Below are 108,813 nucleotides of genomic sequence, written 5' to 3' on the forward strand. Positions count from 1 at the left end.
TGGAGAAACTATTAGAGTTGCACAGAACATTTATATGGACTTTTTCTTTCTGTACAAAACTAATGTTTAATTATAAACTGAACTTTACATTGTGATATGACTAGCCATTTACTCGCTATTTTGGTTTCTTTATTTTTCTAGTGGCTTAACGTCGCACTAACACTTCGAAGGTATTCAGGGACGCACGAATGGCGACGGGCTAGGAGAGATAGAGGCCGCGGCCTTTTTTAACGTACAGCCCCAGAATTTGCCTCCTGTGAAAAATGGAAATCTACGGAAATCCATTCTTAGAGCTGCAGAAGATGGGATAATGCAAACTCACATCTTCGCTCCAACTCGCTCGGTTACTTGGGTTTTAGCGGATTTGAATGCAAATGTATTTAAGCAAGTCGCAAGTAACATTTAGACCGCTCTACATTTATGTAGGTGAGCTGTAGAACATTTAGGGTTTCTGATAATCCATATCCCTAATATCTCTCCAAATCTCACTGCAGAACCATTGTGCGGGCTAGCTATTTGTTTGTCTAGCCCGTGTCTCGTTTCTCTACGGGGTCGGGTATGAGATGAGGTGAATCTGTCGTGGCGGGTTTTTATGACCGGATGCCCTTCCTGCCGTCAACATCATCAGAGGAGTTAATAATAATGTTATTATTTTAACGTCCCACTGACTACTTTTTTAAGTTTTTCGGGGACGGCGAGGTGACACAATGTTGTCCCGCAGGATTTCTTTTACGTGCCAGTAACAGCCTCACACGCCCTCATTCCATATGAGCACTGAGGAGAAGTTTGGAATTTAATCCAGGCTTTTGGCAATTGTGCGGTTTAGATGACTGCCTAAAAGCCCTTTCCCTTCCCCATCAAAGAAGTTAATGAGATAAAATGAATCATGTGGTATAGCCTATCTGATAGTAGAAGGGAAGAGGGTGAAGCCCGGTGCCGGAGCTCAGCCAACTCCTGTCGAATAACACCAAGAGGTCTGCTCAAAGCTTAACTCCTCCCCATCCGACGGACGAATCACCATCTACAGCAGGTGTTTCCAACCTCGAGGGCTACATTGGAAACCTTAGGCATGATCGCGGGCCGCACTTCAATAACAGGCCTATTTTCGTAGACTGCTGCAAATATAACACAGGTACCAGTGTGAATTTATGTGCACAGTTCAATTGAAACGAAGGTTTAATGATTTTAATTCCTTAAAATACTATTTTTCAATTTGCTATTGGAGCATAGTAGGATAAAATAGTACTAATAATAATCTGTCTACGCATTTAACTTTGTTGGCAATCCTTGAGGAGTCCTTGCGAATTTCAAACTTTAATTGCAATTTTCATTTCTGTTTGTGCTTAGTAATAACATATTGTAATTAGGATACGTCCGAACGTAGTTTACAAAATATTGTGGTGTACTGTAGTATCTTATTTGAAATTAGCGTGCTGTTTCTATTATTGTGAAAGATTTGTGTTGTAGAAGTATCTGTAGAAACTCTCGTATTGAAACTCTGTTGTTGTAATTAGGATAGGCTTAACTGCAGTTTAGAATTGTGTAATTCTTGTGTATTCCTTTGGTTATTCGTAATTAACGGCAGTTTTCATCCTGTTAGGATAATAATAATAGTAGTAATAATAATAATAATAATAATAATAATAATAATAATAATAATAATAATAATAATAATAATAATCGTATGGCCTCAGCTACCGTTTGCAGACATTTCGATTTGACGCCATCTGGCTGTCTGCTCGTCAATTTCGACGTTCCGGTTTACTGTCTCTGCCATCTAGCGGACCTAGAGTAAACCAGATCTCCCTTGGGCGTCTATGGCTGAGATTTAATTAATTTTGTCGGGTAAATACCAAATGTATCACCAGAGATCTTTTACATGTCGACATCGTACGACATGGAGTGTCGAATGGATTTTTTTTCCGCCCTTCAAAAATCCGACTACCTCTGCCGGGTTTGAACCCGCTATCTTGGGATCCGGAGGCCGACATTAATTACATTATTGTTGATCTTTCTGTACTAACCTACACAACATTTCTATCCTTTAATTTTTTGCGCACAGAATAACGTATTTTATTTTTTATTTTATTTTCATTATTCCGTAGAGAATGGATAAGAAGTGCAAGTGTAGGAACTGTGGGTGTGGCCACGCATTAAAGAGTATGAGGGAGGAGTTGGAGAATTTGAGGGAGATAATTAGGATTCTCTCAGAGGACAGGAAGGAAAGTAGCCACCCCCCCCCTCAAACATTGTATAGGATACAGTAGGTGTAAAAGAGGGATGGGAAGGAAAGGGGGAATTGTAGAATTGTAGAACACAGGTGGTCTAATGGTTCAAGGGGAAGGACATTGCAGGCTGAGGGCTCTATTCAGGGTCAGGATCCATGAAAGGTATCTGTGAGAAATCGATGCGAGTCACTGCAAGTAGAACAACAGAGGAAAGAGAGAAACAGGAACTTCTGCTGAAAAATGTGGAAATGGGAGAGAAAAAAAGGTAGGAAAGGTAGGAAATTGAAATGTAGAGTAGGTGATAGAAAAAGACAGGTGGAAGAGGGCCTTGGGAGGGAGAAAAGGGTTTTGCTATTTGCTTTACGTCGCACCGATACAGATATGCCTTATGGCACGATGGGATAGGAAAGACCTAGGAATGGGAAGGAAGCGGCCGTGGCCTTAATTAAGGTACAGCCCCAGCATTTGCCTGGTGTGAAAATGGGAAACCACGGAAAACCATCTTCAGGGCTGCCGACAGTGGGGTTCGAACCCACTATCTCCCTATTACTGGGAGAAAAGAGAGGAGGAAGGATATTCTGAACCGTCAGGAAAGATAGGGGTTCAAATGGAGGTGGGTAAGGTTGAGGCTCTGGTCATGGGGATTCCGTTGCTAGGCAAGTGGGGAAAGTGTGTGGAGGAAAGGGAACCAGAGTAGGGTGGTATCCAGGGATTAGGTTAAGGCAGATGTTGAGGAAAGTAAAAGAGAAGGAGGATGGAAAGGAGAAGGCAGTAGTGTTTCACGTTGGTGCCAACAACGTATGAAATCCAAGTATAAGCACCAAAAGTAATAATCACGAAGTAGGTGTAAGGCTCAACACTTTCCTGGAAAAGCTATATTTATTATGTAATCAGAAAAATTACCCCTTTGATAAGAATAATGCACAGATGAACATACAGTAATTTCTCTCACCAACAATTGAAGTGTATATATCGTCCCGGTTCTGCCAAAACGGCGAATGTAACAATGCTCTTCCTATCCATCATTTCCCTTAAGTCTAGTCACGCCTTCCAGCTACATATTGATATACGGTCCATCAGAAGAATTTTCGTTGAGTTCATTTTCCTATGCGCGTGTGTAAAGGAAAATGAACCTCTAGGAGTGGGTAAGTGCCATGCAAACATACGTTCCTTCAATATGGTACAGTAAGGTTCATTTTCCTTTACACACGTACATAGGAAAATTAACTCAACGGAAATTGTTCTGATGGACCGAATATCAATATGTGGCTGGAAGGCCTGACCAGTCTTAAGGCATTTAATGGATAGGAAGAGCATTATCACATTCGCCGTTTTTGGCAGAACAGGGACGATATTATGCAATGATCTACCCCTCATCTAACATACATAAGCTTAATTTGGGAAAGACATAGGAAAGTTGATGTTAATACTCTAATTTGCAAATCCTACGACAAAGAGCCATCAAATCATGTATGTGTTCCCCTTTCTCAAATCGTCACATGAAGTTTTTTCACAGTCAAATAAACTTCCATTCCATAAGCAAATTGCATTTTCATCATCGGTCTTTATGTATAATCTAGCCGCTGTTAACTTCTCCCAATTTTTGAAATTCATAGATATGAAACTAGAGGATAATTAAGGATACATCTCTCTCGCTCGAACTCAGTAAAGTATGGAATGAAAGGCATAGCATAATCGATGTTTTGGGAATATAATATATTTCCTCCTGTTGTAAAGAACTCTAAATTTGTTAACTATTTTAAGAAAAACTGAAGGAATATTACTCCTATATAGATATCATAATATAACCTCTATTTAATTTACCTTAGTTAATACATTTAAATATTGTCCCTATTTAATATCTTACAGCCATGCAATCAATATCTGATTATACGTATGATAAACTATGATGCTAACATGGCCTTATGTTAGGTACCATCCCGGTATTTGCCTGGAGTAGAAGTGGGAAACCACGGAAGACCACTTCGGGGATGCCTGAGAAGGGAAACGAACCCCCTCCCCCTCTACTCAGTTAAACACCCGAGGCTGAGTGGAATCCGTGCCAGCCCTCATACCACTTTTCAAATTTCGTTGCAGATCCGTGATCGAACCCGGGCCTCCGGGGGTCGCAGCTAATCACGCTAACCACTACACCATACAGACTATACACAACTCCGCTCCAAATACCAAGGACCATTCTGCAAACATGTGATTTATTGCGCCTTGAAATAAAGCAGTCCGCCTCTGTGGTGTAGTGTCCGCCTCTGTGGTGTAGTGGTTAGCGTGATTAGCTGCCACACCCGGAGGCCCGGGTTCGATTCCCGGCTCTGCCACGAAATTTGAAAAGTGGTATGAGGGCTGGAACGGGGTCCACTCAGCCTCGGGAGGTCAACTGAGTAGAGGTGGGTTCGATTCCCACCTCAGCCATCCTGGAAGTGGTTTTCCGTGGTTTCCCACTTCTCCTCCAGGCGAATGCCGGGATGGTACCTAACTTAAGGCCACGGCCGCTTCCTTCCCTCTTCCTTGCCTATCCCTTCCAATCTTCCCATCCCTCCACAAGGCCCCTGTTCAGCATAGCAGGTGAGGCTGCCTGGGCGAGGTACTGGTCATTCTCCCTAGTTGTATCCCCGACCAAGCGTCTGAAGCTCCAGGACACTGCCCTTGAGGCGGTATAGGTGGGATCCCTCGCTGTGTCCGAGGGAAAAGCCGACCCTGGAGGGTAAACAGATGATGATGATGATGATGAAATAAAGCAGGTATCCGTAATACGATCGAATTAATAGATTATGTCACGCGTTCTGTAATGTGAAGAAGTTAAATGAACACTGTAAAACATCATTAAAGACTTTGACATGGATATTAACTTTCGAGGTGGAACGGCTATACGTAAGTACTAAACCTCTAGCAGGTATTATGTACGTTGACTTCGTGGCCAAATCGGTGAAGAACTGGAGCACAAGGTGCGCGAGTTTCGGCAGCGTAGTCGATCGAGTCGAGCATAAGGCAAAGTTTTTGAACGACAGAAGTGATCCATTTTAGCGGGAATAAAATAATAATCAACATATTTCCTAGTGGTTTTAAGGGATGTGCTCTGATTTGGCGTCTTTCCCTTAAATATGGGAGGCGGAGGGGTAGAGAAGGAAATCGGCCTTGGACTCTTAATAAAGTAACGTCCCGGCATTTGCCAAGTGGTAGGGCGTGCAGCTGTGAGCCTGCGTCCGGGAGATAGTGGGTTCGAACCCCACTGTCGGCAACCCTGAAGATGGTTTTCCGTGGTTTCCCATTTTCACACCAGGCAAATGCTGCGGCTGTACCCTAATTAAGCCCACGGCTGCTTCCTTACCATTCCTAGGTCTTTCCTATACCATCGTCGCCATAAGACCTAGCAAAAAAATGATAACAAGAAACCGAGAAAAACCATTTTTGGGACGGCCAGCATGAGATCAAATGAATAACTTCCCGAGTCCAACGTACACAAATAATAATCCACACCTACGAGGTTACATCACAGCACTTACTCATTTCCTCACGATATATTCCTATGAAGAGTATACCTACCTTGAGTTATTGCTAATTTATAGAAAAAGTTCGGTCAAATTAATAAGTATGCCACGCGCTCCGTAATGGTCAAAAGTTAAATGAACACTGTAAAGCATTATTGAAGACTTTGACACGGATATTAACTTTTGATTTCGAACGGCCATACTTAAGTAATACACTTAAGAAAATGGAAATTGCAACACCATGAAGGCATTGGTCGTTTGTGTTGATTTTCAAGATATGGAATGATGCCATGTACGTATGTAAACGATCAAAGTTTCAGACCCATTGGATTGTTGCTACAGGTCTCCCCACGTGATTGGTCGCGGAGGGATCAACTCCAGTATACGGACTCTGGTGTAGCGTAGTTGACTTGCAGTCTGTGCAGTGAAGTGTTCCCCGTCAAGCATGCCTCGACGACAGAGAAGAGTACGCTATCAACAACTGTCGCCGTTTGAGAGAGCTCGGATAGTTGGGCTGTGTGAGGCTGGATTATCGCTAAGGACTGTCGCTGCACGTGTTGACCGACAGGCATCTACGGTACAACGTGTATGGCAGCAGTGCTCAAATGAAGGTACCCACACTCGTAGACCTGGCACAGGCCCAGCGTGACAGACAACCGTGAGAGAGGATCGCCGCATCATTCGGATGGCCCGGATGGAACCCCATGCAACAGCAGCGCAAATTCGAGCAGCTGTGGCAACCCACGTTACACAACAAACAGTTGGTAATCGCCTGCGTGCAGCTGGCTTACGAGCCCGTGTCCCTGCAGAAGGTGTTCCATTGACCCCACAACAGCGACGTGTAAGGCTGGCCTGGTGTCGAGAAAGGTCGACGTGGGTCGACGAATGGCATAGGGTCGTCTTTAGTGATTCTGTCTTGCCCGCAGTGATCGCCAGAATCGTGTGCGCCGACGTACCGGACAGACGGGCCCCCCAGATCTTACTGTCGAAAGACACACAGGGCCAACACCAAGCATTATGGACTGGGGAGCTATTAGCTTTAATGTGAAATCACAATTAGTGCTTGTTGAGGGTACTATGACTGCTCGACAGTACGTTGATAGAGTACTCAATCCAGTGGTTGTCCCTATGATGGCGAATATTGCTAATGGGATGTTTCAGCAGGACAATACCCGGGTTCACACTGCACGCATCTCCAGAGAAGCTCTCCACGACATCACAACCTTAGAATGGCCCGCCAGATCCCCGGACCTCAGTCCTATTGAGCAAGTATGGAACATGATGGGTCGACAACTGGCCAACCGTTCTCAGCCACCCACAACTCTGGAACAACTGATCCGTGCAGTGAAGCAAGCATGGGCCACAATTCCTCAGGAAGCGATCCAGGGCCTTATTGACTCCATGCCTCGACGAATTCATCAATGTATTGCAGCTCGTGGTGGGCACATCCTGTATTGATTGTTGTCCAAACTTGCGATCAGAGGGACCTGAAAGTGTAATCATCGAATCACAACCAAACACTCGTCCTGCATGTTCAATTGCAGCAACGTAGCACCACTCCTTCTGGGTGTTGCAATTTACATTTTCTTCAGTGAAATTCTTTAGCGATCGTCGGGTATGTTGTATTTGTGGCTGAGTCTGTTAAGGGGCGGTGACATAAAGTGTCTGAGTGCCGGCAATGCAGTGATTTGATTTGAATATCATGCATGTTTTAAAATTATTTTTGACCGAGAGATCGTGCCACATTTTAACGGATACACAATATTTATGCTCACTTACGAGGTCCCAACACAGCACGTACTCATTCGGACACGATATATTCCAGTGACGAGTACGATGATATGTCGCTCATTCATGGGCAACAAGGCAGAACGCAGACCAGTCACGTCTGTATTATGAGCGTTTTCTTGACAGAAGACTATCGACAACCAATACGTTCCGAAACCTTGAACGAAGATTGCGGTCAACCGGAACATTTGGAAGGGTACCTTCCGTTAGAGATGCTCCTATAACGTCTGATCCAAATGAAGAGCCTGTTTTGAACGCTGTCCATCATAACCCTCATCTTAGTACCCGGAACACTTGTACAACAAAATAACACCAGCCGGTTATCAGTCATGCGTATACTGCGTAACAATAAATTTGACCCACGCCATCTGCCATTACACCAGCAGCTCCACGGAGGTGATTTCGATGCTAGAGTAACAATTTTTTAATGGGCATCACAAAGGGTGAGCCTTTTTGTCAAGAGTCCCGGCAGGATGGAAGAAAATGTTCAGTTTGGAGCTAACTGTACCAAGCAGATGCCTGATCATCTGAAGGGACTAACTGACAAGGATCTCACCAGAAAATAAGGCATTAAATAAATTGCAGCGAAATGCGCCACTAATGTAATCTCCACATGTGCTTTTGGCATCACGAGGAATACTTTACAAGATCCCAACGCAGAATTCCGTGAGTTCGGCAAGAAAACGTTTGACTACAACGTTGCTCGAATTTTGGAAGTAATTGTCTTTTTCTTCGTGCCTTCATTCGTCAAACTTTCGAACCTAAGTTTCTTCCAGAAAGATGCGCCTAACTTCCTCCGGAAAGCGTTCTGGGACACGATTGATCAGAGAGAGAAGAGCAATACAAAGCGGAATGACTTGGTTGATTTCTTGATTGAGCTGAAGGACAAGGGAAGTATTGAGGTGGAGGAGAAGGACAAGGCAGAAGTGGAGCCCTATGATCATGACGACAGCGTGGTGCAGAAGTTCGGTAAGTGCATTATAGTTGCTACTGCATGATTAGTCGTTGTTTGTGAGTCCAAGGCGAAAGAGTAGAAATTGGAACTCATATTGGAACTCAGTCCGCCTTCGTAGCGTAACGGTTACCTAATCTGCCATCATCAGATGTCCATTCTCGGCTCCCGGTTCTATCAGAAATTTAAGAATGACAAGAGAGGTTGGGATGTAGCTTAACAATTCCGTGCAGCTCACCTCCATTGGTGATGTGCCCAACAAGAACTGCTCCACCTCGAGAATATTAGGGGCCATGTGTGTAACTTGAAATTTAAACATCTGGTTTCACTACTGTTTTTAATTGTTGGTGTAGAATGCGTGTGATAGGTATTGTCGAATTTGTATGATTTATTTATTTATTTATTTATTTATTTATTTATTTATTTATTTATTTATTTATTTATTTATTTATTTATTTATTTATTTATTTATTTATTTATTTATTTATTTATTGTACGGCTTTTAGTGCCGGGAATATCCGATGACACGTTCGGTTCGCCTGGTAAAGCCCTTGTAAGGCAGAGCCTCCAGGGAATGTGACGTGTTTGGCAACTGTGTGTTTTTTTAGTGGAGGATAGTGTTGTGTGTGGTGTGTTAGTTGCCGGAATCTTGGACAGAGTACGAACACCCAGTCTCCGAGCAAGGGAAGGAACCATTTTAAGGTTAAAATCTCCGACCGGTCCGACAATCGAACCTGGGGCCCTCTGAAACGAAGGCGACTACACTGACCATTCCGCTAAAAATCTGGACCGTATTGTCGAAATTAAGTACCTAGTCAGGTTTATTGTTGACATTTTAATTTCTAATTCTAAACAATTTACAAATCTTCAAGACCATATGACCATGGGGCAGTAGAGGTGCTCGGTTGGAGCCCCAGTAACACGGAATTTTTCTCACCACGCCCGGTTGCCTCACCTTTGAGACGCTCCCTATAAGCAATTTGCCGGTCGACTACGGTTTTTCGGAATTATTACATACCACTCTATCCACTAGTGTTAGTCCTTGATAATTTTAGAACCATTGATTTTCCATATATTTTGATATTTTACAATAGAAAGATACATTTGGTTAATTTCGGTGGCTCGGGGATATATGTCTATGTGTTTTGTATCTTTCCCGGGCTTCGACAGTATATCGAAGATGTCATCCAATCCTCACAACATATGTCACGAAGGAAGATCTTATGGATGAAGAACCTTGGAGAATCAAAACCGGGGATCGAGGTTCCATCCTCCCTACTTTCATGCTGAGCACCGACTAGGCTCAGAGAATACGGATCGTAGTCTGTCCGACGAAAATAATTTAGGTATATAACTGATATATCCTGAAAGTAGGGTACGTAAGTAAGAGGAATACAGTATTCTACTAAAAAATGAGAATGCATTTTACCTCATTCAAAACATAATTTATTCACTGAGAGAAACATCCATGAAAAAACCATGTAGATAATGAAATGTCAAATAAGTTGTTTGGGTGGCAATTTTGAGAGGGATTATGCTTAACATATCGCCTCAGTAATGTCAGATAATGTCTTGATGAGTTCGTTATTCACTCTTTCTTGCATTTTAGACACTCCTAGGTCGGAAATACCTAACATCGTCTATATTTCTGATCTTCTGATAAACACTACGCCGGTCCCGTGGTGTAGGGGTAGCGTGCATGCGTCTTACCCGGAGGCCCCGGGTTCGATTCCCAGCCAGGTCAGGGATTTTACTTGCATCTAAGATCTGGTTAGAGGTCCACTCAGCCTATGTGATTACAATTGAGGAGCTATCTGACGGTGAAATAGCGGCTCCGGTCTGGAAAGTCAAGAATAATGGCCGAGAGGATCCGCCGTGCTGACTACACGACACCTCGTAATCTTCAGGCCTTCGGGCTGAGCAGCGGTCGCTTGGAAGGCAATGGTCCTTCGGGGCTGTTGCGCCATGGGTTGATAAATATTTTGAATTCTTACTATACCCTATTAGGGCATAAGTGAATGGGTAATTCGAGTGAGTATGGAGGGTTCGATTACGTACCTGTTACTCCTGGCCAGAATGCACCGCCTAGCAACCGGTGAACACGGGTACGGTCCGGTGGCTAAAATATGCAACTAAAAGGATCTTAAAAATCTAATTGGACTGGACTTTGCGCTATATTTGCGTAAATGAGGAACCACTTATTATCAGCCAGTTTAATGAGCGAAAGCACAGTAAGAAAAAATATTAAAATCCAAATATTTACATAGTACAATGCACTAAAAGCAAGTGCGGTAAATGCCAATAAGTGGAAATAACATAAACAACACACTGAATCTTCGGGATGTTGCTTCACCATTTGAAATCTAAGCTAAACGTGAACGAGCCCTTGGTGTACAACACCATGGCATAAAATAAGTGAATTGTGGTGTTAGGACTAATAACGCTTCGCAGATCAATAATTAACACTAGAAAGTTTCCTTACACACGGAATGTGTATACAAATGTACACAAACACAGGACTAATTACTCCCACCAAAGGCACAGAGGTTAGTGTGGGCGCGCTCCCACAAACACAGAGCAATATGAACACTCGACTCCTAGTAACTTGCGTGTTACATCACTATCTAAACGACAAGCATAAGGCAATATGTTACACATGAAGAGCACAAATAAACACACACGATGATGGCAACAGTCGGACATCAAATCTGTCACCTGGAATAAAATCACTTCAAAAAAAGAAAAGGAAATACTTCACATGCAGACTTCTAAGATGAAAGGTCTCCCCTACCTATGCCACTGACCTGTGGAGTGGAGTGGAGTGAGGATCTCTCCCCTTCCAGCAAAATAATGTGAACAAACACACCTCCTCGACCTAGTTTCCACCCAGCTGATGCTGCCTCGACAAGACCAGGACTCTTAATCTTCCGCTCCTACAAGAGCAGGCATATGGGGCTCGCAAAGCCATCCCTGATACACAAAAGGGATCATTCTCTTTCATAAATACTGAACCCTTTTGGTCCATACTGAAGGATACCTACCTTTCTTACCTATCAGCAAAAGTTCATGAGATCTGTCTCTTGGGTCGTATCGAGTTCTTCGTCACTTGCTGAGGTAAAGGTAGGGTTCAGTAATTCTAATCTATCTACTCAAATGAAAGGTTTGTTTAAAAAAATGTTCCTATTTATTCAAGTAATTCCTGAAGCATTTATGATTTATCAACGGTATCATTGAACTCAATCGTGTCCACTGGACACCGCAATCGTTTCTACATAGAAGGTCAGAACACTGGTGAGAGCCTTTGACGTAACTGCCTATTGGGCATCCTTACAAGAAACCATTGTCTCAATCATTAATTAAAGAAAGGAAAGTCTGGAAATCCTTAAATTCGGCTTCCATGTGAGACTACATGTACCATCATAGTGATTCTTTATCGTCCAGCCCTCGTAACACGAACTCTGGACTCTGGGTATAATTAAGGCAGTCCAATCGGTGTGTGCCACACAGTGGTTATACGGCATGGACCCTTAATTGAATCGATGTGACCTGCGACTATGTCATGGACCGACATCTAAACTTCTAAGATACTTTAAAGTCATTCTGGATGATGACCGCAAGGAAAATGATGCTACAGTGGCATATGGCCCTAATCTAAGTCACTGAGGTTGATGACCCCCTGACCATCCAAGTTTCTAAGCTGAAGGCTAAATACAATTAAGTTACATCGGTTGATGACCAAGGTTTCCACTTTACTAACCCCAGCACATTTTTTGCTCAATCAATCAAAGTCAAATAATGCAACAACAACAATACTCACAATACTTTGTGGCAGTAAAATGCATTACCTTCGGATATGTCCCCTTAATCGTTACGTTAACATTTACATATACCCCAGAAAATAAACTACGATTTCCAGAATGCATCTTCAAGTTATTCGCTTGATTTTTAAGTTATTTCAAAATACGGTTTTCACTGAATTTAATAATTAAATAAATTTAAATGATTTAATGAAATCTTAAAGAACAACAAATTTTATTTCCACGGACGAATGGTTTCTTCACAAGTTCCTACACAAGTTTTGACGTAATTCGTTTATCATGTTTGATGTTTATCTGTTGATTCCTGTAGCTGGAAAAGAACTATTACATCATTCATGTCCAGTTTTATATCTTGTTTCATGACCTCACACTTTAAATCTAATCTAACCCTAGCCATTATTAACACTTGGATAACCCTAATAATTACGTACAAACCAAAGTAATTCGCCGTATAATTACGATGTCATATCTCGTCATAACATTTTATAAAGTTTGCGCACCCCTCACAAACAAAACAATCATCATTACCACCGCTCTATATTTTGGACAACCCTGAAATTGGCTAACCTTACTCATTATACTCTAAGTTCGTGGTCTCAAATGTACATTACGATCTTGAGATCACAAATTCACAGTATTCAAATACTCGCACGTTATTCCCGGATGGAAATTTCAACTAGATTCCGTAATTATCTCCGTCGCCACGAATGCAATCTCAATCTTACACGTAAACCACTACACGTTCCGTTATACAAACTGTCCCCCCTCGATCAGCTGCCGGTCTTGACGCAAACGACCCTTCTCTGTCTGTCAGTCTCGATATGAAACATCTGTTCATCATGCCTGACTGACCTCAAAGAATGAAACATTTAACTTCGCAAAAGACTAATTACAAAATACGATATATTCTGACCAACCAAATATGCACATAGATTTAATTTTAAAAGTCCCACAATAATTGTACACATTGCAAATTAATACCGGCGCGGATTCTTGTATTCTGCTTTCCATTCCCAACATTATAAAATCTTCCTAGGGCGCCCACAAGTACCGGCTTCATTGACAGGTTTCCCAAACACCTGATTCACAAATCTCGTCTCGATTCACACGACAAAACTAACCTCTGTTTCCCAAACTCACGACCATCACTGACAAAGGAACTGGAATAAAAATCCTTAATAGAATCCACGACGTCTAATAACGCACAGTGCTTTAATAATGAATAACTTCGCATAAAATGATATCGTACTTTGATAACTGAATTTTCAAGAAAATGACTTACAAATTTCCTGATATTATTGTCACTCAGACCCGGTTTAAACGGATATAGAATACACTACACTCATGACAAATTCACCGACATGCGTTATTCAACACTACGTACAGCGCTTCCATCCGACTGAAAATGGGTAACCACGGATCCCTATTGCACCAACTCCATCAAAATTCCAATTGAAAATTTTACATCGAATGAACATCTTAATTTGACATCACAAAATATAGACAATAAACACACGGAAATGACGATCTACATTGGACGTGAAATCACCTCGAAACCCTATTTAATAACTTTTTACAACATCATACGGCACTCGCAAGACTTCAAAATTTTATCCAAGTGAAAAATAAAAACAAATGACCCTTTTTCGTCGTATTCTGACATTTACAAAAACCACATAGTTGCGACCAACTGCGTCGTATATACCCCATAAAACAAACTATAAGTTAGACATCATGAAACAAGATATAGCAGGTGGTAAGATGGTAAGTCACATACCTTAAGTCACGCCAGCATTCATCTTAGGGCTCACCTGTGACCCTGGCATATTTATTTAGCCATATTTACATTTCTGGCTTACAGATCATCATATTCTTCCGGTTTACTGAAAATTAAGCATTAAAAAAGGAAATGCCCTTCACTTGTCGTTCTTATTGATCGCACACGACGGACTGTAGGACTGTAATTATTTCCCGCACACGAATTACTTTTTTATCACACACAATTTATACAAATTTATTCGGTACCTTGACCGTCCGTTTTCTTACAATTATTTCCACTCAAAAAACTATCTCCACATGGAGTCAAGTCCACAGCCACATCGGCTAAAATCTGTTGGTTGGACTTAGTCTACTTTTATCGTACGATTTTACAGAGCGGTTCAACCCTCTGTCTTCAGCCTCGTGATACAAAATGCAGGGGCTTCATCATGGCGTCCCTTCTTATTTATAGAAACTACCCCCTCTCTCCGGACCTTTTTCTTTGCCGCCAAGAAATTTTCCCTAACATTTCTGACTTAACTGAACTGTAATTACAAGAGTTTTGAAGGTAACCACATACTTGCTACATTGCCGGCGGTAGTGTTCATGGACAATTAAAATTTATACATATTCAATTAGCTGGATAAATGACCTCATTTGATAGGCATTATATTTTTGTCGACTTGGCGTGGGTAAGACACGCGCGTCCTTCTGAAATAATCCACCGAAATGACTTAGATTCTTCCGCTGTCGACACGTGCGAATGACGTCACCACTCAGAGCGTGGGACGAAAAGTAGCTATCCCCTTGCCACGTGTCACTCCCGTGATATCGAGAAATCGAACTTCTTATTCCAATTGACAATTTAATACATAATATTCTTAGGGCACAAAGGTCATGGGTTCAATACAAAAGCTTAGGCGCCTGACCACATCTCGGGTCTACTTCATTAAATAAGAGTACTCTCAAGTACTAATTCTTCACAAACGCTATGGCGCTTCTTTCATACGGTGCAAAATCTCATCCTTGAGTCCCAGGTTCAAGTCGAGTGCATAGTGGTGGAAAAACTCTGTCAGAAATTTAGATAAGCGTTCTGCTCCGACGTTGCAACAGCTTACACACAGCCTAGCCCAAATCACTGAAAATCATGCATGTAAATCGTGCAGATCCTGACACAAATTTAACTAACATTTTACTATCTTCCCAGACATCGTCTTAAAGCATCAGAACCTTCCGTTTGTGGACATTCACGTTACAACTGATTACATTAACATGTATAAAGAATAAACTGGATATTTCCCTAGAGACAATCCTATGTTACGTCTAGCTCATATATTTCCCGTAATCATAACTAACTATACACTTCCTCTATGTAATAGTCCTGTGGAAGTTACTTGATCGCCATAAACACTGCCGGATTAAGGTATTTGAGGGCCTTGGCTATTTCAAAATGTGGGTCCCCTTCTTCGTAACCAAGCGCCCCCCCTCCCACAGACAGCACCGGGGAAGGTACCTGGGTCTTCGGGGTGGCAGTCATTATTGCCACCACTACACCAACGAGATTGGCAATTTATTATTTATGACTCCGAGTATTCCATACAATGTGACTGAAGTTAAAAATACACATTACGATTCCCTTTCATTGTTCCTAAAACCATCTTCCTAATAATCATGCTTTCCAATTCCGTAAAGACTTAATCTCTCCTAAAACAACAGACTTACATCACTATCACTATCAATCACTATCAATCACTACTGATCTGCATTTAGGGCAGTCGCCCAGGTGGCAGATTTCCTACTGTTGTTTTCTTAGCCATTTCTTAAATGATTGCAAGGAAATTGGAAAAGTATTGAACATCTCCCTTGGTAAGTTATTCCAATCCCTAACTCCCCTTCCTCTAAACGAATATTTGCCCCAATTTGTCCTCTTGAATTCCAACTTTATCTTCACATTGTGATCTTTCCTACTTTTAAAGACACCATCCAAACTTATTCGTCTACTGATGTTCTCCCACGCCATCTCTCCACTGACAGCTCGGAACATACCACTTAGTTGAGCAGCTCGTCTCCTTTCTCCCAAGTCTTCCCAGCCCAAACTTTGCAACATTTTTGAAACGCTACTCTTTTGTCGGAAATCACCCAAAACAAATCGAGCTGCTTTTCTTTGGATTTTTTCCAGTTCCTGAATCAAGTAATCCTGGTAAGGGTCCCATACATTGGAACCATACTCTATTTGGATCTCACCAGAGACAAATAAGCTCTCTCCTTTACATCCTTACTACAACTCCTAAATACTCTCATAACCATGTGCATAGATCTGTACCCTTTATTTCAAATCATATTTATGTGATTACCCCAACGAAGATCTTTCCTTATACTAATACCTAGGTACTTACAATGATCCCCAAAGGGAACTTTCGCTCCATCAACGCAGTAATTAAAACTGAGAGGACTTTTCCTATTTGTGAAACTCACAGCCTGACATTTATCCCCGTTTATCATCATACCATTGCCTACCGTCCATCTCACAACATTATCGCGGTAATTTTGCAGTTGCTCAAATCTTTTAACTTATTTATTACTCTGTACAGAATAACATCATCTGCGAAGAGCCTTATCTCTGATTCCACTTCTTTAGACATATTATTGATATATATATATATATATATAAGAAAACATAAAGGTCCAATAATACCGTCTTGAGGAATTCCCCTCTTAATTTTTACAGGGACACATAAAGCTTCACCTACTCTAATTCTCTGAGTTCTGTTTTCTTTTCAGTCACTCTTTTGTCAAGTCCAATTGCACTCATTTTTGCCAGTAGTCTCCCATGATCTACCCTATCAAATGCCTTAGACAGGTCAATCGCCGTACAGTCCAATTGACGTCCTAAATCCAGGATATCTGCTATATCTTGCTGGAATCCTACAAGTCGGGCTTCAGTGGAATAACCTTTCTTAAACCCAAACTGCCTTCTATCAAACCAGTTATTAATTTTGCAAACATTTCTTATATAATCAGAAAGAATGCTTTCCCAAAGCTTACATACAATGCATGTCAAACTGATTGGCCTGTAATTTTCAGCTTTATGTCTATCACCCTTTCCTTTATATACAGGGGCTACTATAGCAACTCTCCATTCATTTGGTAAAGTTCCTTCATGCAAACAATAATCAAACAAGTACTTCAGATATGGTACTATATCCCAACCCATTGTCTTTAGTATATCCCCCGAAACCTTATCAATTCCAGTTACTTTTCTAGTTTTCAACTTTTGTATCTTACTGTAAATGTCACTGCTGGCAAAGGTAAATTTTAATACTTCCTTAGTATTAGTAACCTCCTCTATCTGGACATTATCCTTGTAACCAACAATCTTTACATACTGCTGTCTGAATACTTCTGCCTTTTGAAAACCCTCCCACACACACTCCTCTTGTTCATTAATGATCCCTGAAATGTCCTCCTTGGAACCTGTTTCTGCCTTAAAGTACCTATACATACTGAAGAAAACAGTGGAAAAGCCGGAAGGGGTTTCCAAGGTTTCTCGGGAAATAAGGAGATCAGCAGTTACAAAATTTATTATATAAATAATGTAGAAATAACAACAAGGACTAGAGTGATTTAACAATAATTAATATTTAAATATAATATTCCAGCGCTTGGCCTTGAGCGAAAAAGTTGCCACAGGCTGTGCGCATATAAATGTAAATAAGTAAGACCATTGTCTTACGACAGCTGCGAAAATCAGAATACAATATCTGAATGATTTCCTTTACTTTGCAGGCTTGTTAGAAACCAGACCGATAATAAGTTGAATAATTATGAACAATTAGAAAATATTAAAGTTATCAAAATAACAAAGTTAGATATAGAAAATTTTGATGAGAAAAGTTTAAACAGTAACGCTACAGTTCTTGTATTGAATTTTATAGCACACAGTTCTCCGCCGGGGAGTAAATGTTCAAAGAGAAAGGGACCTTTTGTCCAGTAACTTCATTATTCAGTCGTAAGCTGCAGTTAGTAACTTTTGTAGACGAACCAGCCGACATATAGATAAAATGCGTCCGTAGACACGACTGGCTAAAATGGTCATTAAAAAATTCAGTAGATCTCGCTGCAAAGAAAACCAAACCCTAGGCTGGCATTATTTTCATTTCCAAAGTGGAAAATACAAAGGTCGGCAAGGGCCACATCGGGTGCGGCTATGCTGGTTGAAAAGTCATGCTTGTAGAGCTCCACACATGAGCGAAAAGCGAGGTGGTTGACCTCGAGTGGACTGCAGCGAGGTACATGCTGAGGAGAAGTCGCTATTCCATAATGCGTGCGGCAAATATGCTGCTAAATGAAGGTGCAGCATAGGAGCTGACGTAGAGTACCAGCGGCGATTCCAGCCAGACCCGGAATGTGAAGGCGAAGGCTAAGCATTCCCGTAGGCTTGTCCCTTAAATAGCACTGAGGAAGATTCCAGATGGGACGCAACATAGTGCTGTAAAACTAACGGAAGTAATTACAAACCTGTACATGAAATTCTTAACAAAAAAATAACAAAATAGTGAGTAAAAAGGAACCCAGAAAGAATATGTTAAAAAATTTCCAATTAATTAATATAACAAATACTAAATACAAATAACAAAAAGAACCAATGAAAAGACAGAAAAGCGCGAAAGGATACACTTTCGGTACCAATCAAAAAGAAAGTTGCCAGTGAAGTAAGCAGTCATGTTAAGGTGCTGCAACCAATCAAGAACCAACAGGGAATGACGTAGGGCAGCGAAGAAAAGAAAGAAAATATGCGAACAGAGTTCGTTTAACCTGTGACATGATTGCACGTCGAAGAAAACTTGTAATCAATTAACGAAAGGTAACCAGACGGAAACAACTAATTAAGGTAAGAACAACATACAACATAAATTTAGAAAAATAGGAGAGGTACCGAAAAGAGCGAAATTTACTAACAAATGGTACGTTCATGAACGCATGAACCACATACTCTTCCATTTTTCAGTAAAATTAGTATGGCAACCAATTATGCTTGCCATTATGTTATCGTTAGCTGACTTCTTTGATAAGTTCAATTTCCTAGTAAGTTCCTTCAAATTCTCCTTACTTCCACAGCCATTTCTAACTCTATTTTCTTCCAACCTACACCTCCTCCTTAATCTCTTTACTTCTCTATTACAATATATTGGATCTTTACCATTCCTTACCACCTTTAAAGGTACAAACCTATTTTCACTTTCCTCAACAATTGCTTTAAACCCATCCCAGAGTCTGTTTACATTTTTATTTATCGTTTTCCTCCGATCATAGTTACTTTATTTATACTTCCTCATGCCTGTTTTATCAGCCATATGGTACTGCCTAATAGTACTAATTTTAATATCTTCCTTTCTTTCACTTTTAACTACCACAAAAACAGCTTCGTGATAACTAATACCATCTATTACTTCGTTTTCTCTATAGAGCTCATCTGGTTTTACCAGCACCATCTCCAGAATATTCTTCCCTCTAGTTGGTTCCATCACTTTCTGAATCCGATGCCCTTCCCATATTAACTTATTTGCCATTTGTTGGTCATGCTTCCTGTCGTTCGCATTACCTTCCCAGTTGACGTTTGGTAAATTGAGATCACCCCCTACAATCACGTTCCTTTCCTTATCATTTCCCACATATCTGATTATCTTATCAAATAATTCTGAATCAGCATCTGCGCTACCCTTTCCTGGTCTGTACACTCCAATGACATCAAGTTGCTTATTATCTTTAGAAATGATCCTTACCCCTAGAATTTCGTGCTTGTCATCTTTAACATTTTCATAGCTTACAAATTCTTCTTTCACGAGAATGAATACTCCCCCTCCTACCATTCCTATCCTATCTCTACGATACACCCTCCACTTCCGTGAGAAAATTTCTCCATCCATTGTATCATTTCTCAGCCATTACAATCTCTGCTAAGTATATATCTATTAAATTACTTAATTCTATTCCTTTCTTTACAATACTTCTACAGTTGAGCACTAACAGTTTTATGTCATCCCTACTTGATTTCCAGTTCCCTGTTCCGTTAACACCGCTCCCTAGGCCACTCTGTTTCCCTGAATGTACCTCCCTATAACACTTCTAAACAAATTTCCTAACTTACATGTACCACTGCGGTTTAAGTCAAGGCCATCTGAGCACAGATCCCTATGTCCTACCCACCCATTAGGATCTAGAAATTTCACTCCCAGTTTCCCACATACCCACTCCATAGTCTCATTTAAATCCCCAATCACCCTCCAGTCAGTATCCCTCCTACACAGAATTCCACTGATAACAATCTCCGCTTTTGTTAAATTTCATCCGTGCTGCATTTACCAGATCCCACACATCCCCATCTATTTTGGTACAAATACCTGCTTGTCTTACGTTGTTAGGACCAACGTGAAACACTACCACCTTCTCCTTTCCCTCCTCCCTCTCTTCTACTTTCCTCATCATCTGCCTTAACCTAATTCCTGGATAAGACTCTACTCTGGTACCCTTTCCTCCACACACTTTCCCGACATGTCTAACGATGGAATTCCCCATGACCTGAGCATCAACCCTACCCACCTCATTTGATGCCCTCCCCTCCTGGTCAGTCCTATCTTTCCTGACAGCTGCAGAAGCTACTTCCTCCTCCCTTTCCTCCATCCAATGACCCTGTTCCACCTGTCTTTTCCTATCCACTACTCCACATTTCCCTTTGCTACCTCTTCCCTTTCTCCTGCTTCCAAACTTCTCGGCAACAGTTCCCTGTTCCTCATCTTCCCTCGGTTGTTCTACCTGCAGTGACTCGTACCGATTTCTCACCGACACCTGTCCTGAATTTTGATCCTGAATGGAGCCCTTAGCCTGCAATCTCCTTCCCCTTAAAACATTAGACCATCTGTCTTCCAAAATTCCCCCTCTATTACACCTACTGTATCCTGTACATTGTTTGGAGGCCTACTTTCCTTCCTGTCCTCTGAGAGAATCCTAATTATCTCCCTCAAGCTCTCCAACTCCTCCCTCATACTCCTTAATGCCTAGCCACACTCACAGTCCCTATACTCGCACTGCTTAGCCATTTTTACTAAATAATTAAAAGAAAAGGAAAAATTAAGATAACTTATTCTGTGCAAAATAAAAATGAAAGGAAAGAACTATTGTCTAGGTTAGTTCACAAAGATCACACGACAGTTATTTAATATAGGCTACTACTACACTACTATACTATTTAATTGTACCATTTTTATTCCTACAACACGCTAATACGATGAAAATTGCTGTTAATTACTGGAAACAGAATAATAAACAAGAATTACACAATTCTTAACTGCAGTTAAGTCTACCCTAATTAAAACAGAATTTTAGTAAGAGAGTTACTACAGATACCACAGAAACGGTACTATACCATACAAATATTTCACAGTAATAGAATAAACACACTATTTTCTAATAAGATGCTATAATACACTACAATAATTTTAAACGACGTATTCTAATTACTATTCTAATATTAACTACATATTCTAATTACAACAGGTTATTGCCAAGCAAAAACAGAAAAGAAAATTACCATTGTACACTAAAATAATGTTAAAACTACGTTCATACGAATCCTAGCTTCTTACTAAGCACAAATAGAAATAAAAATTCCAATTAGGCCTAAAGTTAGATATTCGTAAGAACTACCGGTAGATACTCAAAGATTACCAACAAAGTTAAACACTATACAGATTAATATTAGTACTACTTTGTCCTACTATGCTGTAATAGAAATGAAACCTACCGTTTGCACAAAAATACACACGAATATAACAGGCAAGATACTATCTAATATACTGTATCTACACTACAATTCTAAACTGAAATGCGGTTATATGATCTTTACTGATGGTGGATTACTATTATTTTCCCTGCTCCGCGGGACGGAGAATAAAAGTATCCTTAAATGTTGAAAAATATGAGATTGTTTACAATAATTTCTCAGAAGTATTTCTGTCTAAACTACGCCAGGGACTTGAGTAGCAATTATTGGAATATAGAAACTTGATTATTAGCTCACCGCTCATAAATACTGAAATGTCGAGGGTGTGAAATATAAATTACGGGTACTTTAACTGTCTAATCAGACCTACAAATGATCGGAATACAAGAATCGGATTATTATTATTATTATTATTATTATTATTATTATTATTATTATTATTATTATTATTATTATTCATCTAAAAGTATCGCGGTGCTGGTCAATGAAAACTCGACCGATTGGGGAGGAAAAGAGATGGCGGCACTGCCCTGCCACGAACCGCTACTGGTGTTCAGCTTCCAAGAACTTCAGAGTAATGCCTTTGATTTTGTAGTAGGCTATCACGTACAAGAATACAGATAGTGTAAACTTATTCTTCCCCTGTCCGGAATATTTTTCTTATTTACTAATTGAAAATAAATTAAGCACATTTAAGAGAATCACTGTTCCTTTCTTCCATTTCCTTTTCAGGTTCACACAGTAATACTGGAGCACTCATTTTGTGAAACCGCATTTGCACTTGGTTAACATAGGTCAGCTAGTTTCATGGCAAATTTCCCGAGGCTCTTACTTTTCTTCCGACAAGTAAGAGCTTTCCTTATTCAGACACTCATATCCGAGAAGATATCTTCTGCACTTCCAAACTGATTGCCACGCGGCGACATGTGCCTCTCATGCACGAAGAGAGGGATGAATTCACTCGTTGTAATACTGACGTTGAGCGCTCCGTAACGGCTCAAGGCCACGTGGAATTTACGTCTCTTATGGAAAGAGGATTATGTTGTGTTGGGCCCGCTCTTGCACCACGGATTAGTGACAGTATGTATATTAGCCATTACCTGAAAGATCTGATTAATTGTGACGTGCACATAAATCGCCACTCTATAGAACACAGATTCTGATATTCAAATTATTACTTTTATTTAAAATAGCACCTTGGTTACCCATCCAAAATTAAAATTAGTTCTCTCTTGTAAGGTGATTGGGCGCCAGACCAGAGTACTTGCGGTACTTTTTACTATTATGTAAGTTAAGTGATGTTTGTAATTCCAGGAATTAGCTAGTCTCCGTTTGGGGTGAGTAAATACCACTTGCTGTTGTCGTGAGTGCTCAAGTAAATCGTTAATTTTAGATTGAATGTTCCAATATACTACTTGTATGAAACCTTTCTTTTCAGTTCTCGCAAAACATTTACGGTGCAATATAATGGAATGAAATGGCAATATGAAATAATATAATAACCCAATAAATATATCTCTATATATATGTAGATATATACACATATAACATGATATGAAATGGTATCAAACACCAATTTCAATTGTACACCCTATAAAATCTTTCAGAGGTCTGTAACGACCTGGATGTTACAATGTTGTGAGGATTTTTATCGACTTAACTCAAAATTGGCTATTTTTTAGTCACGTCACTATTGTTCTCAGCCAGCAATATGTACCAGGTCGCTCACGGACGCCGTACTTTCTACTTATAAATGTCCCGCATTCATAAGTGATGTGTGGGGTGTCTACCAACTGATTTTAACAGGGGAACTACTGCCAGCGGGCAGTTTACGTCAGAATATGAAGAGATAAGAAACAGAGTCACACTCGCAGCATGTTACTCAACGCTGGCGGTCGAATGCACCCCTTGCATTAGTAAACATCGTTTTCGACCGCATAGTTCTAGGCTGGTGTATGGTACAGCCGCACTATATTTACTGTCTGCTTATCGCCAATGGCTAGTGTTTTCAGCAGCGACGAATACATAGACATTATTTTAATCTGAACAACCCGGTTGGAATGCAACCGAAGCTCCAAACAGACGTATGCCTTCTACACAAGTATTTCACCGAACAGTATCGTTTTTGTTTCATACAAGCAACTCTTTTATCGAGTGGAATGTCTACACATGTATAAATTAACAAGTTATTAAATTTCATTTTCTGCATCTTTGGCGTGTTAACAAACAGTAGCGGCGATTAGGGGGTGGGGCGTGAAGGGAAAGTCGCCCCCGCCCCTCGCCACTTTGTGGAGTAAACATTACATATTCACTTTAGCCACCTGGAACTAGGAATTATTATTATTCGTTTTGCTAATTGCTTTATGTCGCACCGACACAGATAGGTCTTATGGCGACGATGGGATAGGAAAGGCCTAGGAGTTGCAAGGAAGCGGCCGTGGCCTTAATTAAGGTACAGCAACAGCATTTGCGTGGTATGAAAATGGGAAACCACAGAAAACCATCTTCAGGGCTGCCCACAGTGGGATTCGAACACACGCTCCCGGATGCAAGCTCACAGCGAATTATTTGTAAAAGAAACGTTATCTGTACAAGCCGTTGTGTCTTATCTGCTAATTCTTTCCTTTATTTTCCTTAATTATTAACATAATTTTTGGCGGAAATAAGCACCAAATGCCGTTCATCGCGGCTAACCGATTTGTATAGCGCTACGGCAAGTAGTGGAGACTATGCATGTGCTGTGGGGAAGGGTAGTAGGGGTATAATGTTTTTGCCAAGGTCGTGGACACTGAGTTATAATTCACCGGTATGCCGCACGCATTCGTCAGTCTGGCAGCCTCTTCAGTGTCTGTTAATTCCTTAGTGTGTCCAGTTGTCCAGTTTAAAATAATGTCTATGTGTTCACCGCTGCTGATCACACTAGCCACTGCCGATATGCAGACAGCAAATATAGTGCGGCTGTACACCAGCCTAGAACTATACGGTTGAAAACGATGTTTACGAATGCAACGGATGCATTCGACGGACCGCGCTGAGTAATATGCTGCGAGTGTGACTGTTTCTTATCTCTTCATATTCTGACGTAACCTGCCCGCTGGCAGTAGTTCCCCTGTTAAAATCACTTGGTAGACACCCCACACATCACTTATGCATGCGGGACATTTATAAGTAGAAAGTACGGCGTCCGTGAGCCACCTGGTATATCCGGGTGCCAAAACTCGGAGAGTCAATTAAAAACTCTCATGGTGGGTGGGGGGGGGCTTAATGCCTGTATGAAATTAGTATTTTAATTTTTAATAATAGAAGAACTCCAGAAAATGAAAATATGTTGGCTCTTCCATGCTCATATAATTTCGCCAATTCTCTGACTCCAGTGACAACTGATGCACATGAGAATTATTAATTCGATTGAGGAACCATTGCTTTGGCCACACGCCTTTCTTCTTTTTCCTTGTCTTCACCGAAGGTAGCAGCGATCACAACTCCTTCATACATTCCTTTACGTCAAGCACAATAGCTGATAATATAACTAAACGCACAGTAACGAAAAGGCCTATATCTCTTGGTGATGGGAAAACGACTGGCGCGGGAGTGAGTGGCTTCTGCTTTTGGACGTCGTTCGTCTGGATGTCTAGCGCTAGTGAATGTCAGCCTTAAGCCATTCTGACTCACCTACTGGATCATTTAACCTGTGGTACCATTTTGAAACAGAGAAAAAGGTATGATTTGTGGGTTCACAACAAATTGTTTTATGACTATTACCTCAAACATCAAGATTTTCATTTCTATCTTTTGTATCACTTCGGATTAGAGAGGGTAAACAGCCTTGGAAAGCAAAGGGAAAAATGCTGCGAAAATCTGTCTTCCGATACACCAAGACTGTATGCAGCAATGTCAAGGGAGACAGAAATCAAGAAATCTCTCATGGAAGGTAGGCAAGAGGTTGCTTGAATCCCAGTTTATCATGAATCGAGTTTGACCCTTGGCCCTTGATTTCAACTTACCAAGAAATATTTGGGCATCATTGAAACGAGTACGAACCAGTCTGGCGAGTAAAGGTTTTGGCAGTGTAAGTGGGGAGAGGAAGAAAAGTCCTTCCTGAGGCTGTGATATTATCTCAAACCATTCAACATATAGTCATGGGGAACCCCATGAGGAGGTTTGAAGGAAACATTCATGACTAGCAATAGCATGCGGCAATGGAAGGAGCTATCAGCTGGTTGACATCTCTGAGCATTCATTTCCGATAGAGTCGCTACTCATCTCACTAGAAGTGCTGCAAAAAGCTCTTCATTTCGAATTTTTATATTTTGCGGTACTTTTTGCTATTAGGCATATATAAGTTAAGTGATGTTTGTAATTGTATCCCTAAACCAAAAAAATAGGATAAGCGTTAGCTAGATCGGCTCTGAAGATTCTAAGAAAACATTTGTTCAACACTGTACTAAGTAATTAACTTAAAAGATATTGTACAACTTTACAACGTTCCCTTTGTAAACATAATATTACTTAGGCTCAATCGTACATTATATGATATGCTTTGTCGTATTGGCACCCATAAATCTAGAGGCAAACAAATCAGTTCAAATATGGGATCGGTTTAAAACGTAAAGCAACAGTCATTTTGGACCACACGCGTGCATATGTATGAATGACATCATAACATTACATAGCAAAAATATTTCTACGTTACGTAAGAACATTGACTGACACAGTGCATCAAGGATAACATCCACTTATCAGCCAGTAACTTGGTACAAAGGGAACCTCGCATCACGCTGCAATTCATTTCTGCACTGAGACGGCTACATACATGTGTGGATACAGAAGTCTCCGTACCGACGGAAAATAGAAACGTGAGTCTTTGGCAAAGATATTGTTATAATTTGTGTTAGTTTTACTTATTTGGGGCCTAGTTAGTTCAATCAATCAATCAATCAATCAATCAATCAATCAATCAATCAATCAATCAATCAATCAATCAATAAATAAATAAATAAATAAATAAATAAATAAATCACTACTGATCTGCATTTAGGGCAGTCGCCCAGGTGGCAGATTCCCTATCTGTTGTATTTCTAGCCTTTTCTTAAATGATTGCAAAGAAATTGGAATTTAATTGAACATCTCCCTTGGTAAGTTATTCCAATCCCTAACTGCCCTTCTTATAAACGAATATTTGTCTCAGTTTGTCTAGCTTTATCTTCATATTGTGATATTTTCTACTTTTAAAGACACCACTCAAACTGATTCATCTCCTGATGTCATTCCACGCCATCTCTCCGCTGACAGCTCGGAACATACCACTTAGTCGAGCAGCTCGTCTCCATTCTCCCAAGTCTTCCCAGCCCGATTTTTGTCACATTTTTGTAACGCTACTCTTTTGTCGGAAATCACCCAGAACAAATCGAGTTACTTTTCTTTGGATTTTTTCCAGTTCTTGAATCAAATAATCCTGGTGAGGGTCCCACACACTGGTATCATACTCTACTTGGGGTCTTACCAGAGACTTTTACGCCCTCTCCTTTACATCCTTACTACAACCCTTAAATACCCTCATAACCACGTGTAGGGATCTGTACCCTTTGTTTACAATCATATTTATGAGATTACCCCAATGAAGATATTTCTTTATATTAACACTTAGGTATTTACAATGATCCCCAAAGGGAACTTACACCCCATCAACGCAGTAATTAAAACTGAGAGGACTTTTCCTATTTTTGAAACTCACAACCTGACTTTTAATCCCGTTTATCATCATACCATTGCCTACTGTCCATCTCACAACATTATCGAGGTAATTTTGCAGTTGCTCACAATCTTGTAACTTATTTATTACTCTTTACAGAATAACATCATTTCCAAAAAGCCTTATATCTGATTCCACTCCTTTCTTTTCTTTTCCACCGGTCATAGTTTTTTTTTTTACTCCCTCATGCCTGCCTAATAGTCCTTATTTTAGTACCATCCTTTCTATCAAATTTATTTTTAATTACTAAAAACAGCTTCGTGATCACTAATACACCTATTACTTCGGTTTCTTTATAGAGCTCATCTGTTTTCATCAGAACCACATCTAGAATATTCTTCCCTTTAGTTGGTTCCGTCGTTTTAGCTGATTAGCTTATCAAATAATTCTGAAACAGTGTCAGCGCTACCCTTTCCCGGTCTGTACACCCCAAAGACATCGAGTTGCCTATTACCTTTAGAGATGAGTCTTAAACCTCGAATTTTAATGTTTGTCATCTTTACATTTTTCGTAGCTTACAAATTCTTCTTTCAACAGAATTAATACTCCCCCTCCCACCATTCCTATCCTATCTCTACGACACACCCGCCAGTTTTGTGAGAATATTTCTGCATCCATTATATCATTTTCAGCCATGATTCAACTCCTATTACAATATCTGGCAAGTACATATCTATTAAATTAAGTCTATTCCTTTCTTTACAATACTTCTACAGTTGAGTTCTAACATTTTTGTGACATCCGTCCTTGACTTCCAGTTCTTTGTACCCTTATCGCCACTCCCTAGGCCACCCCGTTTTTCTGAATGTACCTCCCTATAACCCTTCCAAACAAATTTCCTAACTTATATGTACCACTGCGGTTTAAGTGAAGGCCATCTGAGCTGAGTTCTACATTATCCGGCCCCTTTGACGTAGACTAGGTATCGCTACTTGTACCAGTGCTTGATTAGCTCCTCCGCTAGTGCTCCTCACTGTACATATTCTTCGCTGTGTGTTTGTGCAGCTCCATGGCTATTTCGTTAACATGCAGACCTTTTGATAGTCTGGGGATTTAAAAACCTTGTTTAATTCCTCTGCTCCGGCCCTGGTCATGTGTACCTTCTTCAATACTACAATTCATAAGTAGGGTCCCATTCTCTCAAACGCGCAGGAAGCCTATAGGAGTCAATTCGAAAGTCCTGTCATCAGACTTTCCGGAGGCCATACGCCATTATTACAGTAGGCCTGTGTATTATTTATTATTGCGATTAATGAAATCGTAGGTTGCTTTTGCATTTTGTTATCATTTATTTTGTTTTTGCTTTGGTGTTATCTACTTCTCAGTGTTTATTGATATTAGTGTACCGGTTCTTTGGTTGAATGGTCATTATTAGGCTCGGAAATTGAGGGAAAGTCCTTTTTTCCTTGAGTGGCCGAAGACGAAGTTCGACATACACTGACTGACAGTGACAATGCAACACCAAGGAGGAGTGGTTCGAAAGGGATGAAAGTTGGGGAAAAAACAGAGACGGCACGGATGAATAATTGATGTTTATTTCAAACCGATATGCAGGTTACACAATGCGCACGGCATCGACTCAGTAGGATGTAGGACCACCGCGAGCGGCAATGCACGCAGAAACACGTCGAAGTACAGAGTCAATAAGAGTGCGGATGGTGTCCTGAGGGATGGTTCTCCATTCTCTGTCAACCATTTGCCACAGTTGGTCGTCCGTACGAGGCTGGGGCAGAGTTTGCAAACGGCGTCCAATGAGATCCCACACGTGTTCGATTGGTGAGAGATCCGGAGAGTACGCTGGCCACGGAAGCATCTGTACACCTCGTAGAGCCTGTTGGGAGATGCGAGCAGTGTGTGGGCGGGCATTATCCTGCTGAAACAGAGCATTGGGCAGCCCCTGAAGGTACGGGAGTGCCACCGGCCGCAGCACATGCTGCACGTAGCGGTGGGCATTTAACGTGCCTTGAATACGCACTAGAGGTGACGTGGAATCATACGCAATAGCGCCCCAAACCATGATGCCGCGTTGTCTAGCGGTAGGGCGCTCCACAGTTACTGCCAGATTTGACCTTTCTCCACGCCGACGCCACACTCGTCTGCGGTGACTATCACTGACAGAACAGAAGCGTGACTCATCGGAGAACGCGACGTTCCGCCATTCCCTCATCCAAGTCGCTCTAGCCCGGCACCATGCCAGGCGTGCACGTCTATGTTGTGGAGTCAATGGTAGTCTTGTGAGCGGACGCCGGGAGTGCAGGCCTCCTTCAACCAATCGACGGGAAATTGTTCTGGTCGATATTGGAACAGCCAGGGTGTCTTGCACATGCTGAAGAATGGCGGTTGACGTGGCGTGCGGGGCTGCCACCGCTTGGCGGCGGATGCGCCGATCCTCGCGTGCTGACGTCACTCGGGCTGCGCCTGGACCCCTCGCACGTGCCACATGTCTCTGCGCCAACAATCTTCGCCACAGGCGCTGCACCGTGGACACATCCCTATGGGTATCGGCTGCGATTTGACGAAGCGACCAACCTGCCCTTCTCAGCCCGATCACCATACCCCTCGTAAAGTCGTCTGTCTGCTGGAAATGCCTCCGTTGACGGCGGCCTGGCATTCTTAGCTATACACGTGTCCTGTGGCACACGACAACACGTTCTACAATGACTGTCGGCTGATAAGTCACGGTACGAAGTGGGCCATTCGCCAACGCCGTGTCCCATTTATCGTTCGCTACGTGCGCAGCACAGCGGCGCATTTCACATCATGAGCATACCTCAGTGACGTCAGTCTACCCTGCAATTGGCATAAAGTTCTGACCACTCCTTCTTGGTGTTGCATTTGCTCTGTCAGTCAGTGTATTATATGTAGCTTCTGGGTCATTGTAGGTCAGAAGATGGTGGGCCTTATTTGTCCTTTTTTGCATTTTTCAGCGTTTTGTGGATTATTGGTCCTTTTTAGCCTTTTTAGGTTTAACGGTATGTTTTTGCAAATCGCCCACTTTCGACTACGTTTTTACTGTCTATTCAGAATTTGATTCATCATTCGTTCACCCATCACGTCTTAAACATCATTTCTCTAGTAAATACATACATTTGAACCATATCTGAAGAGAAAGAATATACAGTGAAATTAAATAAAATGAAATGAAATGAAATTGAAAATGATACCTGTGATTTTTCCAAGCACTAGTGCAAGATACGTGAAATAATGAAAGGAGAAAATTTTTATGTGAGTTTTTTAAAAAGGAAGATCTCACTTACATCAAGTATGAACCTTTAATATCTGTTGATATGGAGAGAAGTGTCTCAGTGTTTCGCAATGCACTGTCTGAAAAAGGTCGAACCTTTACACATAAGAACCTGGAGATGACTATTGTGATATACTGCAAAGCCAACTGACGTAAGGTTTCCGAATTCCAATACTGTAACCCTACTGTGGTTAAGCCAATTATGATTCCGGTTATACTAATTCAATTTCTTTTTCCTGGATGTCCATTGCGAGCTCGCTGAATTCATTCTAGGTGGAAAAAATATTTCATGCTAAATTCTACAAGTACATTTTTTAGAAACACGGAATTCCTTTTTTTAAATTATGTTAATCTATAATAATAATTTCGTGTGGCTATTTCTAGCCGAGTGCAGCCCTTGAAAGGCAGACCCTACGATGAGGGTGGGCGGCATCTGTCATGTGTAGGCAACTGCGTGTTATTGTGGTGGGGGGTAGTGTTATGTGTGGTGTGTGAGTTGCAGGGATGTTGGGGACAGCACAAACACCCAGCCCCCGGGTAACTTGAAGTAACCAATGAAGGTTAAAATCCCCGACCCGGCCTGAAATCGAACCCGGGACTGAAGGCCAGTACGCTGACCATTCAGCCAACGAGTCGGACATTATGTTAATCTGAAAATATACAATATCTGAAAGAAGAATTATTTCACTCATACATTTTTGCTCTGTATGTTGCATACCACCAGAATTGAGCATTTTTCCTTAATTAACTATGTAATTATAAGTAAAACTATGATTGAATTGGGATCACATTTTTACGCCCTTTTTTGCCTGGTTTATTTGATATTTTAGCTCATTTTATTGGTATTTCCTAGACAATTTGTAGGTCTTCAACTTCCGAGTCACCGGGTGAGTTGGCCGTGCGCGTAGAGGCGCGCGGCTGTGAGCTTGCATCCGGGAGATAGTAGGTTCGAATCCCACTATCGGCAGCCCTGAAAATGGTTTTCCGTGGTTTCCCATTTTCACACCAGGCAAATGCTGGGGCTGTACCTTAATTAAGGCCACGGCCGCTTCCTTCCAACTCCTAGGCCTTTCCTATCCCATCGTCGCCATAAGACCTATCTGTGTCGGTGAGACGTAAAGCCCTTAGCAAAAAAAAAAAACTTCCGAGTCCTGGTCTATATACTGCCCTTCGGATCAAAGGGCCGCGGTTCGATTGCAAGCGGGGCTGGGGATTTCGACTGTGTGTGGTTTATTCCTCTGGTTCGGGGACTGGGTGTTTATGTACACTTCTACCCTACACACAATACATCACATTACCAACCACCACGGAAACACGCAATAGAGATTCCATTCCTTCACATAGGGTAGCATCAGGAAGGCCACCGGATCGTAAAATTGGACCATATCCACATAAATTGCCGAATCCAAGTATCTGGGAAAAGGCCAGAAAGAAGAGGAATTCTGTGGGTCACTAGGTAGTGGTGTGTTTGAGACTAATATTTAAGATACATTCCCCCTCTCTAATTATTATGCTAAAATTTATAGATTATTCCCACTTCTTTAGTTCTGATGCCGAAAGGTTTTTATTTCAGCTTTTTGGTCCAAACAGTTGTTTGTTTCGCTGCTGCGGATCTTTCCGAACGAAGCAGTCCTTTAATTGTTGGGCCAATGAGAGATTTAGAGGAGAAAGTTGCTGGCTCCATGGGTAACTCAGTCTTCTGAGTTTTGTAATATGTCCTTAAGTATAATACTGTACACCCTGCCTCACGTTATCTACTGTGGACGGACACCAGTTTTAGTTTTGTCTTAGAGCTCAGTCTTCTTCTTCTTCTACCACGTTTCCCACACCCTGATGGGGTCACATGTGCGAACTTGGCTCTGTTTTATTGCTGGATGCCCTTTCTGACTCCAACCCTATGTAAAGGGATGTATTCACTATCGCATGTTTCTGTGGTGGTTCGTAGCGTGGTATTTTGTGTGAGTATGAAAAGTATTTTCTTTCGTAATGTTAGCATAAAGACATCGTTCTTCACCACTAGAAGCAGGCTGCATAAAAACGATCGACGATCGACTATGTTAACATGAAGGCAAAGAACCGCAAATGACAACGCGCTGAGTTTTAGTTTTCACTCAAAACGCACGGTAGCCGTACACCCAATTTTTGAAAATTCCTAGAGAATATAAATGTCCTAAGATGGCTGTTTGATTACAGTTCTTCTCACTGTTCAATTTCTAAGTCAGTTGCCATGGGTTATAGTCGATTTTTATTAAAAGTGGGACGGCCATCTTGTAAGCGGAGAAAGTGTCGAAATTATTGTTTTTACTTGTAATATTCACCTCGGTGGTCTTCGTGTAACAATGAGTTATCGTACGTAGCGTCAATGAAGTTTGCTCCATTTTTTCCTTAACGACGTCGGCCTACTTGCACGCTTCGTAAGACCTTTCGGGCCTTACAGAGTGGCACAATTTTGGATTCCTCTTCTTCATATTATAACCACCGGCAGTTGCTGAAGTTATTACTGGCATACGTTAGATATGATGTAGACTTTGTGTACCCTACGTAATATTGATTTGTAATCATCTAACACTTTGTCCTCTCTGGCTCATTTTAACCCCAAAATAAAAAGAAAAGCAAAGCTCTCTCAGCTTTTTAATTGTTATAGAAGATCAGAACACTGTAGATTTAAAGAAGTAGTTTACATTCTTCTGGAGGAAACTGCGCGAACTACCACATATCTCACATGTGCTAAATTATCCGTAATGTATTTTGCGTTGGTTTCTCAGTGAGTGGGTGACATCTAACAGTAACATCTACTGATGAGCGGAAGGGGACCATGTCCTACTGCATTGAATTTAAGTTCGGAAATTCGTTTACATTATTAAAAGTAGGCCTGTGAAAGGATGAAAATCTTACGCATTAAGCAAGTCTAGCTAGGAGAGATAATACCAAGATTAATCCCGCCTGATGTCCACCACCGTTAACACTTCATTTCTATATGGCCTGACCCTGATGTTAGCCGGTTCGAGACCCGTCTGTGGGAGAATAACGAACACTATCAGAAAGTTGGCCGGCAAGGAAGGAGAGATGGTGTTCTAATCACTAGAAAGCGTCCCAAAATTCTAGATTCAGTTCCAAAACACGTCCGCAGTGTTCATACGGAGTGAGGACACATGGCGCGGTTGGTGGTGATTCTTCCGTCAGATGGCGACGTTACGCTTTGAACAAACGGCTTTGTGTTATTCAACAGGAGTAGGCTATGTGCCGACATCTGGCTTCACTCTCTCCTACCTCATTACCATTTCACACACAGTCCGATTCCATGGCTAAATGGTCAGCGTGCTGGCCTTTGGACACAGAGATCCCGGGTTCGATTCCCGGGAGGGTCGGAAATTTTAACCATAATTGGTTAATTCCTCTGTCATGGGGACTGGGTGTATGTGTCGTCTTCATCATCATTTCATCCTCATCACGACGCGCGGGTCGCCTACGGGCGCCAAATCAAAAGACCTGCACCTGGCGAGCTGGATACATCCCGGCATTAAAAGCCATACGCCATTTCACTTTTCATTTCACACACAGACGTTCAGGTCGCCTATGGGTGTCATAGAGCAAGAACTGCACCAGGCGAGCCAAACATTGGCAGTGACCTATTGGCACTTAAAGAAGGCAACATTAAATTAATACCAAGGTTGATCTCGAGCTCAGTTCCGTAATCTACAATATGCTCCAGACCTCCAACAACAATGCAGTTAAACGTTCAGAGATCTTTATTTTTCTTGTCGTGCACATCATGAGACATATTTCCACCGCTGTCAGCTTTTCGTACGGGTTTCCGCTTTATTTAAAGTTATGTCAACAAGTTTGAGGTCATTGGCGAACGTTCGCCTCTAGCTGTTGTTCCATGACCAATATTTTTATGAGATGTTTGTGCATACGCTGAGCATAGCCAAACATGTAAGCTAGGCATGCCACTGGCTGCTACACTTTCTCATTGGTGACGCAGTCTGTGTACCGTGTCCTCAGAATCCGCCGCAAGCAACGATGATATAACTGATGAAACATCTTCCACATTTCGCTCGCATGGGTGGCAGTTGGCACAACGATGGCGAGTACAGGTGTAATTTAATGTTACCAAGGGAACTATCGATAAGGTCGTATCGAAGCCGACGATCCAATTTCGCTCAGAGCATGAGGAAACCATAAAATAGCTCTGTACAAAAAATTAACTGCCATTTCGAACTGGAAGGTGTCGAAATCGGGATTCAAAATCCGTGTGACGACGCAGCTACTGGACAACCCTTGCAACTTGCTGGCGTGGCGTACAGCGGAGTGGAGTTGCAGGTGTGCTGGAGAGAGATAGAACGAACTGGAACGTTATCGCGTCAAGGTCACTTTAATGTTAGGGGACGGATGTGAAACCCTAATTGACGCGTGTTAATCGCATGATAAAAACACTAATATTTTTGGAACCTCTCACAACGAATGTGTACTTTAAGGTCACATTGTTCTTCATAGCTTTCCATACTTGTCTGAGGACAAAATTTTGCAAGCATTCCGAAATGGGGAAGTTGCTCCATTGTCTAATTTGATGCGAACCGTGAATTTTTAATCATGTCTTGAACCGTGGGAAACAAAATTGAAAATTGAAAATATTCAATATGCTGTTTCCCTGATAAACATCAAACCGGAAGTATTCACAAGTCGGCTAATGTCTTTTAAATGGCGACAAATTATCCAAGGAGTGTATTTTCTATGTAGTACCGGAAGGAATCCGGAGAATTTCTATACTTTTGCCAGGAGGAATGTCTTCAAGGCAGCATTTATCGCTATGAGTTGCCCAGGAATCTAACAGCAGCAAACACTTGTCTGATCTTCCGCTAATGGGAAGAAGGCTTCTCTATACCAATACCTTAATTAATTTGTTTCTCATTTTCACTGATTTTGTGGCTCTTACAGTTATATTTTCGGCATGAAACATTTCTTTGAGAAATCTCGGACCACATGTTCCAGTTGCCTTGTGTGGTACAATTAATCTTCTTCTTTTCCGACCGCTTTTCCCACACTTGTGTGGTTGCGGGTGCGAACTGCATCACACATGTAGATTTGACCCTGTTTTACGGCCTGATGTTCTTCCTGACGCCAACTCTATTTGGAGGGATGAAATCACTATTGCGTGTTTCTGTGGTGGTTGTCTGAATACGATGAGGAGAGTGTTGGGACAGACAAATACACCCAGTCCCCAAGCCAGAAGAATTAATCAGAAGCGATTAAAATCGCCGACCCGGCCGTGAATCGAACCCGGGACCCTCTGAACCAAAGCCAGTACGCTGACGATTCAGCCAACGAGTCGGACTTCTGTGCTACAATTAATAATTTCGCGAAAGGAGTAGGCCTACCAGCCATACTAACAATAGGCATAATTGTGTACGAATGGGTAAATCCACAGACTGATTGAACAACTGCTTCTGTATGTTTTTTCACCAAAAAACGTTATACACTTTCAGTTCGTGCACGAAACCATTCCGATATGTATTGTATATTGAAGAAGGGGTGTGATAAAAAAATCGCTCTGTAGCTGCTTTCACATATTTCTTTGTGACTTCATCTTTTTACCTCTTCTGCTTGCAGATACGCACGGGATACAAAATTTCTACTTTCTCTACTTTTGATTCGGTACTTTTTGCATGAAGTAACTCAACTAACTAGCGGATGGTCTGAAATGATTTTGACCCATTGAAATCTCTCTTGAAGTGACCTAGGCCCACAGTCGCAGGTTTTCATTACAAACATTCTGCTTCAACCTTCTAGCTTCTGCAAAACGGAAAAAAAAAATACATCAATTTCCTTTATTCAACGGGACTTACTGACATAGATTCTAACTGGTTCTTCCAAATGTACAGTTGACAGTGACGTACTATACAACGTTTGCAAACAGTGGTTAATGCAAGCCACTTCCTAGCCCCCTCCCCCTCTTTTAACTATAAATGTATAGGTTTCCTCTTGTACGAAAGATCTACAATGCGTTTCATTCTTTCTGTGGACTGGAATCATGTCTTAAACTGGTAGATGTGTCAGATGATTATGGTGTCGCTTCACTAGATTGACGGGAATCAGACTCGGGGCTCAAACTCGGATCCGTAACACCTCTCGTACCGGGCAATGGTGTGCTGTCTTCTCTTTTAGATGATGCAGATGAGGTTTTGCTGCTTCTGCTGTCACTTTCACTATCATTATTTCTATCCAGACACGACTCCGAGACAATGCTGGCACCCACGGGGTGATTTTCAATTAGTTCGATCATATGTCGACACATCTCAATTTCTTCCGAAGTTATTTTACGGGAAGAAGAGAAATATATTTCACGCACATCAGTAGTATAATTGGATGGTTCTGGCGCCTCCGCCGCATCCTCCGCCGCCGCCGCCGCCGCCGCCCGCGGGAAATTTGAATTTTGGCGGGAAATTTGAATTTTGGCGGGAGATTTGAATTTGTAAACAAAGCCACGTGCTTTTTGACAGCTGTCATCGACAACAACGCATCGCTAACCTCAGTACTGCCATCTTGACGGGCCTAAACCTCACTAGTGCCAACTTAACCTAACTAGCATGAGGTAAACAAAGCCACGTGTTTTTTGACAGCCACGTGCTTTTTGACAGACAACAACGCATCGCTAACCTCAGTACTGCCATCTTGACGGGCCTAAACCTCAGTAGTGGCAACTTAACCTAACTAGCGCGAGGTAAACAAATCCACGTGTTTTTTGACAGCCACGTGCTTTTTGACATATTTGTAAACAAAGCCACGTGCTTTTTGACAGACAACAACGCATCGCTAACCTCAGTACTGCCATCTTGACGGGCCTAAACCTTAGTGGTACCAACTTAACCTCACTAGCATGAGGTAAACAAAGCCACGTGCTTTTTGACAGCCACGTGCTTTTCGACAGATTTGCAAACAAAGCCACGTGCATTTTGACAGACAACAACGCATCGCTAACCTCAGTACTGCCATCTTGACGGACCTAAACCTTAGTGGTACCAACTTAACCTAACTAGCGCGAGGTAAACAAAGCAACGTGCTTTTCGACAGCTACATGCTTTTTTGACAGCTGTCATCCGCCATCTTTGAGCACTATGCTGCCCTCTATATCGCAGTAGCTGTAAAATTCATCACCTGTCATCGACAGTGCTGCCATCTTGACGGGCCTAAACCTTAGTGGTACCAACTTAACCTAACTAGCATGAGGTAAACAAAGCCACGTGCAGCTGTCATTCGCCATCTTTGAGCACAGTGCTGCCCTCTTTAGCTACTTACCTTTGACAGCTGTCATCCGCCATCTTTGAGCACAGTGCTGCCCTCTTTAGCTACTTACCTTTGACAGCTGTCATCCGCCATCTTTAATCCAGAGAGAACAGTGCTGCAATCTATGTGGTGGCGGTAAATTCCACATGCTTTACAAACCTATATGCTTTTCTGACAGCTGTCATCCGCCATCTTTAATCCAGAGAGAACAGTGCTACCCGGTGGCGGCAAATTCCACGTGCTCTTGTTTGGAAACAAAGCCATGTGCTTTTTTGACAGCTGTCATCCGCCATCTTTAATCACCGTGCTGCCCTCTATGTGGTGACAGCAAATTCCACGTGCTCTTGTTTGGAAACAAAGCCATGTGCTTTTTTGACAGCTGTCATCCGCCATCTTTAACCAACAGAGCACTATGCTGCTGGCAATTTCGTCAGCTGTCATCCGCCATCTTTAATCCAGAGAGAACAGTGCTGCACTCTATGTGGTGGCGGTAAATTCTATGCGCTTTACAAACCTATATGCTTTTCTGACAGCTGTCATCCGCCATCTTTGAGAACAGTGCTGCCCTCTATGTGGTGACGGCAAATTCCACGTGCTCTACAAAGCCATGTGCAGCTGTCATCCGCCATCTTTAATCACCGTGCTGCCCTCTATGTGGTGACGGTAAATTCCACGTGCTCTTGTTTGGAAACAAAGCCATGTGCTTTTTTGACAGCTGTCATCCGCCATCTTTAATCACCGTGCTGCCCTCTATGTGGTGACGGCAAATTCTACGTGCTCTTGTTTGGAAACAAAGCCATGTGCTTTTTTGACAGCTGTCATCCGCCATCTTTAATCACCGTGCTGCCCTCTATGTGGTGACGGCAAATTCCACGTGCTTTACAAACCCATGTGCTTTTCTGACAGCCGTCATCCGCCATCTTTAAGCTGTAAATCCCCGATTCTCGTGTTAGAAATTGTAAAACAGATTCTTAATCCGAGTTGTCAGGAAGGGCAACCGGTCGAAAACAATAGTGTATGACGTGAGAGGCTAGATACTGCTAGTTTTGCGTCAGGAAGGGTAACCCAACAAATTCATGCGATTTAAAAATCTTAGTCAGGAAGGGTATCCGGCGAGCATCTAGCTGTAAATCCTCTCCGATTCTCGACAGATTCTTAATCCGAGTTCTTTGACGTCAGGAAGGGCAACCGGTCGAAAACCATAGTGTATGAGGCTAGATACTGCCAGTTTTGCATCAGGAAGGGCGACTAGTCTTAAAACAAATCCTTGCGATTTAAAATCTTAGTCAGGAAGGGCATCCGGCAGTAAAAAAATAGTTCGTGATTTAAAATCTAAGAAGTGCATCTAGCTGTAAATCCCCGATTCCCGTGTTAGACGTTGTAAAACAGATTCTTAATCCGAGTTGTCGGGAAGGGCAACCGGTTGAAAACTATAGTGTATGAGGTTAGATACTGCTAGTTATGCATCAGGAAGGACAACTCAACAAATTCATGTGATTTAAACACATTTTTATTCCCAAGAGAATCGAACCCGAGACTACCGGGTGAGAGGCATGCATACTGTAGGCTATAGATTTGTTCTACAGTCCTCGAAGTATCGGCACAGTCATTCTGAGCGAGTTGTGTGGAATGCATGTGTTAGCTGAAATTGTACACGTATCTTCGGGCTCAACCTTGAACGAGGACACGGCGTGCTTGTAACTCGCGAACGTCTTCTTAGCTGAGTAGCATGTAAGCTCTTAAAACACAGTACTAATTAAGGTTGTAAAATATTCTGAAATAGTCCTCCTCTGTAGTGCAGTAGTTAGTGTAATTAGCTGCTACCCTCGGAGGTCCGAGTTCGATTCCTGGCTCTGCCACGGAATGTGTAGCATTTAGCCTATGTAAGTTCCTAACGTAAAATATCATGATTGTACGGAGAGGTTAAAACACACACAGTGCCTACTCCTATCGAAAGAACCTGCACGGTACCGGCATGTAGGCTTCTCCTGGTGAAGGAGCCTGCACAAGGTTTAACGCTCTCCCTATCAACAGCCCTTACTTAATGCTGGCTTTTTTGCACACCCCGCCTCACACCATAGTTTTACGACCGGCTGCCCTTCCTGACTAGGATTTTAAATCGCAGTATACGCGATAAATTTGTTGTAGCGGGTTTTATAACTAGATATCCCGGTACCGACACATAGCCTACTCCTACCAAAGAAGCCTGCACAAGGCTTATTGCCTCCATCCGACAAATGAATCACCGTCAAGTCTTGTACTCAAAAAATCATTTTCGAAGGAGTCTGCACAAGGTTTAACGTCCTCACACCATAGTTTTATACGACCGGTTGCCCCTCCTGACTAGGATTTTAAATCGATATCCCGACATAGCCTACTCCTACCGAAGAAGCCAGCTTAACGCCTCCATCCAACAAATGAATCACACTCAAACACTCTTCAATCATTCTCGCTACTTCGGATGATAGCGGGTTCGAACTGGAAGCCGTACATGCTAGGCGAGGGACCTGCGTGATCGTCATTGCATGATCTAGCCGGATGCCCTTCCCGACGGCATAAGTTACCAGGATTTGAATCGCGTACCCCGACTAGAAGAAGCCTGCACATAGCTTAACGCCTCCATCCGACAATGAATCACCCTCAACATTCTTCAATCATTCTCGCTACTTCGGTAGATAGCGGGTTCGAACTAGAAGCCGTAAATGCTAGGCGAGGGGCCTGCGCGATCGTCATTACATGATCTAGCTTTAGCTCAATACCTACAGGTAAGGAATACCGCGTATGTACCCTCGAGAAGTCGAGGATCACACGCTAACTTTCCAAGGCTCGAACTCTTAAATTCTGACACCTCGGCATCAACAGGAGGTTCGAATACGTCAGCCTGCAGGTAGGAGCTCTTGTTGCATAAACACTTCGTTCCGACTGTACCCGCAGTTTGTCAGCGATTTTTTCACATCCGGTTGGTAACAAGCAGAATATTTAGCCGCTGCAGTCTGCGCGAAGTGCTCACAGTTCTCTGTATGCGTTTATTACGTACACACACACACACATCTCCCGTCTGCTGTGAATATTATTCTTCAGCCTTTATCTTAAGGTAAGGTAGAACTGTTAGTTACTTTTTTATTTGCAAAGCAACTTCTACGCTAGACATCTACATTCATATATGTTTATTCTTTTTTTAGGTACCGTTCGAAAGTACGCAATTTTATTCATCCCAGTAACAGCCTGCAGCACGTGCATTTTTTTTTAAAGGTATGTTTTCGAACTTTGAGTTGTAAAGATAATTAGGTTAGATGATGCACCCTACACTACATTCATATATGTTTCTTCTTTTTTTTAGGTACGACCAGAATATTATCATTCGAGTTTCAGGCTTGAACGCACGCATTTTATACATCCGAGTAACAGTTTGCAGCGCGAAGATTTTAAGGTATGTCTGACCTCTATTCGTTGAAACTTGGTTTCTTCTAAAACATCGTAACTTTAGTCTATTGATAAATAGTTGTTCTCTTTAATCCTCACGCTATAGACGAGGTGCGTACATAGCTATGTCTGCCCTCAACAGGCTGAAACTTGGTTTCTTCTAAAACATCATAACTTTAAGCTATTCATAAATAATTGTTCTCTTCAACCTACATACTATAGACGAGGTATAATTTCAAACACGCACACATAGCTATGTCTGTCCTCAACAGGCTGAAACTTGGTTTCTTCTAAAACATCGTAACTTTAAGCTAATCATAAATAGTTGTTCTCTTTAATCCACATACTATAGACGTGGTATAATTTCAAACACGCGCACATAGATATGTCTGCCCTCAACTGGCTGAAAATTGGTTTCTTCTAAAACATTGTAACTTTAAGCTATTGATAAATAGTTGTTCTCTTCAACCCTCACGCTATAGACGTGGTATAATTTCAAACACGTGCACATAGCTATGTCTGACCTCAACGGGTTGATACTTGGTTTCTTCCGAACATCGTAACTTTAAGCTAATCATAAATAGTTGTTCTCTTTAATCCTCGTGCTATAGACGTGGTATAATTTCAAACACGCGCACACATAGCTATGTCTGCCCTCAACAGGCTGAAACTTGGTTTCTTCTAAAACATCGTAACTTTAGAGTATTGATAAATAGTTGTTCTCTTTAATCCTCACGCTATAGACGAGGTATAATTTCAAACACATGCACATAGCTATGTCTGCCCTCAACGGGCTGAAACTTGGTTTCTTCCGAACATCGTAACTTTAAGCAATTGATAAATAGTTGTTCTTGCATACTATAGACGAGGTATAGCTATGTCTGCCCTCAACGGGCTGAAACTTGGTTTCTTCCGTAACTTTAAGCTAATCATAAATAGTTGTTCTCTTTAATCCTCACGCTATAGACGTGGTATAATTTCAAACACGCACACATAGCTATGTCTGCCCTCAACGGGCTGAAACTTGGTTTCTTCCGAACATCGTAACTTTAAGCTAATCATAAATAGTTGTTCTCTTTAATCAACATACTATAGACGTGGTATAATTTCAAACACGTACACATAGCTATGTCTGCCCTCAACAGGTTGAAACTTGGTTTCTTCCGAACATCATAACTTTAGTCGTTCTCTTCAATCCTCATGCTATAGGCCTAACTCACAGCCATGTCCAACCTCTATACGTTGAAACTTGGCTTCTTCCGTAACTTTCACCTAATCTCTATCGGTCGTTCTCTTTTCAGATGTTCCCCTGCTGCGAGGAATGTAATGTAACGTTTGCAAGGCGTGATAACTTCATGCGCCATATGAAATCAAAACACCCTAGCATAACATCTGCTTTATGTAAAGTTTGTGGTGTGTATTTCGCTAACGTAGAGCGATATGAGGATCACTTAGCAGAGGTACATCAAATATCTCCTCGCCCTCAGGTAGTAGTAGGGAAAAAGCGTGCAGCAACTGATGTAGCTATAGAAAGTACTAGTAGTAAAAAACCTAGAAAAAATCATGAACAGATGTCCCCCTGCTGCGAGGAATGTAATGTAACGTTTGCATGGCGTGATAACTTCATGCGCCATATGAAATCAAAACACCCTAGCATAACATCTGCTTTATGTAAAGTTTGTGGTGTGTATTTCGCTAACGTAGAGCGATATGAGGGTCACTTAGCTGAGGTACATCAAATATCTACTTGCCCTCAGGTAGTAGTAGGGAAAAAGCGTGCAGCTACTGATGTAGCTGTAGAAAGTACTAGTAGTAAAAAACCTAGAAAAAATCATGAACTTCAAACTATTCACTGCGAGCACTGTAACACTGATGTACCATCTTCGCATTTTCAGGGGCACTTACGGAGTAATGCGCATAAAAATAATGCGTGTAGAAGTGGTAGTAACGCAAACATCGAGGAAATTAATACAGCATTTAAAAGTAGGATTGCTAGTTACCGAATTCGCACCAGTCAAAAGTTTCAGAGCACTTCAAACTTTTTAAATTGCGTTCAACCGGATGTACAACAGCTTCTTGCTAAATCTTTGTCTAATCATAGTTTATTTAAAGTTAATTTTGAACTTTTCGCCTTGTACATTAAAAGCACGGATGAATCCGAAATAACGGACATTAAATCATTTAATACGAAGAATTTTGTCATAAGTCAGTCGACTAATTTTGGTGATGTACTTAGGGATGTCTCTAACATTATTTCAACTAAGAGCGAGGAATTTCAGGAAAAGGAATCAGGGTGGGCTTTAGTTGAGATAATGTATCTAGAAGTTAACATCAATAAATACAATCCCATGCGAGGTTCATCGTACATCGAGCTGCCGACATGGATTCAGCAAAGAAAAGCTGTTGTAAACATCCAAAACAATGACGAAGCATGTTTTGCATGGGCGGTGATGTCAGCTTTAAATCCTGTGAAACGGAATGTAGCGAATAGAACATCATCGTATCCACACTATTCAACGCAGCTAAATTTCGATAGTATAGAATTTCCTGTACAGATAAAGGATATTAAGCACTTTGAGGAACTAAATAACATTAGTATCAATGTGTATGGTGTAGAGAAAAAGTCTGTAGTAGGTCCTCTGTATTATACATGTCATAAGAAGAGTACTCACGTTAATTTACTCTATATTGAAAACAGTGAGAATAGCCACTTTTGCTGGATTAAAAATCTGAGTAGACTTGTTGGCAGTCAGTTGTCAAACAGGCGTAACAAAAAGTGGCTATGTGATGGATGCTTGCAGTATTTCAGAAATGAAGATCAGTTAACGAAGCATTCCAAGAATGACTGCAATCATGTACGTACAGAGATACCTACTACAGGCAATAATGTTTTAAAATTTACAAATTTTCACAAGCAGATGTGGGTACCGTTCGTGATTTATGCAGACTTTGAAGCCATCCTCACGCCATGCAACACATGCTCACCTAATCCTGACAACTCTTTCACTAATACTACGCACATGCATGTCCCGTATAGCTTCGCGTATTACATCAAGTGTAGTTACGATAGTACGCTTAACAAGTTAGAGCTGTATCGAGGACATGATGCTGCTAAAGTATTTTTAGAAAGACTTGAAAGTGATGTAGTTCGTCTCGGTCGTATTCTGAATAGTAATATTCCTATGAAGCCACTCACCGAAATTCAGTTAAATGATCATGAACGTGCTACAAAGTGTAGCATTTGTGATGGGGAATTTTCCGAAAATGACCCTAAAGTTTTTGATCATGATCATTTAACTGGTTTCTACAGATGTGCCGCTCATTATAGCTGTAATCTTAAGTATAGAGTTCCTAAATTTATCCCTGTAATTTTTCATAACTTATCTGGTTACGACTCTCATTTCATCATTTCACAATTTGGAGCTTCAGATGAAAAAGTAGATATAATCCCTCAGAATAAAGAGCGGTACATTGCGTTTGCAAAGTCTGTAAAAGTAGATGCTGAGCATTCTATAAAACTGAGATTCCTTGACTCGTTTCGCTTTATGGCGAGTAGCCTCGATAAACTTTCTAGTCATTTACAGCCTGAACAATTTACGGAAATTCGACGCGTTTTCCCCGAAGAAGCGCAGTTTAATTTACTTCGGCGTAAGGGTGTTTTTTGTTACGAATATCTCGACTGCTTAGACCGCCTCGAAGAACGTGCCTTACCATCGAAACAATCCTTTTACAGCTCGCTGAATTCAGCAGATATTAGTGATGATGACTATTTACATGCACAACATATCTGGGAGCAGTTCCACATTCAAACGCTGGGTGAATACTCCGATTTATATTTAAAGACAGATGTACTTTTGTTAGCTGATGTTTTTGAAAATTTTCGCTGTGTTTGCATGAACACCTACAGCCTTGACCCATGTCAGTATTTTACTGCACCTGGGTTAAGTTGGGACGCGATGTTAAAATACACGCGTGTGAATTTGGAACTGCTGACCGATATCGATATGGTGCACTTTATAAAAGCATCCATTCGAGGCGGTCTGAGTCAGTGCAGCGGCCGGTATTCGAGTGCTAATAATAAGTACATGCCGAGTTTCGATTCCAGTCAGGAATCTCGGTATATCGTTTACCTCGATGCTAATAATCAGTATGGGTGGGCGATGAGTCAGCATCTACCGGTGAGTGGTTTCCGCTGGCTGACGCAGTGCGAAATTGATGCTTTACAGCTACACGCCCTAGGTGATGAAGCTGATAAAGGTTATTTCCTCGAAGTTGACTTACAGTATCCTAAAGAGTTACACACTTCTCATAATGACCTACCGTTCTGCCCTGAAAATATGAAGTCCCCGTACATTGCATCAACGACGAAAATGCTCATTGCTAATTTATGCGATAAATCTAAGTATATCATTCATTACCGAAATTTAAAACAGTGTTTGCAGCATGGTTTGAAGTTATCCAAAATTCATCGCGTACTAGAATTTAATCAGTCACCGTGGCTAAAGCCATATATCGATCTGAACAATAATTTAAGAACGAATGCGGTTAACGAGTTTGAAAAAGATTTCTACAAGCCCATGAATAACAGTGTGTTTGGTAAGACTATGGAGAATGTTGACAAACGCGTTGATGTAAAATTGATTACAAACTGGGATAATATTAAGAAAAGGTATGGTGCTAACTATTTAATAAGTAAACCAAATTTCCACAGCTGCACCATCATACATGAGAATTTAGTTATTATACAGATGAATCGTGTCAAGGTTAAGTATGACAAACCTACCTACGTCGGCTTCACAGTACTTGAATTGGCTAAAACACTCATGTATGAATTCCATTACGATTATATGATGAAGAAGTACGCGCATAATGCGCAATTGCTCTACACAGATACCGATTCGTTTATTTATCAAATCAAAACTGATGACTATTACAATGATATAAAGCCTGACTTGGGTAGGTTTGATACGAGTAACTATCCTGCAGATAATCAATATCATCTACCGCTAGTGAACAAAAAGGTTCTAGGTAAAATGAAAGATGAATGTGCTGGGAATATTATCGATTCATTTGTAGGTACTAAATCCAAGTCATATTGCATAAAACTCTTAAATGAATTACAAATAAAGAGATTGAAGGGGGTTAAAAAGAATGTCGTTCAGAATCAGCTAAGTTTTGAAAACTATAACAATTGCATTAAAAGTAATCCACCTGTTTTGCATAAGCAAATGTCTGTCATTAGAAGCAAGAAGCACCAGTTGTACACTCATTTAATTAGTAAGGTAGCCCTTAATAGCGATGATTGTAAACGGTTTGTCATCCCAAATTCTACCAACACGCTAGCCTGGGGGCATAGTAGTATTGATAAGTACTACTTTACATAAACATTATGCTAGAGGTGTGTGTACTTACGTTACGCTGTCTTACATCACAATTCGGGAGAGGTACGCTGAGAGTGTAGTACGGCAAGTTTAAACTTGTACATTCAAGAATTGCATCGAGAAGTACGCAAACATCACTGGGGTAAAATGATTCAAGATAAAACTTGTACATACAAGATGTAAATAAATAATGTAGAATTAGCATATTCTTTTATTTTAGGTTAGGTATCACCTTCCTCCCGCTCCTTATTTGCAAGATAGAGTTTTTGTTTATTACTCATAGAAGAAAGAAGGTGATGAGCAGTTTCGTAAGTATAGTTCGGTAAGTATCTCGAGAGCAGAATTTTTTTTGTCAGAAAAGCATATAGCTTTGTAAAGCACGTGGAATTTGCCACCGCTACATAGAGGGCAGCACTGTTCTCTCTGGATTAAATATGGTAGATGATAGCCGTCAAAGGTAAGTAGCTAAAGAGGGCAGCACGGTGAATAAAGATGGCGGATGACAGCTGTCAGAAAAGCACATAGGTTTGTAAAGCATTTAGAATTTGTCGCCACTACATAGAGGGCAGCACGGTGATTAAAGATGGCGGATGACAGCTGTCAAAAAAGCACATGGCTTTGTTTCCAAACAAGAGCACGTGGAATTTGCCGTCACCACATAGAGGGCAGCACGGTGATTAAAGATGGCGGATGACAGCTGTCAAAAAAGCACATGGCTTTGTTTCCAAACAAGAGCACGTAGAATTTGCCGTCACCACATAGAGGGCAGCACGGTGATTAAAGATGGCGGATGACAGCTGTCAAAAAAGCACATGGCTTTGTTTCCAAACAAGAGCACGTGGAATTTACCGTCACCACATAGAGGGCAGCACGGTGATTAAAGATGGCGGATGACAGCTGCACATGGCTTTGTAGAGCACGTGGAATTTGCCGTCACCACATAGAGGGCAGCACTGTTCTCAAAGATGGCGGATGACAGCTGTCAGAAAAGCATATAGGTTTGTAAAGCGCATAGAATTTACCGCCACCACATAGAGTGCAGCACTGTTCTCTCTGGATTAAAGATGGCGGATGACAGCTGACGAAATTGCCAGCAGCATAGTGCTCTGTTGGTTAAAGATGGCGGATGACAGCTGTCAAAAAAGCACATGGCTTTGTTTCCAAACAAGAGCACGTGGAATTTGCTGTCACCACATAGAGGGCAGCACGGTGATTAAAGATGGCGGATGACAGCTGTCAAAAAAGCACATGGCTTTGTTTCCAAACAAGAGCACGTGGAATTTGCCGCCACCGGGTAGCACTGTTCTCTCTGGATTAAAGATGGCGGATGACAGCTGTCAGAAAAGCATATAGGTTTGTAAAGCATGTGGAATTTACCGCCACCACATAGATTGCAGCACTGTTCTCTCTGGATTAAAGATGGCGGATGACAGCTGTCAAAGGTAAGTAGCTAAAGAGGGCAGCACTGTGCTCAAAGATGGCGGATGACAGCTGTCAAAGGTAAGTAGCTAAAGAGGGTAGCACTGTGCTCAAAGATGGCGAATGACAGCTGCACGTGGCTTTGTTTACCTCATGCTAGTTAGGTTAAGTTGGTACCACTAAGGTTTAGGCCCGTCAAGATGGCAGCACTGTCGATGACAGGTGATGAATTTTACAGCTACTGCGATATAGAGGGCAGCATAGTGCTCAAAGATGGCGGATGACAGCTGTCAAAAAAGCACGTGGCTTTGTTTACCTCGCGCTAGTTAGGTTAAGTTGGTGCCACTAAGGTTTAGGTCCGTCAAGATGGCAGTACTGAGGTTAGCGATGCGTTGTTGTCTGTCAAAATGCACGTGGCTTTGTTTACAAATCTGTCGAAAAGCACGTGGCTGTCAAAAAGCACGTGGCTTTGTTTACCTCATGCTAGTGAGGTTAAGTTGGTACCACTAAGGTTTAGGCCCGTCAAGATGGCAGTACTGAGGTTAGCGATGCGTTGTTGTCTGTCAAAAAGCACGTGGCTTTGTTTACAAATCTGTCAAAAAGCACGTGGCTGTCAAAAAACACGTGGATTTGTTTACCTCGCGCTAGTTAGGTTAAGTTGGCACTACTGAGGTTTAGGCTCGTCAAGATGGCAGTACTGAGGTTAGCGATGCGTTGTTGTCTGTCAAAAAGCACGTGGCTGTCAAAAAACACGTGGCTTTGTTTACCTCATGCTAGTTAGGTTAAGTTGGCACTAGTGAGGTTTAGGCCCGTCAAGATGGCAGTACTGAGGTTAGCGATGCGTTGTTGTCGATGACAGCTGTCAAAAAGCACGTGGCTTTGTTTACAAATTCAAATCTCCCGCCAAAATTCAAATTTCCCGCCAAAATTCAAATTTCCCGCGGGCGGCGGCGGCGGCGGTGGCGGAGGAGGAGGCGGGCGGCGGAGGATGCGGCGGAGGCGCCAGAACCATCCAATTATACTACTCACATCACTTACCGCATACTCTAGTAAATTAGACGGATTCATGGGTGCTTTCACAAAGGAACATGGTGTTAACGCCTGGCACAGAATGTTCAAGATAACGTGCTCGCCTCAGCTGTTCACCAGGGTTGTCCACGCACACCTATATGCTAACGCGTGCAATCTTGTTAGACATTTTCATGTAGATTTCAGGATCTTACAGCTCGATATGGCAGCTAAATGTTTGTACATTGCTTTCTTACGGTCCCTTCATCCTCTCAGCGAAATTTCATTGTTGGTTTTGACATGGCCGTATTGAAAATTCCCTTCTAAGACAGATGGAAGATTCAGCCCGGATAGTTTGAATTGTGTCTATCCAAGCTTACATACTCTTTAAGTAACTAATGCATTCAATCTCGACCTCATGTCCGTCGTCACACGAACTAATGTGCTTGCACTTCCTACACAAACATCGCCACTCCTGCGGTAAGAGCTCTTTGGCTAAGTGGCTAGCATGTTAGCCTTGGCTCATGGGATTCCCGATCAATGTCGGGAATTTTATCCTTCAATGATTATTTCCTCGCGGCTCGAGGATAGGGAATTTGTGCCGTCTTCAACATTACATTTCATTCAAGGTATGGCCCCCTGTTCACACACACGAGGGTCACCCATCGCATCAGCTCGAAAGGCCTGCACGAGTCCTCGCCGGAGGCTATATGCCGTTATTATTCCTAAGAACGTCCATGAAAATTTGCGGTACTTTATGAAGTTTGAGGACCGCCCAGATTGATAACCATATATTTTTAAAAGTATTCATGAATTATTCACCACAAGAGAAGACAGGAAGAAGACAGATGACATAATAATAATAATAATAATAATAATAATAATAATAATAATAATAATAATAATAATAATAATAATAATAATAATGTTATTTGCTTTACGTCCAACTAACTACTTTTACGGTTTTCGGAGGCGACGAGGTGCCGGAATTTTGTCCCACAGGAGTTCTTTTACGTGCCAGTAAATCTACCGACACGGGGCTGACGTATTTGGCACTTTCAAATACCACCGGACTGAGCCAGGATCGAACCTGCCAAGTTGGGGTCAGAAGGCCAACGCCTCAACCGTCTGAGCCACTCAGCCCGACCAGATGACATGAAATCAGTTATATTTTAATGAGAGAACAGCCACCTTGAAATAGCAGTGGGCCGGCCATGTTGTTTGAAGAAGGGATGGAAGATTGACAAAGATGATGTGGGGTGCATTCCAAGAGACCGAAAGTGGTCATGAGAAAGACAGCCGGAGCGATGGGACAGACATGGGGAAGATCGCTGTACATTTCATCTGGAGAGGACTGATTAGAGACCACATCATTGTTCTTCCTGTCACTTTTCCAGTGTCTTGAGGCCGGCCCTTCTTATGCATTTGGCCCAGTCTTACGACCGCATGCTCTTGCTTGTGCCAGCCCTGTGTCCAGGGATATATTCCCTACGGTTTGTTTCTGTGGTGTTTGGTAGCCTGGTGTCTTAAGCGTAGATGTGTGTTAACAAAAATAAACACAGTCCTCGACTAGAGTTAAAATCCCCGACCCAGCCGGGTATCGAACCCAGGGCCCACTTAACCGAAGGCTGTCCATTCAACCAGAAAGCTGAACAAAAGGCCACAATATTCATTGACTGAACTGGCTGATAATGATGAAGTTACGTCCTCAGTATTCCAAACGTGTTATTGTTTTTCAAATTCCGGTGTGTGTTTTCATTGTTTACCCATATACGCAGAATTTTCAGAGAAGCAAACAATAGTGTTATAACAATCTTGTGTTGCATTCCTTGTAAGCCAGGCGCTTCGTCAGAGATGGGTGGCATTGCCGTGTATTGAGGAGCTGCGTGTTATTGTGGTGGAAGATAGTACTTGTGTGTGGTGTAAGAATAGCAGGAATATTGGGACGGTACAAAATCCCAAGCCAAGAGAATTAAAATTTCGTGATTAAAGTCCCTCGACCCGGCCAGGAATTGACTTCAACTCGTTCCTCCCTGAGGTGTAGCTCTTTTCAGGCACGCCTCCATTGTGCATGCTTTCTTAATCACATACCAGCCCTCCCGCCACTCTTAAATATATGGCAGTACCGGAAATCGAACCTAGACCTCCGAGGACGGCAGCTAATAACGCTAATCGTTACACTGCGAAGGTGGACGTTTTAAGTTTGACTGCAGAGTAGTGATGGAACATTCGATTCATTTTACTGAATCGATTCATTTGATTCCGTTCACGTTACTGAATCGATACAGTGATCCGATTCACGGCACATTAGTCACCGCTCCTACTGCATCTGTGTAGTATGTGCTGGTAAGACAGCAGCAACAGCATTCAGTGCTCGCAGCTGCCATCTGGTCTTCATACTATGAACTCCTTTCTTAGAAAGAAATGCTAGTCACTCTAACACATCGAAGGTTTCCGGCGACGCAGGGTGGGAAAGGATTAGGAAGGTAGCAGCCGTGGCCTGAATTAAGGTACAGTCCCAGCATTTCCTGGTGAAACTACGGAAAACCATCTTAACGGCTGCCGATGGTGGGATTCGAACCCACCATCCCCCGAATGCAAGCGCATAGCTACGCGATACTAACCGCACGACAACTCGCTCAGTCATTTTTGAAAATATGTATTTTTCTATCAGCTGAGGATTTTTTTAAATCGTCATATTTTGTATAGGCTACGCGAGGTGTACAGTAGCCCGCTGGTTTTCTTATTCAACATACTGTTATTGCGTCTGTCGCCTTTGCTGGCGAGATGTAGTGTGTACAGTGCACTATGTCTTCTGGTATGGGCTATATCAAATTTGTTACTTTCATTGACCGGTCTCAGTCTCATCCTTGGCTTTGACAATATGAAAGTGACTGAGGTATGAGTGATGCTAGTAATACCATTCCTTATGCAGCCAGTCCCTGCTATGAATGGTGTGAAAATATCGCTCATAGCGTCGGTTGGTGCATGCATTTCAGTGGGCTTGGCAGACTGATATGTAATAGCAACGGCTGGCTCGGTGAGGAAAGCAGCGGGAAACTACCTCACTCCTCATTTCCCTAGTACGCCTCTTCAGTAACGCCTAGGCTATTTATGACAGCTGTTGGCAGAGCTGAAGAGGATCAAACCAGCCTTCGGGCTGAATACCCAAAAAAAAAAAAAAAAACATATGATTGAAGTCTTGTGCAACAATGTGACATGAACTGAAAGAATAATGAGCCGTTCTTCCCAATATAAAACAGGTACTTTTGAGTGGTCATGAGCATGACTCATAGTCATAGGGCAGGCTAGAGTCGAGTTTAATTGTCAAATGTCAGCTAAGTTATAATACTAAGATTCATTAAACTAATAAATAGTATAACCTAATAGTCTACCTACTTACTAGCCACTTTAGAATTATGTTTTGACTACCTTTTTAACACTGAAAATAAATCCATCTAGTATTTAAACCTCCCTGTAAGAAGAGGACAATGAATGCAAGTGGGTATTATTTTCAAATGAGCTGAGCTTGGGAATCCATTTAGCGTACAATTCTTTCTGTGTACCATGGCTCTGTATGTATTGTTTCAGAGGAAGCCCGGCTCTCCGCCAGTGTCCACTGCCCAGTGAGCCGATAAGGAGCCGTGTGCATCTTGTGTCTCACTGAGCCGCGCTCGTTCACGATTCTTTCGGTGTGCCATGATTCACTGTATGTCTCGATGCAGTGGAAGCTCGGCTCTCCGCCACCCGTCAGTGTCCAGTGAGCCGATAAGGAGCCATGTGTATCTTGTGTCTCACTGAGCCGCGCTCGTTCACGATTCTTTCGGTGTGCCATGATTCACTGTATGTCTCGATGCAGCGGAAGCTCGGCTCTCCGCGTGTCCAGTGAGCCGATAAGGAGCCGTGTGCATCTTGTGTCTCACTGAGCCGCGCTCGTTCACGATTCTTTCGGTGTGCCATGATTCACTGTATGTCTCGATGCAGCGGAAGCTCGGCTCTCCGCGTGTCCAGTGAGCCGATAAGGAGCCGTGTGTATCATGTGTCTCACTGAGCCGCGCTCGTTCACGATTCTTTCGGTGTGCCATGATTCACTGTATGTCTCGATGCAGCGGAAGCTCGGCTCTCCGCGTGTCCAGTGAGCCGATGAGGAGCCGTGTGTATCATGTGTCTCACTGAGCCGCGCTCGTTCACGATTCTTTCGGTGTGCCATGATTCACTGTCTCGCTGCAGCGGAAGCTCGGCTCCCCGTGAACGTCCAGTGAGTGCGCCACTGCACTGTCCGCTGGGAGTAAGCTGAATCGTGTGCCGTGAGCTCGCCGTTCCTGTGAATCGATTCACTCAGACACTTGAATGAATCGATACACTGCTTCGAATCATTCATTCAGTAGCCAACACTACTGCAGAGAGTCGTACCCGCAGCTCCGAACACTTAACGTACGTGTCGCACCTTCTATTATTGTAGTTATGAATTGAGTGTACATGATAAACAGTGGCAGCCGGTGACAATTTGCTTGGTGGTGAAAACAGCAATAAATAATTATGGAATTAAACTCTACCAATTGAATTCATTGTGCTCACATTATTGGTGTTCGAGTGATGGTTTTTAGCTACTGACATGCGAACACAGCGCACATCCCTCCTTAACATTCCAGTCAACGCCCGATCAGTCACACGTTGAGAACGAGCTAGATATACGAAATAAGTTCGCACTATCGGCCCCGGTGTTCACGATATTAATTTAACCAATTATCTTATTCACATGACATAAACCACGCACAGGGCTATACTATGTAGACTACTAAATTTGAAATGAAAATAGGCCTACTGCATTTCAAGTTATTATCTGAATTTAGCTTAACATGTGAACATAGACTTTCAGTGTATCATCCTATGATAATGTAGAAAACGGGCTCGTGAGAAGAGCGCCTACCGAATTCATAATGTAAAATACGTTAGAAAAGCACACGAATCGTACTGCTGTGACAAGGAAGCTTTGTCTCACACATATGACTTCTCAGGCTCCAGATCTACAGGCGAGGGTATATGCCCGCCAACACTATCTCGACAGGCCAGAGCCACCAGAAAGCGGAGATGCGGTGACAGTCACTCAAGTGCTATCTTTTGCTGAGGAAAGCTGTTACTGAACATTTCTCCGCTGTTTGACAATGTCGTGTGCATTTTAACTACAAATGTCTACTTTATTTTCTTTTTTTCATGAATCTAATGAGTGGCATGTCACCGTGTTATGATCACTGTAGCCGCTCCAGTGATTAAAACTCCATTCTTATCATAGCCAGACAATGTCACTTCTTATTATCCATTCTTATCATAGCCAGACAATGTCACTTTTTATTATCGGTTCCATAGTCCTCGATTTATCAGTATATCATATTCTACTTAGGCCATTAAAATATCGCATTCTGGGATGAACTGCATTTAACTGACAGAGATAAACGTGACACTTTACCAGATAGGACTTGTAAATATGTGCATTAGACTTCTTAACATTACACAGCATAATATTATGCTTCTTCGTCAAGTAACACTGACAATGCCCGAGCTGTTATCAGCCGTCAACAGTGTTCTTGTCTCCAATGAAACCCACGGTTCATTTGTGTTGCCACCGAAGCTCAGAGGAATTGCACCGTTGATCAACTTTGCGGTATTAATAAGGCCGTGAGGAAAAAAGAAACTACGATATCCCGGAGAGCATTTTCATTAAAACATATTTACCGAGCTCGATAGCTTCAGTCGCTTAAGTGCGGCCAGTATCCAGTATTCGGGGGATAGTGGGTTCGAACCCCACTGTTAGCAGTCGTGAAGATGGTTTTCCGTGGATTCCCATGTTCATGCCAGGCAAATGTTGGGTCTGTACCTTAATTAAGGCAACGGTCGCTTCCTACCCACTCGTAGCCCATTCCTGTCCCATCGTCGCCATAAGACCTATCTGTGTCTGTGCGACGTAAAGCATCTTACAAAAAAATATGTACAGTATTTATAAATTTGGTCTGACACGAAACAGTGCCAGGGGCGCTATGCTACGTGGCCCTGACATGTTCGACCAGTGGGGGGGGGGGGAATTACACTTTTACACCATTTTAGTCACCTGAGACTAGGAATTATTTAAAAAATGCGCCAACTGAGTTGTCTTTTTTAGCTAATTCTTTCGTTTAATTTCTTTAATTATTAAGAATAATCAAAACCAAAACCCATGGCACTACGGCCCTTGAAGGGCCTTGGCCTACCAAGCGACCGCTGCTCAGCCCGAAGGCCTGCAGATTACAGGGTGTCGTGTGGTCAGCACAACGAATCCTCTCGGCCGTTATTCTTGGCTTTCTGGACCGGGGCCGCCATCTCACCGTCAGATAGCTCCTCAATTCTAATCACGTAGGCTGAGTGGACCTCGAACCAGCCCTCAGGTCCAGGTAAAAATCCCTGACCTGGCCGGGAATCTAACCGGGGGCCTCCGGGTAAGAGGCAGGCACGCTACCCCTACACCACGGGGCCGGCGCATTAAGAATAATACTTAGCGTAAATACGCACGAAATGTCGTTCGGCGCGGCTAACCGACTTGTACAGCGCCACAGCAAGCAGTGGAGAGCCGCGGAGCAATGTGTAGCATGTGCTGCGACAAGGGTAGCAGGGGAATATTTTTGCCGCGGTCACCCGCTTGCCGCGCGCATTCGTCACAGTCTGGCAGTTTCACACAGTTAGTTCTGTCTAGTGTCAGTTACTCTGTTACTGTGTAGTCAAACACTAAATTACTTGTAAATTCTATAATTACTCCGTACTTCTATTTACTGTAATTGTAATACTTGTGTAATTATTTTTTCGTTTGGTGAAAGTTTTATTCTATACTATTCGTATTATTATCGCACATAAGATGGTAGACTGTCTGCCTTTATGTGAACTTTTTTCTGTATTCTTCTCCAGATCTACAGTATTTCTACCGTATTGATCCATTAATGGAGAAAAACTAATAGTGACCAACCTAGACAGGCATTATCTAAGAAACACATAGAACAGATTCTCATAAAGTAACTAAAATAGCATTAAATGAATTACTGACAATTGGTCCACGGGCATCTTCCTCTTGGAGAACCGATAGCCATGTTAGTGCAACAATTTAAATGAACATAAGGCAAAGAGGCAAAAATAACAAAGGTCTGCCTTTGTGTCTGTATCGAAATTCGCTCAGAGAGCGTAAAAAACTTACAATTTCATGGCTATATTTTAAATTTTGATGTCTACAACACCCCCCCCCCCCCCGCTATCGCTATAACTCCCAGGCCAAGGTACTTTTTGTTGTCTATACATTTTTGTACCCCATCCCCCTTCTTATTCCCAATTGCCGCTACGGAGCGGATTTTGTCACTAACCTGGATATGTGCAGAACAATAGATAGGGACAGGTATTTATGGAGCTTGATTTTATCATTAGTTGTAATATTTGTTAACAGTTTGTTTTACGTCACACCGACACAGATAGGTCTTAAGGTGACGATGAGATAGGAAAGATCCAGGAGTGGGAAGGAAGCGGCCGTGACCTTAAGTAAGGTACAGCCCCAACATTTGCCTGGTGTGAAAATGGGGAAATCACGGAAAACCATGTTCAGGGCTGCCTACAGTGAAGTTCGAACCCGCTGTCTCCCGAATGCAAGCCCATAGATGCGCACCCCTAACTGCACGGCCAACTCGCTCGGTAATTAATTAATTTTCCTGTGGCTATTTCTAGCCGCGTGCAGGCCTTGTAAGGCAGACCCTCCGATGAGGGTGGGCGGCATCTGCCATTTGTAGGTACCTGCGTGTTATTGTGGTGGAGGATAGTGGTGGTGTGTGAGTTGTAGGAATGTTAGGGACAGCACAAACACCCAGCCCGCGAGCCATTGCAATTAACCAATTAAGGTTAAAATCCCCGACCCGGCCAGGAATCGAACCCGGGACCCTCTGAACGTAAGGCCAGTACGCTGACCATTCAGCCAACGAACTCGCTTGGTATTTGTATGTTTTAATATTGATGCCAGCAAACATTATTGGAAAGGGATACATGATTCTCCGTTCGTGTCGGGGTTCAAAGCACCGTTTAGGATGCCAGAGAGAGAAATTTTGGCCCACTTCTTCTGAATTACGTTCCTGCGGAGATTGATGGAAATTGTGGAAAATGCAACTATCTGGGAACTCGAGTATTAACTCAACATGAGTATTACTTTCCACTACCATAAGTTTATAATTCATATTAAAGGTTCATTTTGATCCTGGCCAAGGCGAGGTATGATGAACAGAATAATAATTACTACTAATAATGGATTTTATCGTCCACTAACTAGTTTTACGGTTTTCGGAGACACCGTTGTGCCAAAATTTTGTCCCGCAGAAGTCCTTTTACGCGCCAGTAAATCTACCGACACGAGTCTGACTCATTTCAACATCTTCAAATACCACCGGACTGAGCCAGGATCGAACCTGCCAACTTGGGGTCAGAAGGCCAGCGCCTCAACCGTCTGAGCCACTCAGCCCGGCAAATGATTTCGTGGACTATTGCAAATATTACACTTCGGTGATATAATTTATTGACTGTATTTTACATTTTATGGCCTACATTGAACCATTCTAGCCAATTATACAAAGGATTTCTTGATTTCCTATCAACCCAATATTTTTTCATTCCTTGTTTTGTTGAAAATACCCTTCCATTACACCTTTTATTGATCTTTGTCTATAGCCTGGTGTGTGTGTGTTGGAGTACATTAATTTTTCTGTTTTGCTTTTGAGATCGTCTATTGTTATTTGTAGTTCTTTAATATCTCGTTAATTTCCGTGATCCATTTAACCATGGCCTTGCTATTCCATAATTTTTCAATTATTCATCTGCTAATTCTGGTGTCAGGTGTTCTGATAAGATGTCCAAATAATAATAATAATAATAATAATAATAATAATAATAATAATAATAATAATAATAATAATAATAATAATAATAATAATAATAATGTCTCTGTGGTGTAGTGGTTAGCGTGATTAGCTGCCACCCCCGGAGGCCCGGGTTCGATTCCCGGCTCTGCCACGAAATTTGAAAAGTGGTACGAGGGCTGGAACGGGGTCCACTCAGCCTCGGGAGGTCAACTGAGTAGAGGTGGGTTCGATTCCCACCTCCGCCATCCTGGAAGTGGTTTTCCGTGGTTTCCCACTTCTCCTCCAGGCGAATGCCGGGATGGTACCTAACTTAAGGCCACGGCCGCTTCCTTCCCTCTTCCTTGCCTATCCCTTCCAATCTTCCCATCCCTCCACAAGGCCCCTGTTCAGCATAGCAGGTGAGGCCGCCTGGGCGAGGTACTGGTCATACTCCCCAGTTGTATCCCCCGACCAAGAGTCTGAAGCTCCAGGACACTGCCCTTGAGGCGGTAGAGGTGGGATCCCACGCTAAGTCCGATGGAAAAACCGAACCTGGAGGATAAACAGATGATGATGATGATGATAATAATAATAATAATAATAATAATAATAATAATAATAATAATAATAATAATTGTTACCGTGTTTTTCGTGGTAGTTAGAGGTGAAAGAAGGTGCGGGGTGGTGAACAGGTCTCAGGCTACGAAATTAAGGTGAATTTAAAATTTAACAAGGTTATATTTTCTTTTCAAAATTCAGAAAAAACACGAATGGCAGGTACAAAGTAGCAAGATAACAATTTACAAGTACAGTATTCACAAGATTTGGGCTTCGAGCCCCTAACTCACAATTCTAGGGCAATTACCCCAACTTTACTCCAAAATAAGTTTTCACAGAGGGGCAGAAAACCCCATTCATGCCCAGGAGCACTTGCTCCAAAATTACATAGTAAAGCCTCCTTGAGGCGCTCAGAAAACACAAGTTTTATTTGGAAAGAGCGGCAAGCTCTCAAAGTTCCGGTCTATAGAAGACCACACCAAACTCGACTTTAAAGTTGTCCTCTAAGGACGTAAACACAGGGGTAAAATACCCAACCTACTGAGGTCTATTAATTGAGGAAAAGGTTAATTACATGACCTCAAAATAACAATTTGAGAGGAGGCGAACTGCACTCCTAATACCTTTTGTTTAAAACCTAATTTGGCTCTATGCCGCTAAAGCAAGGGCTAATCCCATACTAACGAGGTGACTTAAGAAAGCAACAATTTACATTACGTTAAGGAAGAAACGGTAGAGAAAACTAAGTTCACCTCGAAACAATATGAGTGGGAAATCGAGAGGGTTAAGCACTCTCTGTCCCAATTTTGAGTTTAAAAGAAAGAATAAATACAAAGTGACTTTACATTTTAGGGAAGATACATGGCGAAAGGCTTCGGACCCGCCCCGAGAGTTAAACTGCTGAGCTGGCAAGAAAAGAAGTTATTAAACGGCCATTACCTTATCGTTGAGCTGCTGCTCGAAGAAAGAGGCGCTTCCCGCCCCCTGCTATGTACTTTACACACTCAAAGATGGAACAGAAGTGGCGCAGAGACCCTAAAATCAGCAGTTTATATACTCTCGCGGAAAGTTCGAGGCGTTTCAAGAAGGAGAACATCCGCCCGCAATCTTTTATTGGTTAGGGAAAAACAGCATATTCAAGTTGGGGGAAGATACACTTGATTGGTCAGAAATTAATTAAAGAAATTCGGGATTGGCTAAATACAAAACAAGGGGAAAGAGAGGGGTATACAGCCAACTTAAACAATAACAGAAAGAAATTTAACAAAAAAACAACTTTAGAAATAAAATTTTCTCCAAAAAAAACAGTTCTTACTCTTCGCACTAGGGTGCACCATTGTAGTTCTTCAGTAGTGTCCTCTAGAAGAGAATGTTCACACTTCTTACTACATGTAAAACAAAAGTACATCAAAATTGACACAGTTCAAAAACTCCAAAATTTCCAAGTAGTGACATCTTCTGAGAAACTTGAAAATTAATACTGTAGATAAAGTTCAGACTTCCTCCAGCAAGGGAGTATAAATTGGCGCAAATTTTAAATAAGCGGCGTGGAGGTGTACCGCCCGGTACAGACCTCCCCCCCCCCCCCCAAAAAAAAGTTCCTCCAAGGGGTAACACAGAAGAACATGAACTTTTGTTTGAAAATAAGGTCCATGTTTTGATGTTGATATGGAGATTAATTGCAGAAGTATTTATAAGATTTTCTTAATTTGGTTTGATTCAGTTTCAAAATTGTTGTTGTAACTGGTGAAGTAAGGTCTTTATGTTTGTAGAAGTTGAATTCAGAAGGAAAACTTTAGTTTTTAAAGTTGAGGAAAATTTTCAAAGTCCACCAAATATTGCTGTGAATTCCCAAGAAAAGGTAGTAAAGTTGAACTGGAATGTCCATATAGCTGGATATGTACTTCAAACGTTGATGATTTTAACGGCCAGACCAGCCTCCACTGCTTGCGTTCCGAGGAGGCCGCCCGGGCCCCTCAAGTACCCTGAGATACCGCTCGCCCGCACTATGAGGGGAGCAGAGGTGTAGAAGCACGCCGCGCCCGCGGTGAACATATACAGGCTGCGGGCCAGTAGCAGGTCGTGCGCCGCACATCAGCCTTGGCCGGGAGGAGAGCTCCGGCTCGCCGTGCACATGTCGTCCTCGCTGGGGTCGAGGGGACCCTTCCTCTATCCCAGTCGCTGCACGGCGCCGCGCGGCTGCGGGGGCACTGAAACATTAAAGCTAGGCGGCAGAATTGTTGGACCATAATCCTTTTTTGGAGGGCACAGGCTTGTGGAGAGGTTGAGGGGCCAGCGGCGTGCAGATATCCATGGCATTAAATAAGCCACTGTGTAGAGTGGAGCAGGAGACGGGAGCGTGGTAATGGTCGTGGCAAGGACAGGATGGCAGTTTAACGGTTCGGGGCAGGTTTTACAAAAATGCATACATATAAAACCAAATATTATAGAAGGGTCAGAAAGCCTTAAAAGTGAAACTCAAAAAAATATAACCTTCATATTCCTTTCAAGATAATATGAGGCAAGTTAGCACAGAAATTACACCGGTTTCACCTGTGACAGGTGAACTCTAAATATCCTCTCGGTGGCTGGATTGCTTAACAATAAGGTAACCGGCGTAAGGAAATCTAGAATGATACACGGCCCATGAAATCTGGGGGCAAGCTTGCCCGCGGGAACAAAATTCTTGACCATCACCTGGTCACCTACCTTCAAATTGGTGGGTCTCCGTCCACGATCATATCTTTCCCTAACCTTTTCATGAGACACTTTAAGATTGGCTTTAGACTTCTTCCAAAGGTCTTTAATGTTGTCCGGATCTATTGTCTCAGGTAGAATGTCATTCAGAGACCAGAGGTTAGAGAGCGGCGTGTTGGGAACGAACTTGAACATCAAAGAAGCTGGGGTAAACTTATGAGATTCATGAACCGCCGAATTCAAAGCAAAAGCTAACCAATGCAGGGACGTGTCCCACCTAGAATGATCTTCGTGATGATAGGCAATAAGCGAGGACCTGAGATTACGATTAACCCGTTCAGCCAGAGATGGTTGAGGGTAATAAGCAGAAGTCGTCACATGAGAGATGGACAAGTCAAAACAGAATTTACGAAATAAATTTGATGTGAAAGCCTTAGCATTATCAGATACAATATATTGACACGGACCAAAAGAAGCAACGATAGAATTTAAGCAAGTAATGGTGGACTGAGCGGTAGCCAGCTTAGTCGGAAATAACCAGGAAAATCTTGTAAAACCATCTACACACACAAAGATGAACTTGTTGGCATTACCCTTTGACTGGGGAAAGGGTCCTACATAATCAATATACAGGCGTTCCATGGGGCGCGACGCTTGATGCGAAGACAAAAGGCCTACCTTGGTGGACATGGTGGGTTTACTGAGCAAGCAAGATTTACAAGCTTTTACTAGTTCACGGATTTCACCGTCCATACCCTTCCAGATGAACCTTTCACGAATCTTTTCACGAGTTTTAAAGATTCCAAGATGCCCCCCTAATGGGGTCTCATGATAGTACTTGAATATCATAGGCACAAGAACAGCTGGAACGACAACCTTCATCATCTTATCATGCCTTGATGGGCAACATAAAACACCATTCCTCAGAACATAAGGGACGACGTGTTCCCCAGAAGAAAGGGTTTCCATTATCGGAGCCAGCGTCGGATCTTCACGTTGGTATTTCTCGATATCCCTAAAGAGCATGGGAGCATCTGTTAAGATGGCATTAACATCAGAGAGCATGGACTCGGGAGGTGAAGGACTATCGACCGGATCATGGGTCTCGACGTCGTTGGAAAACATACGGCTGAGTCCATCAGCAACAACATTTTCGGTGCCTCTGATATGCCGGACATCGAATTGGAAGGCAGAAATACGGATGGCCCAACGGGCTATACGACCAGTACGACGCGGCCTACCTAAGACCCAGCTTAAGGCTTGATTGTCTGTCTCCAGGTCGAATTTGACATGTTCCAGATAGAGACGGAACTTTTCTAAGGCAAATAAGACTGCCAAACCTTCGAGCTCATAGATGGAATACTTGGCTTCTTGAGCCGACAAGGTCCTAGATGCATAGGCGATGGGTCGCCTCCCTAGTTCAGTCTCTTGAAGAAGGACTGCAGCAACTGCTGACGACGACGCGTCAGTTTGGACGATGAATTTCTTGGAAAAATCAGGCATAGCAAGGATAGGGGCATTGCAGAGAGCTAATTTAAGATCTTCAAAAGCGGCTTGTTGAGAAGGTCCCCACTCGAATTTGATGCCTTTCCTACGAAGAAGGTTCAAGGGCGCCGCTCTATTAGCGATGTTAGGAATAAACTTCCTGATGAAATTCACCATACCAATGAACCTGGCAATACATTTGATGTCCTTGGGAGGTTTAAAATCACGGATGGCCTGTGTTCTAGAATGATCGACTGCAACGCCATCAGGTGACACAATATGCCCAAGGAATGACATAGAGGGCTTAGCAAAGGCAACCTTGGACAACTTGACAGTTAACCCAGCCTTACGAAGGCGAATGAGAACTTCTTGTAGATGATCTAGATGTTCTTGAAAGGTCTCCGAAAATACGACGACATCATCCAAGTAGTGATATAAGTACTCAAACTTGATGTCGGAGAAGACCCTATCTAGCAGCCTAGTGAGTACAGCTGCTCCCGTGGGGAGCCCGAAAGGCACGCGGTTGTATTCGTATAGATTCCAGTCCGTGGCAAACGCTGTAAGATGTTTAGACTCTTCCGCTAAGGGAATTTGATTATAGGCCTGATTCAGGTCCAAGATGGTGAAGAACTTGGCCTTACGGAACCATGAAAAACAAGAATGAAGGTCAGGAAGGGGCACAGATTGTAACACCAACTTCGGATTGAGAGCCCTATAATCAATGACAGGCCTGAAGCCCCCTTGGGGTTTCGGGACTAGAAAAATAGGCGAAGAATACGCCGACTTAGAGGGCCTAACAATACCATCCTTCAGCATCTGATCGATGATTTCTTTCAGAGCCTTCATTTTGGGTGGAGATAGCCTATAAGGTGGAAGACGGACAGGAATAGAATCCGTGAGCTCGATTTTGTATTCGATAAGATCAGTAACACCAAGAGTATCAGAGAACACCTCTGGGAATGACTGAAACAACTTACGAATACTATCAGCCTGCTCCTCAGGTAGGTGTCTAAGATCTAACAACATCTCATCCTGGGTAGGCGAAATAGATGAACATGATGCAGAATTACATTTTAACAAGGGGATTTTACAATTGGAAGCAAATTTGAATGTGCACGACTTACTCTGAAGATCGAGCACAAGACCCGTGCGAGAAATAAAGTCAGCTCCCAATATGATGGGGCAAGACAAGTGCTTAGCCACAAACAATTTAATTTTCCATGTAAATTTAAAAATACGAATTTTGACATTTACAGAACCTAGAATTTCCAATGGAGATGAATTAGCCGAAACATATTGAACAGGAGATGAGACATAGTCAGGTAATTTACAAACAGATTTCAATTTAGAATACCATTCAGCCGAGATAATCGAACAAACACTGCCTGAATCTAAAAGAGCTGTTACAGGTTCATTATTTAACTCAATTTTAAGAAAAGGAATGGGTGCGGGGGTATCCGCCGCAATCCTAAGACACTCTTTGGGGCATTCAAAAGATAGATTTGCAGATTGAACATTCCCTGAATTTACGACCTGTTTGCCAGGGGCTGAGCCTCGGGAAGATGGATTAGTCGACTCAGCCGAAACCACTAGTCACTTTTGATTGTTGTTGGAAGTTGTACCTGAAGTTGAGCAGGAGGGGGTGCTATTCGAATTGGGACAATTCTTGGCGATATGTGAGAAAGCCCCACATTTAAAACAGCCTTGTGATGAACCAGCTCCATTCCTTGTCCCACTAGACTTGAGCAATGGGCACTTGTTCCGGAGATGGTCGGGCGACCCGCAAGCATAGCATTTACGAGGTGTGACTGGTCGGCGAGGTGGAGGCCGAGGATTACCAAAAGAAGGAGGGGGTTCTTTCGCGACACGCAAAGAATCGGCGTATCTAACTCCTTCCGCTGAGACGGCCAATGCTTCAAGTTCGGAAAAGGTTTGCGGACACGCCGCGAAACACAAATATGACCTATAGGATGGTGAAATGCCTTCTACAATAGCCTGTACAATCTGATCTTCAGGAAAATGAAGAGCAAACACCCTAGTATAAAACTTAATGTCTTGGATGAAGTCTGCTAAGTTTTCATCCAAACGCTGTACACGATACTAGTACTTCTGAATAAGGGAGGACCTGGCCCTAGCCGGGATGAAGTTAGCTAGCAAGTGGGCGTGGAAATCCTCAATAGATGATTGCTCGGCAATGGCTCTTACTATTTTGTCTGAGAGAATACCGATTGCATAGGGATAGATGATTTGCAAAATCTGACATGGGGAAAGAGAAAACACAAGGGCATGATCCTGAAATTCAACTAAAAATCTTAAAAATGAAATTACTTCACTGGTGGTATTAACTGAAAACTTAGAGATACCCTTGAGCAACATTGCCAATGGATGAGGCAAGCTGCTGAACCCGGGTGACATAGTAGGTAAAGGTTTCAGTGGCAAAGAAGTTAGTTCAGAACGTATATTATTCAATGATGCACGGCGTTCAGACTCGTTGTCCAATGGGGCAGAGATAGTTTGAGCAGCAACGGTTATCCTATTGACTTCTCCCTTAGGAGGCTCTTCCTCGCTGCCTGCATTCATCGTGGTGGGTTGATCGATTTTGGGAGGAACTTCCCCAGTTAACAATTGGGTAACCTTACTGGATAATTCAGAAATACTTTCAAGCAACGTACTAGCTTCCTTCCTCTGAACGTCATTCAACTTCAGAGACAACAGATCATTAACTCTATTTGAAAAATGATATAGCCTGGCTTGCACACGCTTAATTTGATTAGGCGAAGGATCATTTTCGTCAAAAAAATAACTACCGATGCTAGCCCGGTAGTATTCTCGGTGATCGTGGAAAGAGAGTCGTCAATTGAGTCGTATGCGCGAACAAACGTCTATGTTACATTTTTGTGGAATTTGAGATATTCACGGAACAAAAATCTATGATGTGTCCTGGATATGTATTTGCAGGTAGTTTGAGCATATCTCAACAGATGGCTATAGTATTCCGGAAATTGTGAAGAGAAATGCACTTGAAAAATAATGGAACAAAAGTCTATGTTACATCGTTTCCCGCGCGAGCGCTCGACAATGTCACGAATTGAAGGCAATGTAAAAAACACATTCTAGTCCGGAGATTCTTCTGGTTTGTTCAGTCTTATATTACTGAGTGTATTTAGTTACTCATCGAAACCATAATCATGCAATCAGGCGATAGTAGTGGTCGTAATATACTGTTGTCCGCAAGCAGTATACACAAGTTGACGAAAAACAGATGCAGGAAAAGGAAACGTGAGCCTAGTGAGTGGAAAGATGTACGCACCAAATCATTATAATTAGAATAAAACTTTAAAATAACACTATTCTCCTCTGCTTGCATACATTATGTACGAATGAGTGAGCGCGTGCACTTATAACATGTTGATTTACGGAATAAAAGTCTATGTTACATTCTCTCGCGTAGCCATGTCCCGCGATCAACAATTATCTTTATTGCCGTTTTTCTCAATATTTAGGGAATGTAACATAGACGTTTGTTCGCGCATACGACTCAATTTCTTTCTCTCCCAAATTGGGGATGGAAATGGGCAAATCAAGGGACTCTCTAAGCTTGTTTGTGTCTACTGCAACCGTGCCTCCAGATTGCACTTTTCTGATAGTTAACTCATAGATCAACTCCTCCTTGCGCAAATAGTTAAGATGGAGAACATCGCGAGGGCCGGGCATGATGACAGAACAATGTTTTAAAAAAATCCCAGCAACTGAGAAAATTGGTAGAGTTTGAATCAAAGCAATGTTTAGCCGGCAAAAGGGGCTAAATTGAGACCCATTCAACCACGTTCTGCTACCACTTGTTACCGTGTTTTTCGTGGTAGTTAGAGGTGAAAGAAGGTGCGGGGTGGTGAACAGGTCTCAGGCTACGAAATTAAGGTGAATTTAAAATTTAACAAGGTTATATTTTCTTTTCAAAATTCAGAAAAAACACGAATGGCAGGTACAAAGTAGCAAGATAACAATTTACAAGTACAGTATTCACAAGATTTGGGCTTCGAGCCCCTAACTCACAATTCTAGGGCAATTACCCCAACTTTACTCCAAAATAAGTTTTCACAGAGGGGCAGAAAACCCCATTCATGCCCAGGAGCACTTGCTCCAAAATTACATAGTAAAGCCTCCTTGAGGCGCTCAGAAAACACAAGTTTTATTTGGAAAGAGCGGCAAGCTCTCAAAGTTCCGGTCTATAGAAGACCACACCAAACTCGACTTTAAAGTTGTCCTATAAGGACGTAAACACAGGGGTAAAATACCCAACCTACTGAGGTCTATTAATTGAGAAAAAGGTTAATTACATGACCTCAAAATAACAATTTCAGAGGAGGCGAACTGCACTCCTAATACCTTTTGTTTAAAACCTAATTTGGCTCTATGCCGCTAAAGCAAGGGCTAATCCCATACTAAAGAGGTGACTTAAGAAAGCAACAATTTACATTACGTTAAGGAAGAAACGGTAGAGTAAACTAAGTTCACCTCGAAACAATATGAGTGGGAAATCGAGAGGGTTAAGCACCCTCTATCCCAATTTTGAGTTTAAAAGAAAGAATAAATACAAAGTGACTTTACATTTTAGGGAAGATACATGGCGAAAGGCTTCGGACCCGCCCCGAGAGTTAAACTGCTGAGCTGGCAAGAAAAGAAGTTATTAAACCGCCATTACCTTATCGTTGAGCTGCTGCTCGAAGAAAGAGGCGCTTCCCGCCCCCTGCTATGTACTTTACACACTCAAAGATGGAACAGAAGTGGCGCAGAGACCCTAAAATCAGCAGTTTATATACTCTCGCGGAAAGTTCGAGGCGTTTCAAGAAGGAGAACACCCGCCCGCAATCTTTTATTGGTTAGGGAAAAACAGCATATTGAAGTTGGGGGAAGATACACTTGATTGGTCAGAAATTAATTAAAGAAATTCGGGATTGGCTAAATACAAAACAAGGGGAAAGAGAGGGGTATACAGCCAACTTAAACAATAACAGAAAGAAATTTAACAAAAAAACAACTTTAGAAATACAATTTTCTCCAAAAAAACCAGTTCTTTCTCTTCGCACTAGGGTGCACCATTGTAGTTCTTCAGTAGTGTCCTCTAGAAGAGAATGTTCACACTTCTTACTACATGTAAAACAAAAGTACATCAAAATTGACACAGTTCAAAAACTCCAAAATTTCCAAGTAGTGACATCTTCTGAGAAACTTGAAAATTAATACTGTAGATAAAGTTCAGACTTCCTCCAGCAAGGGAGTATAAACTGGCGCAAATTTTAAATAAGCGGCGTGGAGGTGTACCGCCCGGTACAACAACAACAATAATAATAATAATAATAATAATAATAATAATAATAATAATAATAATAATAATAATAATAATAATAGTCCGCCTCTGTGGTGTAGTGGTTAGCGTGATTAGCTGCCACCCCCGTAGGTCCGGGTTCGATTCCCGGCTCTGCCACGAAAATTTGAAAAGTGGTACGAAGGCTGGAACGGGGTCCACTCAGCCTCGGGAGGTCAACTGAGTAGAGGTGGGTTCGATTCCCACCTCAGCCATCCTCGAAGTGGTTTTCCGTGGTTTCCCACTTCTCCTCCAGGCGAATGCCGGGATGGTACCTAACTTAAGGCCACGGCCGCTTCCTTCCCTCTTCCTTGTCTATCCCTTCCAATCTTCCCATCCCTCTACAAGGCCCCTGTTCAGCATAGCAGGTGAGGCCGCCTGGGCGAGGTACTGGTCATTCTCCCCAGTTGTATCCCCGACCAAGAGTCTGAAGCTCCAGGACACTGCCCTTGAGGCGGTAGAGGTGGGATCCCTCGCTGTGTCCGAGGGAAAAGCCGAACCTGGAGGGTAAACAGATGATGATGATGATGATGATGATGATGATGAGATCGTCTATTGTTATTTGTAGTTCTTTAATATCTCGTTAATTTCCGTAATCCATTTAATCATGGCCTTGCTATTCCAAAATTTTTCAATTATTCTTCTGCTAATTCTGGTGTCTGGTGTTCTGATAAGTTGTCCAGATAATAATAATAATAATAGTAATAATAATAATAATAATAATAATAATAATAATACCGAGCTCGATAGCTGCAGTCGCTTAAATACGGCCAGCATCCAGTATTCGGGAGATAGTGGGTTCGAACCCCACTGTCGGCAGCCCTGATGATGTTTTTCCGTGGTTTCCCATTTTCACACCAGGCTGTACCTTTATTAAGGCCACGGCCGCTTCCTTCCCGCTCCTGGACCTTTCCTGTCCAATCGTCATAAATCGATCATTGCCGATAGTGTTTCTTTATAGGTAACCGTATGGTAAGAAGCATTAGAACTGTTCACTTCCTTGAGACATTTATCTTGCAATCTCCTCGTATGCTGGCGTTTTCTTCATTTTATTGTAGTACTGTACGGTGTGGCCTGAATATAGACTGGGGATGTGTCTCATACTTAGCAACACCCCTCGGTCGTGAAGACGAAGCCATTTTTGTTGATTTGATTCCCAACAATCCCAGCATGCCTAGTAGCCTAGCACATAGCGTTAATTCTCGAATTCCATTGGGCAATTGTGTTAAAGACTTTGCAATTCGTCGACCGATTAGAACACGTTCTAATTCACTTTCAAGACTTTTGCAGACTTCTCAAATATTGCAAGCGATTTAAAAAACGAACTTGAGAAGTGTTGAAAATTTTCGTGAAGTCTTGAATTTAACAAAAGTTTCCGGTATAGTGTACAAAAGGCTATGCGTACTGCTTGAAGCAGGGTACGGCGGATGGTATAAGCCGAAGGGCAAACGAAGCTACTACCTACCTCAGAAACATTATATTCTACTTCAAGCACCTTCTTTGGACAAACCATTCGCTAAATTTGAAAACAAAGTCATGTTTTGCGAACTGCGAACATTCGTCCCTACCTTCCTTAAGGTTATATATTTAAATAAGAGTTTTGTCTTACATTCCTCAGAATTTGAAAATAATGGTATTTCTGTATCGGTCATGCCCACAGTAACAAGGAAATGCACTTTTTACTTTTCCGTAATGTCTGTCTGTCTGTCTGTCTGTCTGTCTGTCTGTCTGTCTGTCTGTCTGTCTGTCTGTCTGTCTGTCTGTCTGTCTGTCTGTCTGTCTGTCTGTCTGTCTGTCTGTCTGTCTGTCTGTCTGTCTGTCTGTCTGTCTGTCTGTCTGTCTGTCTGTGCATCACGAGAAAACGGCTGAAGAGATTTTCATGAAAATCGGTATGTAAAGTCGGGGGATGAGCCACTACAATCTAGGCTATAAAACATTTTACTCACGCCGAGTGAAATGGTAGTTTAGGAGAAGGCCTGAAATGTAATTCTCAGATATTTATATTATTAGTGGTCCTGGTCCTATCGATAAATACTACATAAGTAAAGTTATATAGAATTAAATTTCCGATCATTTATGTCTTATACATTTTTACCGTAGCGGCTATGATGACACATTCATGAATTTGTATTTTTGTCGCTAAATCCATATTAATGCCGAGCCACGAGAAAATGGGTTAAGAGAATTTATTTGAAAATCGGTATATAGAGTCGGAGAAAAAGAAACTACAGTCTAAGCTATAAACAATTTTATTCACCCAGGATAAAATTGTAGTTTAGGGGAAGGCACCTAAAATTTAATTTTTAAATACTTATCATTTATGTTTTATTGAGTTTTACCGTACCGACTATGATAAGAGTGCTATTTCAGAGTCGGAAGAAAACTAAATGTGAAGGCCTACAGTATCGAAAGCAATAACATTACATTGGCCATTGTGTGTTCTGATATTCTTTGTCTCATGGTGCCACTCAACTCCGATAGAGGGATTACTGCTGCGTACCGAGTATAACAGCCTGACTGAATATTGGCGGGAAATAGCTAGGGAGTTGTAAAACTTTCTTCTTTAACATAAACATGCCATTCCTCTGGTTCATACATTTCCTGATTCTGCTGCTATGTAACACACTGGTTCATCATAGTATTTCAGCTATTCGATCCCTACTCTGACGTGCTATTTTGAATGAGCAGTGTGTACATTTACGGCAGAGACTCACTTAGTAATAGTAGTAGTTTGCCCTGGTCTAGAATTACAATCTACCGGGAAAGTTGGCTCTGGAACTTTGGACTCTTAGATCGGCAGCGTAGAACTGTTCGTTAAAAGGGAGAAAATGTGTGGTTTTTCCTTTGATCGAGTATTTCATACGAAAGCATTGCTTTTAATCGCGCCATTCCTGCTGACATCATTGTAATGACCTATGTTCATTTCAGATGGGAAAACTACTAAGACAGACTTTCTGAGGATATAAAAAGTCAGGTGGTGAGCGAGTGTCTGCCATTATAATGAAAACTCTCCAACCTGATTGTGGCTTATGGTAGGCAAGCGGGCCTACCATTACAATGAATATTCCCTAACCCAGTCTTCATATGAGAAAAGACGTTGGTGACTTCCCCGTCGCGTTTCTAGGTAACCTTAAAACCATGCAATTTAATACAGTCTTGCTCACAACGTGTACACTACCTAATCTAGAATTCTGTATACAATGTAGAAGTCCGTAGCGAAGCACGGGTACATCAGCTAGTTTATAATATAGGAACTGCTACTTTGCATTGTGGAATTGCTTATAATAATCAAGATTTTCGTTCAACCGCAGGTACATGTTGGATCTACACTCGTAAGTACGAACGAAATCGTATGTAGACTAATTCGACGCAGGTCAAAACGGTTGAAAGCTGGATTGCGACAGAAATTATTGCCTTGAAAACTGCTACGTTTTGTCAATATGTATGATCCTGTCAGCAAGTGCTTCCGGCGGTCAGTTGTTACTAACACTGTTCAAACCCACTACTTCATCTTAAATACCGTAAATCAGTGCAGGGGCAATACGGTAACTTACGCTTGTTAGAATATTATGATAACCTGACGTGTAAGGTAAATGTCGAATGTGGGTCCACTTAACTAATAAGAGAGAAAAAATGAAGCGACCCGACATTTCGAAAAATGAAGGTATAGGCCAAAATAAAGACAAGTGCCACGAAAGGCATGAAGATGAAAGGCTCCCTAGGCCTCGAATACTCTAATACCGTCGGGGTCGGAAAAGAACAAGAATTGACCAAGGGAGGTCGGATAGGATAGATGAAATTGAGGAGCTTGGTACAAGCAAGCAAGCAAAGCAAGCAAGCGAGCAAGCAAGCAAGCAAGTAAGTAAGTAAGCAAGCAAGCAAGTAAGTAAGTAAGTAAGTAAGTGTCATGACTCAGCTAAGGACCCCGTGGTCGCCAACCCACGCTCCCAACTTGAGAACGCCTGGGGTCCCATTTAGCCGCCTCTTACGACAGGCAGGGTATTCCATGGGTGTCATTCTACAGCCCCCACCCACAGGGGGATTAACTAATCTCAGCTTCAATTAAGCATACTTCAAAGTCTGTTAATTTTTGGTCGTAAGACTGAATCGGTAATTATATTCCTCTATTTTATTATGTACACAAGTAAAGAAAATTCGTTTTCACAGAGATATGTCAAGCTGAAGACAAAGAAATGTAATGTTTTTTGAATCGTAAACATTGCTTAATAAAGCTCTCCATCTAAGTCAAGGTGTTTTATACGCGCTCAGCCTGTAAACAAACTCACTAGCCCGCTCAATGTTACCATACTAACTAAACATGGCATTTCGAAGAAGGAAGTTCGTCAATTTTTATTATATCCAGAATTTATTTCTCATTTAGTATTTAAGTACATTTTTTCCCTTTTGGAATGCACTTCTTTTCAGTTTCGACTCGGTTTATTTATAAATGTTAGCTTTTTCAGCCTCTCGAAAATAATTTAACTTATTAAAAAACAAATTTTAGAAAATGACTGAAAAAGAAACAGCTTAATTAAAATAGAATGACACATTTCACTCTTGAAAGAACATCATCAGATTCTACAAATCACACGATACGAGTGATCCTAGGTGAACTAGTGACGACAGAAGATCCACATTGAGGAATACGCCATTAACATAAATTGTAACAATTCAACAATGACTGGAAGAGGTTTTAACATTTCTCAATAATATTGATAAATACATAAGAGCTATTTAAAACAGTGTGTACAAACTCACAAGGTTAATAAAGCTTGTTAGCGCTCGCCCGTTTAACATCCGTGCTCTCATGTCAAGTTCTATACAACGGGTGTACATGGCAAATAACTTTTACAGTCCTCAGAAACAAGAAGTTGTTTGCCCTGTCTCGTGAACAAAACTATTTTCATTGGAGTAGTAAAAATATATATTTAAAGAAATTTACTTTTAGTAAATACGGTAGATTTTATATTAAATTTCCTGTATTTTCTGAGCTTGCATACTGTCATCGGTGGTGAGTAGATAGTCGGTGGAATTATTTAATTCTTCACTTGTCAAAAGAAACTAAGGAACTTACATTTTTGAAGAATTCGATTAATTTTTTTGTTGTTGTTGTTGTAAAAATGATATAAAATTTTGTGTGTTTTGTTTCTGGTGAAATTGTGTGATTTTAAAGGATTTTCAGGACTCACAGAAGAGACAGTTATTTACTTAATCATTGAGTGTTAAAAGAAAAGACATTGATATTGGAGATCTCCAGTAATATGTTTGTTGCAACCCATTTTTTGTATCACCCTGCAGTTGCCACGTGGAGGCTTCGATCACGAAATCGCTGAGTTTCGCAATCGAAACCTCTAGAATGAATTTCCCACATTACCATATATGGTGCTGTAATTCTATTGGTGAAAATAACGCTAAATTGTATTGGTGAAACTTCGGGTCGAAACATGGGTAGCTTCCCTGATTGGCTGTTTGAGTATTTCCCAATTTCCGGCCTTTGGACTCCTCAGCAGAAGCAAGGCTCTGTTCAGCGTCTTTGGTTTTCGTACGTCTTAACGATCGGACGCACCTTGTTAGGTGGTCCGCTCACCGGCTCGAGCCATCTCGGGGTAAGCATGTTTTCTTTTCTGAAGTGTTAAAATGTAAATTCATTTGTGCGGAGTTTACCTTAGACCCTGGTTTTCACCGTTTTGATTTTGTAATGCCTTAGTTCATCAGCTAGGCATATCCTTTGTTTTGGAGGCAATTCCTTTTATTAACCTTTTGTGTAAATGTAAACTTTATTTTTTTCTTCCGAGTTGCCTCCAGTAATTCCGCGTCAGTTTAGCGTACACCTGTTGAGCTATGCGTCCCTCACTGATGTGTATCAGGAGAGGTCTGCCCCTCTATAGGCCTCTGCGCTAAATTTAATTTCCGTTGTTACCTTTCCCTGTAACATTTCCAGATTGCCTTGTAAGAGGTTTGTAATTATGTCATATTCCCCGTTAAATTTTCATTGTAAATTTCAATATCGAAATAATGCTCACTTATTTAAATGTAATTGTAATTTTGTGTAAATATTCACTTTTCTGAAGAACTACCGATAGGACCCTCGTGGTTCGATTTAATTGTTTTTTATTGATTATGGTATCTTTTTAATTGTGGTTTTATACCTTTCTTGTTAAAATTCTTTAATGTGAGTAAATTAGACTAAAGGGAAAATGCTCTCATGTTTCTTTCCCTACAACGTCATGTAAGATCTCGTCCTCTATAGGGTTTCCCAGCCTGCTTCCCGTATATCATTTCTCTAGTTGTCATGTTGGTTATCCTGCGAAGCCACGTGTTGCCAAAATTAAAATGTTTTTCCGAGTGTATCATCGGCTGGCGTTATTCTTTCAGGTTTGTTATTTTGGATTATTAAATCCTTACTTGTTTTGTATGTACCTTGTATTATGTGCCTCTCTTCTGTAAAAGCGGGGGTTATCACATAATACCTAATGAGAAACCCTCTCCTGTTACATATCGCACAGCAAAGCAATAAGAGCACGAAATAAGTTGTTAATGAAAGGTAAAATTGATCACATATAATAATAATAATAATAATAATAATAATAATAATAATAATAATAATAATAATAATGGCGTATGGCCTCCGGAGAGGCCTGGGGCAGGTCTTTTTCTAGTAGACGACCTGCATGTCTGTGAAGATGAGGGCCATAACTAGGATAATTTGTAATGTTGAATACGCAACACACACCCAGCCCCCGAACCGTTGGAATCAACCAATTAAGGTTAAAAACCACGACCCGGCCGGGAATCATACACGGGACCCTCTGAACCGAAGGCCAGTACGCTGACCGTTCAGTCAACCAGTCGGACATAAAATATAATTAAAGAGAACAACATGAATTCGCTGTCCCTAGAATGCCAACGTCTGACCACACGCTATTGTTAGACCCAATATGCCCGTACAAACTACACCCACTATGACACCACCATTTCATGTAGTTCAGGTATTATAATGAATCATTGTATGTTGCAGCTCTACCATGGGTCTTATGTTCGACTCTTGGCTTTGGGAGGCCATTGCTGTCCTCACAGTGGTCTTCACCGTCGCTTACCTCTACGCCACCCGTCACTTCAGTTACTGGGCTAAGAGGGGAGTGCCGTACATCAAACCCCTACCTTTCGTGGGAAATGTCAAGGATCTCTTCTTATTGAAGTTCTCTTTGGGGGGCTTCTGCATGGACATTTACAAAAAGATGCCAGGAAAACCGTACGTGGGATTCTTCATATTAGACCGGTAAGTATAGTCGGTGTCACTTAACGTTGATCCCGAAAGAAAATATTATAATCCCCCGTCCCTTGCCAACTGAATTTCTTTATGAAGTAGAAGTCATCGTTTCAATACTCATTCGTTTTATTGTGTGTTTTTGTACAAATTAAGCAGGATTAATTATAGTCAAATTTGAAATATATCAATTTTAAGCATACAATAGTCGTAAATATTAAGCAGATTTAATTTTACTCAATTTTCAATTATCTGAATTTTAAACATTAAGTAAAAAAAATTATTTTTAAGATAGTTTGCACCTGAGGCATCACTTTTTTTTGCAAGTTGATTTACGTCGCACCGACACAGATAGGTTTTATGGCGACGATTGGACAGGAAAGGGCTAGGAGTGGGAAGGAAGGCCTTAATTAAGGTACAGCCCCAGCATTTGCCTGGTGTGAAAATGGGAAACCATCTTCGGGGCTGCCGACAGTGGAGTTCGAACCCACTATCACCCGAATACTGGATACTGGCCGCACCTAAGCGACTGCAGCTATCGAGCTCGGTAGAGACATCACTAAATCTATACCTACATTTTTTCCTGATATTAACGGGTGTCATACCTGAGGGAATCAGAGATCCGGCACTTTGGTGTCTGATGTTCATAGGCGATATCACTCATTCTATCAACAGTGATCTGCATTTAAGGCTATCGCACAGGCTGTAGATTCCGTGCCAGTTGTTTACCTAGTCTTTTATTAATTGATTTCAAAAAAGTTGAAAATTTAAATATGTGTGGTAAAAAGAAAGCAGAGACGGAAGAGAAAGTGGAAAACTGGAATAGCCCCTGAAGAGAGAGGGCTGAAGTTTACTGGGAAGAAAGATGAGTACATGTGATTTTGAGTTTCTAATGATGGGAACAGAGGAATTCAGATTAGCAGAGCGTATAGAAGAATGATTACACTGATGACACTTGCTGTACCTGGCATCGTCGGTGGCCAAAGATGGAGATCTACACTGTAGGTGCAGAAATAGCCCTTAGAATTGTACACTGCATGGATGACATGGAAAAAATAAATCATACGTGTTCTGTGGCAAAACATAGACCGCTAAATTCAAAGGTATAGCATATAATACAGTGGCTAGAACTGCAATGCTATACAGAGCAGGGGCATTGACAATCAGAAAATCTGAGGAGAGGAAACTTGAAGTAACAGAGATGAAGATGCTAAGGTGGACATGTGAGGCGACGAAGATGGATTGGATAAGATATGAAGTAATATTTGCAGTGGTATGAGCATATTTCGAGACAGGGGGACAGTATTTGAAATGAATGTGTGGATGGGGTAGGAGGATATGAACAGTAGTGGCGATTGGGAATTATAAGTGAGGGAAGGGTAATGTACAGACAATAAAACGTACCCGGATTTGTGGGATATAGCGGCACGGGGTTAGGGGATGGTATATATATCATAACTGAAGAAAAAAACTACCAAATGGTAAGTTTTTAATGATCTCTGAACGAATTTCGACAGAGGGGTAAAGGTTGACAATCTACCAACTTATGTCGGTAATAATTTTTTGAGATTTTCATTCAATTCTCTACGACAAAAATCTCATCAAAGGAATAAAATTACACACGCATTGCACTTAAATAAACGTACGTTGTAATTATACAATTAAAAATCCTTTATCATTTGACTTCACACTAAGAAACTAACAGACAATACAGAGACTGCCAGACTGACGGTGCGCACGGCAAGAGGGTGAATCATACCTCAGTGTCCATGCTGCCCTTCCTCACAGCACACGCAATGTGTCCACTACTTGCTGTGGCGCTATAGAAATCGGTCAGCCACGACAAACTACATCTTGTACGTATTTCCGCTAATAATTTTGTTAACAATTAAAGAAAATAAGGGAAATAATTACATGATAAGACATCAAAACTTGTACAAATTTCTTCTATTGATAATTCAGATAATTCCTGGCTTCAGCCGCAAGAAATGGAATAAAAACGTAATGCTTTCTCAACAAATTGGGGAGGGGGTAACTGCCCCCCTCGCCACCCTACTCGCCGCAAGTGGATACGAAGACCAAAGAGACGGTAGATATATTATGCGAAAGAAGAACGCAACGACAATGCTTGATGGAAGCTTATAACCAGAATCGCTGACTCACCTGAACAAGGAAAGGCGCAGTAAAAGAAGAAGGAAAAAGTCAAATGATATAATATTTTTAAGTAACCTGTAGCTAATTTCTCTTTAAATAAAACTTTTAACAAGCGGATAGGCCTGCTTGTAAGAACAGTATCTGATCATGAACTGTAATGTTTAAAATATGAGAGCAATCAACTTCATATAACTGCTTATCATCACTTTGACAACGAACAACTTTCTCAGGTGTGGTTATATTTTTCATTTATGTCGCTCTGTCACTAAGGTGAATTTATATAGTTGTGTTTAGATTATTCCTTTGTAAGTCACATCCGTTATAGAGTCTACTTCATTGCTTTTCAAGTGTGAAAGTGGCCACTGTTACATGACCTACTAATATATGTAAGCTGAGTTGGCGTTAGATCAATTTTACTATCGGATTTTACCTTTGCATCTAAGAATGTAGTCGACCTGAGTATAACACCAAGGAAGAGATCATATCAGAGATGCAACCCTTGCAGTCATTTTCAATATATTTTATGAGTTTGAAAATGTTCGATTTCGCAACCTAATTTCCATACAAGTAATATTTAAAAGTTTTGGACCGTGTTCGTTTTGATATTAGTTGTACGGCAATTAGTATTTATGCATAACATTTTAGTGATACCATTGTTACCATAGTTCTTTTTCTTTCAGGCCTGCCCTTGTATTACGAGATCCAGATTTAATCAAGAAAGTACTGGTCAAAGACTTTAACTACTTCGCTGACAGACATGTGAATTCTGATGTCCACGTTGATCCGTTGGGCTTCAGTAATCTCTTTGTAATAAAGGGGCAGCAGTGGAAATACCTTAGAATGAAACTCTCTCCGACATTTACCTCTGGCAAGATGAAGAAAATGTTCAGTTTGGTAGCTGACTGTGACAAGCAGATGGTTGATCATCTGGAGGAGCTGACAAATAAGGATCCCACCAGCACCCTTGACATTAAAGAAATTGCAGCGAAATGCACGACTGATGTCATCTCCACATGTGCTTTTGGCATCACGAGCAATTCCCTACAAAATCCCAACGCAGAATTCCGTGAGTTCGGCAAGAAGACGTTTGAAGACAACCCTGTTCGAGCTTTGGAATGGGCTGTGTTGTTCTTCGTGCCTTCATTGGTCAAACTTGCGAAACTACATTTCTTCCAGAAAGATGCGAGTAACTTCCTCCGTAAAGTGTTCTGGGACACAATTGACCAGAGAGAGAAGAGCAAAATAAAGCGGAATGACTTGGTTGATTTATTGATCGAGCTGAAGAACAAGGGAAGTATTGAGGTGGAGGAGAAGGACAAGGCAGAAGTGGAGCACTATGATCATGACGCCAGCATGGTGCGGAAGTTTGGTAAGTGCATTATAGTTGCTACTGCATGATTAGTCGTTGTTTGTGTGTCCAAGGCGAAAGAGTAGAAATTGCAACTCAGTCCGCCTCCGTAGCGTAACGGTTACTGTTATCTGCCATCATCGGAGGTCCATGTTCGGCTCCCGGTACGATCAGAAATTTAAGAATGACAGAAAGGGTTGGGATGTGGTCTAATAGATATATGCAGATCAACTCCATCGGGGGTGTGCCCGAAAAGAGCCACTCCGCCTCGAGGATATGAGAAATCATGAGTTTACTTTTATTGGAACTTGATATTTAAACCTCTGGTCTATCTACTATTTCTTAATTTTTTGTGTAGAATGCATACAGCTTGATAGGTACTGTCGAATTTATTTCATTTATTTATAGTATGGCTTTTAGTACCAGAAGTGACCGAGGACATGTTCGGTTCGCCCTCGTGCAGCTCTTGTAAGGCAGACCCTCCAGCGAAGGTGGGCGACATCTGCCATGATTGGGAACTGCCTGTTTTTGTAGTGGAGGATACTGTTTTGTGTGGTGTGTGAGTTGCAAGAATCTTGGGAAGAGTACAAACACCCAGTCCACGAGCCAAGCGAAATAACTATTTTAAGGTTAAAATCTCCGACCCGGCCGGGAATCGAATCCGGCCTCCTCTGAACCGAAAGCGACTACGCCGACTATTCAGCGAAAGAGCCGGATGGTATTGTCGAAATTAAGTACCTAGTCGGCTTTATTGCCAGCCTCTTGGTGTAGTGGTTAGTGTGATTAGCTACAACCCCCGGAGGCCCGAGTTCAATTCCCAGCTCTGCCTCGAAATTTGAAAAAGTGGTACGAGGCTGGAACGGGGTCCACTCAGCCTCGGGAGGTCAACTGAGTAGAGGGTGTTCGATTCCCACCTCAGCCATCTTCGAAGTGGTTTTCTGTAGTGTTCCACTTCTCCTCACGGCAAATGCCGGGATGGTACCTAATTTAATGCCACGGCCACTTCCTTCCCTCTTCCTTGTCTATCCCTTCCAATCTTCCCATCCCCCACCAAGGCCCCTGTTCAGCATAGCAGATGAGGTCGCCTGGGCGAGGTACTGGTCCTCCTCCCCTGTTTCATCCCCAACCCGAAGTTTCACGCTCCAGGACACTGCCGTTGAGGCGGTAAGTGTGGGATCCCTTGCTGAGTCCGATGGAAAATCCAACCCTGGAGGGTAAACAGATTAAGAAAGAAAGAAGTCAGCTTTATTGGTGACATTTTAATTTCTAATTCTAAAAGATTTACAAATCTTCAAGACCGTGTGACCATGGGGTAGCGGAAGTGTTCGGCTGATTAAACAGATGTAAAGATTTCAGCGAAGATGTGAAAAACAATGCATGAAAATTGAGACATGGCGCCTGACACGCATGTGTTAGGAATTTAGTGTGCACTTTTGGGACTAGATTTCCAGCAATTTTAGCAAAACAAATTTTTCTGGTATGGTATGCAATTCAGTAATTATTCGATTTTTTCGTGAGACGTCTTCCTGCAAGTGAGTATTACATTCAAGTTTCTTAGCACTGGACCTGTTTATTAAATAATCAGGTTAACAAGCAAAACTAAACAAAATATCGGTTCGTACAATTCATGCACTAATAGGTTAAGCCACTGCCTTCTTCTTAGGCAATTTCTACTACGTTTCAAAAATATAATCAGCGTCTGAGAAAATTGAATTGGCCCGCGTGTAGGGGTAGCGTGCCTTGGCCAGGTCAGGGATTTTTACCTGAATCTGAGGGCTGGTTCGAGCATACCTGATTACAATTGAGAAACTACCGGATGGTGAGATGACGGCGCTAGTCGAGAAAGCCAAGAATAACGGCCGAGAGGATTTGTCGTGCCGACCACACGGTAATCTGCAGGCCTTCGGGCTGGCAGAGGTCACTTGGTAGGCCAAGGCCCTTCGGGGCTGCTGCGCCATGGGGTTTGGGTTTTATGAAACTGACAAAGCCCTCAACGCATCGCAAAAGTTAATTTAACTTGACACTGCACATAGCCTCCAAGTATGTCTGTTGGCAGGTAATTCAGGGCTGATATCAAACAGCTGAAAGCAATCCTTTCACGTAAAGACTATCCTATGCTTCAATATACGCAGAGCGACGGATTTGCTTCAAGTTTCGAGGATGGTCACCCTTTCAGCGCTTTAGATACAACGGGATTTAGAACAAACCGCTTCGAAACAGTGTTTTAAGACACTTACTTCGAATATCTCGAAGACAATAATCATCATCATCATCATCATTTCATCATGCACGCCTCCAGAGCGAAATAGTTAGCGTGCTGGCCTTGATTCAAGCTGTCCCGGGTTTGATTCTCGGCTGGATCGGCGGTTTTAACTTTAATTGTTTAATTTCGGTCGCTCGGTGTATGCGCTGTTTTTAACATTAAAATTTGCCACATGTAGGGCCCCAGACTCAAAGGCACGAAGGTTGCTTATAGGTGTCAACTCGAAAGATCTTCACCAGGCCTCTCCGGAGGCCATATGCTATCGCCATCATCGTATTACTTATTCCTGAGTTTCGTGACCACACTTCTCGTCATAATTCTGATGTGACTACACTATTCTTGGCGATCTTCATCGTTCCTCAATATTTAGTCGAACTGAAAAATCGCTGACCCTCTTCACCTGGCCAGTCCACCTGTAAGGTTTCATTCCTTTCGATTTATTCCCTTCTATTTCTCCCTTTCAAATAGCATTTTCAAGTTTCACTTCATCTCCCCTGGTTCTGTGACCAGAATTCTTTGGTTCAGATGGGATGACAAATGTTCAGTGTTTTCAGCTCTTCTATGATCGGGGCATTTGTTCTTCATTCAGTCCATGGATTTCGTTGCATTCTTCGCCAGCACCACATACCAAATCCATTTGTGTGTTTCATGTTGGCCACTTTACAAGTCCATGTTCACATTCGCAAAAGAAAACTAAAAACAGAAGATTTCCCAATAGTCGGACTTTTGTGTTTGTTGATATTATTCTGTCCTTCCAGATCTTGATTACGTTTTTTATGGCAACGTTTCCAAGGACAGCATTCCGTTTTATCTCCTCAGAATGCCTTGTGCTGCTGATTAGCGATTCTAGATGTACAAAATCATCCATAACCTCTAGTTCTCGTAGACTGACTACAGTTTAAGTTGTTCTGCTCGACCAATTATATTATCATTAGCTTCGACTTGTCGAGAATGATCTTTATTTAATTCATTCCCAAAATTTATCGTTTCCATTTCTTCTAAAATCTCTATCAATTCTTGTTCGTTGCTAGGAAGAATTGTTGTGCCATCAGCGAAGCGTAGTTGTTCATTTTCCTCCCACCAATCCAGATACCTCCAGTATGACTGTCGAGGGCTTTTCTTACGAAGCATGACGATAATAACTGCGGGTATGCCTAGCTCCATGGCTAATTGATTACTTCATATTTCATATTTATTTTTAAATAGTCTATAGAGAGCCCTCCAACTTAGACCCGGTGTTGTTAGTAGTGAACAAATTAAATCGAATATACAGTTATAAGCAATAAACAAGCTATGATAGATATAGTGGGCCCTCCACGCAATGGTCACTGCCTGGTGGAGCCTGATGTTTACCAGATATTCGGCGATTGCCACGGAATCGCGAGGAGAAGAATTTGTAATAATAGAGATAATAGCTCCCTCGTGTAGTGATAACTGCTGGCTGGAGCCTGGCGATTAACAAAAGAATAAACTGTAATAGGGATAGTGGGCCCTCCACGCAATGATCACTGCGCTTTGGAATATGGTGGTTACCAGATATTCGGCGATTGCCACGGAATCGCGAGGAAACTCACGATAATAACAAGAATTTGTAATAATAGAGATAATAGCTCCCTCGTGTAGTGATAACTGCTGGCTGGAGCCTGGCGATTAACAAAAGAATAAACTGTAATAGGGATAGTGGGCCCTCCACGCAATGATCACTGCGTTTTGGAATCTGGTGGTTACCAGATATTCGGCGATTGCCAGGAATCGCAAGGCTACCCGCGATACTAAAAGGATTTGAAATAATAAGAATAATAGCTCCCACCAGTAGAGATAACTGCTGGTCTATGGCTAATTGATTGACATGCTGGCCTTCGATCCGAGGAGTGCGGTGTTCTATTCCCTGCCGAGATGGGGATTTCAACCTTCGTATATTAATTCCTCTTTCTCCAGGGCTGAGTGTGTGTATCATCCTAGATAGGGCCTCATTCTCACAGTCTCAGATCGCCCATGGGCGTCGCTCGAAAGACCTGCACCAAGCATCTCCGGAGGCCATACACCATTAATTTTTATTCTCTCACCTCTTTCTCCACTCTAATGATTGTAGAGAAACTGCCATCAACTCTTACTCTTACTGATGAAATGTTGTTCTAATACAAAACTTTTATCAAAGAAATGAGATAAGCTCGAACACCAATCTCTGTTAGAATCTGCCATAACTTGTCCCATGAAGCGGAGTCAAAAGCCGACCGTTTTGTAACCCACAAAGCAAATAAGGACAGGAGTGCAGTATTCTCGTGATTTTTCAATTATTCATCTCATGCGGATAATCTGTTCCCGCGTTCCTTTTCCTTCAACAACTCCAGCCTGTTCTTCTCATAGGTGAGTTTGAATGTAAGATTGCTTGCACACGATCTTAACGCGATAGTGCGATAATTGATACAGTTCTTCATTGACTCTTTCTTGCAGATTCGGATGAAAATGGAGCTGGTTCAGATTTCGGTCATTCTCCAGTGTTCCAAATTTTATTACACTACAGATAAAATATGTCTACGTCTTCTTCTCGCATCTATTTGATAATTTTCCCTGCTGTGTTATCGGTTCGTGGAGCTTTAGTGTTCTTTAGGATTTTGGTAGTATTCTTAATTTCACTGCGCAGAAATGCAGTCTCTCCTTTGGAAGACTGTTCCTGGATGCTCTGTTGCTATCTGACGCAATGTACTTCCTCTGAATATAGCGTATTGCGCAGTAGTCCTTCAGTGGCTGCTTGTCCCCAATTAATCTTCCCCTTTTAATCACAAACAAATAATAATCATAACAAAAGTCTAATGTTCCTAAAATCACTATGGATATTAAGAGATGGCGAAATGTCTGAATTTACTCCCACAAATTTTTCTAACATGCCGGGTGCCAACGACAGGGTGTAGTCGCATTTACTAAGGAACTGAACTGGAATGTAGCCCTTCATCTTCGGAACAGGACACTTAACTAGCCCAACTATGCCATCTGGGTCGGCCATAGAACTAAATGTAGTGAAACGGCAGTTTCTGAAGAAAGATGCATTCATAAAATATTATCTTTGATAAATAATCAACGTCAATAGTCAATAATAGTTATTACTAAGATGTGTTGCATGTGAATGAAGTTGTGCATTACAACGAACACAAACATTCCCGAGCCAGGGGCTTTAACCAGACGCAGCTAAAGCAGCCAGAGGCCTCTAAACCGATACTACGCTCACCAGTCAGCTACCGGACATTCTGTATAATATATTCCTCAAATATAGCGAAACAAATAAAGCAAAACTCTTAATCCCTATATCAAAGAAACTAACCACATTACCGACCTCGCTTGGAATCGAACCTGGGGCCATACGAACCCCAGGCCACTATGTTGATTAGCTAAGGAACCATACAACCACAACAAATACGGTTGGTGTTGGTGGTCTGGGAAAAGGATGCTTTTTGTACTTTTCTAAATGATATGCTTCACGTTCTGATCAGTGTTATTTTCTGTCTCAAGATTTCTCCGGAGATGATCTGGTGGCTCAGGCAGCCATCTTCTTCGTGGCTGGGTTCGAGACTTCGGCCGGTACTATGAGTTTCGCCCTCTACGAGCTTGCCCTTCAACCTAAGCTACAGGAGAGACTCCGAAAAGAGATTACAGACGCCCTTAAGGACAATGACGGTCACATTACTTATGAAATGGTCTTTGGACTAAAGTACTTGGATATGGTGATATCAGGTAAGTCATTTGCCTTATCTCACGTTGTATACACGCGGATTTCAAAGGTTAAGTGGTTAGAAGTAGAGATAAATGAAGATAGCTCGTTTCATGTTAATGAGTGTATTGAAAAAAATGCTATAGTTTGTTATTTATAGTCGGCTGATATCCAGTGTGTCGTGTGTATTCCAACACGGTCTCACGTGAATCAGAAATGGTATATGAATTAGTGTCATGCAAAACACGCTGTATGCTCGGTATGGCCATGACCGAACTTCGCTTCTCAGAGGCGAAGCGAGCTATGTTCGCTCGACCTTGCCCCTCACTCCTTCACGCGCTATCTCAGTCACAGGCCTCCCTCAGTCCTTATGTAGCCGTAGGCCTACTCAAGTTTGTCTCGCGTATCTTTACCTATCGAAATATTACGCTTTTACCACAATGATGGACTGATTACTGAACATGAAAATACCAAAATACCAATAGTTACTCATACGTTTGGAGTGTGTTTCTGCCTCATATGTAGGAGAAACTGGAAATAACGTAGTAAATATCACTCCTGTCGGAGAAATGGTCAATGAAGTTCACGTGCTGTCACATGTATTCCTCCTGGCTAGCGTACTTTACTGCTCTATACACAGAAACTAAATACACATTATTAATGCTGCATAAGACATATATTTCACTACTAACCATACCAAAGACATTTTATGCAAACTGTGCATTTCTTTTTTTTTTTTTTTTGCTATTGGCTTTACGTCGCACCGACAAAGATAGGTCTTATGGCGACGATGAGACAGGGAAGGACTAGGACTGGGAAGGAAGCGGCCGTGGCCTTAATTAAGGTACAGCCCCAGCATTTGCCTGGTGTGAAAATGGCTGCCGACAGTGGGGTTCGAACCCACTATCTCCCGAATACTGTGCAAATTAATAAGTCACTGTTATTGTTTGAGTCTTCAGTCCATAGACTGGTTTGATGCAGCTCTCCATGCCACCCTAGCCTGTGCTAACCTTTTCATTTCTACGTGACTACTGCATCCTGCATCTGTTTTAATCTGCTTGTCATATTCATACCTTGGTCTACCCCTACCGTTCTTACCCTCTACACTTCCTTCAAAAACCAACTGAACAAGTCCTGGGTGTCTTAAGATGTGTCCTATCATTCTATCTCTTCTTCTCGTCAAATTTAGCCAAATCGATCTCCTCTCACCAATTCGATTCAGTATCAATTCATTCGTGACTCGATCTATCCATCTAACCTTCAGCATTCTACTGTAACACCACATTTCAAAAGCTTCTATGCTCTTTCTTTCTAAGCTAGTTATCGTCCACGTTTCACTTCCATACAATGCCACGCTCCACACGAAATTCTTCAAAATATCTTCCTAATTCCTTTATTAATGTTTGAAGTGAGCAAATTTCTTTTCTTAAGAAAGCTCTTCCTTGCTTGTGCTAGTCTGCATTTTATGTTCTCCTTACTTCTGCCATCGTTAGTTATTTTACTACCCAAGTAACAATATCCATCTACTTCATTTAAGACTTCATTTCCTAAATAATATTTCCTGCATCACCAGCCTTCGTTCGACTACATTCCATTACTTTTGTTTTGGACTTATTTCTTTCATCTTGTACTCCTTACACAATACTTCGTCCATATCATTCAGCAGCTTCTCGAGATCTTCTGCAGTCTCAGATAACATAACAATATCATCGGCACATCTCAAGGTTTTGATTTCCTCTCCTTGGATTGTGATTCCCTTTCCAAATTCATCTTTGATTTCCTTTACTGCTTGTTCTATGTAACATTTAAAAGGAGGGGAGAAAACTGCAGCCTTGCCTCACTCCTTTCTGTATTGCTGCTACTTTTTTCAAAGTCCTCGATTCTTATCATTGCAGACTGATTTTTATACAGATTGTAGATAATACTTCGTTCTCTGTATCTGATCCCAGTCACCTTCAGGATCTTAAATAGCTTGGTCCAGTCAACATTCTCGAATGCTTTTGCTAGATCTACGAAGGATTCGATCCTCTAAGATCAGAATTAAAGTCAGGATTGCTTCGCGTGTTCCTACATTTCTTCTGAAGCCAAATTGATCTTCTCCCAACTCAGCTTCAACTTGCTTTTCCATTCTTCTGTAAATAATATGTGTTAAAATTTTTCAGGCATGAGATACTGAAGTAATGGTGCGGTAGTTTTCACACCTGTCAATACCGGCTTTCTTGGGAATAGGTATAACAACATTCTGCCGAAAATCGGACGGGACTTCTCCTGTCTCATACATCCTACACATTAATGGAATAACCTTGCCATGCTGGTTTCTCCTAAGGCAGTCAGTAAATCAGAGGGAATGTCATCGATTCCAGGTGCCTTGTTCTTATTTAGATCGCTCACAGCTCTGCCAAACTCTGACCTCAAAATTGGGTCCCCCATTTCATCAGCATCAACAGCCTCTTCTTGTTCCAGAACCAAATTATCTACATCTTTACCTTAATACAACTGTTGGATATGTACTTGCCATCTTTCTGCTTTGTCTTCTTTTCCTAGAAGTGGATTTCCATCTGAGCTCTTAATATTCATACACCTAGATTTCCTTTCTCCAAAAGTTTCTTGATTTTCCTGTATGCAGCACCTACCTTTCCCAGGAACATACAACCTTCGACATCCTTGCACTTCTCCTTCAGCCATTCTTCTTTAGCTACCTTGCACTCTCTATCCACTTGATTCTTTAATCGACTGTATTCTTTTCTGCCCTCTTCATTTCTAGCATTCTTCTATTTTCGTTGTTCATCAATCAGGTCTAGTATCTCCTGAGTTATCCACTGATTCTTACTTGATCTTTTCTTCCATCCTAACATTTCTTCAGCAGCCCTACTGACTTCATTTTTCATGACTATCCACTCTTCCTCTGTTGTGTTTCCTTCAGCCTTTTTATTTAGCCCTTATACAACTTGTTCCTTGAAACAATTCCTCACACTCTTTTCTTCCAACTTGTCTAGAGCCCATCTTTTTGCATTCTTTCCTTTCTTCAATTTCTTCAACTTCAGATGGCATTTCATTGCCAACAAGTTGTGGTCAGAGTCCACGTCTGCCCCTGGGAAAGTTTTGTAATCCAGCACCTGGTTTCTGAATCTCTGCCTAATCATAATGAAGTCTATTTGATACCTTCCAGTGTCTCCAAGTCTCGTCCACGTATGCAGCCGTCGTTTGTGGTGTTTGAACCAAATATTAGCAAGGAGTAATTTATGATCAGTGCAGAATTCAACCAGCCGACTTCCTCTTTCGTTCCTTTGTCCCAATCCGAATTCACCTAATGTATTACCTTCTCTTCCTTGGTCTACCACTGCATTCCAGTTTCCCATCACAATTAAATCAGATTCTCGTCACCTTTTACATATTGTATTAAATCTTCTATCTCTTCATATATTCTTTCGATTTCCTCACCATCCGCTGAACTAGTAGGCATATAGACCTGCACTATTGTGGTGGGCATTGGTTTGGTGTCTATCTTGACGACAATAATTCTTTCACTATGCTGGCCGTAGTAGCTTACCCGCTGCCCTATTTTCTTATTCATTATTAAACCAACTCCTGCATTTCCCCTGTTTGATTTTGTGCTGATAATTTGGTAGACGCCGGACCAAAAATCCTGTTCGTCCTGCCAACGTTTTTCACTTATACCAACAACATCTAACTTTAGTCTATCCATCTTCCTTTTCAGATTCTCTAACCTACCACAACGATTCAAACTTCTAACATTCCACGCTCCGACTCGCAGAATGTCAGTATCCATCTTCCTGATGATCGCCCCATCTCGTGTAGTCCCCACCCGGAGATCCGAATGGGGGACTTGTTTACCTCCGGAATATTTTACCCGGGAGGAAGCCATCATCAGTACATCATTCATATAAAGAGAGCTGCATGTCCTCGGGAGTTAGTTACGGCTGTAGTTTCCCGTTGATTTCAGCCGTGTAGCAGTATCAACACTGCTAAGCCATGTTGAGTATTATTACAAATCCATATCAGTCAATCGTCTAGAGTGCCGCACTTGCAACTTCCGAAAGGCTGCTACCCCCCCTTTCGATGAACCATTCCTTAGTCTGGTCTCTCAACAGATACCCATCCGATATGGTTGCACCTGCGGCTCGGCTATCTGCTTCATTGGGACACGCAAGCCTCCTCACCTCGGCAAGGTAACATGGTTTTATATCGCATGAAGTTAAATGTAAACTTTGCTCAAGGTTTCTATCCAAGGAGATATGGCTAGTGCAAAAATCTAGCTCCAATTTGGGAATGATTCGCAAACTAATTATTAATTGTTAACAAGTCAATGACTTGGTCTGTATCTAGCTAACACCTACGACTCCTTAAAAGCATTCCGACTTTACTGAAGTTTATTTCGCGGCTTACTGGAATGCACAACGTACGTCTGGCAATTACTGACAGAGTAGGCAGATTAATTTCATGCTTCTGCTATTAGGAGAATGGGAAAGCACGGAAAAACCATTCTCAGGGTAGCCGACGGTGTGGACCGCTCCTGTCAATCTCCCGAACACATTGGCATAGAGCCACGGTAGACCCGTGATCACCCCTCCTCTGCTCGATTGGCCGGTCGGAGTGCAGAGCTGTCGGACCCAGACCAGTGGTCACTTGTGGGCCGAGACCTACTCTGCATCCACCGACCATTAATCAACCATCCCATCTCCCTTTTATACCTCCGAATTCTCGGCCTTGGCTCTTTGTAAACAAGGGCTTACTCATATCTGGATAATAATGGCGTGTGGCCTCCGAAGAGGCCTGGTGCAAGTCTTTTGAGTTGACGACTTATAGGCGACCTGCGCATCTGTGAGGGTGGGGCCCTAACTATGACGAATTCTAATGATGAAGACGGCATACACATCCAGCCCCCGAGTCATCACAATTAACCAATGAAGGTTAAGATCCCCGATCCTGCCGGGAGTCGAACCCGGGACCCACTGGACCAAAGGCCAGCACACTAACCATTTAGCCATGGAGCCGGACTCATATATGGATAAACCACATTGCTTGCAACGTCAGTAAAGCAAGCAAGGCCATCCTCCCTAGTCAGAAAACTTCGCTTCGAACATGCCCTGTCGAACGAATTGGAGCAAACTCGGCCATTTTAGTTTACACGCTCCACTCATGCGTGATAGTGGTTGCATATACAGCAAGGTGTATGTTGCTCTGTCGTGGTTACCCGTCTCAAGTTCGAACAATGCACACCACTAATATGAATATAATGTGTACTACTTAGCACAATGTTTTAAATGGAATTACTTCGTATAGGAGTTTAATGTAGCCAAGATTCCTCCGTATCTTAAATGGTTTGGTGACAGCTTTCACCGATGTTCAAATATTCTTAATAGGGTGTACAATTTGAACAAGACAAACGAGAAGAAAGACATGTTTTCTTCGGGATATCCGGTAAATTTACTTTTGTTCAATTTATTGTCCGGCTGTACGGCTGAGAGACCACAGTCTTGAGTTCAGGCCTCGGGGTTTCGGGTTCGATATCAGGCCAGATCATTGGATTCTAGTCTTAACGATTAATTTCCTGCAACTCATACGCCTCACACAACACTATCCGTCACCACAATAAAACTCAGCTTCCCATACACGGCATACATCATCCACCCTAATCGCAAGGACTGCCTTACAAGTATCACGGAATTCTTTGTTTATTTATTTATCTATTTTTCATTTATCTAGTTAGTCAGTTATCAATAAAGAAATATGTCTCTTCGTGAAAGTCGGCCCCTTGAAGTAGGGGTAGCGTTCCTGCCTTTTAATGAAGGCCCCGGGTTTGATTCCGGCCAGGTCAGGGACTTTCACCTGGATCTGAGGGCTGGTTCGAGGTCCACTCAGCCTAGGTGATTACAACTGAGGAACTATCTGACGATGAGGTGGCCGCCCCAGTCTAGAAAGCCAAGAATAGCGGCCGAGACGATTCGGGCTGTGCAGCAGTCAATTGGTAGGGCATGGCCCTTCGGGGCTTTTGCGCCATGGGTTTTTTATTCTTTGTGAAAAGAAAAATCCACGTGTGAATATCCAGTTTTTCGATTCATTGCAACGATTCCCCTGCCAACCTGAGGCGATAAATCCAACCGAAGCCATTTGCTAAAGAAATTGCGCAACATGAAGGAGCCATCGCAGGGTCATGTAAGTGGGTACAGGCATGGGATATGGCAGTATGAATAAAACAGCAAAATATCGTACCGCACAAAGCATTGTTTGCACGGTAACAAACTCACAGGATGCCTTTCGTACGGTGTTGGACCGCCCGTAACAAGTATAAAAGCGGCGATACGCTTAGGCATGGAGGCGTACAGACGTCGGATGTGTCCCTGAGGAAGATATTGCCGCAGCTGGCACAAACGACCCTCTAAGTCTGCCGTAGTTCCGCTGGGAGAAGTTGCCATTCAACCAGGTCCCAAACGTTCTCGATGGGCGAGAAGTCTGGAGACCTTGCTGGCCAAGGAAGCATATTGACATCACGAAGATAGGACAGAGATACACACATGTTATGTGAGGCCAAGCATTATCCTGCTATAAATGTGGATTTCGAGCTGCACCACGAAGGGAAGCACACACGGTCGCAGAATTTCCTGGACGTAACGCCGCGCCATCATAGTTCCTTCGGCCACAACCAGCGGTGAGCGTGAAATGCAGAACATGGCACGCCCCACCGTGACACCTCTCGATGGGGCGTAGTGTCCATCTACATTGACCGAGCTCGATAGCTGCAGTCGCTTAAGTGCGGTCAGTATCCAGTAATCGGGAGATAGTGGGTTCGAACCCCACTGTCGGCAGCCCTAAAGATGGTTTTCCGTGGTTTCCCATTTTCACACCAGGCAAATTCTGGGGCTGTACCTTGATTAAGGCCACGGCCGCTTCCTTCCCACTCCTAGCTCTTCCGTGTCCCCTCGTCGCCATAAGACCTATCTGTGTCGATGCGACCTAAAGCAACTAGCAAAAAAAAGTCTACATTGAAACGCGGATCCCTTTGCTAGCCAAAACGTCTCCAGTCTCGAACTCGGAGCAGGGGTGGGGGTATCTGGTAGACCCGTGATCTGTCGCTGAACACCACTCGTTGTCAGTCCGCAACCTGCCATCCTGTCCTTTCCCGGCATAAGTTCAAACGTGCTCGGCGATGCTCAGCTTGTAATGGTAGACGTCGTAAGGGATGTTGCGACGACATGTCCTGCTCTGTTAGCCGCCCAGCTATGGTACTGATGGACACAGGCGTATCCTCAGCTACCGTGATATGTCTGTGGATCGCGTGCAGCACCATCCGTGGTGTGCTTACAGCCTGTCGCAAGGTGAAATGATCCGGGGTTGACCCGAGCCTTCGCGATGCGTGTGTGCACCATCACGTTCTCACAGCATCTAACACCAATACGCAGTGTAGTCACAACGGTTCAAGTGGCGAATAATGCGCTGAAATATCCAACCTGCCTCTCTTAATCCGACGATGCAGCCTCCCTCAAACTCATCAAATAGGTCTAAATCTTGTCAAGTGTACCGTCGAGGCATGCTGTGCGTTCACTAAACTTAGTTCTGTGGTTGACACTGCTGCTAAGGCGTTATTTGGTCTTTGGCATGAATGAATGAATGAGTGAGGGGCATGAACGACATCTAATGGCAATTTCGCATAAGCAATCATCATTAAAAGCCAACGGAACACATGTCAGCCTATGCCAGAATTGTGTGGCAACTTCCTTGTACTCGTGCGATTCGTTCACGGTGCACATTTCTCCATTTCTTTTCATTTCAAATGAGTGTATCTAGACTGACCTGCAAACGACACTTACTGACAATATGAAGGATTGCCTATCGTGAGGCAATTCAGCCGTATCCCAGCATGCCATTTGTAAAGCGAATCCCTTTACATACTGTAACATTTGTAAATAACAATAAAATAATAATTCATTTATTTCATTGACCCACGCTTGGGTGCCATTTGTAATATTATGGTAATAAATACAATAATTCATAATAACTAATAACCATTTCACTATGAGTATAATAATCAAATATGAATAAAATAAAATACTTAATCGCCTCGCGCTTGGGCGTAAATTGTAATCTAATTCAAAATATATGAATAAATAACTGAATAAATTACTAACATAATTAAAATAGAATAAAGTAATAAAAATAATTAATCTAAATGTCCGTAGTATGGGCACCAGAGTTCACCAGAATGGAACCTCTTTTTTTTTTTTTTTTTTTTTTTTTTTTTTTGCATGGTTCATGTTTGTGGGTTACTGTAGTCACGTCCTAGTTCGTGAACCATGGGCAACGCCTGAGTGGCCTAGTAAGTGGTCCTGATAGTCGGGATACCAGTTGCTATGGAATGGGAGTGGGCATCTCGGACATATTCTGAGTCCTGGCCCTCCTTCTGCTCAGGTGGCTAGGACTATACAATTCACCGGTGGTCCATAACCCATTAGAGGAGAGATCCTCACTTGGACTATGTGTAAGTAGGGTAGCATCCTGCTTCATGAATCTACCGAGCTCAGAACATTTTAAGCAAGCCTCGGACCTATGGGAGTAACGGAGTCCCACTCCCATTTGACAGGCGAGGGACTCCTTGGAAACAACTTGGCGAACGAAATGGAATTCGATGGGGAGCTATCAATATTAATGAGGCTTATGGAAGAAAGAAGGTAGAACTGGCTGAGTCAGCAAAGAGGATGCATCTGGATGTGCTAGGAGTAAGTGATATTCGGGTAAGGGGGGATAACGGGGAAGAGATAGGAGATTATAAAGTGTACTTGACGGGTGTTAGAAAGGGAAGGGCAGAGTCTGGGGTAGGGCTCTTTATCAGGAATACCGTTGCACGGAACATAGTTTCTGTTAAGCACGTAAATGAGCGAATGATGTGGGTAGATTTGTCATTTGGAGGAATTAGGACTAGAATTGTGTCCGTGTATTCACCATGTGAGAGTGCGGATGAGGATGAAGTTGACAAGTTTTATGAAGCATTGAGTGACATCGTGGTCAGGGTCAACAGCAAGGAGAGAATAGTGCTAATGGGCGATTTCAATGCGAGAGTTGGGAATAGAACTGAAGGATACGAAAGGGTGATTGGTAAATGTGGGGAAGATATGGATGCTAATGGGGATGGGAAGCGTTTGCTGGACTTCTGTGCTAGTATGGGTTTAGCTGTTACGAATACATTCTTCAAGCATAAGGCTATTCACCGCTACACATGGGAGGCTAGGGGTACCAGATCCATAATAGACTATATCTTAACAGACTTCGAATTCAGGAAATCTGTTAGGAATGTATGGGATTTCCAGGGATTTTTCGATGATACAGACCACTATCCGATCTGTAGTGAACTAAGTATCTCTAGGCCTAGGATAGAGAAATCTGTCTGCAAACGAATAAGGGTAGAAAATCTCCAGGACGAGAACATTAGACAGAAGTACATGGATATGATTAGTGAGAAGTTTCGAACAGTAGACAGTAAGCAGGTTCAGGATATAGAAAGTGAATGGATAGCATACAGGGATGCTGTAGTAGAAACAGCAAGGGAATGCCTAGGAACAACTGTGTGTAAAGATGGGAAAAGGCGAACATCTTGGTGGAATGATGAAGTGAGAGCAGCTTGTAAACGTAAAAAGAAGTCTTATCAGAAATGGCTCCAAACAAGGGCCGAGGCAGACAGGGAGTTGTACGTAGATGAAAGAAACAGAGCGAAACAAATAGTTGTTGAATCCAAAAAGAAGTCATGGGAAGATTTTGGTAACAACCTGGAAAGGCTAGGTCAAGCAGCAGGGAAACCTTTCTGGACAGTAATAAAAAATCTTAGGAAGGGAGGGAAAAAGGAAATGAACAGTGCTTTGAGTAATTCAGGTGAACTCATAATAGATCCCAGGGAATCACTGGAGAGGTGGAGGGAATATTTTGAACATCTTCTCAATATAAAAGGAAATCATCATGGTGGTGTTGCAAACAGCCAAGTTCATGGGGAGGAGGAAAATGATGTTGGTGAAATTATGCTTGAGGAAGTGGAAAGGATGGTAAATAAACTCCATTTTCATAAGGCAGCAGGAATAGATGAAATTAGACCTGAAATGATGAAGTATAGTGGGAAGGCAGGGATGAAATGGCTTCATAGAGTAGTAAAATTAGCATGGAGTGTTGGTAAGGTACCTTCAGATTGGGCAAAAACAGTAATTGCACCTATCTATAAGCAAGGGAACAGGAAGGATTGCAACAACTATCGAGGTATCTCATTGATTAGTATACCAGGCAAAGTATTCACAGGCATCTTGGAAGGGAGGGTGCGATCAGTCGTTGAGAGGAAGCTGGATGAAAACCAGTGTGGTTTCAGACCACAGAGAGGCTGTCAGGATCAGATTTTCAGTATGCGCCAGGTAAGTGAAAAATGCTACAAGAGGAATATGCAGTTGTGTTTATGTTTCGTAGATCTAGAGAAAGCATATGACAGGGTACCGAGGGAAAAGATGTTCGCCATACTGTGGGACTATGGAGTTAAAGGCAGATTATTAAAATCAATCAAAGGCATTTATGTTGACAATTGGGCTTCAGTGAGAATTGATGGTAGAATGAGTTCTTGGTTCAGGGTACTTACAGGGGTTAGACAAGGCTGTAATCTTTCACCTTTGCTGTTCGTAGTTTACATGGATCATCTGCTGAAAGGTATAAAATGGCAGGGATGGATTCAGTTAGGTGAAAATGTAGTAAGTAGTCTGGCCTATGCTGACGATTTGGTCTTAATGGCAGATTGTGCCGAAAGCCTACAGTCTAATATCTTGGAACTAGAAAATAGGTGCAATGAGTATGGTATGAAAATTAGCCTCTCAAAGACTAAATTGATGTCAGTAGGTATGAAATTCAACAGAATTAAATGTCAGACCGGTGATACAAAGCTAGAACAGGTCGATAATTTCAAGTATTTAGGTTGTGTGTTCTCCCAGGATGGTAATATAGTAAGTGAGATTGAATCAAGGTGTCGTAAAGCTAATGCAGTGAGCTCGCAGCTGCGATCAACAGTATTCTGTAAGAAGGAAGTCAGCTCCCAGACGAAGCTATCTTTACATCGGTCTGTTGTCAGACCAACTTTGCTTTACGGGAGCGAAAGCTGGGTGGACTCAGGATACCTTATTCATAAGTCAGAAATAACAGACATGAAAGTAGCAAGAATGATTGCTGGGACAAACAGGTGGGAACAATGGCAGGAGGGTACTCGGAATGAGGAGATAAAGGCTAATTTAGGAATGAACTCGATGGATGAAGCTGTACGCATAAACCGGCTTCGGTGGTGGGGTCACGTGAGGCGAATGGAGGAGGATAGGTTACCTAGGAGAATAATGGACTCTGCTATGGAGGGTAAAAGAAGTAGAGGTAGATCAAGACGACGATGGTTAGACTCGGTTTCTAACGATTTAAAAATAAGAGGTATAGAACTTAATGCGGCCACAAAGTTAGTTGCAAATCGAGGATTGTGGCGGCGTTTAGTAAATTCACAGAGGCTTGCAGACTGAACGCTGAAAGGCATATCAGTCTATAATGATAATGTATGTATGTATGTATGTATGTATGTATGTATGTAGTTGCTTTGCGTCGCACCGACACAGATAGGTCTTATGGCGACGACGGGACAGGAAAGGGCTAGGAGTGGGAAGGAATCGTCCGTGGCCTTAATTAAGGTACAGCCCCAGCATTTGCTTGGTGTGAAAATGGGAAACCACGGAAAACCATCTTCAGGGCTGCCGATAGTGGGGTTCGAACCTACTATCTCCCGAATACTGGATACTGGCCGCACTTAAGCGACTGCAGCTATCGAGCTCGGTAATGGATCCCTTGAAATTTGATAGAGCATGATAATTCTGTCTCTCCCAGAGCGTGTACATAACGCTGCGTACTGGTACATCTGCTTCAGGCCTTACATAACCTTCTGAAAACGACTAAATAGGTAGGAACTGCACTTAGGTTCATCAATAACTCCACCGATTCTAAAATAATCAACTATATTCTGAATAACATCCCTGCGTGAGCACCTCATCAACACACCAAAATATACATAAAACACACTCACAAAATACCGCTGAAAGACTACATTTACAACAACAACAACGAAAAAAGTGGGAAAACAAAAGCAAGGACCAAGCTACCATTTGTATTCAGACCGTTGAACAAAGCACATGTATGTAGATAAGTACCTTTCACTGCCTCTGTGTATCAACAAGACTTGCAGATTCTCATAATTGGCACTTATATCACATAGCTATTGTACCTTAATAATACTGTGTTCACTGACTGTAAAACTTCGTTTAAAGATACATTCACCTGAGCAACACATGCTTGTCGTTCTATAACGTAAATTCTTGAAAGTCTGAGATGTATCCCCCCCACAGCTTTCACCTACATATAATACCAAGCCGCCACAAGTGATACAATAGTCAGTGCCTAAGCACTCCACAGTCCAGTATCGTATCGTACGGTGTGCTTCTCGCCATTTGATCACATGACTATATAGACCTCAGCTTCCTCCTTTCCTCACATGATACATCAAGATTGATCCTGGCTAGCCAATCACGAGTAGATCCTCTTGTCAAGACTACGCACTTAACCTCTCCCGGATCCGATGACAATGACAAGGCCACCTCTTCGGACTGGCGTGTTTCACATGAGTCATCGGAACTTTCCGACTACAATATTACCAAGACCACCTCATCAGACTCTAGGCTATACACACATGCACATAGCACTGAAGCAGAACAGATCTTCAAAACGCAGAAGTATTCAATCAGAAGTATTGTAACTGTTCCACCTCTTCAAAACACTTGGGGAGATGAAAGTTATTATCTTGGGACACATGAATATTAAATAAACTATTTGTGGCTTGCCCGCAAATTACCACGCAAATAGAAACAATTAACATTCCATGGTTCCTCATTTCTCTATGTAATGTTTGGGCGCCATGGTTACAGTTATATAAAACTGTAAACCAAACTTCATATTTACTAGCATAGAGACTTATACTTAAATCACAGGGGTAGGATTTTAAACAATTAACCATTAAGTATCGCTTAAGAAAGAAAATTAACGCAATATAAAATACAAATGAATTTATTATACAAAAAAATGAGATGAATCGGAAAAGTTTCCTTAAAGCGTGGAGGAATTTATAATTTACTGAATTTACCATTGCTTGCTTTATCTAATTGAAGCTCACCAATTGCAGCTTCCGTTGAAGTCATCTGGTTTCCGTGGTTACTCGTTCTCTTCTTCTCGATGTAGACTTTGCTCCATGGACATCCTTCCTTCCTTCTCTGATATGGTACGAGCTATCTGGACTAACACTCCCTACATGCCTAGTCTTTAAATTAGACATTGGCCCTATACTTGTAAAAACTGATCAGCTTTGATCGTAAGAGGAGAAAATTCAGAGATATGAATTTTTCCATATTAGTAGAAAACTCAATCCAACTGAGCTATACTATTTATACGGTACAGACTTGTACCAAAATTATGTAGACTTGAACTAAACATAGTTCTTCGTCCACAATATTTACTGAATATCACACAAGCCATAAGCTTGTTTCGTTTCTCGTAGATCCGATAACATTACCGCACGTAAGTACTGTATCGAAGTGATAACACATTGTACAAAAATAACTCTGTCGCGGAGCGACCACACACTGTTTCAAATATCAAATCACGTCGTACAAAGTAGATGTTCACAGTAGAAGTAGTAGTGATGGAGTATCTCGTAGTTAGGTTGTAAGGTTGTAAGGTCGTAAGGTTGTAATGTCCCGTTCTCGTGTTGAGAATCAGTATATATCCGGGCTCACCCCCACTCTTGGTAACAGTTCAATCTCAAAACTCATATACAACGAAGTATCTGATTCGATAGATCGAAGCATCAACTCCCCTTTTCTTCTTCCTCGACAAGTCCAGAAGGCGTGGCGATGATATAGCTGACCAGCTTGCAAGCCTCGCGCACGGGTCGCTGTTTACTAGCCTTGGTCATAAAATAAACCCATGACTCACGCAAAATCCCAAGCTTCAAGAATAACCCTCCGTATACACAAACATGAGATGAAATGAAAACAACTATGTCTCAACATATTGACCGTATTTACAACATAATGAATTCTTATCCTACATAATATAATAATTTAAATAATAAAACGATGTTATTATATATACAATATGATTCCAAAATGCCTTGATTACAAATGATTGACGTTGAATAAATATGTTATTACAAATATTCGCCGATGGCGGATAAACTTGATATCAAATGATATCGCGTAAAATGATAATATATTTAGTAGGGCTGGAGAAGCCTGGACGGTTACAGTATGTAAAGATTGTTGGTTACAAGGATATACTCCAGATAGAGGACGTGACTAATACTAAAGAAGTATTAAATTTACCTATGTTAATAATGACATATACACTGAGATACAAAACTTGAAAACTATAAAGGCGGCTGGAATTGATAAGATTTATGGGGGTATACTAAAGGCGATAGGTCGGGATATAGTATCACATCTGAAGAGTTTAATTGATTATTGTTTGCATGAAGGAGTTATACCAAATGAATGGAGAGTTGCTATAGTAGCCCCTGTGTATAACGGAAGCGGTGATAGACATAAAGCTGAAAATTATAGGCCAGTCAGTTTGACATGCATTATATGAAAGCTTTGGGAAAGCATTCTCTCTGATTATATTAGACATGTTTGCGAAATTAATAACTGGTTTAACAGAAGGCAGTTTGGGTTTAGGAAAGGTTAGTGCACTGAAGCTCAGCTTGTAGGATTCCAGGCAAGATATACCAGATATCCTGGATTCAGGAGGTCAAATGGACTGTATTGCGATTGACCTATCTAAGGCATTTGATAAGGTAGATAATGGGAGACTACTGGCAAAATGATTGATATTGGACTAGAAAAAAAGAGTGACAGAACTCAGAGAATTAGAGTAGGCAAAGCTTTATCTGACCCTGTAATAATTAAGAGGGGAATTCCTCAATGCAGTATTATCGGACCTTTATGTTTTCTCCTATATATCAATGATTTGTGCAAAGAAGTTGAATCTAATAATAATAATAATAATAATAATAATAATAATAATAATAATAATAATATTTACTTTACGTCCCACTAACTACTTTTTAAGGTCTTCGGAGACGCCAAGGTGCCGGAATTTAGTCCCGCAGGAGTTCTTTTACATGCCAGCAAATCTACCGACACGGGGCTGTCGTATTTGAGCACCTTCAAATACCACCGGACTGAGCCAGGATCGAACCTGCCAAGTTGGGGTTAGAAGGCCAGCGCCTTAACCGTCTGAGCCACTCAGCCTGGCAGAAGTAGAATCAGAGATAAGGCTGTTTTCTGATGATTTTATTCTGTACAAAGTAATAAATAAGTTACAAGACTGGGAGCAACTGCAAAATGACCTCGATAATGTTGTGAGGTGGAAAGTAGGCAATGGTATGATGATAAACGGGGTTAAAAATCAGGTTGTGAGTTTCACAAATAGGAAAAGTCCTCTGAGTTTTAATTACTGCGTTGATGGGGTGAAACTTCCTTTTGGGGATCATTTTAAGTACCTAGGTGTTAATATAAGGAAAGATCTTCATTGGGGTGATCACATACATATGATTGTTAATAAAGGGTACAGATTTCTGCACATGGTTATGAGGGTATTTAGGGGTTGTAGTAAGGATGTAACAGAGAGGGCTTATATGTCTCTGGTAAGACACCAACTAGAGTATGGTTCCAGTGTATGGGACCCTAACCAGGATTACTTGATTCAAGAACTAGAAAAAATCCGAAGAAAAGCAGCTTGATTTGTTCTGGGTGATTTCCGACAAAAGAGTAGCATTTCAAATATGTTGCGAAGTTTGGGCTGGGAAGACTTTGGAGAAAGGGGACGAGCTGCTCGACTAAGTGGTATGTTCCGAGCTGTCAGTGGAGAGATAGCGTAGAATGACATCAGTAGACGAATATGTTTGAATGATGTCTTCAAAAGTAGGAAAGATCACAATATGAAGATAAAGCTGGAATTCAAGAGGACAAATTGGGGCAAATATTCGTTTATAGGTAGGGGAGTTAGGGATTGGAATAACTTACCAAGGCAGATGTTCAATAAATTTCCAATTTCTTTGCGATCATTTAAGAACAGGCTAGGAAAACAACAGATAGGGAATCTGCCACCTGGGCGACTGCCCTAAATACAGATCAGTAGTGATTGATGACTCATGCAAATTTTTCAAGTTGAAAATAACACTGTTTTCCCATTCGTTTAGTACAAAACAAATTACTCATATGACATATGGAGAGCTTCCAGTTTAAAAATTAACAACAAAATATACAACTGAAATAATGAAAATAATAATAGTAATAATGACAATAATATCTCTCACTTCTGAATACAGTGCGAGGGTGTGATATACACTGACTGACAGAGCAAATGCAACACCAAGAAGGAGTGGTCAGAACTTTATGCCAATTGCAGGGTAGACTGACGTCACTGAGGTATGCTCATGATGTGAAATGCGCCGCTGTGCTGAGCACGTAGCAAACGATAAATGGGACACGGCGTTGGCGAATGGCCCACTTCGTACCGTGATTTCTCAGCCGACAGTCATTGTAGAACGTGTTGTCGTGTGCCACACGACACGTGTATAGCTAAGAATGCCAGGCCGCCGTCAACGGAGGCATTTCCAGCAGACAGACGACTTTACGAGGGGTATGGTGATCGGGCTGAGAAGGGCAGGTTGGTCGCTTCGTCAAATCACAGCCGATACCCATAGGGATGTGTCCACGGTGCAGCGCCTGTGGCGAAGATGGTTGGCGCAGGGACATGAGGCACGTGCGAGGGGTCAGGCGCAGCCCGAGTGACGTCAGCACGCGAGGATCGGCGCATCCGCCGCCAAGCGGTGGCAGCCCCGCACGCCACGTCAACCGCCATTCTTCAGCATGTGCAAGACACCCTGGCTGTTCCAATATCGACCAGAACAATTTCCCGTCGATTGGTTGAAGGAGGCTTGCACTCCCGGCGTCCGCTCACAAGACTACCATTGACTCCACAGCATAGACGTGCACGCCTGGCATGGTGCCGGGCTAGAGCGACTTGGATGAGGGAATGGCGGAACGTCGTGTTCTCCGATGAGTCACGCTTCTGTTCTGTCAGTGATAGTCACCGCAGACGAGTGTGGCGTCGGCATGGAGAAAGGTCAAATCCGGCAGTAACTGTGGAGCGCCCTACCGCTAGACAACGCGGCATCATGGTTTGGGGCGCTATTGCGTATGATTCCACGTCACCTCTAGTGCGTATTCAAGGCACGTTAAATGCCCACCGCTACGTGCAGCATGTGCTGCGCCCGGTGGCACTCCCGTACCTTCAGGGGCTGCCCAATGCTCTGTTTCAGCAGGATAATACCCGCCCACACACTGCTCGCATCTCCCAACAGACTCTACGAGGTGTACAGATGCTTCTGTGGCCAGCGTACTCTCCGGATCTCTCACCAATCGAACACGTGTGGGATCTCATTGGACGCCGTTTGCAAACTCTGCCCCAGCCTCGTACGGACGACCAACTGTGGCAAATGGTTCACAGAGAATGGAGAACCATCCCTCAGGACACCATCCGCACTCTTATAGACTCTGTACCTCAACGTGTTTCTGCGTGCATCGCCGCTCGCGGTGGTCCTACATCCTACTGAGTCGATGCCGTGCGCATTGTGTAACCTGCATATCGGTTTGAAATAAACATCAATTATTCATCCGTGCCGTCTCTGTTTTTTCCCCAACTTTCCTCCCTTTCGAACCACTCCTCCTTGGTGTTGCATTGTCACTGTCAGTCAGTGTATGTACTATCACAATACCAAGGCACCTAACGGACGATGTATTTAGTGCTCTGGTCCACGTCGGACAGACGACCGATCTTGTCCAGAATAGTAACGACAGCGTTGGATTAAACACAATATCGCATACTTTAAATTCACTATTGATCTACACACTAGAAATGGAATCTAAATGCACATAGCACTGAAGCAGAACAACTCTCAGCCAGCAAGTATACCACATAGGAATTTCCATCATTTTCTTTACGCATACTTGCATCAATTCCCCTAGCAAGTACCAAGTACCTAGTACCCCTAAGTATTTTCTCGTTTTAAACCCAAATGGCCTAGTTCCCGACAGCCTAGGGTTCCTGTTCGCAACCAGTGGAAGACATATTACAACGGAGAGCGTTCTCCTGCCAACTCCACTGGACCTACAGTATCTATCCTTCACAACAGTATTAAAATCACAAGAGCAGCCCCTAATTAAACCACAGGCTAAAACTACATCTCTGTTGCTTGAAACCTCTGTACAGTTTATCTTAACGCTTAAAAACACATCCCACTCGTAAAACGATTCGTCTCATGTACATGACGAATCTCAGTACTTCTGAAACAGGATACCCACACCTGAATAGAATAATTCACTGAAATTGTCACTAAGAAAGCTTGAGCAGCCTGCAGACTTTAAAGCCACATTACTTCTTTCCGATGTGTGAAGTTAGGGAGACCTGGTTGTAGAATATCAATTCCATTTAGTTCTCAGACTATAATTTTATAAGAACAGACTGTCATGAAGAATATAGAGGGCTCAGAATTCACCTCAAGAGGAACATCATATATGGCCAAGTAATTTTTCACCTCAGAGGGTCTATACTGGAAAATTATGACATTAAAATCAATTACAGAGGCTCGCCGCTAACTAATATTTCACTTTACAGTTCACCTTACCAGTGAGTAACTGAACAATAACTGCGAAAACCTTTTTCTTTATTTTCAAAGCTTTTACTAATCGTCGGAGGCTTCGACAACGTACACCACTTAACTTGTGTAAGTCCTTATGCAGACTCACAGGGAATGCACCTAATGGGAGTAGCCGAGGAAGAGCACTTAGCGCTCAACAACGATGAGTCGTGTACCCGATTTCCCCGACCTAATCAAGCCCCTTCAGCAGTGTATGTAACTTTAGAATCTCCTTAATTAGAGTTTGGCTTCTCCAGACAAGTTCTACAGGACAATCTTGGTTATGACCAATTTCCAACATTCTTAACGACGTAAAATCCATCCACCACTCAGCACACAATCTACCCAACATTCCGCTGGAAAACTGGACTTCCTGACTGGACGAGTTACAAGGAGACAATAGATCTCATCCTGGAGGAGAACCATGAAACGAACGACATCGTCACAGACTCTGAAACCTACTGAGACTGCATTAATCGACTAGCCTGCCTTCATAATTCCACAGAATATACGATATGCCTACAGCAAACGATCACCAACTCCCTGGTGAGATAAAGAATGTCAAGTTGTGTTGCATGACAGACGTAAGGAACTTCACCAATATCAACAGCGCTCTTCTGAAGTAAGCCACCTCGTCCTACAGAAAACGCAAGCGAAAACAAAACGCTTATTCAAACTTAAAAATACACAATGTTGAACTCACTTAACTCCTCCATCATTCCTGCTACATTGTAGCAGAATATTAGTCGTTCTGAAAACGCACAGAATTGCTCGCAGTTTACTTCTCGTAAGACATTAATGAACATATATTGCGACAGTTGCCACCTGTTTTATCTCATATAGGCCACACACCATTCAATACGGTACCTATGTCGTCCAACTGAGCTTCAACAATAGATTAAAACCTATAAGACGAACAATAATACAGCCCAAGATCCAGATACCATTCACTCTCCAGTGCTAAGGAACATGTCCAGCAGCTGTCTGGATATTAACTGGTAGTAATACTGTTACTCGACTAAATGTAACGTAATATTTTTGTTACCTCTGTTCCAGAGACGCTGAGGAAATATCCTACGCTACCGTTCTTGGATCGCGTATGTTTGAAGAACTACCACATTCCTGAAACAGGACTGACCATTGAGAAGGGCACTCCAATCTTCATCCCCCTGCACGGCCTTCAGAAAGACCCACAGTACTACCCCAACCCTGAACGCTTCGATCCAGAGCGCTTCAATGAAGAAGGAAAGAGGACACGTGTACCCTTCACATACATGCCTTTTGGAGAAGGACCACACAACTGCATTGGTGAGTACATTTTTATATCACTAGAGGGAGTAAGGAAATATGTCTAGTTAGGTATAGTGGGAATGAGCGAGTTATTTTGATCTGCATGTACGAAAAGTTGACGTTAGGAAAATCAGCAAACTATAGGTGATACATTCTATATTCCGATGTCACTAGGTAATTCCAAGCATTTGCTAAAGGCTACAATGATATATTAGGCGCGATGATGCAACCTCCCCCGCGGGGGTCTCGAGCTGTGAGCACTCAGTGGACTTCGGAACACCATAGCGAGTTAATGCGACGACCAGTTTCACAGATTCTAGTCTAGTTTCGTTCGCAAATAGACAGGCTAACAACAAATTCAAGTATATTTTGTGATTACGTGATTATGTAGAAAGACAAGGTGGAATATATTTTTGACGAATCGGCATTTTAACCGCCTAATTATCAATTCCCATCTCTTGTCGGACACTATTAGAAAGCTCACCCTGAGCCCAAGATGATGATCCCACAACGGTTGCAGGACGAAGTTATGTGGGGTCGAAAATGTGAGAATTTCTAAATTTACGTTATTTCGTCTTCTAAATGTAAACTCCGACCCATGATGTGTGCATCACTGAATAAGGAACCTTACGTCCAACACAGTGGTACCACTGCGGTAGACTTCAAGACCCTAGAGTAGAAATTACATGGTGTGCGAATTTTTCAAAATTACCGAATATACGGAAACATATGGTCAAGCTCTATGATTAGCTATCCATGTCACTAGATGACCAGCGCCTGATAAGTTAGTTCCCAATAAATATTATCTATAGCATAACAAATATAAAGCTAAAATTAGTTAAACGATTTATTTATTTATTTATTTATTTATTTATTTATTTATTTATTTATTTATTTATTTATTTATTTATTTATTTATTTATTTATTTATTTATTTATTTATTTATTTATTTATAGTTTGACACAATTGCAGAAACTACTTTTGCCTAGCATAGTCCACTGTGTTCGGATAATATTAACGTTGCTCATTTAATTTCGACACGTTGCCCGTACACGTAACACACTTTGTTAACCGCAGAATTGAGATTTGAATGAATGTGAGCCGTTACCCAACTGATGCATGTACTCCAACGAGCTAGAATAATAGAGAGGCGGAAGCGCTGCCTGGCTGAACGTAATTGAACGTACGTCCGCTATATTCTCAGTGGTCACATAAAGCATGGTAACGTGGCTGCCGAATGACGAAAATCAGCTGATTGTAGGGTAATTCGAAAAGGATATAAGGGGAATCCTCATACAGTGGCATACGAACTGGCCACGAAACTGGAACCCTGCTTGGCTGTTGTGGTTAAGCGTAAATTACAATAAAAGCCGAGGACATAAATGAGTATTTATGACGGATATATTTAAAACGAAAGGGACCTGCGATAGGTTATAACCTTATTCTGATCATAGCTTTAAACGTAATGCATTCCCACGAGTAGCACTATAATTGTTTAATGTAATTATTGCTTATAATTTCTCATTACGGTATCGTACTGGAATTGCTTTGTTTATACTTCTTTAACGTCGCATTAAAATATCGAAGGGTTTCGGCGACGGGGAGATGGAAAAGAGCTAGGATTAGGAAGGTGGCGGCCGTGACGTAAATTAAGGCACAGCCTTGTGTGAGAATGGGAAACCACGGAAAACCATCTTCAAGAACGCCGACGGTGGGATTCGAACCCACTACCTTCCGAATGCAAGCACATAGCACCCCCTGTGGGTGGGGGCGGTAGAATAAAGACCACTATATCCCCTGCTTGTCGTAAGAGGTGACTAAAAGGGGCCCCACGGGCTCTTGACTTGGGAGCGTGTTTTGGCGACTACCCGGCCCTTAGCTGAATCCAGGCATTGCTTTCACTTACTTGTGCCAGGCTCCTCACTTTCATCTATCCTATCTAACCTCCCTTGGTCAACTCTTGTTCTTTTCCGACCCCGACGGTATTAGATTTGCGAATACTAGGGAGTCTTTCAGTTTCGTGTCCTTCGAGGCATTTGTCTCTTTATGGCAGACATCTTCAGTTTTCGAAGTGTCGGACCCCTCCCATTTTTTTCCTTTAATAATTTTAACAGCTGTACTTAAAACAATAATCACCATCACCACCCCACCACCAAGCTTACAGGTGCGCAACCCTAACAGCAAGGTCAACTCACTCAGTACTGGGTTTACTATGTGAAAGGTAACCTTGAAAATTGTCCATTATGACCTGTAACCTAATATTAAATATTAATGCGACTGACATCTACACACACACACACACACACACACACACACAAATTTACTTCACAAGTACGTAGCTGTAAAATATGATTTTTACTATGCTTGGTGTACGTTTGACTGAAATAGGTCTACATCAAACCAATGCCCAAGCACAAGGCGTGGAGAGTAACACATAGCCTTCAGGACAATAGAGGAAACAAAGAACGAACCTGAATATCACACTTCTATGAATCACACAGCAACAACAGATAGCAACAAAAATGAACTCTCAGAGACAAAAGATAAAGAGGTAAACTACCAAGAAATAATCATTTATGATAAGCCGGGAAAAGGGAACATTATCAATCACCATACATGCGCAAGCGTACGGTTGGCATTCTTTAAAGCGAGAATCTAACTTTTCATTTCTTAAAGCTTACGTAGATCAAACACCACGCACAATCTCCCTGTCACCTGATCATTATGTTCTCGCGCCAAATCACTTTGTTTTGACAACTTTTAGCATGGCTGCCCTTGATGAAATTGCCTCCGTTAGGAGCGCTGATGCCAGGCATACAGCCCCTCTATGTTATTCTAGCTCGTTGATGTACTCTGTATGTTTTATTGTCCACAGGAATGCGATTTGGACTTATGTCGGCCAAGACTGGATTGGTGCATATCCTCACCAAGTTCGTGGTGGAGGCCAGTGAAGATACCCCAATTCCACTTCCGATAAGCACAAGAGGCGTCGTCATGATTCCCAAAGTAGGAGTTCCTCTGAGGTTCAGAAAGTCACCTCTTTTGTAGACAATCTTACTATATTTTAGAAATATTATTACATGAAGTCTTCAAGAATTTTAACAGTTCAGTAGAGACATCTCAGGAATGGCCGAATCACGATGGATTTAACCCTGAAGAGTATATATATTGGTGATTCTGGCAACATGTATTAAGAATGTTATTTACGTGTTATATTGTGGAACAACACTGAAGCATTAACTACGAGAAATTAAGTAATAATAGCACAAGAAATATTAAATTCATGTATAACAACTTTTTGAGTTTGAGAAAGGGATTGTAGTCTTCTAAATTGTTTTACACTGTATACTATCTTCGGTTGGACGTTTCTTCTTCATCAGGATTTAATGTAATAACAATACATGTTTCTTAATAAAGTTATGTTTAATCCAGTTTATTGTACTCATTGTAAAAAGTTTTAGTATGGTCGTAATATTGAAAGATAAATTCTGACAGTTCTTAGAGAGAGGTCCGTTTACTACCTACCTTGGTGGTAAGAAGGGGGTAGGGGATATGGTGGCCATGGAAACGTGGGTTAGCCCACTACGTTTGCCATGAAGATAAGCCTGCTGGCCGGGCCGAGTTGCTTGGAGT

At 42.0% G+C, this 108,813-nt stretch overlaps 1 protein-coding gene across 1 annotated transcript; it reads left to right on the top strand.

Moving 5' to 3' along the window:
• The first annotated feature begins 26,561 nt into the window (after window positions 1–26,561).
• Window positions 26,562–108,611, top strand: LOC136877419 (cytochrome P450 6k1). Its single transcript, XM_067151440.2, has 6 exons — window positions 26,562–26,683; window positions 75,353–75,613; window positions 78,436–79,124; window positions 84,874–85,095; window positions 104,946–105,197; window positions 108,056–108,611. The coding sequence occupies exons 2-6, from the start codon at window positions 75,360–75,362 to the stop codon at window positions 108,226–108,228; spliced, it is 1,590 nt and encodes a 529-aa protein (XP_067007541.2). The 5' UTR covers window positions 26,562–26,683; window positions 75,353–75,359; the 3' UTR covers window positions 108,229–108,611.
• Window positions 108,612–108,813: the final 202 nt, after the last annotated feature.

The sequence above is a fragment of the Anabrus simplex genome, chromosome 7, assembly GCF_040414725.1.
Source record: "Anabrus simplex isolate iqAnaSimp1 chromosome 7, ASM4041472v1, whole genome shotgun sequence".
Taxonomy (NCBI): domain Eukaryota; kingdom Metazoa; phylum Arthropoda; class Insecta; order Orthoptera; family Tettigoniidae; genus Anabrus; species Anabrus simplex.

Excerpts from the sequence above, each read along its gene's own strand:
- LOC136877419 (XM_067151440.2), top strand. The coding sequence starts at position 75,360 with ATGGGTCTTATGTTCGACTCTTGGCTTTGGGAGGCCATTGCTGTCCTC. Across the intron at positions 85,096-104,945 it reads CTTGGATATGGTGATATCAG|AGACGCTGAGGAAATATCCT; the intron begins GTAAGTCATTTG and ends CCTCTGTTCCAG. Across the intron at positions 105,198-108,055 it reads AGGACCACACAACTGCATTG|GAATGCGATTTGGACTTATG; the intron begins GTGAGTACATTT and ends TATTGTCCACAG.